This window comes from Pristis pectinata, chromosome 12 (assembly GCF_009764475.1).
Source record: "Pristis pectinata isolate sPriPec2 chromosome 12, sPriPec2.1.pri, whole genome shotgun sequence".
In the NCBI taxonomy this organism is placed as follows: Eukaryota; Metazoa; Chordata; class Chondrichthyes; order Rhinopristiformes; family Pristidae; genus Pristis; species Pristis pectinata.
The window spans coordinates 39,950,286-40,093,954 of record NC_067416.1 but is presented as its reverse complement, the minus strand read 5'-3'; the positions used below and the strand labels follow the sequence as shown (position 1 = coordinate 40,093,954).

General features: G+C 42.0%; 2 protein-coding genes across 2 annotated transcripts; both read right to left on the bottom strand.

Moving 5' to 3' along the window:
- Window positions 1-43,326: 43,326 nt before the first annotated feature.
- Window positions 43,327-93,033, bottom strand: slc22a15 (solute carrier family 22 member 15). The gene is made up of 12 exons (XM_052027630.1): window positions 92,570-93,033; window positions 88,191-88,337; window positions 83,767-83,899; window positions 78,564-78,728; window positions 76,288-76,417; window positions 72,228-72,449; window positions 69,769-69,909; window positions 65,835-65,920; window positions 61,907-62,027; window positions 61,092-61,164; window positions 56,528-56,696; window positions 43,327-46,825 (listed from the first exon to the last, which is right to left on the bottom strand). Exons 1-12 carry the CDS (start codon window positions 92,960-92,962, stop codon window positions 46,797-46,799), a joined length of 1,809 nt encoding a protein of 602 aa, XP_051883590.1. The 5' UTR covers window positions 92,963-93,033; the 3' UTR covers window positions 43,327-46,796.
- Window positions 93,034-95,066: 2,033 nt separating this feature from the next.
- Window positions 95,067-141,505, bottom strand: reep3b (receptor accessory protein 3b). The gene is made up of 8 exons (XM_052027853.1): window positions 141,281-141,505; window positions 122,881-122,953; window positions 114,922-114,998; window positions 111,217-111,337; window positions 110,702-110,815; window positions 108,545-108,692; window positions 101,812-101,960; window positions 95,067-98,468 (listed from the first exon to the last, which is right to left on the bottom strand). Exons 1-8 carry the CDS (start codon window positions 141,310-141,312, stop codon window positions 98,403-98,405), a joined length of 780 nt encoding a protein of 259 aa, XP_051883813.1. The 5' UTR covers window positions 141,313-141,505; the 3' UTR covers window positions 95,067-98,402.
- Window positions 141,506-143,669: the final 2,164 nt, after the last annotated feature.

Sequence of the window (143,669 nt, the reverse complement as noted above, 5' to 3'; positions counted from 1 at the left end):
TTCAACAATAATATTTCAAACCCACAAGCTGAGTTTAATAGATAGAATTCTGTTTCTTTTTCTGTTTCTGCAATCACAAGATCACAAGATCACAAGACAAGGGAGCAGAAGCAGGCCATTCGGCCCATCGAATCTGCTCCAAGGAAAAGGGAAAAAGAAATGTGGAATGGGGGAAGAAAAAAAACCCTATTCTAATCCCAATTTCCGGCCTTATCCCCATATCCCTTGATACCCTGACTATTTAGATATCTATCTATCTCTTCCTTGAACGCCCCCACTGATCTGGCCTCCACTGCTGTACGTGGCAAGGAGTTCCACAAATTCACCACCTTCTGGCTAAAGAAATTTCTCCTCATCTCTGTTTTGAAACTGTACCCTCTAATTCTAAGATTGTGCCCTCTGGTCCTGGACTCACCCACCAAGGGAAACAGCCTAGCCACATTTACTCTGTCCTTTCCTATCAACATTTTAAATGTTGCTATGAGGTCCCCTCTCATTCTTCTGTACTCCAGCGAGTACAGTCCAAGAGCCGACAAACGCTCATCATACTTAAGCCCTTTCATTCCTGGAATCATCCTCGTAAATCTCCTCTGAACCCTCTCCAACATCAGCACATCCTTCCTAAGATGTGGGGCCCAAAACTGCACAGAATATTCCAAATGAGGCCTCACTAGTGCCCCGTAGAGCCTCATCAACACTTCCTTACTTTTATACACTATACCTCTCGAAATGAATGCCAACATAGCATTCACTTTCTTTACCACTGATCCGACCTGATGGTTAACCTTCAAGGTATCCTGCACGAGTACCCCCAAGTCCCTCTGTACTTCCGTATTTTGAATCTTCTCTCCTTCTAGATAATAATCTGCCTGCTTATTTCTGCTTCCAAAGTGTACAACTGCACATTTCTCAACATTGAATCTCATCTACCATTTCGTTGCCCATTCTCCTAAACTGTCTAGGTCCCTCTGCAACCTTCCTATCTCCTCAATACTCCCTACTCCTCCACCTATCTTGGTGTCATCTGCAAACTTAGCCACGAAACCATTTATTCCATTATCCAAATCGTTGATGTACAAGGTAAAAAGGAGCAGTCCCAACACCGACCCCTGCGGCACACCACTAGTAACCGGTAACCAACAAGAACGAGATCCTTTTATTTCCACTCTTTGCTTCCTGCCAACCAGCCAATGCTCCACCCATTCTGCTATCCTACCCGTAATTCCATGACCTCTCATCTTATTAATCAGTCTCTTGTGAGGCACCTTATCGAAGGCCTTTTGAAAGTCTAAATACACTACATCTACTGCCTCTCCCTTATCCACCCTACCTGTGATTTCTTCAAAAAACTCCAATAGGCTGGTCAGGCAGGATCTTCCCTTCACAAAACCATGTTGGCTAGGACCTATCTTGCCTTGCGCCTCTAGGTATTCCATAACACCATCCTTGAGGATAGATTCTAATAATTTTCCCACCACTGACGTCAGACTCATAGGTCTGTAATTTCCTTTATGCTGCCTACCACCTTTCTTATACAATGGAACTACATTTGCAACCCTCCAGTCCTCCAGAACCATGCCGGAATCTATCGATTTCTGGAAAATTATCGCCAATGCCTCCGCTATCTCTAAAGCCACCTCCTTCAGAACCCAGGGATGCACCTCATCCGGTCCGGGAGACTTATCAGTCTTTAGCCCATTTAGTTTTCCTAGCACCTTCTCCCTAGTAATCTTAACTGAACTCAGTTCTATTTCATGAGACTCCTGACTAACCGGCACATTGCTGATGTCCTCCACGGTGAAGACCGATGCAAAATATTCATTCAATTCCTCTGCCATCTCTCTATCGTCCATTACAATACCTCCTGCACTGTTATCAATTGGTCCTATATCAACCCGTGTCTCTTTTTTACTCCTTATGTATTTAAAAAAACTCTTAGTATCCTTTCGAATGTTATCCGCCAACTTCCTTTCATAATTCATCTTTTCTTTCCTAATGACCTTCTTAGTTTCTCTCTGCAGGTTTTTAAAAGCTTCCCAGTCTTCTGTTTTCCCACTAATTTTTGCTTCTTCGTACGCCGCCCCTTTTGCTTTTATTTTAGCCTTCACCTCTCTCGTTATCCACATTTGTGCCTCTTTTCCATTCAAAACCTTTTTTCTTGGAATATATCTATCCTGCATTTTCCTTATTTCCTGTAGAAATTTCTTCCATTTCTCCTCCGCCGTCCCTCCAGCTGGCTTACTCTTCCAATCAATTTGGGCCAAGTCTTCTCTCATACCATTGTAATTTCCTTTGTTCCACTGAAATATCGATATACCAGTTATCAGCTTCTCCTTCTCAAACTTGAAACTGAACTCAATCATATTGTGATCACTGATTCCCAGTGGTTCCTTTACCTTTAGTTCCCTAATCACCTCCGGTTCATTACACAGCACCCAATCCAAAACCCTGGTGGGCTCTTCAACAAGTTGCTCCAGAAAAACGTCCCCTAGACATTCCACAAACTCACTCTCCTGAGTACTACCGCCATTCTGGATTTCCCAGTCCACCTTCATGTTAAAATCCCCCATAATTATCTTTACATTGTCACTCTGGCATGCTTTTTCTATCTCAAACTGCAACTTATCATCCACTTCCTGACTGCTGTTAGGGGGCCTATATATAACTGCTACTATTGTCCTTTTACCCTTGCTATTTATTAGCTCCACCCATAAGGATTCCACCTCTTCTGACCCAATGTCTTTCCTTTCTATTGATTTTATATCACTACTAACCATCATGGCCACACCTCCCCCTCTGCCTACCCGCCTATCCTTCCTATACACTGTGTACCCCTGGACATTCAGTTCCCAATCACATCCGTCATAAAGCCATGACTCGGTGATTGCCACAATGTCATATTTATTAACCTGTAGTTGTGCCACTAGGTCATCTACTTTATTCCTAATGCTACATGCATTTAAATATAGTACGTTTAGTCCGGTATCTGCTATTGGTTTTGTTGTACTTCTATTGTTCAGCAGATTATCCTGACTTTCCATCTGTCTATCCTTCTTACCATCTTCACTACATGCTACCTTAGACATGTTCCTATATACCTCATCCCCTATCCTAACATTCTGTATCCTAACATCCTGATTTGTTGTACTTCTATTATTCAGCAAATTATCCTGACTTCTCACCTGCCTGACCTTCTTGCCATCCTCATTGGACTTGTTTCTATAAACTTCCTCCCTTACCTTAGCATCTTGTAACCTAACATCCTGGTTTCCATCCCCCTGCCAGATCAGTTTAAACCCTCCCCTACAACTAAATTAAACATTCCCGCCAGGATATTGGACCCTTTGGAGTTTAGGTGCAACCCATCCTTAGCGAATAGGTCATGCCTCCCCCAAAAAAGGTCCCAATTATCCAAAAATCTGAAGCCCTGCCCCCTGCACCAGTCACTCAGCCACGCATTCATCTGCCGGAGCTTTTTATTCTTCCTATCATTGACACGTGGCACAGGTAGTAATCCTGAGATTACTACCCTTGAGGTCCTACTTCTCAATCTTTTCCCTAATGCCTTGTATTCCTCCTTCAGGACCTCTTCTCTTTTTCTACCTATGTCATTGGTACCTACATGTACCAAGACTTCTGGTTGCTCACCCTCTCCCCTCAGAATATTCTGGACCCAGTCCGTGATATCCCGTACCCTGGCACCAGGGAGGCAACACCATCCGAGACTCATTGTCGGTATCGCAGAATCTGCTCTCCATACCCCTTACTATAGAATCCCCAATAACCACTGCATTTTGCTTCCTCTGCTGGACCACAGTACCAGGCATGGTGCCAAGGTCCCGGTTGCTGAGGTCTTCCTCTATCAGGTCATCCTCTCCACCCGAATCTAAAATGAGATACCGGTTTTTGAGGGGGACCACCACTGAGGTGCTGTCTACAAATTCTTTATAACTCCTGTCTATCTCCTGCTCGCTCTCCCTAACCAACCGAAGGTCATCGAGCTGCAGCTCCAGACTCTCAATCTGTTCCTTGAGGAGCTGCATCTCGGTGCACTTTGCGCAGATGTAGTTATCGGGGAGTCTGGTAGTCTCCCAGGGTCCCCACATCTGACACTCCAAACATAAGATCAACCCCAGATGCATACTACTGAATACCACTGAGTTCAACAAATAAACTAATAACTTACCCCCTCTCTATTAGTCTCGCCTCTTTCCCGCTGTCGCCGAAGCCCGTTGAGCCAAAGCCTAACCCACTCTGCTCCCTCTCACTCTTCTGCCCGCTCCGACGCTGCCCGCTGGATATGGTAGTCTGCTTTTTAAATCGCCCGCGAGCTTCCGAGTGACATCACGCGCCTGCGCAATCACTCGCTGCTATCCCGAACACTAGAAAGAAAAAAAAACTCACTCCTCATTAATTTCCGGCACTCTCCGCTCTCTGGTCGCTGGAATGTCCTTATCAGTGTACATTCAAATATTTCCACTGGAGAAATCTCCCAACAACCAGAACCTTGTGACATTGTTGACACAGACAATGTCCACCAACATCCAGAGGAAATATTGAACAAGAATTGTATTTATTAAGAGTCTAATAAATAAGTCTTCTTCAAAAAGTGTAATTGAAATTACAGGAAGGTTGTAAGTACACGTTCCAGGAAACCATGAAAATTGGTTGTAACTGTGTAATCTACAGTTCTTAACCCCTAACAGTGACTGGTTTAAACTTTACTCAAAATAATTTAATAGTTTTCTCAAGAATGGAGACAGCAAATGAACAAAATTCTTTGATATACCAACATTTCTTCAAGATGAAAAGGAAAGCGACCTCTCAGTTCTACTGATGAGTAAGGACCATTTGACAGATTTCCTGTTCATCCATCTGGAAAAACGAACACCTCCCTCATCCAGCAACCCCCTACATTCTTAACAATCTTTTAGCCTCCACTACCCAATGAAACTCTCCTTCGTGCATTAACCCTGAACTGCATGTCGAATTGTTTTCTGACATTGGTACAACATTTGGCTGTTAACAGTGAGAACCTGTGTCTCTCACCCTTCTGTCCATGAATTCCTTTAACTGGTTTCACAGAGTTATTTCACCATAAGTCGCTGGACAAAAACAGCAGGCCAGTCAGCATCAGTGGAGGGAAATAGACTGTTGATGTTTTGGGCCAAGACCCTTCATCTGGACTCAGATAGAGGAGAGGGGGATGTCCAGTTAGAACACGTCAGAGCAAGGCCAAACTTGAGGAACAGCACTTCATATTTCACCTGGGTTGCCTTCAGCTCAGTGGTATGAATATTGTGTTCTCTCATTTCTGGTAACCCTCTCTCCATCCCCCTCTTCTACCCAGACCCTCCTCCCATTCACCCAGCTCTCAGCTTCCCCATTCCTGGCTCTTCCATTCACTCTCACTTCCATATCCATACCATCCCCGATACCCCCTCTCCCTACCCTCTGTATTTGTTTTTTATATCCTATCTCTGCAGCCCTTCGCTACTTACATTCCACATCTTCTAGCCTCTATGGTTATCACTTCATTATCTCACATTCCTGTCTCCAGCCTGCCTTTGTCTAATTTACTCACCTGCTTATCACCAAATGCACCTACACTTGCTGGCTCTGGATACCCCACCCCCTTCACCCACCCCCCCCCAACCCAGCTCCCACTCTGCTACAACTGGATATCCCCCTCTCCCCTCTCTCAGTCCAGATGAAGGGTCTCAGCCTGAAACATCAACAGTCTCAGGGACACTATGGATATGGTGGGGTGGTTCCTTAAGCAGACTGTCCTAATCATCTGGCAGAATGCCTCATCGCCAGACCTGACCAACAAGCACCAAGACCTCACTTGGCTGGCAGTGAGGGGGGCCCCTCCCTGTCAGAGCCTTCCTGTACAAATGATATATCACCCCCAATTTACGCTGCCCTCAGGACTGCTACGGTGGGGAAGAGACGGTCACCCACCTCTTTGCAGACTGTGGATTTGCCATGAGGATGTGGAGATGGATGCAAGGGTCCATGTCCTGGTTCATCCCCAGCAGCTGCGTGACAAAGGACTCTCTGATCTATGGGCTGTTCCCAGGGACACACACCGAGACAGATATCAAATGCTGCTGGAAGGTCATCAGCTCGGTGAAGGACGCCTTTTGGTCTGCCCGAAACTTATTGGTCTTCCAGCACAGCAAGACGTCTGTGAGGGAATGCTGCCAACTGGCTCAGTCTGACTACAGGACTCCGTGCTGAGGGACGCACTGAAGCTTGGTGCAGCCAATGCTGCTCTGTGGGGAAGGACCACAGTTGAGGCCCCTTCCGCTACCGCACATGGAGGGGCAGAGGAGGGTGGGGAGGCCCCTTGAACAATGAGAGGGGTATCACCTCAGGCAGCCACATGAGTGGCTATGTTAGTTTTGTCTTTAAAAAAAGCTTACAGTACTGAATTTATTAACCATGAATGTAAAAGTTTTTTTGCACCATTTCTTCCTTTGTATATATTTTTTATTATTAATAAAGCTTATTTTTGGGGAAAAAAATTCCCTCCACTGATGCTGACTGGCCTGGTGAGTTCTTCCAGTAACTTGTGGTTTGCTTCAGATCCCAGCATCTGCAGTTTTTGATATCTTTACAGATTTTCTTACCTTTCTGAACGCACTGGTGGAAGGTCTGATGCAAGGAAAGTGAGAAACAGAAGTGGTGAAGGTGGGAAAGCAGGGGGATTCTCCACCAGTACCCAGCTCTGCCTTCAATATTTGAGCAGCCATGCTTTCTGCAGTCATCCAAGTATACAGAGCCAGCTTCGATTCACTGAATGCCTTCTCTTTGTCATATGTGCTTCTTCCACAAAACCCAACAAATCTGGTTAGACTGGAGCCGGCCCTACCGAGTCCACGATGCTTATTAAGTTACTCTTGTATAGATAGTTGTTAAGTTTAAGAACTTATTCTATTTACATGATATTAATGGGCTGTTTCTGCTCTTTCTGCGAATATTGCAATTTGTTTGCTTGTTTCTAATCCGTAGCACCTCCCCGGCAATAACATGACCTTGAACTATAAAGTGCTTTAGAACATAGAACATAGAACATAGAAAAAACTACAGCACAATTCAGGCCCCTCGGCCCACAACGCTGTGCCGAACATGTCCCTACCCTAGAAATTACTAGGCTTACCCATAGCCCTCTATTTTACTCAGCTCCATGTACCTACCTAACAGTCTCTTGAAAGACCCTATCGTATCCGCCTCCACCACCATTGCTGGCAGCCCATTCCATGCACTCACCACTCTCTGAGTAAAAAACTTACCCCGACATCTCCTCTATATCTACTCCCCAGCACCTTAAACCTATGTCCTCTTGTGGCCACCAATTCAGCCCTGGGGAAAAGCCTCTGACTATCTACCCTATCAATACTTCTCATCATCTTATACACCTCTATCAGGTCCCCCCTCATCCTCCATCTCTCCAAGGAGAAAAGGCCGAGTTCTCTCAGCCTGCTTTCATAAGGCATGCTCGGCATTCCAGGCAGCATCCTTGTAAATCTCCTCTGCACCCTCTCTATGGCCTCCACATCTTTCCTGTAGTGAGGCGACCAGAACTGAGCACAATACTCTAAGTGGGGTCTGACTAGGGACCTATACAGCTGCAACAATACCTCTCGGAAATTTAATTCCCTGATTGATGAAGGACAAATTAGTGTGTCCTTTAATGTGGAGAGCAACACTTAGAAGGGGATAATGACTGAACACATGCTTCTAAAGATAAGATGTAGTGAGGAAGTAAATTGAAAAGGCTCAAAAACAGGTGCAGGAATCACCACCGGAGATCAAACTGTGCCATTCATGACTGCGTGCTAAAATCATTGCCTTGTTCTTTAGAACAATTTCAGATTACAAACAGCATTGTCTGTGTCCTTCAGTTTATTGCCTTAGAAGGGGGCTAATATTGTGGCTGATTATTACCTGTTGAAGGAAGCTTGCACAAATTAAAGCTAACCGGCAGCATTTTAAACTAGCATACACCGGTTAAAGCTTGCACTGGTTGTGGCCTACACCAGTTGTAGGCTGCACCCATTGTAGGCAGCACTAGTTATAATCTGCATGAGTTATAGTTAGCTTGCACCAATCACAGACTGCACCAGTTACAGCTAGCTTGCACCAGTTATAGACTGCATCAACTATAGTTAGATTGCACCAATTAATGTGAGCACAGCAGCGAAAGCTCCCTTGCACCAGTTAATGTTAAAGCTGGTCTGCATCAGTTCATGCAAGTTTACATCACTTTAAACTATCCAGCACCTGTTTAAGCTGGCCCATATCTTTCATAGAGAGCAGTATTGCAACTGCAACAGGTTCTGGTAGGTATTCTGCAACCCATTCTCGTTGGTGAGTCATTAGATATGGCTTCCTCTTTGTTCCTTGAACACATCTCTGAACTTTAGGAAACCCCACAACCAGGCATTGTAAAATGTGTCTCTCTTTCTCATTTTACCTTGCTAATTCATTTATGATGATTCTGGTTTATGCTGCACACCTCAGGCATACAGTTCCTTCCCAGTCAGCAATAGAACTATTTGTGGGAATCTACAAGCTTTCTACTAGGCCAGTTGTTTCCTCTTCTCCCCTGTGCCTTTGAAGTTGATCTGGGACATCCTGTGCCTGGTCACTGCTTCACAGCAGAGCTGACTTCCAAATTATACTAAAAATCACATTATGACCACTGTCACTGAGGAGTGCGGTGACCTTCGTTCTCTGTGTACTTGCTAGATCATTTAGCATCAGCAGTAGACAGGACCTTTTTGTGCTATGAAACAATTGTGCTTTGAATGTACCAAATTTAAACTTTAACCACTGAATCATTTCTAATTAATATTCCAAGGTGAAATTCAGTATTAATAAAGAACAGGGAAAATAAATCAATTGGCATACTCTGTCCCTCCTGTCCAGAGGCGGTTTAACCTGTGCACTCCCCTGTATCCTGTACATCAGCCACTCCCTCGTCACAAAAGATCTTGAAAAAAGACAAATAAAGCACAACTTTGAAGGGCGTCTCTGGTTAGTTTCAGACAATCAAACAACTTACAGGAGCCTGTGGTAACTATTGTCGCTCAACAAAACCAACTGCTTCTGCACACTGCATCTTGACAACTCCTCTGCTTTCACTGACACATCCAGCTTCTTTGGAAACCTGTTAATGAAGTCGAAGTCAAAGTCAAGCTGATTGTTATATTCACAAGTACATGTATGCACAGGTGCAATGAGAAACTTACTTGCAGCAGAGACACAACATTCACAAAAAAAAATCATAAATTAAACATAAATTATACAAAATAAGAAAGAACACAATAAGAAACAGATAAACAAAGTCTATTGTAGTGCAAAGTGGTCATAGTGTTGCTATACTGAGGTAGTGATCAGAGTCGTGCAGGTTGAATCTACACTCACCATTTTCCAACCAACATTTCCTGATGATACTAAGGTGATAGAGAAGGTACAGTGCAGATTAATGAGGATATTATAAATTTTAATGCGCTTACAGGATGTGGACATTGTCAGTACTCACAACCCATCCCGAATAAACATCAAGGAAGTTCTGGATAGCCACCTTCACGAACTGCTGCAGTTTACGTCGTGAAGGCAGCCCCATGGTACTGTTGAAAGGGGAGTTTCAAGATCTAGACTCAGTGACAGTGAAAAACCAGCAATAAATTTCCAAGTCAGAAGGTTGGGCAATTTGGAGGGGAACCTGCAGGCGGTGCTTTCCTACGGCCTCTGCTGCCTTTGTCCCTGATGTCGAGGTTGCAGGTTTAAGAGGCGCTGCCTAGCTAATTATCTGCAGTGCATTTTGCAGATGGTACACACTGCAGCCATTGTGTTCCACTGCCGGAGGGAATGAGTGTTTTGGGTGGTGGATGGGGTGCCAGTCTGGCAGACAGCTTTGTCCTGGATGGTGTTAAACTTCTCGAGTGTTTTTTAAAATTAATTTTTTTTTAAATTTTATTTACAGCGTGGTAACAGGCCCTTCCAGCCCAATGAGTCCGCGCCGCCCATTTTAAACCCAAATTAACCTACTCGTACGTCTTTGCAATGTGGGAGGAAACCGGAGCACCTGGAGGAAACCCATGCAGTCATGTACAAACTCCTTACAGACAGCGACGGAAATCGAACCCCGATCGCTGGCACTGTAATAGTGTTGCGCTAACTGCTACACTACCGTGCTGGTGTGCATTGTGGAAGGGTCAGTTGGGTAGATGGTTGAAAAGTCAGGTTGGCAGAAAAGTGAGAAATGGAATGTAATCAGGAAAAATGTCAACTAATGCATTTGGGGAAGAAAACAAGGCAAGGAAATACCGTAAACGCAAGATATTAAGTAGGGCCAAGGAATGGCAGATGGAATTTAACTCAGAAAAGTGTGAACTGCTGCATTTTAGTAAGTTAAAGCAGGACAGAACTTACGCAGTAAATGGTAGGGCTGGTAAGTGTTGTAGAACAGAAAGACCTAGGAGTAGAGGTACATAATTCGCTAAAAATGACAACACAAGTAGACAGGGTGGTGAAGAAGGCATTTGGCACAATTGCCTTCATCGGTCAGGGTACTGAGTACAGGAGTTGGGACGTCATGTTACAACTGTACAAGTTTTTGGTGAGATCATATTTGGAGTACTGTGCGCAGTTCTGCTCACCCAGCTACAGGAAAGATGTCATTAAACTGGAAAGGGTGCAGAAAAGATTCACCAGGATGTTACCAGGACTGGAGGGCTTGACTTATAAGGAGAGACTCGATAGGCTGGGGCTTTTTTTCCCTGGAGCATAGGGGGCTGCGGGGTGACCTTATAGAGGTGTATAAAATCATGGGGAGCATAGATAAGGTGAAATGTCACAGTCTTTTTCCAGGTAAGGGAGCCTAAAACTAGAGGGCCTAGATTTAAGGTGAGAGGGGAAAGATTTAAAAAGGAACTGGAGGGCAAATATTTCACATAAAGGATGGTGGGTATATGGAACGAGCTGCCAGAGGAAGCTGTAGAGGAAGGTACAGTTACGATGTTTAAAAGGCATCTGGACAGGTACATGGATAGGAAAGGTTTAGAGGGATATGGGCCAAATGCAGCCAAATGGGACCAGCTCAGATAGACATCTTGGTCAGCATGGACAAGTGGGCCAAAGGGCCTGTTTCCGTGCTGTATAATTCTTAAGTGTGAAAGAACAGGGAGGTCTTGGAGTCCCTGCCCACAGATCCCTGAGGAGAGCAGGAGATTAAATAAATTAAGAAGGCCTTTATTAGCTGAGGCACAGGACGTAAAAGCAGGCAGGTGATGCTCGAACTTAACGCATGCTGGTCATGCCACAGCTGTGTCCTGTGTGCACCGGAGCAGTGCTGGTGCCTATATTGTATGAAGAATGTGTGCAGACATGAACGAGGATGTTGCCAGAATGGAAGAACATTCAATGCAAGGAGGTTGACCAGGCCACGCTTGTCTCTATGGAAAAGAGGAAGGTGAAAGGAGATTTTATTGAGGTGTGACCAATGAATGGCCTGGATCTGCTGGATGTACTTCCTCAGCAGAGCCAGTAATTATGGAGCATAAGAAAATTGGCAGGAGGATTAAAGGGAATATGAGGAAAAACAGGTCGACCTGTGGAATGGGGAGTACAGAATTCACTGAGTGAATGGATGGTGGAGGCAGAAACCCTCGGCAGACTAGAAGAGTACCTGAATGACCACATAACATGCTGTAACCTTAGACTGAGAGCTGGCAGTGGGACTGGATTAAACAACCACGGAATGGGAGCATTATACCATAGTAGACGGCAAGTGGTGTAGCTAGTAGATCCACTGCCTCACAGATCCAGTGACCCAGGTTTAACCCTGACCCTGGGTGTTGTTGATGTGGTGTTTGCATGTTCACCATATGATCATGTCAGTTTTCTCCCGGTACTCCAGTTCTCTACACGTCCCAAAAACGTGTGGATTGGTAGGATAATTGCCTACTGTAAATTACTCCTTATATGCATGAGTTTTGCATGGAAAACAGGTGTTAATGAATCTACTTTCTAGGCTATAAACCTGTTTTTCAGGTCCTCCACACACTCCACCACTGGACCAAGGCCGTTGCATGTTCCGCACAGCACAAGCTGCTGTTGCAACACTACTCTACTCTCTCTACACTCATGACTGTGTGGCTAGGCACAGCTCCAATATCATCTATAAATTCGCCGATGACACTACTGTTGTTGGCAGAATCTGAGATGGCGATGAGGAGGCGTACAAGGGTGAGATATATCGGCTGGTTGAGTGGTGTCACAACAACAACCTCGCACTGAACGCCAGCAAGACCAAGGAGTTGATTATGGACTTCAGGAAGGGGAAGTCGGGAGAACACACACCAGTCTTCATTGAGGGGTCAGCGGTGGAAAGGGTGAGCCGCAAGTTCTTGGGCATCTGCATCTCAGAGGATCTATCTTGGGCCGAACACATTGATGCAATCACGAAGCAGGCACAAGTTTGAGAAGATTTGGTACGTCACCAAAGATTCTTGCAAATTTCTACAGATGTACAGTGGAGAGCATTCTGACTGGTTGCATCACCACCTGGTATGGAGGCTCCAATGTGCAGGATCAAAAGAGGCTGCAGAGGGTTGTAGACTCAGCCAGCTCCATCACAGGCACAACCCTCCCCACCATTGAGGACAGCTTCAAGAGGCGGTGCCTCAAGAAGGCGGCGCCTCAAGAAGGCGGCATCCATCATTAAGGACCCTCACCATCCAGGACATGCCCTTTTCACGTTACTACCATCAGGAGGAGATACAGAAGCCTGAAGACCCACACTCAATGTTTCAGGAACAGCTTCTCCCCTTCCGCCATTAGATTTCTGAACAGTCCATGAACCCATGAACTCCACCTCAATATTCTTCTTTTGCACTATTTATTTATTTCTGTAACTTATAGTAATTTCTATGTCCTACACTGTACTGCTGCCGCAAAACAACAAATTTCACGACATACGTCAGTGATAATAAACCTGATTCTGATTCTGATTCTGATTCTGAATTGGTGGGACATGGTTGCTTCTTCTTGTCCTATCAGTGAAAGCCTCACTTCTCAGTTAATTTCTCCCCTGCCCCTGTACTGTGTCCTCATTTCCTACTCTGTTAAATTACCTCCAAAATGTAATGGGTGGCACAGTAGCATTGCGGTTAGCATAACGCTATTACCACGCCAGCAACCTGGGTTCAGTTCCCACTGCTGCCTGTAAGGAGTTTGTATGTTCTCCCCGTGCCTGCGTGGGTTTCCTCCGGGTGCTCCGGCTTCCTCCCACATTCCAAAGATGTACAGGTTAGGAGTTATGGGCATGCTATGTTGCCACCAGAAGAGTGGCAACACTTGCGGGCTGCCCCCAGCACATTCTTAGCAATGCAAAAGGACGTATTTCACTGTGTGTTTCGATGTACATGTGACTAATCAACAAATATCTTATCTTATCTTGCTCTGAGACAATTTCTTACAGTGAGGTGATTAGCAAACCACCTCCCTTCATAAAAGTAAGAATAAGAATCCAGATCTATGGAGCAGCTCCAAGAAGGCATGAAACTCTCAGCTTGTCAAACTGACAGCTCCTGCCAAAGGTTTTAAACTCTGTGAAGATTGGCCCTCTGATGGACAGACTAAATCTCTGCACCACTTGATAATAGCCAAACCATGCCATTCATCTCATAAGAAGGGGCCTGGGGAACACGGGGCACTCAAGGCAACAGTGAAACCAACCCAAGAAACACACAAGCGGCACTCAATCCGTGAATGTGGAGCGCTGGCTGTTTCACCATTGATTCAGAGCACTGCTGGTTCGGACTGCAGTTCCATTTACCTGTTTTCTCCATGTGCCTTGATCCCCCTGTGTGTTGGAAGATCCACTGACCACAGCATCCACAGCGTCTTCAGGGCAGAGTGTTCCAGATTTCTGCTACTCTTTGTGAAGGGGAAAGTGCTTCCTTATTTTGCTCTACTTGACCTAGATCTAGATTCAAGATTAGGTGTGCAGAAGCTACCTGCAACAAGGAGGGAAAATGAAAGGTCTTCTGGCTACAGAAGAGGTTTACCAGGATGCTGCCTGGATTCGAGGGCAAGTGCTATAAGGAGAGCTTGGACAAACCAGGGCTGTTTTCTCTGGAACAGCGGAGGCTGAGGGGAGACCTGATAGAAGTTTATCCGATTATGAGGGGCAGAGGTAGAGTAGACAGACAGTATCTTTTTCCCAGGGTCGAAATGTCTAACACTAGGGGAGAGGGGGAAAGTTCAAAGGCATTGTGTGGGGCAAGTATTTTACACAGACAGTGGTGGGCGCCTGGAATGCACTGCCAGGTGGTGGAGGCAGACACAAAAGAGGCATTTAAGAGGCTCTTAGATAGGTACATGAATGTGCAGAGAATGGAGGGATATGGACCATGTGCAGGCAGAAGGGATTGGTGTAATTAGGTATCATCAGCTGAATTAGTTCGACACAACATCACGGGCCGAAGGGCCTGTCCCTGTGCTGTACTCTTCTATGTTCTATCTTTAATTGATATTATCGTTTTCATGATGTCAGAATACGTCAGGTCATTTAAAGTGTAATCACTGAAGGAATGCAGATAATGTCAGCTTCCAACTCCCCCTTAGTGCAAAGACATTGCTAAGTGCTAAGTGACCATTGCCTCATCCTGAGACTTTGCCTCCTCGTTCGAGATCTTCCAGTCTGAGGGAACAGCCTCTCAGCATCCAGCTAATCAATCTCTCTCGGATTTGTATGTACCTCAGCAAATTCAACTTTCTTCTTCTAAGCTCCAGTGAGCACAGGCCAACATTATTCATTCTCTCCTCACGGACAACCTCTCGTCCGTGGACTCAATTTAGTGAATCGGTGTTGCATTGACTCCAAGGTAAGTGTATCCATCTTTGGATACAAAGACCTAAGCTGCATACAGCACTCCAGGGATGATTTCACAGAAAGCCTGCACAATTTCAGCAAGACTTCCATACTTTTGTACTCCAATTTCTTTGCAATTAGAGCCAGAATACCACTGGCCTTCTTAATTGTTTGCTTACCTGAATACTTACACTCTACATTTCACAGACTGGTGCATAAGATCCCACTGTACACCAACATTTTCTTGCTGCTCACAATTCAAAAAGTATTCTGTTCCCCTATTCTCCCTAACAAAGTTGATAACCTTGCATTTTCCTACATTATCCCAATGCCACCTTCTTGCCTCCTCCCTAAACCTGTCTATAGCCCTTTGTCAACTCTTTGCTTCCTCCGCACAGTTCACATTCTCGCCTAGTTTCCTAATGCTGGTGAACTTGGAAAAACGACACACTGTCATTTCACTACTTAATATAAATGGTGAGTAGCTGAGGGTCTAATACTGAATCTCATGGCTCACTCACCACTAACCATCTGCTCATCAAGAAACCTCTGTTTATTCCTATCTTCTGCCATCAATCGTGTAACCAATCCTCTGTTCTTGATATTATGTTGGTCCCAATCCTCTGAGCCTCTCTTCTCCAGAACAACCGTATTTATGACACCTTATCAAATGCCCTTTGAAGATCCATTCCAACCACTGGTTCCCTCATCTATCTGAAGCATCCATAAATGCAGCTGCAACAGGTCCAAGCGGTGCCATTATGACCATCAATGTCAGTGGTATCCAGTTTATTCATCTTTCAGGATCTGCCCATCACTGGTTAGGCCAGCATTTATTGCCCGTCCCTAACTACTATTAAGACAAAGGTGGTGAGCCACTGTGGTCCTTCTGATGGTGGCACTCCCATTTGCTCTTTAGCGATGCTGAAGGACTGGTGACACACTTCCAGCTGAGGATGGTGTGTAACTGGGAGGGGACCCTGCAGGGGGCAGTGTTCTAACATCTTTGTCCTTCTTGGTGGCAGAGGTGGCAGATTTGGGAGGTGCAATCCTTAGCCTGGGTGAGGAACTCCAGAACAGTTCGCAAATGGAAACACACTACAGCCACTGTGCACTTGTTGTGAAAGGAATGAAAGTTTATGGTGGTGGATGGGGCATTAATCACTTTGTCCTGGATGGTGTCAGTCTTCTTAGGAAATGTGCATCAGGTAACTACCAGAGCTGCTAACATCTGTGGGTCAAAGTGAAGGCCAATGGATTTAAGATCTTCAATACAGATTAACAGCATGAAATTCCCCGACAACTTCTTCCTCCCTCCAAATCACTCCCGACAGTTTTGGGTTAATCCACAAGACCTGAGGCTTAATCAGACCAGAAGGCTGCCTGCTTCCTCAGCCTCAGCTCCCTTAAGTATTGTGACAAATGCGGCCAATGATATTCTCCTGTTTCCACTCCTGTATTTTACAGTCCAACGAGCTCCTCGGTGCCAAATCCATTCATGACTCAAAATGTCCCAGGATGCACAATGGACGGGTGTAAAGAAATTATCACCCAGCCACCAAACAAGAGATGGGAAGGGTGACTGAAAGCTTACTGAAAATCTCAAAGTGTACATGAAGTGAGTGTTTTTAGCTGGTTCCTGAAGGGTAGCTTTATCCTTACTCATTGCAGATGAAATGAAGAGAGGATTTGGTTCAGGGTTCCTGTCAATCCTCAGTCTAGAATCCTGTTCTACCACACGCCCAATGTATAGGCCAGAAATGAGGGTCAAGTCCCATTGCCTCTGGAGAGTTCCTCAATTTATCAATCCTCAATTTAAAAATTTTGGCTACAACACTACCCACTTCTGAAGTATGCATCTGAACTTGCGATGTTGTTTTTCACTATTGCAAAAAGTGTTCCACTCTTCAGGCAGAGGTGTACTCTGCATTGAAATAGCCATACTGCATCTCACACAGCCTTTTGGATTTACAAAACTTTGCTTAACAAAACAGTTTGTGAATATAGGAATTACTGTACATCAATACCAGATCACTTAGTCTCTTCGGGACAGTGAAACAGGGCCCACTGTTCACCTCCCTCTCACGGACACCAGTCTCCCCTCCTTGGACTCTGTCTTTACCTCTTGCTGCCTTGGTGAAGCAGCCAGCATAATCAAAGACCCCACCCACCCAGGACATTCTCTCTTCCCTCATCTTCCATCAGGTAGAAGGTACAGGAGCCTGAGGGCACATACCACCAGACTTAAGGACAGCTTCTACCCCACTGTGATTAGACTATTGAACAGTTCCCTTATACAATGAATGGACTATGACCTCATGATCTACCTTGTTGTGACCTTGCACCTTATTGCACTGCACTTTCTCTGTAGCTGTGACGCTTTACTCTGTACTGTCATTGTTTTTACCTGTACTACATCAATGGACTCTGTACCAACTCAATGTAACTGCACTGTGTAATGAATTGACCTATACGATCGGTATGCAAGACAAGTTTTTCACTGTACTTCGGTACAAGTGACAATAATAAACCAATACCAAATTTAGTCAGATCCTGCTGTGATCTGAATATTATCTCAAAATCTGAAAATTTGCAGTACATTGAAATGAGATTCACTTCACCACACATAGATTCCGAGTTTGGATGACCCTTAAAGATTCAAGGCTGTCCCCTTGAGGTCAGGGTTCATGCAGAAAATCAAAAGTACGTGTTCAAGGCAGTGAAATCGAGAGACCTGGCCAATCCTGCCAAACGTGTCCCAGATTTCACTGGTCAGTGACCTGCCATAGTTTGAACACTTGCACCACCTACTGCATGTAATAAGAAGTGCAGCTGGTACTTCAAATAAGAAGAGCTGTGTCTTGGTGTCATTTCGGTTATAATGTTGAGTACAACTGACATGACATTGATCCAACATGCAATAATACTAAGGATGTACAAGAAGAATATTACAACTAATCACTCTGAGCTATTTTTAAGCTTGAATGACCAAACTGTTTATTCTTTAAAATAACACTAAACATGACTTAATGTCACAAACACTGTATTTTCAGATTAGAAAACTAAAGTAATACCAACTGTTGTCATCTAACCTCCAGCCTTCAAAACCGTCTGAAGAGCTCCTTTCTTAAATGCGTACATTATAGTCTATCAACTGGACATTTTTTCTGGTTCAGCTTCAACTAAGTTAAGACGATGCTTATTTAAGAATAGGTTTTGCTTATTTTCATTTTTTTGTTAACTTTGTCGATTTAATGTTCCTTTTAATAAAACATCATAATTTAGAAACACCAGTTGGTTAAGGACAGCAAATTAGAATGCAGTAAAATACTCTCCATAGTAATAATTGTGCTCAGTCCCACACACAATGAAGCCTCCAGCATCCCAGTAATTTTGCATCTGCCCAGAGAAGTCACAAATGTAAAGAAATGGCTCCCTCCTTAAATCACATTGGCATCAACCTGGCCACCTTATATTTGGCCAAAACCCACTAAGATACCAAGTTATGAAGCATTGGTCAACTTAAGTGCCATCTTGAAGCTCGAGTTAGAAGGAGAGAATTATAGGTAGTAACATATTCAGGGGTTCCACGGATCCTACGAGCAGAATCACTCTCACTTATCTCAAGTACCTGCCTTGTTTGGGCACATGGCACTGACTTTTTCCAACTTATTAGAAGATGGTTGCAAAGGCACTGTGTTGATATGTAGCCTTTAACACAATAAAATATCCCAAGCCTTTGACAGTTTAACCAATGACATTTTGACACTTAGTCTCATGAAATATTCAAGCAAGTTACCTATAATTTGGTCAAAGACATGAATTCCAAAGGGCAACTTAAAGTAGGAGAGAGCTGTACAGAGCCAGAGAGAATTCCATTGGGGGAGGGCCTAGGAAGCTGGAGTCCAGGCTGCCAGTGGTGGAGCATTTAGAACTGGGAATGGGGAAAGCACTAGAACTGGAGGAAGACAGAGATCTCCGAGGGTTGGAGATAGGGCAGGGGAAGGCCATGGCCCAATGTGAAAAGAAGCATGAGAATTTCAAATGTGAGGCATTGCTGGAGCGGGCACCAGAATAAGTCAGCCTGCAATGGGGGTGTGCAGCCGGGTGTGAGTGAGGGTGTTTGTTAGCATTTATTTTAGGATCTAGGCATTACTAGCAAGGCCAGCATTTACGTGAGAAGGTGGTGGTACGCTGCCCTCATGAGCTGCAGCAGCTCAGGCACTGCCATCATCCTGTTTTAGTTGGGAGATCCAGAGTTTAGACCCAGCAATAAAAAAGAGCCAACAATATATTTCCAAGTCAGCAGGGCGTGCAACTTGGAGGAGAACTTAGGGGTGGTCCTCCCACATGCCTAATACCCTTGTCCTTCTTGGTGGCGGAGCTTGTCGGCATGTGGGCAACAGAGTTCTGAATGAACTCAAGTTTAGAGGGTGCATGTTGGAAGAGCATTGAACCAGTCAAGTCTAAGGTCAACAAGAGTCATGGGAGATGAAGCAGCTTAATGCATGGCTTTTCCCAGCTGATAGAGGCAGCCCGTTCAATCCCTCAGGACTGTTCCACCATTCAATTTCATCTCTGTATATTGACTAAGCTAGTTCATCTGGGTTCCATCCCACTCCAAGTGGGTTGGTGTCCCAGAAAGTTTCGTTATCGTACCTTCTGTTGCAGTCATTGCAAGGTTTACAACTCAAGTCATAGATTCTTTGACGGGCATGTCCAATAGGATCTCATTTAACATTTCATCTGCGGGAACAGCAGATTCAGCACTTCCTCTTGTGTCCTTTGGATTATGTGTTCAAGTCTCTGCAGGAGGATTTAAGATCACAACCTCCTGACCCAGGGCCATGGCTTGACACATTGTGAAAGTTTTTTGTAATTTTAACTTCAAATCACACGGGTCTTGCTGGCCTGAGTAATGAAGCAGTGTCCAAACGTAGACCAGTAAAGTGGTGATGGATACCTGGCAAATGATACAAGTCACCCAAATGAAGTCACTAACTGTCTGTAAGAGCATGTGTTGGAAGCAGCAATTCAATAGATGTGCTGCTTTTATATATCAAATTAAAGCATTAAAAGCTAATTAAGTTAAATTGTTGAATCATGCAATTTTGGTATTTGCCCACTATAATCTCAATTATCTTTTTGTAAGCCTCTCAGAGTAAATGAAGCAATTTACTTAAGTAAGAATGAGTTTGCAGTTAGATTACATAATCTATAAGTTAAATAAACCATAATGATTTTACCATAAAAGTAGTAAATTCTATGATTCTGTTGCTGCGGTAATTACTTAAATATGATTCCTTTTAAGTTATCCCACTTCCAACATCCTTTGAAGTCATCGACACAAAACTTTGAATATTTTGTTCTCTTTATAAGGACAATTGACTAACCATCTCAGACCAACATGAAAGGCTCATAGTGAATAATGGTGTGAATGATCTCTCCTTATTTAACTGCTAACCAAGGGATGACACTGCCTGGAACTGTTAATCTTTGAGTTGCCAGTCACCTGCCCAACAAAACCTGCCCCAACCTGAGTGTTCATCTCCACCCCCAGGCACAACTTCTACTGTAAACGGGTCACCGGTTAGTCAGTGATGCCCATTGCAAGGCTGGACCTTTCCAACTGCAAATGGTAAGTCCTGCTTCCAGAAATGAAAGTGCTGAAACCCAACCCCAGCCTGACATGCCTGACATTCATAGAACATAGAACAGTACAGCACAGAACAGGCCCTTCACCCCCACAATGTTGTGCCGACATAGCTATTCCCTCCTACCTACAGAATGCCCATATCCCTCTATTTTCCTCTCATTCATGTGCCCATCCAAGCCCCTCTTAAAAGCCCCCAATGAATTTGCCTCCACCACCTTATCAGGCAACGCATTCCAGGCACCCACTACTCTCTGAGTAAAAAACGTACCCCTCATGTCTGTTCTGAACCCACCCCTTCTCACCTTGAGTGCATGCCCTCTGGTATTAGATCGCTCAGTAATGGGAAAAAGATATTGCTTATCCACCCTATCTATGCCCCTCATAATTTTATACACTTCCAACAGATCACCCCTCAGCCTCTGCTGCTCCAGAGAAAAGAGCTCAAGTTTGTCCAACCTCTCCTGACAGCACATGCCCTCTAATCCAGGCAGCTTCTTAATAAACCTCATCTGCATCCTCTCTAAAGCCGCGACATCCTTCCTATAGTGAGGTGACCAGAATTGCACGCAATACTCTAAATGCAGCCTAACCAGAGTTCTATAGAGATGCATCATAACTTTTAGACTCCCATACTCAACACTCAAAAGCTCTCAAAAAATTATTGAAAATAATATTCAAAAACTTTAAGTAAAAGATGCTTTAAAACATTCAGAAACAATAAATACATTCAAATCAATCCAGTTAAATAAATAAAGAATATTAGCTTGTATGTACTCTTCTCCATTCAGCCAATTTTCTCCATTAAAAGCAATGGGCTGCTGGATGTGTGACAGATTAACCCACTGCAGATTCAGCTGGGACCTAAGCGCCCAGAAATCAGTAGAAGTTTGTGCTCCTGTGCTGGACTCCACAAAAAGTCCAACAACAGTTGTCACATCAACCTTGCAGAAGTTCACAGATTCCACCATCGGTCGAAATCCCAGTTGCGTGGGTAGAAGCCATCATCAACTCTGAGTGGAACTGCTGGCTTTTAATCAAAAGATCAGGGCCAATGTCTGTTGGTTTTAATGCTAAGAATGCTCTTTATAAGTATGAAATTTGCAAGAGTCAGAAAATAATGTACCAATGTATATGCAGTAAGGTATAATGTACCAATAATGTACCAATGTATATGCAGTAAGGTACACCAAGCTAATAGATCATCGTGTCTCAGTTTCTGTACCAAGAGCTTTGGTCACAGAGTCATAGAGCACAGAAACAGGCCCTTCAGCTCAACTTGTCCATGCTGACCAAGATGCCCATCTAAGCTAGTCCCATTTGCCCATGTTTGGCCCATTTCTCCCCTAAACTTTCTTATCCATGGACCTGTACAAGTGTTGTTTCAATGTTGTTATTTTACCTGCCTCAATGACTTTCTCTGGCAGCTCATTCCATATATGGACCACACTCTGGGTGAAAAAGTTGCCGCTTAGGTTCATATTAAATCTCTCCCCTCCCACCCTAAACCTATGCTCTCTAACCTGCTCAACCTCTCTCTTTAACTCAGTCTCTTGAATCCTGGCAACATCCTCATAAATATTTTTCTGCACTCTTTCCAGCTTAATGGCATCTTTCCTATAGCAGGGTGACCAAAACTGAACCCAGTATTCCAAATGAGGCCTCATCAACCTCTGTACAACTGCAACATAATTATTCACTTTGGTGTGAATATTTACTCAAAATTAGTTAAAAATCCTGGAAATACTTGAAGTCACAAGATGGGCTTACATGCCATAACAGGCTACAAGGTGAAGCCGGGCTGAATAGCTAACAACAGCACATCCCTTCCTGATGAACTTAACTCATTCTATGCACGTTTTGAACAGAAGGGAAGCAGATTGTCACCACCCAGCCTGACAACCTCCAATGCAACTGAACCCGTGGTCACCGTTGAGGACGTAAGATCAGTCTTCCGAAGAGTGAATACGAGGTAAGCACCTGGCCCAGATGGTGTCCCTGGCCGCGTGCTCAGATCTTGTGCTGATCAGCTGGCAGAAGTATTCGCAGACATATTTAACGTCTCCCTGTTTCAATCTCAGGTTCCCACCTGTTTTAAGAAGAACACTATCATCCCAGTACTGAAGAAAAGCAAGGTAACATACCTCAATGACTACCAACCAGTGGCTCTGACATCCACCATCATGAAGTGCTTTGAGAGGCTGGTCATGGCACACATCAACTCCAGCCTACCAGACAACCTGGACCCACTGCAATTCACCTATCGAATTGCAATTCGAAACAGGTCTACTGCGGATGCCATCTCCCTGGCCCTACACACAGCTCTGGAGCATCTGGACAGTAAAGACACATATGTCAGACTATTGTTTATTGGCTACAGCTCTGCCTTCAATACAATAATACCAAGCAAACTGGTCACCAAACTCCAAGACCTAGGACTCAACACCTCCCTCTGTAACTGGATCCTTGACTTTCTAACCAACAGACTGCAATCAGTGAGGATAGGCAGCAATACCTCCAACATGATTATTCTCAACACTGGTGCCCCACAAGGCTGCGTCCTCAGCCTTCTACTCTACTCCCTATACACTCATGACTGTGGCCAGGTTCTGCTCTAACTCCATCTACAAGTTTGCAGATGATACCACCGTTGTAGGCCGTATCTCAAACAGCGATGAGTCGGAGTACAGGAAGGAGATAGAGAGCTTAGTGGAATGGTATCATGACAACAACCTTTCCCTCAAAGTCAACAAAACTAAAGAGCTGGTCAATGACTTCAGGAAAGGGGGTGCTGTACATGCACCTGTCTACATCAATGGTGCTGAGGTCAAGAGGGTTGAGAGCTTCAAGTTCCTGGGAGTGAACATCACCAACAGCCTGTCCTGGTCAAATCACATAGAGGCCATGGCCAAGAAAGCTCACCAGCACCTCTACTTCCTCAGGAGGCTAAAGAAATTTGGTTTGTCCCCTTTGATACTCATCAACTTTTATCAATGCACCATAGAAAGCATTCTATCTGGATGCATCACGGCTTGGTAAGGCAATAGCTCTGCCCAGGACCGCAAGAAACTACAGAGAGTTGTGGACATAGCCCAGCGCATCACGGACACCAGCTTCCCCTCCTTGGACTCTGTTTTTACCTCTCACTGTCTTGGTGAAGCAGCCAGCATAATCAAAGACCTCACCCACCTGGATCATTCTCTCTTCCCTCATCTTCCATCAGGTAGAAGATATAGGAGCCTGAGGGCATGTACCACCAGACTTAAGGACAGCTTCTACCCCACTGTGATAAGACTAATTGAATGGTTATCTTATACAATGAGATGGACTATGACCTCACGATCTACCTTGTTGTGACCTTGCACCTTATTGCACTGCACTTTCTCTGTAGCTGTTCACTTTACTCTGTACTGTTATTGTTTTTACCTGTACTACATCAATGCATTCTGTACTGACTCAGTGTAACTGCACTGTGTAATGAATTGACCTGTACGATTGGTATGCAAGACAAGTTTTTCACCGTACCTCAGTACAAGTGACAATAATAAACCAATACCAATACCAATATTTTAATGGGGCAGTTACTCTGTTTGCTACAGTTGGGGTTTATCCGTTCTTGTGTGGAAAGCACTAGATGTCCATGATTAGCTGCTATAAATTGCCTCTGGTGTGTAGGTGAGTGGTAGAATCTGGGAGGAGTTGTGAGAATATGGAATTAATGTAAGTGGATGGTTGATGGTCAACATGGACTCAATGGGCCAAAGGACCTTTTCCGAAGCTGTGTTTCTCCATGACTCTGTGACTCTTTATGACTTTATTTTTACACTGTAGATCACTGGAAATGCAAACTGATAACAGTGTGGAAAGGTCAGGAGAGCATCTGGGACCTTGGTGAACACTGAGGTCAACCTCAAAGTGGATTAGAGTCAAATTAGGTGCAGAAGTCATCATGAGATAGAACTGGAATTTACACCTTTCTGCACCTCTCAGGCTATTCCTCTGGTTATTGCACTTTCCTGTCAAATCTTATCTCAGAGATGGTCCAGTATTATCCCTTCCCTTGTCTGGGCCACTGACTGTGAAACACTGGCATTGCTGGTTCTTCCCAAGTAAATGCCACCAAGTTCAGGATTCCTGTGTGAATGCAAGACCAAAGCTGACCACTCACTCTTTATCAGCGATTACCTGAGTCCTCTGGTGTTGGTCTCGTCACGGAGTCCAGAGCCAGAGCATAACCTGCTGGGGAACATGTCTGTATTTCTACTAGGTTTAACCCAGCACAAGAAGAACAAAGCATTCATCTCAATGCTGGACAATGGCTGCACGGGGCTGAGGTAAGTTTCAATTTTTTGATGATTTGAGCTGAAGTGTTTTTAAATGTGTTTGTTTCTGTGTGTGTATAAATGTTTTATTTGCAAATATTCTAAGTTTCTAATTGTATGAATAACTTTTAATAGGTTTTAATATCAGGGATTTCCAGTAATGTTCAAAATTTTTGACAGGTTTGACAGCCAGCGTAGCCAGCTGAAAATCTTTTTGTCCTTTTCATGGATGGGGAAGGTTCTGCACTCATCCCTCTCCCACCCCCAAAGTAATACATGTTGACGCTGAAGGTAAGTCTCGTACATGACAGAAGGCTGACAATAATGGATCTGTCAGAAATAGGTGACTACTTACCACATAGGCCAGCTACGAACTAAGTCTCAGGCTTTGAGACTTACACAAAGTGCCTGCAGATGCTCCAACTAGCCCAGCTGGAACCCCACTCTGCAATATCTGCACAAACTTACTCTGGGATTTTCTGGGAACCTCAGACAGAAATGTATGCTGGGAGTTTCAGTTTTTGAATAGCTACCTCATAGTAGTGCTACTGAGAATACCTGAAGTTCAAGTGGCAAATTTTCAAATAAGTAAAACATATTGCAAACACAAGAAATACCTTTATTCCATTAATCTGGATAGGGAAAAGACTTTATTTATTTTTAAGGTACCATTCAAAAAACTTATGATCCCTGCTGGAATACCTTCTCTGTAAATCCTTTCATTGGAATGCACAGCTCTCCCATACTTCTTAGCCCTATCGTAAACTCTAACTTGCTGAAAAATACCATGGGAGAACACCATTTATATATTTATGATGCTGATTCAGATTTTTCAAAGTGTTATGGGCAGGTGCAAAACACAAGGCAACTCATGGAAATCTGGCCTTTATATCCAGAGGGCTGGAGTGGAGGTTGTCCAACTGCTGTATAAGGGCCTCAGAGACCATGTCTGGGATGCCGTGAGCAGTGCCAGTCACCACACTTCAGGGCTGATATAATGGACTTCGAGGGAGTGTTGCCTACATTTATCAGAATGACACTGAACACCAAGAATTAAATTACTTGGAGGACTTACACAGTATAGAGTTGTATTCCTCCAAATTAAAGATTAAGGCATAAATTGATCAGAGTTAACAAGACATTCAGGGGAACTGATTAGAGAGAAACTACTTCCACATGATTTTTTTATTACAAAATAAACTTTATTCATTATAAAAAAAACAAAATATATACAATAATAAACAATGCAAACCCTTTACATCCATCAGTAGTGTTACCCTAATTTTTTTTAAACCCACAGCACTGATGCCACTTGTGTGGCTCCCTGGGCTGAGACCCCAGTCCCATATTTACAATATTTAAGGGGCTTCCTCACCTGACCCCGCCCCTCTGTCTCCAGTGGCAGAAGAACCCTAAACTGTAGTCCTTCCCCACCGAGCCCTTCTTCCACAGTTTGGGGTGGGGGTGGGGGGGGGAAGTCAAGCATGTAGTCATGGAGAGATACAGCATGGAAACAGACCCTTCAGCTCACTGAATCCATGCTGACGATCCATTTACACTGATCCTACCCTAACCCATTTTATTCTCCCTACATTCCTATCAATTCCCCCAGATTCTACCACTCACTACACACTAAGGGCAATTTACAATGGCCAACTAACCTACCAAACTGCACATTTTCTGGAATACACAAATACAGTCATGGTCCAAGGATTAGGGCAGGCTTTACAATTGCAAAGTTGGGAGGCACTCTACGCACCAAATGTAGTCAAAGTTTCTAACTCTCTTTTGCAGATGAGCAATTGAAGGTCAAATGCATGTTCATTTTAAAGATAGATAAATACTTATTTATATTGATAACAAATGCACAACCATGGAGCCAAGTGATGGACTCCACATTGGCAGGGTTCAGTCTTGTTAGGAATTGTCTGTACCTTGCTGTGGATGCAAGGAGATGAGCATGAATGCCTCAGTGGTGAAGACTGCACATTGTCACTGCTGCTCAGTGGAATGCACCCTCAGCATGATCATTCAAACTCAATGGGATGATGTTTGGGTAAGAGATTTGCTCTTCACTTCCACTGATTTCCATTCCTTTTTCCACAGTGTTTCTTGAGAAACATTCTTGTCCAGTAGGTGTCTCCACAGATGGTGCCATGCTGGAAGGCAGACGGCAGATAGACTGGATGGTTTGCCATACAGAGGTCAGGCACCTGGCACATGGATATCGTTGACCAGAATGAAGGTCACTAACTACCACTGGATCATAGGAAAGCAATGTTATTAAGAACTGGAAATCAGAAGGGGAATTTCAGATGGGTTGCTCAGGATTACATTAATCTGGATGTCCATGAGCTGTGAATGTGATGACCAGTGCTAACGAGGTTAACTAAAGTAATAAGGGGCATGGGCCAAGGAGGGTATATGGTCTTGGATCACAGATCAACATTATCTCATTGAAAGGAGGAAGGGGAATGAGCAGCTAAATTGCTTATCTAGATCTTATATTAGGTCTGTTACAAAACATCATATCTATGAATGGGTATTGAAGGGTACTTTAAAAGGCAATGAGTTAATTGTTGGTTTTTGGTAGGTAAGTGTATCGTAACACATGAAGTAAAGACAGGTAAATGGAGTTGAGAAACAGATCAGTGAGGAACTAATGATCTGACAGAACAGGCCTGAAGGCCCCAATGGTTTAACGTTACTATAAAACTCTGGTATTAACACATTTATATCTGATTTATAGTATCACAGATGTGCAGTTGTTTGCCCCAGGCCAAACAACATTCCACGACAGGGATTATTCGCAGTCACCCACTTGATACAAACCAATGTGGAGGTAAGGAATGGTTGTCTTTATTTCAGAGTATTTGGTGTGCCCAGATCTGAATGAGCAAGGCATAGCAGGCCACGGAACACGTTCTGGTAAATGGGATTAGCATAGCTAGGTGGTGGGCATAGACATGATGGGCTGAAGGGCCTGTTTCTGTGCTGAATGATTCTATAACTTACAGTAGACATGTTTGTATGATTTTCCTGATCACATGATAATATAATGAGAAAGTTGTGGTTACACATCGGTCTCCGTGACTCCCTGAACCTCAATCTGAACAAGAACCTCAAGCTCCACGGCCACTGCCCCATCCTGACCTGGATACTGTGAATATTGGCCAGAACACAAGGGGAAATTAATGCTTTTACTTCAACTTCATTGGGCAGACAGAATCTCCATTTAAAGAGAGAACCTCCACTAATCCCTCGGTGCAGCACCAGTGAGGGCCTGGTCTCTCAGTCAAAAGCCCCTTTGGTACTATCGTGTGACGTGAATAATTGATGGAGGATAAAGCATAGTCTGGGGCAGGGTCCCTGCCTTTGGGACCATAAGAGAGAACAGCTATAAGCAAAGGTTGCAACTGGCTATTTTACCACCTAACATATGGTCATATTTGTCAACCTGGAGTGTTTGTGTATCCAGAGAGCTATGCTGACAATACAGTGGTAAAGAAGGATGTCTTGGGTGTCTGGATGCCCAACAAATTCTACCACCAGGTCTGCGTGTACTGAATAAAGACCTGTAACATTTACAGCTCCAGTCTCCATGTGGCTCAATCACATGGAGATGTGGCTCAATCACAGAAAGGCTTCCCTCCACCATGCCGACCCCAGAATTTGACAGTATTAGCCGTAGCGCAGTGGGAAACCCTCCTGCTTGGGGAAGAAGGTTGTTGGTTTATACCTGCCCCAGTCGAGAAGCAGTCACCCAACGCACATATATACTTCACAGTTGCACTATCGGAAATGCAGCCTTTTTGATGAAATAATAAACAGAGGCCTCATCTGCCCTTCAGGAGGGCGTTAAAAATCCCAGAACACCATTGAGAAACAGCAGAGGAGATTGCTTCACTCACCTCTCCAACTCCTCAGCTAAAACTACTTAAACAGGGTAGCTGGTCATTGTCACAAACAGGCTGCTGTGGTTTTGAGATTACAATAAGAACCACTCAACAAAGATAGCTCTGTGTCTTTTCATAGGCTGCAAAACGCTCCTGGGTGTCAGGAGGCTGTGAGAGATAATATTTAAATGTAAATGTCTCTTTCATTATCAGCTCTTGGAGTTGGTGCCTCTGCAATGTGATAGGCAGTGTCGCTGACTGGGCTTGCTGTCCTGGGCCAATTCACTCCACCCACAAGCAAACTGAGTGAAAGTTCTTGTCTCCAGTAACTTAAATTCTCTGCCAAAATGTACTCTTTACATCCCACCAAAATCTCCAGAATTAAACGAGATACAGTGCAATAACTGTTTCCTTTTCCAGTTTCTTTTTGACTGCCTTATCAAACTGCATTTAAATTAAAGAAAGCTTGCCCCCTTTATAATCTTACATTAATACCTCCTTCCGTCAATTTATTCAGTTAAGTTTATAGTTGTGTTTGAAAAGAATGCACAAGCTAAGAACAGAACAAACTGAAAACTATTCCATCGAGAGGTCAACTCTTTGCAGACTCGAGTTTTTAAACTGGTTTTACTGCCAGATTAAAGGCACTTTTATTTTCTACCATTTTAATGCAGTACAATGATCAATGCTGCTCTTAAAAGATGTAAAACATGGAGGTTCTGCATTAATAATCGATGTTACTCAAGTGATGCGGTATTGTCATTAATAATGATTTGCATTTATACAGAGACTTTATCGTAGTAAAGCATCCCATGCCTTTCATAGGAGTATCAGTGGCCAACATTTGACACCACACCATAGGTGAAGATAATAGGACAGGAAATAGGTAAAGAGTGAGAGGTGGAGACACAGGGTTTCTAAGGAAGGAATTCCAGACTTAAGTGTTGAGATATCTGAAAGTGAAGGTCCAGAGAAGGATGCAAGGCTCCTTGTCATGGTTTATCCCAAGCAGCTGTAGAACAGAGGACTCTCTGAATTATGGGCTGTTCCCAGGAGCACACACAGAGATGGACATCAAGTGTTGTTGGAAGATCTTCAAATCAGTGAAAGACACCCTCTGGTCTGCCTGAAACTTGCTGGTCTTCCAGCGCAGCAAGATGTCCATAGGGGACCGGCACACATACTATGCTGAGGGATGCACTGAAGCTTGGTACAGCCAATGCAAAGGCTCTGTGGGGAGGGGCCACAGTCTAGGCTCCTTCCGCTGCTGGACATTGAGGACCTGAGTCTGGCCCTTCAAACAATGGAAGGGTGCATCACTCAGAAGGCCACATGAATGGCAATGGTGTCATGTAAAAAAATAGATGTGCTAACATTACTGAATGTATTGACAAAATGACACCAAGAATGTAAAGAGTTTTGCATCGTGTTTATTCTTTTTTAAATATTTTTTATTATGAACAAAGTTCACTTTTGAAATTTAAAAAATCTGGAGTCAAAACAGTCAATGAGGCTTTGTAAAGGCTTTTCATTTCAGGTTTCTTGTATTAAATCATAGCATTTCAGCAATGTTTCATTACTGGTTAAGCATATCAACTACAACCAACTGTAAATGCAAGGACAGTTTCAGGGCTGTCTAAATTGTTATTAACTTAGTAAAATAGTCAAAGACTTCTGTGTTGCACAATGGTAAGTAATAACTTGACATAATCGTTCAGTTATTTCTTCAGCATTCATGGAAACTTTCTGGCCTAAATTTCTTCAAAAAGTTCACACAGTTAATTTAACTTCCAGTTTCAACAAAAACATACCTTACTGTTTTGAAAGCTGCCAAAAGAGCACATTTAATCAAATCCAATAACAAGCTTGCATTTGAATTGAATATTTCCTTCCTTCAGACAAACTGTCTGATCCTTTGACAATTATATCAATTTAAGCTGGGGTGTGACAGACCTAATAAAGCTGTTTTTGAAATGTGACAATAGAGGCAGAAAAACCAATCTCAAACAAAACAAAAAACATGGAGAAGAGAAACTTAATAGAACAATAAAAAGTTTGCTTCGCAATTCCAAATGCCACAGTGTCCACCAACCCCAACATCTTTGCATCTAGAAAGCAAAATAAGTGCAAACCTGAAAGTGGGCCGAGAGATTATCAGCTGGAAATGATAACTATTTCTCTGTCCAAAGATGATGTATAACCTGCTGAGTATTTCTAGTTTCTTCTGCTTTTTATATACTTTTATATGGGTTTATAGTGCCCTTCAGCAGAAAAACAGGATTAATAACATTCCAGGTTTCATCACAGCCTCGATACAAAAGACCACAAAACTGAATTTAAGAGATGAGGTGAGAGCGACTGCCCTTGACATCAAGGCAGCATTTGATTGAGTATGGCATCCAAGAGCCCTGGGAAAACTGAAGTCAATGGGCATCAAAGGGAGAACAGGTCACAGCTTGCACAAAGGAAGATGGTTATGGTTGTTGGCGATCAATCAACCCAGCCCCAGGACACCACTACTGGTCCTGGGCCTAATCACCTGCTTCATCCATGACCTTCCTTCCATCACAGGGTCAGCAGTGGGGATGGCGTCAATGACTGTACAATGTTCAATTCTATTTACAGTTGCTCTGGAAAAGAAGCAGCCCATGCCTATAATGCAACAAGACCTAGAGAATATTCAGACATGTGCTGGTAAATGATAAGTAACATTTGCCCAACAGAAATACCAGGCAATGATCACTTCCAACGAGAGCCTAACTATCTACTCTTGACATTCAATGGTATTATATTGCCAGGTTCCCCACTATCAACATTCTTGAGGGTCACCATTGGCCAGAAACTCAACTAGACCAGCCACATAAATACTGTGGCTACAAGGGCAGATATCCTAGCAGAGGATCCAGTGGCAGGTACCTGACCTTCTAACACCCCAAAGCCTTTCCATCCACAAGGCACATCAGAGGTCTAGTTGATTATTCTCTACATAACTGAACAAGTGCACTTTGGCAATGCCGAAGAAGTTTAACATCATTCAGGACAAAGCAGCCACGTGACTGATACTCCATCCATCACCCTAAATGTTCATCCCTCCATCACCATCACACCAGTGCAACAGGATATGCCAACTGCAGTTACTCGCCCAGGCTAATTTGACAGCTCCTCCAAAACCAGTCACCTCTCACCACTAAGAAGGACGAGGATGGCAGTCACATGGGAACACCACCTCCTGCAGGTCCCCTCAAGGAGAACACCATCATGACTTGAAAGTACATCACCATTTCTCCTTCATGCTGGGCCTGAATTCTGGTACTCCCTTCCCAGCATCACAGTGGGAGCACCCTCACAAAAGAGACTGCAGCAATTCAACAAGATGGCTCACCATGAGTTTCTCAGAGGAAGTTAAGGAAGGCCAATAAATGCTGATCTTGCCAGTGATGTTCACGACACAAAAATTGAATGAATAAAATAATGTAAGATGAAAAAGGCTGAATTTGCACATTCAGCTATTTGTTTACTCTCAGAAAGTTTTAATTAGGTCTTGTTGACACCACCTTTAAATATGCATTTATAACAATGCTTCTGTATAATACTTTCATATCCACTCTTCCAGACCAACAAAATACAAACTGTAAGAGGTTTTATGATAGACATTCATCCACCTCAAATCTTTCACACTTAATTAGTGCATATATACGATGTAATAAATGCCTGACAACTTTAAATTGAATTCTTAATATGTTTTCTGATGTACTTCTCAGAAAACTTATCCATTGGCCTTATTATTCAAGTCACTTAAAAACAAAATCAGAAGAGTAAACAGTGCAATCAGATTCACTCAGCAAGATTATATGGTCCTAATCAGAAAAATTCATAGAACAAAATCCATCCAACATTATGAATACTTAAGTAGGCTGCAACCAATTCACAAACCTGGTTTAGTATTCTGGCCCTAATTAAACAAGCACTGAAAGCAGAGAGCTCAGTACCATAACAAATTGGTAGATGACTGCTCACATAATGTAAACAGACCCAAATCATTCTGGCATAAATTTACAGCAGTAATTTTTTTTTAGATGGATGCACTCTTTGAAACCTTTCATCTAAATTCAGCATGTGTTACAAGAGCAAAAGATATTCATTGCTGGAAGTCTAAAATAAAAACAGGCTGTTAATACTCAGTAGGTCAGGCAGCTTCTGTGGAGACAGAAACAGAGTTCATGACACTTCATTAGAATTAGGTATTTTCTCACTTTTCCAGTTCTGACAAAGGATCTTCAAGCTGAATCATTAATTCTGCTTCTGTCTCCATAGACGTTGCCTGACCTGCTGAATGTTACCTGTATTTTCTGTTTTTGTTTCAGATTTCCAGCATCCGCAGTTTTTTGCTTTAACTGAAGTTATTGGTCCTTCAACAGAACAGGAAAAGCTTAAAGATTTAACAGAATTTCTTTGTGCTCCTTCCCTTTTGCCCTACTACTATCCCACCTTTACTCCTGGGTCTGCATCAGCTTAAATATCTTAAGAAAACCTGCATTAGCTGGTGTTTGGTTTCTTATGGTGAAGTTTAAACTTTCAGCCCCATTTTCATACTGTTTCTCTCTATGACATATTAAGTACTGTCAATAATTTTGACCTTCACTTGAAATATCACTTTATAAATAAATTATTGTCAGTTCTTTGAACAAAATTTACAGAAAGTATTGAAGCTATATTCTGATCTCACTGCCCACTGCAATATCCCCCATAAGACCTCATTAAGATCAGGCAGCATTATCTGATTAATGTTATCCTGCACAGTTCACACCAACCATTAATAAGATGCCCTCCTGACAACTGATTGCCCTTATTTTCTCATGTGGCTTGTAATCTGCATCCAAACAGTAACCTCCTCTTGTGCCATGTTCATCGGTGTGAACCACATCATTGTGCTTGGAATAGGATGGCTTGGCATATGTTCATTATTCTTCTTTGCAGGCTACACAGCATGGTGTCAAGATGTGATAATGTCCATTTATCCCGTTGAAACATGGTCTCAGGGCACGAGATGATTTTGAGAAGGCAGCAACAATATCCATCAGGTCACCCCTCTGCCTCTGACGCTCCAGAGAAAACAATCCAAGTTTGTCCAACCTCTCCTTATAGCTATGGTGAATATTAAGCCCTCAATCCAACAAGACACCTGGTCACAATCACAATAATGTGGGATCTTGCTTTGTTGCAATTACTACAAAGACTGTTTTAAGTATTTCATCCTTGAAGAGGAGACAACACTAAGTTGTTAAAAGTATCACGCTCAGCTTGGTTGACAGCACATTCACCACCCAGTCAAAAGATTGAAAGCTTGTCACATTCCAGGAATGAGCAAAAAAATCTAGCCTTCAGTGCAGCATTGAAGAAGGTGCTGCCTTTTGGATGAAATGTTATATCAAGCCCTATTTATGAATGGATTTATGACTGCAACTTACTTTACCTCCTTTCGACATCTGAGGAGCTCCATGAATGATTGAAACAGTTAAAAGAAACTGACATCAAGAAGATAACACCGCTATTAACTATTAACTCCAGCAATGGTCCCCAACTTGTCATTTATAATCTAAAATATTAAAGTAAGAGAGCACATCGCAGGGAGTAATTCAACTGGAAGCATCCTTAGAGGGAAAAGCATTTGATGACAAATTAGGATTACTGTGAGACAATACCATGAATGCAAAATGATCTTAGGATGTGCTCTATGGTGCTTTTGTGTGACCTTAACATTCATTGACATATCTCAGAAATCTTTCCACAAGTTCTAATTAATGCTTGTTGGAACGGCTTATCTTTTATTACTGCAACATCATAAAATAAAACCTAAACACATTTCACCAGTCAGATCCAAGATGGAGTAACCTAAATGTTGTTCGTCCATTTCCCATCAGTAATCTTTTGGTGCCACAGCCTTTGAATACCTCAGATTTCCAATAAAACCTACCACCATTGGCATCTTGTCACACCTTGCCACAGTACTGTGCTGGATCATTGCAGTCCCTTTCATGCATATTTATCTATCGTCACTCTTATTCAGGAGAGCACGTGCCAGTTCTCTTTGGTGGGTCAGAAGTGGGGAGAGTCAGCAGCTTCAAATTCCTGAGCATTAACATCTCAGATGACCTGTCCTGGGCCCTGCATATAGATGCAATCACAAAGAAGGCGTGCCAGCACCTCTCTTAGTAGCTTAAGGAGATTTGGCACGTCACCAGAGACTCTAACTTCTACAGATGCACTGTTGAAGGTTCCTTGACTGGTTACATTGTGGCCTAGTGTGGCAATTCCACTGCACAGGAATACAAGAGGCTGCTCCATCATGGGCAAAGCCCTTCCCACCATTGACAGCATCTACAGGAGGCGATACCTCAGGGTGGCGGCATCTGTCATCAAGGATCCCCACCATCCGGGTCATGCCCTCTTCTTGCTGCTACAGTCAGAAGCCTGAAGTCCCCCACCACCAGGTTCAGGAACAGCTACTTTCCTGCAACCATCAGGTTCTTGAACTGACCTGCACAACCCTCACCCTACCTCAGTGATGGAACACTACAGTCCACCTCCTGCACTACTATGGACTTGTCTTCAGTTTTGTCTTTGTTTTTCTTTCGCACTAGGGTCTTGCTTTTGCCCATCTTTTTTTGTCCACTGTATGGTATAATTTATGTATAATTTAAATTCTGTGTGTTGTCTGTGCCAATGTGCCTGTGATGCTGCTGCAAGCAAGTTTTTCATTGTACCTGCACCTCACCATACTAATGCACATGACAATAAAGTTGACTTGACTTGTCCTAGAAATTCTTGAAAGATATTTCTGGATTTATCAACCCAAAAAGGATTTCTCTTCACATCCTCTCAGATGGGCATTGTTCTAATCTGATTTTGTCAATAACCCCAGTGATAGCTGGAAAAGATCACACAATGGGTAGCACTGAGGAGCATAATAGTTTATATTTCTGAAGATAGGCTGAAATCCATACATCATAACATTCCATCTTTGAAGAGATTCCATCATTTAGCTACTTGTGGATCCATCCTTGTTGATCTCCAGAGGAAAACACTCCCTAACAATATTTATGGTTTTGCATTTCACTGGTTTGAATCTGTGCCTCTTCTACCATCAGTGTTCTGGATTTCAGAAGTCTAAGATCTCTTTGTTGTTTCCTTCCAAGCCCAGTCTCTCCTCTGATGCTGGTGATCATTCTGGTGGCATCTTATTAGGCTCCATCTCCAGGGCATCATGAACTGGACACAGTTGAACACAGTCAGATCAGAACATAAGTTTAATGCTGACTTGCATTTCATTGCCTTTGCTGATAACAACTACACAGGGATTGGCGAGAATCAAGTCCACTAACTCTGCTGGCATTGTTCCAGATACGCTTAACTGCTGTGTGTTCCAAGTACAATTCTGAACATACAGATTAATAGCAGGAGTGGGCTCCACACCTCCGCAAGCTTTCCCCGCCATCATTAAGATCACAGCTGAATTGATTGTAAATTCTGTATTCCCACCTACCCTAGTAATTTTTCATCCCTTTGTTTGTCAAGAATCTTTTTGCCTCTGCCTTAAAAATATTCAAAGACCATGTTATATGACTTTGCTTCCACCATCTTTTGAGCAGGAGTTCAAAAGATTCATGACTCTCTATGGGAAAAAATGTTGTCTCATCTGCGTCTTAATTGGCCAACACCTTACTTGTAAACAGTGTCCTCTTGTTCTCAATCCTCCCACAAGAGGGAATATTTTCTCCAAATTCCTCCTGTCAGGAGATCCCAGGGTTTGCTATACTTCAATCATTTTGCTTATCACTCTTCCAAACACCAGCAGATACAAGCCCAGCCACTCCACTGATCAGTCTGCTCTGAACTGCCTCCAACACATTGACATCCTTCCTTAAATAAGAAGAGCATCACTGTTCACAGTACTCTGGATATTGTCAGACATATAGGGCATAAACTGAAGCAAGTGCCCTATATAACTGAAGCAAAACCTCTGTACTGTACTTCTGTATTTAATTCCCCCCACAATAAACAACAACATTGCTAGTTTTCCTAATTACTTGCTGTACCTGCAGCTTCTGCCAATTGGGCATTAGCTTACCCAGAGCTCAGGACTCTGCAATACTTGGATGATATGCTCCTTTTTATTTTTTCCCTGTCAAAATGGACTACTTCATTTTTCCTTTCATTTTTCTCCATTTGCTAGATCTTTGCCCACTCACTCACTCATTAACAAAACAAATTTAACACGCAATTTCTTTGAATTTAGCAGAGAAACTCTTTGTGGATGGGGGCGGGGTTGCACGGTCGTTTGTTTGGGCAGGAGAGTTGCACAAGAGGCATCTAAGCGTGACGTTCCAGTGATTATCAGTGTGAAATGAGCAAGTTGTGCTCAGAAGCAAAACTCTCCACTTAATTTTCTGGTTTATTGTGCGGTACTAAAGTTAACTGAATACTCCTGGAGCTGCTTTGAATTAGATTGCAGTAATACAATTTCAGAACAACTTCAGTAAAGATGCTACAAAGTCTGAAAAGCTTGTATTACATCTCTCTACTGTCATCCTTCCTTCTTGTCTATGCAGTTATTTCACCTTTCACCTGGTCCTTTCTCAATTCTTTCATTTCCCCTTTTGTAAGTGGTAGCAAATAGCTCTGAGTCAGAAGAGTTTGTGGGTTCAAGTATGTAACCCAAACAATACTTCAGTGCAGGCATTACACTTCAAAAATAAATCATTAGTTTTGGTAACCCTTTGGTACAATCTGCACATGAAAATTCCAAGTTCATTTGTTGTTTTCTGCATAAATTCAAATTCACTTCTACCCACAGAGACACAAGGGACTGCAGGTGCTGGAATTTGGAGCAACACACAAGATGCTGGAGGAACTCAGGAAGTCAGGCAGCATCTAAGGAGGGAAATGGACAGTTGACATTTTGAGTCGAGACCGTTCATCTGGACTGCCTCCCCCTCCGTGCCTTTTTCTTTGGCAAGGAGTCTTTACCCCCCCATTGATGAGCCCTTCTCATGTCTCTGACACTCCCCTTTCTCTTGGACACCCCCTTTGGGCCTTTTATCCTACTTTTGCCTTTTAATTTCCAGTTGTCATTGCAACATTAACCACCTCAACTTCACCTAGTCCAAATGAAAGGTCTTGACCTGAAACATCAACTGTCTATTTCCTTCCATAGATGCTGTCTGACCCGCTGAGTTGTTCCAGTATCTTTTGTGTTGCTCACTCCTATCCATCTCTTTTCTCCATCCATTCATCTTCTGGCTCCTCATTCACCTGCCTTTTATCTTCACTTTACTTTCTGCAACCGGTCCTTCATAGTTTAGAATTCACACTTCATTCTCTCTCAATTACAGCTCCTTTCTGAATACTTTCTTGCATTCTATCTTCATTTCTCCACTTCTCTATTTTGATGCAATTAGTCACGGTGATTTGGAATATATCGGCTGGAAGTGTGGTGGAAGGAGATTCAATGGCAATTTCCAAAAGGAATTTGGATCAATGTTTAAAATTTCCAGGTGTACAAGGAAAGCATGGACGCAGGGGTGGAATGGGTTAAAACTATTTAAAGGCAGCAAATGCTCAAGGAGCTGAGTAATCACCCTATGTGCCGTATGTTACGGGGTGGATACAGTGGTGCAGCTAGTAGAGGCACTGTTTAACAGCTCGAGTAGCCCAGGTTCAATCCTGACATCCTGTGGAGTTTACGCATTCTCCCTGTGACCATGTGGGTTTCCTCCCACACCCCAAAGACGTTCAGGTTGGTAGGTTAACTGGCCACTGTAAATTGTCCCTGCTGTGTAGGTGAGGAGTTGAATTTAGGGGAGTTGATGGGAATGTGGGGAGAATAAAATGGGATCAGTGTAGGATTGGTGTAAATGGGCAGTTGATGGTTGGTGCAGGCTCAGTGGGCAGAAGGGCCTGTTTCCTTGCTGTATGACGTTATGACTGCAGGGTTTCTCCGTCTTACTCTTCAGAATTCAGAAAAATAGCTTGAACATTTCCAAATGGTTTCTCAAAATGGAAGAGCTTCATAGATTTAGACAGAGGACCCTTCTCTTTGCTCTTGAAAGTCAGAAAGCAGACTTGGCCTGGAGGTATTACGCATAGTATGCAAATGTTGACACAGGAGGCTGCAGATGTCATTCCCACCCCACCCCACCCCACCCTGATGCCAAGCTGTCAGTCCTTCTGCACCCACACCTCAACTAGTTCTGGCCCTGTCATGATGTTGCTTCCATGCCTATTTCTTTGGCAAGGAGTCCTCACACCTCACTGATGATTCTTTCTCATGTCTTTAACACTCTCCTTCCTCTTGGACACCCCCTTTGCGCCTTTTATCCTCTTTTCATCTTTTAATTTCCAACTGCTGTCACAACGTCAACCACCTTGTCTTCTCCGCTCCCCTCACCCACTCCAACCTCACCCCATCTGAACATGCTGCACTCCACTCACTTTGTACCAGTCCCAACCCGGTCATCAAACCTGCAAACAAGAGCAGCGTCATTGTGGTCTAGCGGACTGGCCTCTACCTTGTAGAGGCCAAAGGGCAGCTCTCAGACACCTCCTCATACCTAGTCCTTGACCACAATCCCACCAATAAAGACCAGGCCACCATCTCCTGCACGGTCACAGATCTCATCACATCAGGACATCTCCCTTCCACAGCTGCCAATCTAATAGTGCTCCAACCCCACACTTCCTGCTTCTATGTCTTACTCAAGATCCACGAACAGGATGGCCCTGTTTGGCCCATTGTTTCTGCCTGCTCTTGCCCCACTAATCTACGCATACCTTGACTCTATCTTGTCTCCTCTTGTCCAGTCCCTTCTGGGACACCACGCATGCCATCCAAGATTTTGACAACATCGGATTACCTGGACCCCATTACCTCATCTTCGTGATGGATGTCCAAGTCACAATACACTTCCATCCCCTCTTAAAGCCCTCCGCTTCATTCTGCAACAAAGATCTGATTTGTTCCCCTCCAACACTCTCAGCCACCTTATTACCTTAAACAACTTTTCTATTGATTCCTCTCACTTGCTACAAGTAAAAAGGTCACATGGGCCTTAGCTATGCCTTGTCTTTCCATTGGCTACATGGAATAGACGTTTCAAACCTTCTCTGGTACCATTCCACACCTCTTTCATCTGCTTTCAAGATGAGGCCTTCCTTTCTGGGACACCTGAAATGTCCTCCTCTTACAGGAAACCTGGCTATCCTTCTGCTGTGGTGAAGCCCTCTTTCAACATTTCACAAACTTCTGCTCTCATCCCACTCCAAACAGAACAGGGATAGAGCTTCCTTGGTCCTCACCTTTCACCCTACTAGCCCTTGTATCCAGCACATCATCCTCCATCATTTTCGCCAGCTGCAACAGGATCCCACTACCAGCCATATCTTCCCTACCTTCCCGTTTCCACCTTCTGGAAGGACCACTCTCCACAACTGCCTGTTTTGCTCATCCCCCCACACATCCCCTGGCACTTTCCCCTGCACCCACAGGAGGTGCAGCACTTGTTCCTACACCTCCCCCTTCACCATCATCCAGGGTCCGAAACGGTCCTGCCAGGTGAGGCAGATTCACATGCACCTCCTCCAATCTCATCTACTACATTCGGTGCTCTCGATGTGCCCTGCTCTACACCAGTTAGACCAAGTGCCGACCGGGCAACTGGCTTGCAGAGTGTTACGGACTCAGTGAATGTCCCTTTGAGTGTGTGTGTGTGTGTGTGTGTATGTGTGTGTGTGTGTGTGTGTGTGTGTGTGTGTGTGTGTGTGGCGTGCTTACGTCAATAGAAGATAAAGGACGTAATGACGTTGTTGAAGAAGTCAGAAGAGAGAGAGAGAGAGAAGGGAGAGAGACACCAGCCTGCTAGTTTTCTCTATCGATGGATGAGAAACAATAACTGTGTCTGCCACTGAAATCCATGTATGGAAGTTGGAAGTAATCCGGTGGAGTTCACTTTGTTGCTGACCTGTAGAAGGGAACAGGTATTTGTGTGTGGACGACCACGATTCGGATGCTTTTCGGGGTGAGGAAGTCACTACTGAGTAAACACTGAAGTGTCGTTTGGGTTCCATCGTGGAACACTTGGATTTCGTATTTACTCTCTCTCTGTTTCTCTACATCTATGTCTTATCTTCAGACAACGGTGGTTGTTGAAGAAGCCCTTGCTCATGTTTCACCTTATGGCTTGCGGAACTGAACTTTTAAGAACCATTCCTGAACTTGGAGTTTGGGACTTTGCCACACACACACACACACACACACGAAGAGTTTAGCTTTAGGGGTTAACGTTCAAGGTTTAACATTTTTGAATTCTAACATACTAACATTTTTACTTTTATTTTACGTATTATCAGAAGTAGTGATTAATAGTTTTTAACACTGAATCATGCTCAGTGTGTTTCTTTTGTTGCTGGTTCGTGACAAGCACCTACATCCATCCCAAGCTCCCGGATGCATGCCATTTCAACTCCCCTTCCCACTCCCACACCAACCTATCAGACCTCAGCCTTCACCATTGCCAGGGTGATGCCCAATGCAAACTAGAAGAAGAACACCTCATATTCCACCTAGGTAGTATACAACTCAATGGTATAAATACTGAATTTTCAAATTTCCTTACCTCTTGTGTTTCCCTCTCTCTCCTGATCCCCCACCTGGCTCCATCTGCCTCTTTTTTCCTTCTCTTCCCTTGTCTGCTTCCAACTATCACCCATGTGCCCCAACTCCACCTCCCCACCTGGCTCCTTCTTTCCATCATCTCTCACCCCTCCTTGGTCCACCTATCACCTACCAGCTCCTGTCTCACCCACTCCTTCTCTCCTCTTTACACAGACTACCTTCCCTCTCCACTCTCAGTCCTGATGCGGGGTTTCAACCCAAAATGTCCCCTCAGCTGCTGCTCGACCTGCTGAGTTCCTCCAGTAGTTTGTTTTTTGTACACAAATGCTCTCACTTATATCAAGCTGAATAGAATTAAGCCTTTTCATGAAATTACAAATCTCATCATTTATATACATATAATTCAACAACTTGCATTTATACACACCTTTAACACAGTCAAGCATTACAAGGAGTTTCAGAAGAACACTGTCAAATAAAAATTAGCCAATGTATTGCACACAGATTTATTAGAAAATATATTCAAAAGGTTGATCAAAGAGCTAGGCTTTAAGGATTAGTAAGATTAATACTTCATAAAGAAGTATTAGATGGAGAGGTTTAAGGAAGGAGTTCCAAAGCTTTCAGTTTAGTCATTTGAAGGCACAGCAGCAAAGGAGGGGTAAAAGAAATTAAAGATGCATAAAGAGCAAGAATTAGGGAAGTCCGGAAACCTCAGAGCTGGGGTGAGTAGAGAACTGGAGAGACAATGAACCAGAAAACTAGAGGGCATGCATTTAAGGTGAGAGGGAGTAAGTTCAAAGGAGAGGTGTGGGGCAAGTTTTTTTTTTACGCAGAGAGTGGTGGGTGCCTGGAATGCGCTGCCAGGGGTGGTAGTGGAGGCAAATAGGATAGAGGCGTTTAAGAGGCTCTTAGATATGCGCAAGAATGTGCAGAGAATAGGGTGGGGGGTGGTAGTATATGGACATTGTGTAGGCAGAAGTGATTAGTTTAGTTAGGCATTTGATTGAGTTTAATTAGTTCGGCACAACGTCGTGGGCCAAAGGACCTGTTCCTGTGCTGTACTGTTCTATGTTCTAGAATATAGTCATTTATTTCACATTTTTCTATGCTTTACTTATGAAACAGGTGAGTGCAATGATGTTGTACTATCATTCACCTTGCATATGAATTAAAATTTGTTACGAAGTAGCTTTAATTTTTTTTCCATAAGTTCAAACCATCAAGAGTCTACAGTTTTGAGTGTAAGCTTGCCAATAATGGGGCACATTATGAAAGGAAGGCAGCCTCTGGAGCCAGTAATATCATTTCACTCTTCAATCATCAGCATGTCAGCTGTCCAGAAAGTCTGCTAGTCTGACACCACTAAAATCTTGAGTGTGCCGGATTAACTGTAGCTTTACTGTAGTTTGTCATGAGTTCAAGTCCTATTCCTGGTTTTGAGTATAAAATTTAAACTGAAATTTTGGTGAAGTACAAAGTGAAATGCTGCATCATTGGAGCTGCAGTCTTGCAGATGAGATATTGAACCATGGCCTGTCAGCATTTTGAAGTTTTCTCCAATGCCCAAACCACATTGGATCTTCAACCAACACCACCAAAACGAATACTTACATTCATATTGTTGTTTGTGGGACTACATTACACACAAAATCATTGCTGTTTTTCCAACACAGTGACCAATCGTACTTCAAAAACTGCAAAGTATTTTGTTATTTTGGGATGTCCTGAGGGTGCAAAAGGCACCAAGTCTTTTCTCCTTCCTCCTTTAGTTGATCAACTTCAATTTTCCAAAGTCTAAATGATAAAAGTTTAAGATTTCCAAAGCACTAATGATTTTAGGCCCAGTTCTTAAGATTTATCACCATTTGTGCACCACGCGTTATAAATTAGTAACAAGACTTTATATTCTTCTGTAAAGGTTGACAAAGTTCTGGACAATGTTAAAACAAGCAAATGCTACAGCTCTCAGTGGGTTAATTATGGATTTATTTACTTTGATACAGTCTATATGAAAGCCACACATGGCAAATTTCCATCATAAATATCTGTACAATGCAGTCAGGTATTTGGTTTGGCTTAGAGGAAGCACACAAACCAGTGGGTTAAGACAGCTCATTTCTGAGGACTACTCAAACCAAAAGAAACACACAAAGCACTGGAGGAACTCATCAGGTCAGGAAGCCTCTATGGAGGGAAATGGACAGTTGATGTTTGGGTCGAGACACTTCATCTGGACTGAGTCCAGGTGAAGGGTCTCGAGCTGAAAAGTCGACTGTCCATTTCCCTCTGTAGATGCTGCCTGACCTGCTGAGTTTCTCCACGGCTTTGTGAGTTGCTCCACATTCCACCATCTGCAGTCTTTTGTGTCTCAAACCAAAAGAAACCCACAATAGTTTTGAAACAAAACATGAAAGTCAAGGACTTTGCATTATTATTTGTCAGTAAGTGCCAGATTATCCACCTGCCATCCAAGTATGCTTCCACAAAATGGGGGGGTCTGCAATGGGGACAGATTGGTAAAAATCTATCTATCCCCAGCCCTGCCTGACATATGCAAGATCCAGGCCAATATATATTTATGTATTGTAAGTTGCATTGTTACTGTTTGTATACAGCTGTAAATTATACTGATAAAGGGTAACCACTGAGAGCGTGGAATGCTCTCTGACTTACAGCTATACCTCATTCTAACTTGAAGCTGCCAAGAGGTTCAAGCGGACTTTTCTTCTGAACAAGCTTTTTCCTTTCCATTTTCAACTCTAACATTGATACTGTGATATAATTTACGGTCATAAAATAGCTTGTTTTTATACAGTAGCATGAACTCTGCCTAAGGAAGCAGATACAATGTGCAAAATTGCAATTGGTAAAAGACAGTTTGTCTGCATTGGTCCAATAAGTTTCATTGTTCTCCATTTTGAGTGGCCCTCTTCCTTACTAACTACAAATTGATTTTCTTGCTTTTATACCAATCTCCATCTCTATCCTCTTCCGGCCAATGCCGGAGGATTTAACTCTTGATTTGCAAAATCATTTGGGTCAAGCAACCTCAATACCACCTGCCAACTGGATATCAAGTAGTCATTCCCCATCAACTATCTTAAACACTCACACACTTTTCTACAGGTGACCTTGGACAGCAATTAGGACCAGGCCAATTTCCTCTCTCCTTTGACTATTTGTGATCTCCTCCTGCTGACCAGCTGAAATCATCCACATTTACTCAGACTAAGACTTTCCAGTTTAAATCCAGTGCTGCTTCTCTCCATAAACTTTCTATCTATTTAAAGTTAACATTTGCTCTTGCTTTGCCTGTTCCCATTTCTTTTTGCAAGATCACTGCAACTTTTAAAAAATTAGTGGTTTCATTTCTGTGGAATGTTGTTACTACAGAAAACCAATGTGATTTACTCTGATAACTCAAAGGGCTTTTCTGCCCTTGGAAATAGGTATCATCCTGTGATTCCATTTGAGGAATGAAAATAGTACAGGAACTAGTATTTTTGTGCAAACACACCTAATAATCAGGGACAATGAATGAATCAACTCTGAAATAAGTGTATTGTGTAAATCAGCTGCAGAAAATGAGTTACTTCATTACCAAGGCAACTGCAACACAAATGAGTTCATAGAACTGCGTTCGTTAGAGTTTACACACAACTATATTAGTTAAATAATCTTTCAATTAAACCCTTTAAAAATGCAAATCATTATTTTAATTGCATAACTCCTCTAAATCTGTCTTGCAGGTTTTTACCAGCAATGGAATGAGTGCACCAGGCATTTCTGTTTATGTGGTCAAATACCAGTGTCCAAATTTCCTTTCACTGCCACTGATTGTATCTTTCAGTGTTGGTGGGGTGGGTGAAGTGATGGGAGTTGGGAGGAAAAGGTGGAGAAGGGATTGGTCACCAGATCCACTTGTCATGGTCAGCACATGGGCCATTTGGTCACCGGGTCTTGATGAACTCCTTAGAGAATCTGAAATGCTCTCCATTGTATCGTGGATGGATTTTGTGAGGACAGAATGGGCTTTTCCTCCTTCAAGAATATTTCAGTGGACATCTGAAAATGCTGGACCAATCTTGAGCCAATGGCAGATGCACATCCACTGGTTTCTTACAAACTCAGTGGCGCTTGTATGTGCAAGCTTTGGGTTGTGGACCAACTGAGCTGCCAGTACATTAACACAGGAACAACAAGCAGGAAACAGTCAGTGGGGCCAGAGGAAATAAAAATACATTCCCATAAAGCATTCATGACACAGAAATTAATAGTATCCTGAGTTGGGATGGTCTTTCAAAAGCAGTTATATGTTGCAAAATAAAACTATTAACATAAATTTCTACGGAAATAATGCACATGAAATGTCAACCATCAGCTAAGATACTAACACACATTCAAGATTTAAAGGGACAACATAAAAAGGCATCAAAAGTTAGTGTACTGTTCAGTGAAGGCAAAGTGCAAGAATACAGTTCGAGTATGGAAGGGTGGGGGTAAAGTACAGTTGATCCATTTGTATTTATTTTGCAGACTTGTCTTTTGAGTTTGGAGAAAATTTTGGAATAAGTCATTAGAACTGAAAAGTACAATCCAAGTAATCTGAAGCGCAGATCCAAACAACAGAAAATAAAAATACAGAGATACATATTATAGTCGCAATACATAATTTTCTTACATAATTTTCTTATAAACTACAGAACTGTATCACTTTGGGGCTCTTAATCAGAAGTGCAAGATGGAGGCAGAGCAGAGTAAATGGAAAAGGTCAGAAATCTCAAGCCTCTAAATAGGAACCTTCAAGGAAGAGTGAGTATAAAGTGTTCCCATTGTAAATCTTTCGGTCCTAATGCAATTTGTATTAAAAGGTTAATGGAGCTGAGCTTCCATAGCTTTAAATTTATGTTCCACATTTAAGGTTGATACTCATCTCCCATGGACTTACAAATACTCCCAATGTAAAAAATAAACTTTGAGACTATATTACTCAGATAGCTTATACTCAACATTATTAAACTTATAAATTCCAGGTCACAAGTAAAAATACTTGCAAAATTGTACAATTAGAAATGTCACAAAAATATTCCTCACTTGCTAACAAACAAATGTTACAAAATAAATAATTGAGGTAAATCTTTCCTGCATAAGGACATCTTCCCTTAGCAATGCATTGTCACCAAGAAGAACCAACTGATCTTAAATAGCACCTTCCAAAAGACCTTCTGAGCTGGTTGCATAACCTCTCGTGGCATCTTCTGCAATGTCCGCAAATATCTGAGGTCTCATTTCAGAATACTTTCCTTACACCCATTGGAGGCATCCAATCAGTCCCAGTGGCTCTTTGCTAAGTTTCTGGTCTTCATGACTCAGTGTCTTCTTGTGGTTGCACTCCCTGCTTGATCAGAGGAAAATACATAGTTTGCTCAACACTTGGAATTTCACAATGTGTAAAATTATCAGCTCACAACAACAATTTGCCTATATGTAGCAGCTACAACAAAGTAAAATGACCAAAGGCCCTTCAAAGGACACTATCAAAGAAAATCTACCAGATGGGGAAATATGAGGACAAGTAGTCAAAAGCTTGCTAAAAGAGTTAGGATGTACGGAGTGACTTAGGGAGAGAAATAGAAATCCAGAGGGGCCTAAGAGAGATTTAGGATTAAGATGAGTAGCCAGAATTGAAGGAATCCAGAGATCTCAGAAGAGGTAGGGATGCAGAGGAGATACAAAGATAGAGAAAAGTGGGACTATAAAGGAATTTGTAAAAACCTTAAACTTTGAGAACTTTAAATTTGTGGCTTTGTTTAACTGGGAACCAACGTACAAATAAAATGTTAGAACTTGCTGTGAATAAGGATATTGGCAACAAAATGGGACTGTGATGTATAATACAGAAAGTGAAATTCTGTATTGAATTTTAGATTAATTTATATGCCAGTAATTAACACTAACTTTTGACAACTTTGATGTGCAAGACAGATTTCAATAAGCATCATGGAAACCGCTAAAGCTGTTCGAACATTTAGTAGTTGCATACAACAGAAGTAATCTGGGTCACAAATTCTACTTTCAGAACAATTAGAAATCAACAGGAAATTGCAGTAGTTTTCAGAATTTAACTTTGTTTGTTTGTGCATTGTTAGATATAAAGCATTGCAGCATATAACTAGTTTTTGATGCAGTACAAAACATTAGATCTAACACGTGATTAACAGAGAAGGAAATCGCTACGTTTTTTTTTGAATTTATTGAAGTGCATGCAAATACACACATTTTATTAAGCACATAAATGCAAAAGTCCGACTTATGTTTACACGTTCGTTCCTTTGTGTACTGGACAAATAAGAACACCTGATGGACAACTTGAGCCTCCCATCACACCAGTCATCTGGAGAGCACCACATTGAGACCAGGGTTTGAGATTCTTTACAAACACTGTACAGGTACTGTGCTGTATAATTCTTACAGTATTTTGCCATCACCATGTCTCCCAAAAGCAAGTAAGATATACACAATGGCAGTGCATCTAAAAGAAAACCCATCACATTGGAAGTTCAAATTGGATATAATTGAGCAATCTGAAAAGGGAGAAATGCCTTCAAAAATTGACAAAGCGTTGGGTTTCAGTCATTCAATGATAGGTACCGTCAGAAAGGCCAAGGTGCACATTCTTGACTTGAGCACATTAAAGGATTGGCCCTGGTGCAGGCTACCATCATTACAAATCAGCAGAGTGGTTGGATAATTGAGATAGAAAATCTGTTGGTGATTTGGCTTGAAGATCAAAATCAATGCAGAATACCCGTTAGCCTGATAATTATTCAAGAAAAAGCAAAGAGCTTGTTCAAATATTTCAAGAAAAAGCATGCTAATGAAAGTAAAGAATTTGCTGCAAGTAGAGGATGGTTTAATAGATTTAAAGCGAGGGCTAATTTGCATAACATTAAAGTGCACAGGGAAGCAGTAAGTGCTGACCATGCTGCAGTGGGTGCATTTCCTGATACTTTGGCTCAGGTAATTCAGGAGGAGAGGTTATTGTGCCAAACAAGTGTCCAATGTGGATTGCATTGGGAACGTATGCCTGAACATACATATATTGTAAGGGAGGAAAAGAGTGCTCCAGGACATAAAGCAGCAAAAGAGAGACTGACACTATTGCTTGGTGGAAATGCTGTGTGAGATTACAAACTTAAGACCTTGCTTATTTATCTATTCAGGAACCCCCCGGGCTCTGAAAAGAATTTGGAAGGCATCTCTTCCAGTCATCTGAAAGTCCAACAGAATCGCTTGGGTGATGTTGGCCCTTTCTGAAGACTGGTTTATGAACCATTTTGCTCCTGAGGTGGAGAGATACTGTGCTTCCAGGAATTTGCAATTCAAGATTTTACTGGTTCTTGATAATGGCCCCAGGCTTACAGCATTTTTGGATGATTTTCATCCAAATACTAAGGTTAGGTACGTGCCACAGAACACAAAAGCCGTTCTCCACCCAATGGATGAAGGTATAATTGCATCTTTTAAAGCATACCATCTCCATAAGACATTTTCTCAAGCTATTACAGTAACCAAAGGAGCAGAATGCAAGACCTTAAGGGAATTTTGGAAGTCATCCAAGAGCATTGCAAATGCATGGGCTGAGGTACAGCAAACAAGTATGAACAGTGTATGGAAGAAGTTTTGCTCTAACTTTGATTTCCAAGGCTTATTCCAGACGACAGAAGATCTGAAGGAGAAAGTGGTGGCCCTTGCTAATCAACTTCAGTTTAAGATTAATAAGGATGACGTCACTGACATGTTGAACAATGCAATGAAAACCTTTTCTTTCTTTTGCACTATTTATTTATGTCGTTTATAGATTTTATGTTTGTGCACTGTACTGCTGCCACAAAACAACAAATTTCACTTCATATATCAGTGATAATAACTCTGATTCTGAGCCGTTAGAGAAAAAAGAATGAGAAGTTGAAATCCCAGGACCAGAAAAGAGATTCACTATGAAAGGATTGGCAGCAGCTTTGAAGCAATTTGACGAAGGGCTGGCAATGCCAGAAGAGCAAGACACCCAACGTAGCAAGATACACCTTGTGGTGTCAATGGGAGTATTCGGTGCTACAAAGACATTTCAGAAGAGAAAAACAGCAGTTCAATCTTCACTTGATATGTTTTTATTAAAAAGTTTGGAAGAAAATCAGAAGCAGTCACTTCCATCTCAGCAGCACCTCTAGAACCAGTTGCATCTACATCAGTACTCTGGAGACATGGTTACCATGTTGAGTGATTTTGTGTATGTACGGACATATTTTCCAACTTATGAACAAATTTGACTTATGGACTTCTGTAAAAATGGAACGCTTTTGTAATCCAGGGACAGCCTGTACATCCTCAGTGGATGGAACAGTCTGTCCATGTACAATGAATCCTGACCACATATAGGGACACCAACTGTCCTGAAGACTATGTTTGAAATAATTCTTTCAACTAAGGCTTCCATGTGGTCCAATATGTTAAATGTCTAATTTATTTAACCTGCCAGAAGCAAAATGAATTTGATGTTCTGCTGTTGCATAAAAGTACATGAAATTCAGGGTCATAACTTTTTAAGAATTCAATTAAATTCTTTTAAAAAATTGAAGAATCAAACATGTACCAAATTCATTTTTTCAGTTACTAAACAATTAACCTGTGCACATCAGAATTCTTTGGGGGGGGGGGGGGGCAGGCAGAGATTAAACAGCAGGAGAATAGGAGACAGAGAGAGCTGAGGAAAAAGTGACTGTGGGAAAGTAGGAGTTGTATAGGTCCAAGAATGTATAAGAGAGTCATGCTATGATGTCAAATGACTCCAGGTTAGTGATCCATTTTCCATTCTTTAAACCAGGGCAATGCTGTAAACAGAAAGCTGGGAGAATATAAATACAATTCAATAACTACCTCAAAATACATAAAGCCAGATAAATGACATTTTAAAAAGAGTGAACTGAAACTTTATATTAAAAATATGAAATGTGCTTTGATAGGAATGGCAGTGCATATGGTGTGTCATAATTACATCATTTGGGAGTTTGTGGAGACCTGTGTAATTCTAAACATCACATCTGTAGTAACTGTGAGCATCTTGAGAAAGTCTGCCTCGGAGTTGCTGAGATGAACACTATGAACACTACCTTTTTGCACTATTTATTTTTGTAACTTATAAATTTTTATGCCTTTGCACTGTACTGCTACCGCAGAACAACGAATTTTACATTGTAAGTCAGTGATAATAAATTTGATTCTGATTCTGAAGTTTTTGTTGCAATGCCTCAGAGAGGGGAAGAGACAGCTTGATCTAGGAGACTGTCACTCTTAGGTATTTAGTGGTTTAGATCTGATTAATGGTTAGAGGCAAGAGAATGGAACTGCAAGTCAGGTGGGGACAGGTACCCAGGATACAGAACACTCAGCTTCTCATAGAATTGAACAGCATGGCAACAGACCATCTTTGGTCTTACAAGTCCAAAATGACCGTCAAACACTCATTTACCCTAAACTCATTTTGCTCTCCCATGTGATTCTACCACTCACCTACAATCTAGGGACAATTTACAGTGGCCAATTAACCTACCAACTCGTACATGTTTGAGATGGAGAGAAAATGGGAGTACCTCATGCTTGCAGGGAGAATATGCAAACTCCACACAGACGGCACTGGAAGTCAGGACTGAACCCAGGCTGCTGGAGCTGTGAAGCAGCAGATCTACCAGCTGCACCACTGTACTGTGCAATAAACCCACTAACACCCACAGCTACATCGACTACACCTCCCCCCACCCAGCCTCTTGCAAGGATGCAATCATTTTCACTCGGTTTCTCCATTTCTACTGCATCTGTTCTCAAGATGAGACTTTCCATTCCAGACATCTGAAATGTCCTCCTTTTTCAGGAAAGGTGGCTTCCCCTCTACTGTGGTTGATGGAGTCTTCACTCCCACTTCCGCCATTTCCTGGACCTCTCTCACCCAGCCCTCAGAGAGAACAGAGTTCCCCGGTCCTCACCTTTCGCCTTACCAGCCTCCACGTCATCCTCATCATTTCCGCCAGCTGCAACGTGATCCCACCACCAGTCAGAAATTTCTGCTGGGACCAGTCTCTCCATAGGAGATGCAACACTTGCCCCTTCACCACCATCCAGGGACCTAAGCAGCCCTTCCAGGCGAGGCAGAGATTCATGTACACATCCTCCAACTTCATCTACTGCATTTGGTGCTCTCAACGTGGCCTCCTCTACATCAGTGAGACCACGCGACCTGCGCTCTGTCCTCAATAGCCGGCTTGACCTCCTGGTTGGTTGTCATTTCAACTTCCCTCCCCATTCCCACACTCACCTGTCCGTCCTTGGCCTTCTCCACTGCCAGGGTGAGGCCTAATGCAAACTAGAAGAACAACACCTCATACTCCACCTGGGTAGTCTACAACCCGACAGTATGAACACTGAGTTTTTCAATTTCAGGTAACCTGCACCCTCTGTGTTCCTTTCTCTCTCCCTCTGATCTTTGCAGGTACTCTCACCCCCTTTTCCAACCCCCTTTCCCTGCTACCCAGTTTCATTCCCCTCCCCTAACTGGCTCCATCTGTCTATCATCCCTCCTTTATCTAGTTCCACATCACCTTCCAGCATCTTGTGGCTCCACTCTTCACCTTCAGTCTCTGTCTCTACTTCTACCCTCCCGTCCTGCAACCTGGCTCCACCTGCCCCCTTCTTTAGCTCTCCTTATCTGTCTTTACCTATCACCCACCAGCCACTGTCACCTAACTACACCCCTCCCCCTGCTCCACCTGACTCCATCTGCCCATCATCCCTCTCCTCACCTGGTTTCATCTATTGCCCGCCATCTGCTGCGTCACCCGTCCCTCCCACTTCTTTATAGCGACTACTTCCTCTAGTCTTTCAGTCCTGATGCAGGGTCTTGACCCAAAACGTCAACCATTCCTCCACCTCCATAGATGCTGCCTGATCTGCTGAGTTCCTCCAGCAATTTGTTTTTTGCTGGATTTTGATTTACAAAACAGGTTCATTGAATAGGTTTTCTAGAGGAGTTCACCATGAACCAACCAAGGTTAAGGCTATTTTATAACCTATTTTGAATATGAGGCAAGGTTATATTGAGAGATCATCTAGAAATGGGATTTGTAGCATGCTGGAATTTTTCAATGAGTTATAGTGCCTCACCCAATTCCAAAGCTAGAAACTTCAACTTACATAAACCGAATTACATAATACATATGGTCAGAAGACTAAATTAGTTTAAGAAATTAAAGGACATTTGGAAAATTCTAAACAACCATACACTGAAACATTAAAAACTCCATGGGAAAACTATTTTATCCATGGCTAACTAAAAAAGGTTAAGGATCGATTGAGAATAAAAGAGTCTTTCAAAGTTGCTAAGAATAGTAAACATGAGGATTGTGAGCTTTAAAATCTATCAAAGGACAATCAAAAAAATTAAAAGGTAAAAATGGAGACCAAATTAGCAAGTAAGATTTTTTTTAATTATAATTTTTTAACAAGATTATCGAAAAGGGAAGATCAAAGGTTAACGCAAATCTGTTTAAGAAGGATGCAAGAGAAATATCAAGGGGAAATAAGGAAATGGCTGCGATATTAAACAACTTTGTGTTTGTCTTCACAGCAGCCGACAATGAACAAAACAAAAATAGGGGGCTACCAAGGATCTAATAAAAATGAGCAGTTTCAAGTAACTAATACTACAGAAGTTATATTGGAGGAATTGGCAAATTTATGGGACCGAAAGCCTACAAATCCGCTGGACCAGACTGCCTACATCCTAATGTTCCAAAAAACACAATGAATGCATTAAACATGGGCATAAAATACCAAGTTTCTTTAACAGTCCTGATGACCTGAGAGGTAATAAACCATGATTAAGAAAGAAGAAGAGAAAAAAGGGAATCACAGATCATTTATATAAATGATTTGGCTGTGAATGCACAAGGTTTGATCAGTAACTTTGCGGATTACAAGAAATTAGGAGGTGTTGTTGATAGTGAAGAAGGTTATCGTAGATTACAGGGGGATCTTGATCAGTTAGGGAAGTGGGCCAAGGAGTGGCAAATGGATTTCAATACAGATAAGTGTGCAGCGATGCATTTTGGAAAGTTAAACCAGCGCAGGACTTATACTAAGAATGGTAGGGCACTAGGGAGTGTAATGGAACAGAGGGACCTAGGAGTACAAGTGCATAGTTCCTTGAAAGTGGCACCACAGGTAGACAGGATGGTGAAAGAGGAGTTTAGCATGCTTGCCTTCATCAGTCAGGGCAATGAGTATAGGAGTTGGGATATTATGCTGCAGTTGTATAAGTCGTTGGTGAGGCTGCACTTGGAGTACTGTGTACAATTTTGGTCACCCTGTTATGGGAGAGATGAGGTTAAACTGGAAAGAGTGCGGAAAAGATTTACAAGGATGTTGCCAGGACGAGAGGGCCTGAGTTATAGGGAGAGGTTGGGCAGGCTAGGTCTTTATTCCTTGGAAAGTAGGAGAATGAGGGGTGACATTATAGAAATGTTTAACATTATGAGAGGCATAGATAAGGTGGATGGTAAAAGTCTTTTCTCCAGGGTAGGGGAGTCCAAAACTAGGGGGCATAGATTTAGGGTGAGAGGGGAAAGATTTAAAAGGGACCTGAGGGGTAACTTTAGTATACAATAGTATCACTTAAGAAGCTCTTGGATAGGTACATGAAGAGCTGGGGCTTAAGGGGGAAATGAGCCAAACACAGGAAATTGGCACTAGCTGGGTGGACAGCGTGGTCGGCATGGACTCATTGGGCCACAGGGCCTGTATCCGTGCTGAATTGCTCTATGACTCTATGATCAGTTAACCTAACATCAATTGTTGGAAAACACTGTAATTATTTAATAAAGTTATAATTGGGCACATAGAAGATTGTAATGAGGGAAAGATTTACGAAAAGAAAATTGTGTTTTATAGTTTTAATTGAATTTTTTCAAGGATGTATTTGGTAGGGTAGCTAAAGGTGGACAACTCAAAGAATCATACAGAGATACAGAACGTGAAGAGGTCCTTCAGCTCACCGAATCAACCACCCTTTTACACTAATCTTATATTAATCCCGTATTTTATTCTCCCCACAGTCGCATCAACTCCCTCCAGATATACACTCACCTACACTGTACAGGCAATTACCAGTAGTTAAATAACCTACCAACTCACACGTCCTCAGGATGTGGGAGGAAGCCCCTGCAGCGACAAGGAGAACGTGTAAACTCCACATAGACAACGCACCCAAGGTCAGGATTGAACCCGGATTTCTGTTGCTGTGAGGCAATGGCTCCACTAGCTGCACCACTGTGTCAGCCCAGTGGATGTAGTACAGCTGGATCTTTAAACAACATCTGATAAGGCACCATGAATGGCAACTAAACAAGAGTCCACAAGATTCTCAATCTATAATAATATAATTATCTATAATTATATATTAAAAAGTATAGAGCAATGGTTAACTGACTGAAAACAGAGAACAAGAATAAATGTTCTTGTTGCCAGGCTGTTATTAATGAATTGCTGGGCCTCAGCTGTTTACTATTTTTATTAATGACTTAGATAGAAGGAACCAGTGTAACGTATCCACATTTACAGAAGAAACAAAGCTAGGTCTTCAAGCGACTTCTGAGGATGATGTGACATGCTTGCAAAGGGATATAGTCAGCAAATTGGTGGCAGATGTGGGGGTAATAGAGACATGGAGTTACACAACACAGAAACAGGCCCTTCAGCCTAACTCGTCCATGCCGAGCAAGGTGCCTTCTTGAGCTACTCCCACTTGCCTGTGTTTGTTCCATATCCCTCTAAACCATGTGTCTGTCTAAATGTCTTTTAAATATTGTAACTGAACCCGCCTCTACCACTTCCTCTGGCAAATGTAGACAATGCCCTGTCTCCAATCCTCTGACAATAATGTAGACAAATACAAGATAATTCTGTGTGGTAGAAAGAATGGAAAAAAATATTTTTAAATGGTGAGAAACTAGCAAATATTGGTACATAGAGCGGTCTGTGTTTACACAAGACAGAGAAAATTAACAGCAGGTCAAATAGTTAGGAAGACAAATGATACATGAGCCTTTGTTGCAAAGGGGTTAAAGTACAGGGGTAAGGAAATATTTGTTGCAATTGAATAGGGCTTTGATTAGACTCTACCTCAAGTGCCAAGTGGAATTCTGGTTTCCATGTAGCAGGAAAAATGCAGCCAAAGTAGTATAGATTCATTAAAATTATTCTATGAATGATGGGAATTTTGTACAAGTACATACGTACTGAGTAGGATGTACTTAAGCTGTTGAGGTTTAGTTGACCTTTTTGATGTACGCATTACAAAAGGGATTGACAGGATAACACAGAGAAGCTGTTTCCTCTGGCTAGGGAGTCTTAAAACTAGAGATATAAAATCAGAAAAGGGGCGGACTATTTATGGCTGAGAAGAAACTTGTTCACTTATGAATCTTCAGAATTCTTTACACTGTGAATGCTCTGCCACTGAATATATTTGAAGCTGAGATTGATAGGGATAACGAGGACTGCACTGGAAAGTGGACACGGTAGAGAATCGGTCATGCTTTTATTGAACCTCTGGGCCGGCTCACGGAAACTTATGGTCCAACACTGATCATATTTCTTAAGTTCTAATCCTTACATTTAGAAGATCCATGGAGTGTCTATGCAGCTAAAAGCACAAACTAACCTGGTGCAATTAATGGAAACTCGTCACAGCGATTCATTTGATCCGCAGCAGAGTCCCAGTCTTGTGCATTGGGTCAATTTCCAGCGTACGGTTTTTTAAAAGCACAAGAAGCTGCATAAAATTAATCCATGTGAACGTAACTGGAACTTAAAATTGTACAATCTTCCCTACTGATGTGAATGATTTTGGGCAAACTGTGTGAGAAGACACTCTACCCCACTGGATTGAAAAAAACTATAAATTATAGATTGGATCCAGAAGATAGAACTGAAACTTGCACTTCATCTGAAATTGACAGAGAAAATAACAATAAAAATGTACACTTGCTTTTTTCCTTCTGTCTTCAAGCCTCAGGTAGTCTGGAGAGTGAAGGTCTTCTATGGACTCTGCAATTTGTTTATTCAAGGTTTCCGGGAGAAGGAGCCCCAGGAATCCTCCTGACATTCCAGCAATCCCAAAGACAATAAATGGCATAGATGGATTCAAAGATTTCTGCAAATTAAGAATACTCACCTCAGTATACAATTGAATGCATTGTGTTAAGGAAGACAGATATAGCAATAACTTCAATTTACATAGGCATTTGTGTGCAGTAAAAAATCCCAAGGCATTTCACAGGAGCGTTGACAAACAAAAAAATAACACCGAGCTCAGTTAAGATGATATTAAACCAGATATAATTAAAATAACACACTCAAGGTCACAGGTGCTGTAACACTGTTTACTAAATTACTTTGTGCCACATTTATATAGAAAACAATTCTGACACCACTGCTTTTAAAGTGACATTCCTCAAATGGTGGAAGAGTTATAAAGCAACAATGAGTTATTAGATCAAAGATCTTCCAAAGTGAATTAAACCAGAGATGACAGAGCAATATTATTTCCCTGCATGAGTAAAACTCGGTAATGATTACAGGAAGCAAAAATGGGTGAACTAGAGGCAACACCAGGAACCAGTTCTGATTGGACGTCTGAGACAAGTCTACAAAAAATTGACCTGGGATCAGAGATTGCAGTATTTAATGTATTTAATGACAGAAAAGGAAAACGTGAGGAGAAGCTAGAGTTATTAATGATTACATATGGCAGCAGAAAAAAGTAACAGAGCCATCAAGGGAACATTTGCTTTTGGAACTAGTGATGGGGAATGAACTGAAGCAATTAAGAGAAGCAGAAGTAGGTGGACATCTTGGCAACAGTGTCTGTACCATAAGGCAGTTTAAGCTATTAATTGAGAATGAAATGAGCATTATAATGATTAGGGTAACAGATTGGAGAATAGCTTATTTTGAGGATATGAGTTCACTGAGTAAACAAGCGGTAAGAGTAAACATGACCAGGAAGAAAACAAAAAGCTTACAAGTCAATCCAGAACACAAGTGGCAAGGCAATTGGGACCTAGTAGAAAGTTGGGAGGGAAATGGAATCACAGCCAGCAAAAAGGGAGAAGTAATAAATAAGTTTCTTGCTTCAGTATTTACTAGGGGAACAGACCAGATGGATGTGACAATGGAAGGTTTGTTATGAAATTATGCAACTACATTTAAAATTACGAGAAGAACTATGAACTAATCAGATTCAAAGAGCATAAATCCCCTCATCTGGGTGATTTACATCTGCAAATTTTAAAAGAAACTAGGGAAGAGATTACATATTTTAATAACAACTTGTTAGGAAATGATGTAGTGTCAGAACATGATACCTATATGTTAGAAGGCAAACAGAACATGCCCAGGGCACTCCAGACCAGTCAACTCAACATCAGTCGTAGGAAAGAAAATGGAATTGCTGTTAAAAGAGAAGATAGAAAAACATGTAGAAACCAAAAGATATCAGAGTAGAAATGGGTAATGCAGTAGAAGTAATATATTTCCTTTGATAAGGTAATACATAATAAACTAAAGAATAAAGTAAGAATCCATGTAGCTTGGACAAAGCAAATGAATGGATAGCTGGCTAACTGCAAGACATAAGGGAGACAGTAGGGGCACAGGGTGGCTATTCAGAGCACAGAATTTGGGAAATGGAATCTTGCAAGAATCATTGCTGGGACCCCTGATGCTCATACTTTCTTATGACATAGAAGGAGGCCATTTGACCCATTGAGTGTCTGCCAACTCTTAGAGCATTCCTATCAATACATTCCCCCACTTATTTCACTTGCCCATCAATTCTACCCTGATTCTCCTGCACTAGGGGTAATTTACAGATGACAAATAACCTACCAACCAGTGTGTCTTTGGAAATTATTTTTAAAAATTAAACGCCCTTTGGTTGATCTGTCACCCTTAAAGTTTTCACATGATTTACATCGAGGGAAAGGCTTGCTAAAAAGTGGAATGGCGGCCACAGAGTGAAGTTCTGAATATGCTGCTATCACTAAAATGAGATGTAGATATTGATACTAAGGAAGACTATAACTAATTAAACAAAACAGTAACAAACACGAAGAATGGACATGCAATTGGCAAATGAACTTTAACATCATTTAGTGAGTGATAATTATATTTTGGAAAGGGAAATAAGAATCTCAACGGGAACAAGCAGCACGGAATTTGAGAGTACACCGGAACAAAACACTGTAAGTGGTGCAAAGGGTAATAAGGCCTTACGATGCAAACACCAGCATCACTTTCCAGAATTGAAAAGTCGAGTTTGCTACACCATACTTGGTTACCACATTATGTAAAGGACAAAGAGAGGGCAAAAAAAATTTACATGGAAGGCACAAAAGATTGCCCCTATCAGTGATGAATGAACAGGATGGGTTTCATTTCTCCTGAAAGCAGAAAACTGAGAAGAAACCTTAGAGAGCTCTTTAAAAATGCAAAAAGATTTGACAGAGTAGATGAAAAAAGCATTGCACTTGTGGGGAAAGACAAAACTGGAATTATAGCATCGTACAGCACAGAAGCAGGCCTTTCAGCCACCAACCCCATGCCAGCCCCAATGCCTATCGATGTTAATCCCATTTGACTGCATTAGGCCGTATTCCTCTACACCTTTCCAATCCAAGTACCTGTCCAAATGCCTTTTAAATGTTGTAATAGTATCTGCCTCCACCACCACATATAACCACCACCCTCTGTGTGAAAAAACTACCCCTCAGATCTCCTTTAAATGTCACCCCTCTCATCTTGCCTATGCCCTACAGTTCCAGACTCTCCTGCCCTGGGAAAAAGACTCTACCCTATCCACACCAAACTCTATAAGGTCACCCCTCAGCATCCTACATTCTAGTGAGAATAAATCCAGTCCATCCAATCTCTCCTTATAGCTACAGCCTTCCATTCCAGGCAACACCCTGGTGAATCTCTTCTGTTCTCTCTGTACTGTTACCATATCCTTCCTGTAGTGTGGTGACTAGAACTGTACACAATACTCCAAATGCACTCTAACCAATGTTTTGTACAGCTGCAACATGATATGTCAACTCTTATACTCAATGCCTCTGCCTATGAAGGCAAACATACCAAATGCCTTCTTCACTACCCTATCCACCTCTGTCGCCACTTTCAGTGATCAATGGACTTACATCCCAAGATCCCACTGTGCACCAATGCTCCTAAGGTCTTTACCATTTACTCTATATGTCTCATCAGAATTTGACTTCGCCAAGTGCATTACCTCACGACAGGCCATTAAAATAATAGTGGCCAAAAAATTAAATAGAGAATTCAAAATAAGCTACCCAACCAGTATGTGGTGAGAATGTGAAACTTGTTGGCACTGTGGAGTTAATAATAGATGGATTCAAGGAATGAATAGATAAGCATACTGGAGAGAAGAGACTAGAAGGTTATAGTGAGCGAGGAGGAAGGATAGGAGAACACACAAGTACAAGATAAACAATGGCAGGAACTGGCTTGGCCAAATGCCTTGTTACTGTGCTGCTTATTCAATGTAGTTACAGGTCCTCCACAGCTTATGAACGCCCAACTTATGAACATATGAGCGAGTGTTTGGGAGACCAGCAGGATGGTTTTGCCAGTTGCTGTGGGGCTGCAGATATCTTCTGCCGCGTGGGAACTTGGTTCACCGCCGCATTTCTGACTTGCAAACTGTCCAGGTTACAAACAATTCAGCCTGCCATAACCTGGGGAGGACCTGTATATGGTTCAGAGGCAGTTTCTACAGATGGCAATCTGAGTACTAAGAAAAAGCCTATATTCAATGATTTTTATTAAAGCTGTGAGTGGGAATTTGGTTGAGTAATAAGTACTCAGGGTTGGCTTGTGCAGTTTATCATGCTCTCCAAATTATTTGTGGGGATCTTAGAATTACACTCAACTGTTCTACCTGATTAACTGCAACATTTAATGTAAGACAAGTAACTTGTCCTGGCTTTAACAAATTTCAACTAAATTAGAACATTGCACCAGACAGTAACATTCCACAAAAGCTTCTGAAATCATATTGTGGCATAGGAGAATATGCATACAATGCATTTTTAAGATATTCTTTGCTACTTCAACAATCATATAATCACAAAATCTTGCAGCAGGAGGCAGCCATTCACCCATCATGTTCCTTTGAAAGAGTGATAATAATTAGTCCCACTCTATTATTTTTCCCCATTACTCTGCAATGTTTTTGCTGTTTTACATGCAAAGGCATTATACTCCAGATCACAAATAACAGAGTATAAAAATTCTCTCACTTCTCTTTTGCCAATTAACTGCATCTCTTTTTGGCACTGATCTTCTTGCCAATGGAAACTCTCCATGTATTTGACATTGTTCCCAAAGTACAGTGCCCCAAATTGGATACAGTATTTCAGCTGGGGCTTATTCACTTTTATGTTAAATGAATTACTTACACCCAAGTATAACGGAAATGTGCAAAGGCAACTTACATAATAAAAAAAATGAGAATAAGACTAACCAGTGATGGTACGAAAGGAGCCAGAATTCCACCGACCCTGCATGACATTGAACAAATTCCCAATCCAGCATTTCTGTATCAAAACAAAAACTGCATCAGTTCACTGCAGGCTGAAACATTGAGATGTACAAAATAGTTAATCACCTGGTAGGGTGTGTTGTTCTGTCCATTTTCCCATTCCTAATGGCAACATATCAGGTTTCAAAGCCTTGTTAATATTCTGATCAGAAATTCATGTTTCAAACTAAGCACAAATACTTACAGTGACTCATATTCCAGATAACTGGACCTGAAGCTCCATGTGGGACTTAAATCCCTTTCTCCCCAACCAAGTACTAAATTATAAATAGGATTCACTGGTACTTCAAATGAGAATGCCCTTCTCCTCATGGTTCCCTCTTCAACCACTAGAAGTATATGACATGCCTAAGGATATTAAGCAAATAAAAACAGAAGCAGAAGTAGGCTACCTGACCCTTCAAGTCTGCTCTGCCATTGATTAAAATCATAGCTGATCTTCTATCTAAGCGCTATTTTCCAGATTAAAAATTCAACATGACCAAATGGAGTCAACATGAACTTCATAACCAACATCGATCGGTGATTAAGTCATTATCTCATTAGTGCTTGTGGGTGGTTTTGTGTGCAAATTGGCTGCCATGTTTCCTACACTGCAAGTGACTTCAGAAGTGGCTATGAAGCACTTTGGAAAGCCAGAAGTTGTGTGTGAAAGGACTTGCATAAATGCATGTCTTTTAGGTTGCTAAGGAAAACATGCTTGACTTGTGTAATCACCAAGAATGAAAAGTACTAACCTGATCACAGTGGGATACAGTTCTGCAGTAAAAACATAAGCAATGTTAAAGGCAGCACTGACAGCCAACTTTCCACACAGAGCTAATGAAGTGACGTCCACCAAGAATCCCATGTCAAAGTCTGGTCAGAAAAATAAAAACAGTTTGTCTTTAGGTATGGGTCAAATGGAGGTAGCTCACTAATCAATAATGATCACACAGAATGTCGGAACAGGATCAAGGGACTAGATGTCCCAATGTGACAACATGCACAAAACAATTACATTTATCTTCCAGTGGATTAAATGAGAATAAACCCTTGTACCTGCTCCATCATTCAATAAGATTATGGCTGATCTTCTAACTTTCTGCCCTGACTCCCTCATTCATTTTCCCACCATCTAACAATCTATTGTTCTTAGTCTTAGGCTCACAACCCACTGAGAAAAGACATATCCCCACATTTCAGTTCTAATTAATAATCTTGTTGTAAAGGTCCCAAAGAAAAAGTGACTCTCATATGGTAGAATTTTGTATTAAGTTTGAAAGTGATACAATTCAATTTGAAACTAGTGTTTTCAATCTAAAAGGAAATTATGAACGATCAAGGGGAAGGCTGACTTGGGAATCTACATTAAAGGGTATGGATAAGCAATAGCTAGAATTTAAACAAATAATACATGATTTGCAAAATATATACATTCCTTTTAAGCACAAAAACAACAGAAAAAGTGATCCAACCAAGGAATACAGGAAAAATTAGATAGTTTTAAATCAGGAGAAGAGGCCAGAGTTGCCAGAAAAAAAGCAGCAAGCTTGAGGATTGGGAATGTTTTAGAATTCAACAAAGGATAATCCCACAAATTGATAAAGAAAAGGAAAATAGAATATGAGAGTATACTAACGAGAAATGTAAAAACAAATTGGAAGAGCTTCTATAGTTATGCAGAAAAGAAAAAACTTTGCAAAGTAAATGTGGATTCCTTACAGACAAATGAGAGAATTTATAATGAGTAACAAGGAAATGGTAGAGGAATTAAACAAATACTGTACTTTGTGTTTGTCCTGACGGGAAGAAAACAAAAAAAAACAAAAAATGTGGGAGAACCAATGGTCTATGCAAATAAGGAAGTAAAACAAACTAGTATGAGCAGAGAAATACCATTAGATAAGTTAGTGAATGTTGATTGATTGGCACCTGCTTAGTACTAAAGGTTTAGACGGGGCAGAGTTTGTTAAGTGTGTACAGGACAGATTCCTGTCACAATATGTTGACAGACCAACTAGAGGGAATACCATATTAGATCTAGTATTAGGTAATGAACTGGGTCAGGTGACAGATCTCTCAGTGGGTGAGCATTTGGGGGACAGTGACCACCGCTCCCTAACCTTTAGCATTGCCATGGACAAGGATAGGAGCAAAGAGGACAGGAAGATATTTAATTGGGGAAGGGCAAATTATGAGGCTATAAGGCTAGAACTTGCAAGTGTAATTTGGGATGACATTTTTGAAGGGAAATGTACCATGGAGATGTGGTCATTGTTCAGGGATCTCTTGCAGGATGTTAGGGATAAATTTGTCCTGGTGAGGCAAAGAAGGAATGGCAGGGTGAAGGAACCATGGTGACAAGAGAGGTGGAACAACTAGTTAAGAAGAAGAAGGCAGCATACATAACATTAAGAAGCAAGATCAGATAGGTCTCTTGAGGAATACAGGGTAGCAAGGAAGGAACTTAAGAAGGGGCTGAGGAGAGCAAGAAGGGGACATGAAAAGGCCTTAGCGAGTGGGGTTAAGGAAAATCCCAAGGCTTTTTTCACTTACGTGAAGAGCAGAAGGATGACGAGAGTAAAGGTAGGACCGATAAGAGACAGGTGGGAAGATGTGCCTGGAAGCTGCGAAAGTGGGTGAGGTCCTCAATGAATATTTCTCTTCAGTATTCACCAAGGAGAGGGGCCTTGATGACGCTGAGGACAGTGTTGGTAAGGTTAATGTTCTACAGCATGTAGATATCAAGAGAGAGGATGTGTTGGAGCTGTTAGAAAATATTAGGACAGATAAGTCCCTGGGGCCTGACGGAATATTCCCCAGGCTGCTCCGCGAGGCGAGGAAGGAGATTGCTGAACCGTTGGCTGGGATCTTTGAGTTCTCGTTGTCCACGGGAATGGTACCGGAGGATTGGAGGGTGGCAAATGTTGTCCCCTTATTCAAAAAAGGTAGTAGGGATAGTCCAGGGAATTATAGACCAGTAAGCCTTACGTCTATGGTGGGCAAGCTGTTGGAAAGGATTCTTAGAGATAGGATCTATGGGCATTTAGAGAATCATGGTCTGATCAGGGACAGCTAGCATGGCTTTTATGAAGGGCAGATCATGTCTCACAAGCCTGAGGGGGTTCTTTGAGAGGTGACCAGGCAGATTGATGATGGTAGTGCAGTAGATATGGTCTACATGGATTTTAGTAAGGCATTTGACAAAGTTCCACATGGTAGGCTTCTTCAGAAGGTCAGAGGGCATGGGATCCAGGGAAGCTTGGCCGTGTGGATTCAGAATTGGCTTGCCTGTAGAAAGCAGAGGGTTGTGGTGGAGGAAGTGCATTCACAAGATCTGTTCTGGGACCTTTACTTTTCGTGATTTTTATTAATGACTTGGACGAGGGGGGTAGAAGGGTGGGTTGGCAAGTTTGCAGACGACACAAAGGTTGGTGGTGTTGTGGATAGTGTGGAGGATTGTCGAAGATTGCAGAGGGACATTGATAGGATTGCAGAGCTGGGCCTGAGAAGTGGCAGATGGGGTTCAATCCTGAGAAGTGTGAGGTGGTACACTTTGGAAGGACAAACTCCAAGGCGGAGTACAAAGTCAATGGCAGGATTCTGGGGAGTGTGGAGGAGCAGAGGGATCTGGGGGTTCATATCCACAGATCCCTGAAAGTTGCCTCACAGGTGGATAGGGTAGTTAAGAAAGCTTATGGGATGTTAACATTCATAAGTCGTGGAATCAAGTTTAAGAGCTGCGAGGTAATGATGCAGCTCTACAAAACTCTGGTTAGACCACAGAGTACTGTGTCCAGTTCTGGTCGCCTCATTATAGTAAGAATGTGGAAGAGCTGGAAAGGGTGCAGAGGAGATTTGCTAGGATGCTGCCTGGTTTAGAGAATATGCATTATGAGGAGAGACTAAGGGAGCTAGGGCTTTACTCTTTGGAGAGAAGGAGGATGAGAGGAGACATGATAGCGGTATACAAAATATTAAGAGGAATAGATAAACAGCCAGCGCCTCTTTCCCAGGACACCAGTGCTCAATGCAAGAGGGCATGGCTTTAAAGTAATGGATGGGAAGTTCAAGGGAGATATCAGAGGGAGGTTTTTTACCCAGAGAGTGGGTGGGGCATGCAATGTGCTGCCTGGGGTGGTGGTGGAGGCAGGTACATTGGTCAAATTCAAGAAATTGTTAGATAATCATATGGAGGAATTTAAAATAGAGGGATATGTGGGAGGAAGGGGTTAGATAGTCTTAGGCGAGGTTTCAAGGTCGGCACAACATTGTGGGCCAAAGGGCCTGTATTGTGCTGTGAAATTCTATGATTTTATGAAAACTGATAAATTTCAAGGACATAATGATCTATATCTAGAATTTTGAAAGAGGTGGCTATGCAGGTAGTAGTCACCCTGGTTATCATCTTACAAAATTCTACAGATTCTGGAATGGTTCCTGCACATTGGAGGACAACAGAAACAACACCAGTGCTTAAGAAAGGAGAGAGAGAGAGAGAGAGAATGGGGAATTACTGACTTGAGTGAGTGGGTAACAACATGGCAAAGCACCATCATCATAGGATACAGAAAATCAAATCTGCTGATAATAGCCATAAATGAATCTAAAACTGACCTTATTATATTTTATTACAGACAGCATTAGACCACTGAGAATCGAAACTGTGAAAAGGCTTCTTACCTTGTTTCCCAGGCAAGAATATGGTGCTTATACATGCAACCCCTGCAAACAGCAGGAATGCCGTCATTGTCTTACGCCTCCCTGACCTTGGTAGTGGGTAAAGGAAGGAGGTGGGAGAGAAGTGGGGGGGGGGGGGGGGGGGAGGGAAAAAAGAGAGAGAGGGAGAGAGGGAGGTAGACAGGGAGAGAGTGGAATTATTCTGTGTTACATTGAAACAACCCATCAAATCACATGAAGAGACTTCTGATGTAGAAAATATACAAGTTGGAACAACATGAAAAATCACTCAAACTAAAAGCATTCTTATGTAACCCAGTCATAAGTGATACAAATCAATTTGCAACTGGTACAATCATACAATTGTTTCAAGTCATACAATAGAATATAACAGAAAAACAACATTTGTCTGATTCTACAATCAACCACCTTAACACAGTTAAAATCCACCAGCTTGATTGGCAGTGTTGTCACCCAAGTTCTGATTTCTGATGAATGGTCATTGACATGAAACTCTCATTTCTCCCTACAGATGCTACCTGATCTGTTGAGTAATTCCAGCATTTTCTGTTATTATTTCAGCTGGAACTGGGTTGAAAAAAACTCTTCCTCTGATCCTCTCTAAACCTCTTGCCCCTTCCCTAAGATCTGCATCTTCTGGTTTTAGATACTTCGGCTATGGAGAAAAGTCTGTGATGATCTATGTCCCTCATCAAGTCACCCCTCAGTTTTAGAGGAACTCAGCAGGCCAGGCAGCATCATAGTGTTTTTGCTGCTTGGCCTGCTGAGTTCCTCCAGCATCCTAATGTTTTTCATCTAGATTCCAGCATCTGCAGTCCTTTGTTTCTCACCCCTCAGTCTTCTCCACTCCAAGGAGAACAAACACAGCCTATCCAGTCTCTCATCAGAGCTGAAATGTTACATCTCAAGCAACATCCTGGCCAATCTTCTCTGCATCCTCTCCAATGTAATCACATCCTTATTATAGTGCGGCAAACAGAACTATACACAATACTTCAGTTGTGGCCTAACTAATGTTTTATAGCTGTACCCTAACCTCCCTGTACCTGTATTCTATGCCCAACTAATGAGGTATTCTGTATGCCTTCTTAACCACCTTATCTACCTGTGTTGCCATGTTAAAGGATGCTTGAACTTTTACACTTAGGACCCTCTGTTCTACAAACCTCCCTGGGGCCTAAGCATTCATTGTGTATGTCCTAGTCTTAATAGTCTTTGAAAAATACATCACTTCACACTTAGAATCATAGAGTACTACAGCACAGACATAGGCCCTTCAGTCCATCTAGTTCATGCTGACCTGATCTTCTGCCGAGTACCATCTACCTGCATCCAGACCATATCCCTCCAAACCCCTCCCATCCATGTACCTATCCAAACCTCTCTTAAATGTTACAATTGAACCCCCATCTACCACTTCTGCTGGCAGCTCGTTCCACACTCGCACCACCCTCTGAGTGAAGTTTCCCCTCAGATTCCCCTTATTTATTTCACCTTTCAACCTAAACCTATGTCCTCTAGTTCTAGTCTCACCCAACCTGAGGGGAAAACGATTAAATTCCATCCCTATTGTTCTGTCCATCTCACCAACTGACCAATATCATCCTGTCACCTAAGGCTACCCACCTCACTATCAGCACCATCGTCAACTTTCATGTCATCTGCCAACTTACTAATCATAGCTCCTACACTCACATCCAAATGTACATAACGAATACCAAGAGTCCCAGTACCAATACCTGTGGTACACCACTGATCTAATCACAAAAACAACTCTCCACCATCAGCTTCAGCCTCCACTTAACAAACCAATTTTGGATCCAATTTGCCCCTGTGGGACCTTGTCAAAGGCCTTACTAAGGTCCATGTAGATGACATCAACCACAATGCCCTCATCAATACACTTTGTTACCTCTTTGAAAAATTCAATAAAATTGGTTAGACATGATCTACCCTTAACAAACCTATGCTGACAATCCTTGATTAATCCCAGGATTAGTGCTGGCTAAGCAAACTCATTAGAATGAAGTTGTCACGAGTTTCCAGGAGGCAGCACAGTGAGAATTGTTTATCTTGCAATTAATAACTACTTGAACCTTGGGAGAGTAGAAGCCCTTTCTATTCATAGTTGGCCATTTGAGTGCAGCCTGAATCTTAATAGGTCAGCAATATTGCTAGATTCACATGCATGTCAAAGTACATGAAGATGTTTTCCCTTGAGTACAGATCATCAGTGATCTCCCTTTTGCTGCAGTAAGCAATACTTGTGATATGCTGCACAGATCCTGCAGTGAGGTTTGGAACTGAACTCCGATGGCTCCCATTGTTAGTGAATTCACCCTTTAAATGGCATTCTGATGGAGAACACATGTGGGTTGCAGACCTGCATTTCAGAGACTGACAAATGATGGTCATTTTCTGGATCAGTGAGTTCCAATTCCTAACCACAGCTCCGGAAAATAGCATTGCACGATGACTGAAATCATAAGGAGCATGTCTGAAGCAGGGAAAATGTCAGACACAGTGGCACAGATCCCCACAAGATATGCAATGTAGGATTCTGAAATAAAACAGTGCTATGTGATGCTATGTCTAAAACTCAAGAACTTAGAATGGACATTCCAATTAACAAGCGTTCAACTTATGTGGAAATGATAAAGAACAGACAAAAGACGTACATTATTTTTTTCATTTGAATGCAACCAACAAAACAACTGAGTGGCTTGCATGCCATTTAGAGGCTGGTTAAGAGTAACATACATGGGAGAACCTGGAGTTATCTCGGCCAACTTGGGCAAGGGTGGCAGATTTATACCTGAAAGACGTCATAGAGTTATAGAGACATACAGCATGGAAACTGGCCCTTCTGCCTAACTTGTTCATGCCAATTTGTCTAATTGAGCTAGTCCCATTTCCCTATGTTTGTCCCATATCCCTCTAAGTCTTTCCTATCCATGCACCTGTCTAAATGTCTTTTAAACACTGTCATTGTACCCACCTCCACCACTTCTTCTGCCAGCTTGTTCCATATACCCACCACCCTCTGTGTGAAAAAATTACCACTCAGATCCCTTTTAAATCATTCCTCTATTGTCTTAAACCTGTGCCCCCGGTTTTAGAGTCCCCTAACCTGGGAAAAAGACTGTGAACATTCACCTTATCGATGACCCTCAGGATTTTATGACCCTCTGTACGTTCACCTCTCAGCCTCCTATGCTCCAGAAAAAAAAGTCCCAGTCTATCCAGTCTCTCCTTGTAACTCAGGCCCTCCAGTCCTGGTAGCAACCCCATTAATCTTTTCTGCACTCTTTCCAGCTTAATAACATCTTCCTATACCCAAGTGACCAGAACTGCACACAATATTCAAGTGCGGTCTCACTAATGTCTTGGAAAGCTGTAACATGATGCCCCAACTCTTGTACGGAAGAGTCAGGATGTCAGAGGAACAAATGGGTTTTTACGACAATCTGGTAGTTTTATGTCACCACTAATAGTGCTGGCTTTCATTGCAAATTTATTTAATTACTTTAACTTTCCAAATTCCATGGTAGATTAATGTCTTTGGATCAGGTCCAGAGCTTTTGATATAGATTCGACAACTTATCCACTAGGTTACCATGTGCATACTGCATGAAGGATCTCACAAGACAAGTCCCAAACACCCCTCAAAAACAAATATCATTTTACTATTGTGATTGCATCACCTTTAAAATAGCATGCCAAAACCTAGCCGAACAAGAAACAAGGCTGTATAGATACACTGGACTTTTCTTTCCCCATCTGAAGTCTGTAAACAACAGACACCTGCTCAGGCCGTAGAAGTTCTGCTCTGTTGTTGAATATATACCAATTCATAACATCCAACATGCATCAAAAGCCACAACTAGTCAATACAGGTGGGTAGTTTGATTCTTACCAGGATTTATCAATGAAGTAAAGGCACAAGGGGAATGCTGGCAATTCCACAAGACCATACATGGCAATGTTCAAGTAGCGGTTGCCTTTCAGTTCACCTGCATTCAACGTCAGGCCATAATACACAAGACTGCAAACATACCTAGAATGAACAGACAGACAATGAAATTCTGTACAAAAAAGCTTCCCAAAATCTTCTAATACTGTTAGCAGCAAAACAGATTGAGAAAGGTGTAAGAGGAAGGGAGAACAATGAGGGGGCTAGAGAGGGCAGGGGTTCTGAGGTTGGAAGAGGCTGGGGTCCAGACAGTTGAGTGGGTCCTGGAGTGAAGGGGAGAGGAAGAGGAGAGAATAGGCAAGGCTGAAGGTTCAGAAGGTCTGAAGAAGTGTAGGTTGAGGTAGTATACATGGGCTTTAGCAAGGTTTTTGACAAGGTATCACACAGTAGGCTGATCTAGAAAGTTAAGGTGCTTGGGGTCCAAAGTGTTTTGGGAAACTGGATCCAAAATTGAGACAGAGGAAGAGTGTTTTTCTGACTGGAAGTCTGTAACCAGTGGTATCACAAAGGGATTGGTGATGGGACTTTTGTTGTTCGTCAAATATGTAAATGACTTGGATAAAAATGTCTGTGATCTGATAAGTAAGTTTGCTGATGACACAAAGATCGGTGGAGTTGTAGACAGCGGGATGGTTGCCTAAGGATACAAAAGGACATAGATCAGCTGGAAAGTTGGGTGGAGAGATGGAATTTAGCCCAGGTAGAGCATGAGGTCATACATATTGGGTCATCTAATACTGGCTGGACATGGAAAGGACCTTAGAAACTTTGACATACAGAGGGACCTTGGAGATCATGTTCATAGCTCCCTGAAAATGGCGACACAGGTGGAAAGGGTAGTGAAGAAGGTGTTTACCTTCATAGCCGCGATAATGAGTACAAGAGTGAGGACATCATGTTGCAGTTGTACAAGACATTGGTTAGGCTACACTTGGAATATTGTGTGCAGTTCTATAGAAGGGATGTGGGAGCGCTAAAAAGAGGGCAGGAGAGATTCACCAGGATGATGCCTAGGCTGGGATTGTTCTCACTGGAGTGCAAGAAGCTAAGGGATGACCTTATAGAGGTTTATAAAATTATAAGGGGTATAGATAGTCATAGTTGTTTTTCAATGCTAGGAGAGTCTGAGGGGCAAGTTTCTCACACAGAGAGTAGTGGGCATATGGAACAAACTGGCAGAGCAGGTGGTAGAGGACGGTACTATCACAGCATTTAAAAAGCATTTAAAAGCATTTGGATTGGTGCAGGGATGGGAAAGGAATAGAGGGATATGAGCCAAATGCAGGAAAATGAGGTTAGTGTAGATAGGCATCTCAGTCGGCATGGATGAGTCGGGCTGGAGGGCCTGTTTCCATACTGTACGACTTCTAATGAGTTGAGGGTCCAGGATGGGAACTGGGAGGGAGAGGAGACAGGGGAAGAGGGGATAAATAACTAGGGAAGTGAAAGATGACTAGCACTCCAGGAGAGGTAGGAGATGGTGGCAGTCCCAGGGCAGGGCAGAAAAGGTGGGCAAGGGGGGCACAAGAGGGAGGGGTGGCCAGGTATTTAGAAGGGCAGAAAAGGTGAAGGATGTGGTGGGGGACAGAGAGAAAGGACAAGAGGAGCACCACGAAGTGAGGGACATTGGGAGGGGGGAGGGAATGGGTCGGAAAAAATAAGGTAATGGAGGGAGAAGGTTAACGAGACAGGATTGGAAGGATGAGAGCAAGAGGTTGGGAGCAAGTGGAGCAAAAGATTAGCTGATGGAAGGGTATGGGAGGAAACAACAGAGGTTCCAGGATAGATGCCAGGTATGGTGGTAGCCATGAAAGGGAGGTGGGGTGGAATACCAGAAAGGTGTCAGGATGAGGCCAGGAATGGTGTGGGGAGTGGATAGAAAGGGGGCATGGGATGTGTGATGAGGAAAAGGTTTCCTTACAGGCTCTCCTTAAACACAGACTACTGTCAATCCTTTTGCCCTTTCCCTGCCAAAGAAGCAAAAGCAGTGCCGTAATATGGGATAGAAGAGGCACAAAGCAGCCTAAAATTAGACAGTAGACAGGAAAGGAGACTTTGTTACAGAATGGATGAACCAAATGTGATGTTTCTTCCATTGGTTACAGAGGTCCAGTACAGTGTGGTTCAATTTACTCACAAGTCATACTGGATTTAAGTTTGAAACTACTGTTAAAGTATGAGGTGATACCTCATTTTGCATTCAGTAAAGATTACCTAGATTCAGTGCAACCAAATTTCCTCCATTTTTTTTATTAATATACAAGTGCGCTGCAGTCTGATGATCTGAAAAACAGTAGATCATGATACTTTGGTGCCTGAAGCCTTTAAGACGTGCTTCAGATCCACCTGACCACACAACAATCTGCAAATCTCTGCACAATGTTCTTTTTATGATCACTTACCACACATACATCAAGATGACACTTCTCCAGCGTAATATAGGATGTCTCACCAGCTCCATAAATCCATGAGCAGGTCGACCAATTTTCTTTGTTCCTGCACAGGGTTTTAGTTGAATGAAAATGTTCTCATTGCCATTCCTGTGTGCAATATTTTGCAGCACCTCCTCTGCTTCCTCGGTCCTCCCCTGAGAGTACAACCACCGTGGTGATTCTGGAATTGTTCTGCGTCAGAAAGTTGACACCATTAAATTCAACTCAGACCACTGAATTACGAGTTACTTAATGGAACTTTAATCAGTTTCTGCCCTATTTACTGTCTGCTCGACCCTTGCTCCCTTTTGAGATTTCAACACTTCATTAGTGACAATAATTGGTTTTCTATTGATAGAAACACATGCAAGAAGAGCATTAAACAAAGGCAGTGTTAATCAGACTGATTATATAATATTACATAATTTACGGACATAACAGACACTTGGCTAAGCTGGTCTTTGTTGGTGTTTATGCTCCGCGTGATCTGTAAGCAACTTCCATATCCTTGGTGGAAAAGCTTTTTCTGGACCTCATCCCTGATTCCATTTCCATGGGAACTAACCTCTTTCTGTCTATCCTATCAACTTCTTGAATATCCTCATCACTTCAATCTGATCTTCTACACCCAAGGGAATAAAAGCAACTTGCTCCCGCAAGTTAACTTTAGTACCTTTCTGGTGAATCTGCACTGCATCTCCTCTGAGGCCTATGTCTTCCCTGAAGTCTGGTAACCTGAACCAAACAGAGCAACCCAGGTGGGGGGGTCATCAGGTTTTTATATTCTTTATTGGTCTTTGCAAAAGGTAAAGAGATTGGAGAGGAGGATGATCCCTAAAATGATCAAAGATGAGGTGAATCATGTTATGGCGAGATAAAGAAATATTACTATGAAAAAATTGCTTCAAATGTGGTATTTTTAATTCAATTCTTCCTGCTCGGAATTAAACTGCAACCTCAGTTCACCCCCAAATGTATGACATCAATAGACTTTTATCTCTTAACTGGTATACAAAAGCTTATTTTTATTTAATGCTTTTTTAAGTTTATTTTATTTTCATTTCTTGATAATCTCTGTGGTAAGTGTGAGTAGCAGATCCCCAAGCTTTCCCCTTAGGCACTCAGCTTTCACAACAATGACAGTTCATTACCCTGTTTCCCATTTACTTATTCACAATCCAATGAAGTGTAATTACTCTTTTGTCACAAGACCTTTTACTTCAGCATAAAAAACATTCCAGGGAGGAACACCATCCTGTGCCTTTTGGGAAGTGTCTAATAGTCTACAATTTTGATATATTCTCAATCCTTAAATTGAGTTTGTCAATTTATCTTCCACACTGGCTATATTCTTGTTCTTTTGTAGTTAGTCACTTAGTTTTGATAAATGTTGTTATATTTGTACTACCATTGTTAGTTTAATCTGCCTGCAAATCCCAGAACGCCTGTTAGCCCTTGTATTAAAATCAGCAACATTTCCTAGTTTTATATTTAATAGTTGTGACACATTTCTGACAGGATCCTTGAGCACAATCTGCCATTTAATTTGATCGTAACTGCCTAGTATCTTACTTTGTTTACAAACCTTGATTCTGAAACCTGCACTACCATCACTGGACATAAATATACTGATCCTTCTTAAGGACTACCTTTCCAGAGTTTCACTATGATTTGCATTAAAAGAAGTCCTGTTTTTAAGAGTAGAGTTAATTTTTTCTTTGAGACTCATGGGTTGTGGTCCTTTAGGCTTGTTTTATTCTGAGGCTGCTTACGTGAACTGTGTGATTGTTTACTTCAACGCACAGTGACTGCAGTAGTAAACTATTAAACAGTGCTCCAGTAAATCACACTGCAGCTGTCCTTGGGGACATTCTGAACTGTAATGTTGTGAAGACTGTACTGGCTGCAGTTTGTGATGACACCTGGAAGCCACTTTCAGGGTGAGCCTCCTGTTTTGGACTTGTTTTAAAAGATAGTGCTACTTATTTTTCTTGTGGGACCGAGCAACATTAGGAATTGTTCCCGAACATTGCAGCTCTAATTTAAAGGTTGTACTCCTCTAGTGGATACCCAGCTCATACCGGAGGAAGTAGTTTCTTTCTAATTAACCTATAAAATACTTTAATCATCTTAAACGTCTCAGTCAGAACACCTCTTGACCATCCAAAGTAGCCACCACTGTAGGGCCAGTCAAAACTCTTATTAAGAACATAAATCTATATAACACATTGCATTCTCAAGACTTCCCTAAGCACATAGTGACATAACAAGTTACTTATGAAATTCAGTTGCCTGTTAACAAATACAGCATCCAATTTGTGCATGTCAAATTATCTTTGATAACGTTTGATAAAAATGTTTGGGAGTGTTTACTACATTTATGATGCCATATAAATGCAAATTGTTGATTTATTAAAGTAATTTATGTTAAACAGTGGTCAATTATCTGATTGCAATGTATTAGTGAATGCAATCATGTGTCTATCTAGTCCAAAGAGGATATGATGCAGGTCCTAAGTAGTTGTTTTTCAGATGCTAACATATCCAACTTTGCTGATGATACAAGACTAAGAGGGTAAATGGGTTACATGAGAAACCGCAATAAGGCTGCAAGGAGATATCAACAGAGTTAGCAAGTTGGAAGGACGGCGGCAGACGGAGCACAATACGAAGTTATGATTTTTAAAATAAAGTTAAGAAAAAGAACACTTTTTGAACTAGTAAACATTGGTGAATAGAATGATGTTGGTAAGCTGGTTCACAGGAAGCATAAAGATAACAGGCAGATACAGCAAGCATTTAGAATTCAAAAGGTGTGCTAGTCTTTGTTGAAAGGGGTCGGAGCCCAAAGCTAAGGCAGTCTTGCTGCAATTGTTAATGGCCTAGATGATACCACATTTGGAATACCACATGCAGCTTCGTGCTCCTTACCTAAAAAAGGAATTAGTTGGAGTGATTGTGGCTAAGATTTTCTGGATTCATTCCACAATGAGGAGGTTGTCCCATGGATAGAGACCAAGATTGACCTCTACTAAGTGGAATTTAGGAGAACGAGAGATGATCGCATTGAGATATGCGAAATTCCAAACAGAACTGAAAGGGGCAGGTGCTGAGAGTCTGTTCCCTCTGTCCAGACAATCGCGAGCATGGGCTAATAGTGTCACGGTAAGGAGTCCAGCCATTTTGCGAAGAAATTTCTTTATGTAGAGGGTTGTAGCTCAGTCATTGCATTGAACCAAGATTGAGATTAATACACTGGTACCTCACTTAGCTCACAGGATACATTCCTGGGAATGAGAGTGCTAATTGGGTCTAAAAGGGGTCATTACATATTGCACTCTCACTGACTGAGTGCCAATGGCAAAATAAAAACAGAAAATGTTGGAAAAACTCAGCCGGTCAGGCAGCATTTGTGGAAGTTAAGGGGCAGTTGCCACATATCAGAGAAATTCCTTTTGTTCCACCCATTGCCTTCCCCTGCCTTCTCTGCTACCTAGACTAATTTCTTTCTTTCTTTCTCAGTTACCTGTTTCTCTTTCCGCAGATGCTGCCTGACCTGATGAGTTTTTCTAGCATTTTGTTCTTATTTCAGATTTCCAATGTCTGCTGTTTGTTGATTGCCAATGGCATCATGTACTCTCACTGACCAAGAGAACATGAACAACATAGCTATGTTCGGCAGCCATCTGGGTACATTTAGTAAGCTGGTAAACTGATAGGTTTTGTCGATTTCATTCATATTTTCTCGTATTTTCTGGTAAAAATGATTTCCTCCAGGAGGAGACACTATGGGAATATGGGGATACGGCAACTGAAAAGTAAAATGAACATACCTTCAGCCTTGATATTAATGAAATGTGGGGCTTCCATTTCTGATGTGCTTTAGTTTGCACTGCATTAAAGTATGCTTCATCATCAATAATCAAGTTCGACCCAATTATGTTCATATCAGATTCATTCATAAACATTCCTCAAAATATGCAACAGCAGCTAAGGTTAAATTCTTTTAAGCCTTTAGATAAGAACTTACATGAAAAGGAAGAAAAAGAGAACTCCAGGACAATTGGCTGCAGCAGTGAGAACGCGCCAATCCCTGATGTAATAACCAATAACAGAGAAAGCTGCAATTCCAACTGCGAACACCAAATTGGTAAGTGACCCTGAATTAAAACAGAAATCGAGTTATTTAAAATATGATTCAATTCTTGTCCATGAACAATGCACAAATCCCTCTGGTTAATGTTATAACATTCATCTTGAAGAATGCTTCATAATTAAAACAAAGACGTATAATGATATTTGAATGAGCAGGGCATAGAAGAAAATGGAATTAACGCAAGCAAGTGGGATTAGAATAAGGTCTGATGGTTGGCATAGACATGGTGGGCCAAAGGGCAATATGAATTGGCATCTGAAACTTTATCACATCATTAAAGTTTGATATAAAACATTTTTTAAAATCTCCCAATATGTCACAAATTCCACTGCATTCAATCTTTTAACAAGTAATCATCAACAATTTTCAACCTGCCAATAAAATTGTTATGTATTCTCCACAGATTGAGAAAAAAAATCGTTATAGAATTTTAAAACATCATTTATTCACAATATAATTCTGTACTCAACTGCAACACTACATGTTCATTAGCTGCTGCAGGGCATTAATGCACCGGTCAAATAACTAGGAGGAAATACTAGGAGGTAAAATATTTTGGGGGAAAATAGGAAGAGCCACACAGAGGTGAGCCACAATTTCTCCACTTCTGAACTAGGAGTTGGTATACACATCGAGGCACAGATTGCAGAAATAATTTAATCTTCAAGTTAACTGATCTTTGTAGGGCTTTTTACAAACTGACCACCATGGCCTTTTCTCTTGAAAAGTGAAGATAAAGTGTTTATAATGATTAAAGTTTTCACAAAATGGATCCAAGTGAGCTTCTCCTCTATATACATATTTAAACACATGGTCATATTAAAAATAACAAAAGAAAACATGAAATTTGGGAAGAACTTCTTGTCTTGTGAAAAGATCAAAAGTGGTAGAACAAAAAACACTGATGGGTATTCAGAGATTCTGGAACTGTTCCCTCAGATTTGAAGATAGCAAATGTAACCACACTACTTAAGAAAGGAGGGAGAGAGGTAATAGTGAACTGCAGACCAATTAGCCAGATATCAGTTGTAGGGAAAATGCTGGAATCTATTATTTAGATGGTAACCAGGCACTTTGAAAGTAATAGGACTGGAGATAATCAACATGGATTTATGAAAATGTCTCCTATGCATTGGTGTGGGGACAGCTGCAGTTAACAATTTATATCCGTGATTTGCATGAGGGGGATCAGTGTAATATATCCAAGTTTGCTGATGAATTAAAGCTGGGTAGCACTGTGAGTCAGGAGGAGGATGCAGACAAGCTTTCCAGGAGTTATAAACAGGCTAAGTGAATGGGCAAGGACATGGCAGATGGGATATAATGTGGAAAAATGAGAGGCCATCTACTTTGGGTGAAAAAATTTGAAACGTGGGGTATATTTTATATGGAGGGAGTTCATAAAGTGATGGTGTTCAGAAGGTCCTGAATGCCTTTTGTGCAAAAATCAAAGGAAAAGTGTATATTTGGCTTTATTGCAAAGGAGTTTGAGTGCAAGAGTAAAGACATCTTCCTGCAATTACATAGGACCCTAGTGAGATGGCAGCTGGAATACCGGAGACAGGTTTAGTTTCCTACCTATGGAAGGGTATACTTGCAACTGAGTGCAACAAAAATTCACCAGGTTGATTCCTCGGATGGGGGGACTTAAGTGGTGTGGATGTTAAAGATCAAGCCTTAATTTAATTGAATGGTAGAGTAGGCATGATGGTCAAATAGTCTCCTCCTGGCTCTGTGTTCTTGAAATTTTAGTGATGGTAACACTGTAGATAGGTAGGTTAAGTGGACTGGAGATCTTCTCCTACCTGAAATCTGTTACAACTAAGATAGCTGTGGGATACAGTTCACTAAGCAAGCGAGAATTACTACATTTAGAACACAAACTTCACAATGGTCAGGGGAGGTAAAATGATCACTAGAGGGTAATAACATTCTTAAGTGCCCTACAATGCTGTCCTCTTACTTCCAAATACCTCAAACTGAATAGCAAGCTGCGGGTAAACTCATGGGGACCTGACAGACAATAGCTTCACTAAGCCACTGAGGTAATCCAAGTTCATGTTAAAAACAGTAAATTGCACTATTATACAATTCTATAGCTTCTCACTTATCCTGGAACTCAATGTTCAAACAATGGTAAAACTCCCCACCTGTCAGAGCCCAATAGGATTTTCCCACAAATTCCTGTGTCAGTACAAAAGCCACCAGAGACATTCCACCATTCACAATCCCAACAAGAAGTCGCATCAAGGCAAAGATTTCATAATTAGGAGCGATTGCTGAAATGAACCCAAACACGACATCAAGGAATAAGCCTGGAGGAAATAAAAACATGGTCTGAAACATTTCTTTCAAGATACCTGGGCATTCAAGAAGCAAATGGCAGTTTAATAAGCAGCTGGCCCAGTTTTCACTGCAGTTATAAATGTTTCTATTGCCATTTGCTCAGGACATCTCACAATACAAGTCTTCCCCAACTTACAGACATCCAACCTACGTACAGTCTGTACATACGAATGAGTGTTTGGGAGAATGGTGGAATGGATTTGCCAGCTGAAGCAGGGCTGCAGGCATCTTCTGCCGTGTGGGAACTTGGTTCACGGCTGCATTTCTGACTTGCGAAACGTCTGGGTTAGAAACAGTTCTCAGGAATGGATCCCTGTCGTAACCTGTGGAAGACCTGTATATGGCCAGAGAGGGAGGTTCTGCTGAAAGGTCATTGATCTTAAATATTAACTGTTCCTCTCCCTTCAGATGCCACCTGGCCTATTGGAAATTTCCAACATTTTCTGTTTTTATCCCACAGTAATTGCTTAACCAAATTTGGAGATCACAAGTAGTCCAATAAAGTCAAGAGGAGGATCAGTCTAGCAACAACTGTCACCTCTCCTGACTTTCTCCAGAGAAGGTAACACCTAATTACTCTACACATTTATTAAAATGCTACAAAAAAAGGTCAGATCTCTTCACATTGGTCAAAATTTTAAGCTAAGATGAAAATTACTAACTTTTCAGTGACAATTACACATATATGCACTTTAAATTAAAAAAATGACTCTTCTTCTGGTGTCTTTCTTATGGTTTAAACATTAACTCCTGGTCATAGCAGTAATATTCAGAGAAGTGAAGCATAATCTGCACTCATGCGTTCCATAGAAGGTTTACAATGTCTGCAGCAGGGCCTAAAAGTTACAGGATGTGGGTATCACTGGCAATTCAGCACACTGTTCATTCTTAATTGCCATTGAGCAGGCTCAACTCTAAGTCACACACTATCCTGCTTTAGAAATTTATCACTGGTCCTTTACTGTCCTGGCTTTAAATCCTGGATCTCCCTAACCAATAGCACCAATGGGAGCACTTTCACTAGAAGGACTGCAGTGGTTCGAAGCTGTGACTCACCACCATCTTCTCAAGGGCAACTGGGGAATGGGTAATAAATGCTGGCTTTGCCAGCAATGTCCAGATCCCTAAAATGAATTTTAACAAAAGCCTAGGTTAATGCTGCCTAAACTGCTGCAGCAATGTTTTATAGCTAAAGGCACTTTGATCTCCAACAACTGCAACTCCTTTAAGTGAGATGCAACTCCAGCCATTGATCCCACTGATGTCTGTTTACCGAGGCTCCTTGATGCCACTCTTGTTCAAATATTGCCTCAACATCAAGGGCAATCACCCTCAGCATCCTTGCTATCTTTGGACCAAGGTTGTAACAGGTCTTGAGCCAAATGGTCCTGCCAAAACTCAAGCAAAAAGGAAGGGCAATGTGGGAGGGAAGGATTAGAGATCTTAGCACAGGATAAGATGTCGGCACAACATCGTGGGCCGAATCACTTGACAATACTGTCAACAGCATCTTCCATCACTCTGCTGATGATCATAAGCTGGGTGGTATTGAGCTGCATTGCATTTGTCTGCATCTTTTGAGGATGGGATAAAACTGGGCAATTTTCCACATTTCAGGTTGGCGTTGATGTATTAGGACTGTGTTGTTATGGGCATGGTTAGTTCTGGAACTTTAGTAATACAGGAGGGGTGTTACCTAGTGCTATAGCCTTCCTTTATTCAGTGCTCTCAGCTATTTCTTGATGTCACTTGGTGTGAATTAAGTTGTCTAAAGACTGGCTTTTGTGATAGTGGGGACCTCAGGAGGAAGCAAAAATGAATCAGTGTCTCATCTTCAGCAGCTACATGATATTAGTGAGGATGGGGGAACTTTTTGGAGCTCCTCCTCCCATTAACTGTGGAATTGACGACCACCATTCATGATTGGATGTGGCAGGATTGCAGAGTTTTGATATGAAGTATTGTTTAATTCTCTCTATACATGTTGCTTATATTGTATCACATGACAGGTTTTGTGTTTTTTTTTAACACTTGGTACCTGATTTTTTTTGCTCATGACCTAGGGCTGGTCCCCTCATTTAACACTAACGGCAGAATGAGGGATGTGCTGTGCCATGAAGTTATAGATTGTTGTGGAATACTATTCTGCTGCTGCTGATGACTCACAGTGCCTCATGGATTCCCAGTTTTGACCTGGCAGATGTGCTCCAAATCCATTAGCATAATGGCAGTGTTTATAACACAATGGAAGTTGCCTTCACCCGGTGACCATCTCCTCAAGGGCTATCCAGTGGTCATTCCTACACAGATACATCTATCCCACTCATCGTGGATGGATCTATCTGCAGCAGACAGATTGATGGGAACGAGGCCAAGTGGACTGATCATTCAGGATGATCCTCCCACCACCTGCCACAGAGTCAGTGGAGCAGCTTTGCCTGCGAGTCACTCTATGGTGGTGCTAATACAGCAGTCTTGCTGATGGATACTGAAGCCTCCCTTTCTGGTACATTCTGTGCCCTTGTTGTTCTTAGTAATTCTTCTAAGTGCTAAATGGTAATTTGGAGGTTTCCACGTCTGAACCGATACTCTATGGACTCCAGAGTAAATGTCTAGAGCTCTTCTTTCCTTACTCTATTATAGTATCCAGCCACTTCTAAAGGGTCTGTCCCCTTGGTGAATGTATCCAGAGACTATGATGGAGGAGTCTTGGATGAAGCCCTTCAAGTATAATTCTGAGCATACACTATGCCCGGTTGTTGCTCGATTGATCTTTAGCTCAGCTCCCTTAATTTGGAAACATGTCCCAGAGGTTTCCTTTGGAAGATGGACTGGACTGGAGTGACACTGCAGTGTCTAAATCAGATGCCAAGTTTGATGCCAGGTAGTCCCTCTTGTTTTATTTTTATTTAATTTAATCCACTTTGACTGAATTGCTTGTTGGCCATTTCAAAGGACAGCTACACATAAACCACATTGCTTTGGGGTCACTGTGGACTGGGCAACAACAGATTTCCTTCCCTGAAAGGTATTAATGAGTCAGATGAGTTTTTAATGGCAATCTGATAGTTTCACGGTGATCATTACTGAGAATACATTTCTTTTAACATTGCAAATTTATTTAATTTGCTAAATTTAAATGTCCCATCCAACCAGTAACTTAACTACAACACCATTATTCCAAAAGGTTTTCAACTTATTTTTAGACTTAATCCACTCAAATCCTTTCTTTAAAGCCTAAAACTAAGTTACATTTACAAGTAAGATAGTAAATAAATTAGCTGCTGTGGTTACCTAAAAAATAACAGTGGCTACTCTTCCAAAGTATTTCATTGGCTGTAAAGCTCTTTAGGATATCCTGTGAAATGTGCTACATAAATGCAAGTTCTTTCTTGCTATCTAGAATTAAATAGAAGATACATAAAATTACTGGTGGCGCAAATATTTCGAAAATGATGAAAGGTGAGATTCTTTCTAAGAGCTCCAAGCAGCACAATGTGATATGCGGATGCATGGAAGCCTCCATCATTCCACAGAATCAAGGGTCATTTCCTAAAACCCAGCTGAAAATACTACAAATAAGCTGAAGAAAACATTCCAAATGGAAAGGCCTCTAAATCAATCAGTTCAAGGCTTCAAATGCAAAAACAAAATACTATAGGTGCCAGAAATCTGGAATATCTTATGGTTCCTTTAATATGTAAAAACTTATTGACCTCAGTCTTCAATATACTCCAACTTCCTATCTTTGGTACAGAATTCCAAATGTTCACTACCCTCTGGGGGAAATTTCTTCTCACCTCTATCCTTCGTGGTCAGTCTGTCATTTTGAGACTGTAACCCTTGGTTTTAGATACCCAACCAGAGGAAACACCATCCCTGCATCCCAAGTCCCAAATAAGGAGATCTCATCTCATTACTTTAAACCAAATCTGATAAATTTCTCCTCATATGACAACCCATCACCACACTCCTATCCCAAGAATCAATGTGGTGAACTTCTGCTACAGTCTCCTTATCACAAGTATATCTCTCCTAAGTAGTGAGACCACACCTGTGCACAGTATTTCAAATCTGGTCTCACCAAGACCCCAAATAATTGGAGCAAGACCATCTCTCATTCTTCTAAACTGTATAGGCCTAGCCTGCTCAACCTATACTCATAACATGACCTCATTCCTGGAATCAACCTTGTAAACCTTCTCTGAACTTCCTCTAATGCAAGTATCTCCTTCCTTAAATAGGAAGATCAAAACTGTATGCAGTGCTCCAAGTGTGGTCTCACCAACATCCTGTTCAGTTGATGCAAGATTTCCCTACATTCATACTTCGTTCCTCTTGAAATTAAGGCCACTGTTCCATTCACCTTCCTAACTCCTTGCTGCACCTAATTTTCTATGTTTCATGTACAGGTACACCCAGACCCCTCTGTATAATAGTATTCTGTACTCTCTCTCTATTCAAACTATATTCTGTTTTCCCATTTCCTCTCCCAAAGTAGATAACTTCCCAGTTCCCTCATTATATTCCATCTGCCAAATGTATGTCCAATAAACTTAAAGTATGACTATCCCTTTGCAAACTCTGTGTTCTTCTCAAAATTTGCTTTCACACCAATCATACCTTCAGCAAATTTGGCAATAATACATGGTAGTTCCTTCATTCAAGTCATCAATATAGATTGTAAATAATTGAGGCCCCCACCCAGTAGCTACACAAGTAAAATCTACCTCTTCAACCACGCACTTAGTCAACTGCCCATGCACCTCCTGTTGTGCCCTGAAGTTAAATCCTATTCACTAAGACTCCTACGAAATGCTCTGGAAAGCTTTGAAAGAATAATGCATATTGTTATTATTCTGGAAAGTCCAATCTTTTTCTTGAATTAAATTAATTAAATACTACAAGTAAAAGTAAGCCTTTTAGTTATACATTTACATACACATTAAATTATCTGGTCCTTTTTACTACAATCATTTGTAGTGAAAAAAGAGCACAACACCTCACCTATAAGGAAGATAGGTTTTCTGCCAAATTGGTCAGACAATGGTCCAAATAAGATGTTACCAAGGAGCAGGCCCAAGAAGAACAAGGATCCAGCCAAGTTCACTTTGTACGCTTCTTGTCTGATTAAATACCACTGTTGGCATATAAAAAAAACTGCGTTATCCTTATTGAAAATATAAGAATTATCAGCAATTTAATGCATCAATTCCAAGGTTTCTCTGAAAGGAACCAAGTTCAAAAATGTGTCAGAGCAAGCAGGGAACAAGAACATATCTCAGCAGAAGCATAAAGGTACCGTAAGTCCAAGAAAGTACGACACACAAGATTTAATGTGTTACACAGACTCAAAGTGGCTATTTTTAATCACCTTCACTCGCCCTATCTTGCCAAGGGGAGGCCTAAGAACTTCAGAGGCATACACCTCAATTATGTTGTCTTGGCAAGCTCTGGTTGTCATTTGGACACTCCACAGCTGTCTGCACCTTCAACTCTGCTTCAACCTTAATACCTGTGAGGCCATTACAAGGACAAATGAACACAACACATCACACACTAGATAACATACTGTTTAGTGACACATTAGCAGTAGCATTCACTTTTGCAGGTTTGTGCATGAACACTGCCAGTAACTGTTGAGGAGTTTATGAAAACAAGTAAAACATTCAGCCTGTTAAGAATGATTCAACAGATAGTTTGCGACCGATTTGACCCTCATCTCCAAGTGTCAAACTCTTATCCATATGTAATATACTTGTTTATTAAAATATCACTTAATCTCATTCTTGAAAGCTGCTGTGATCCTCCAGTACCAACAACATTCGGGGGACTACGTTCCAAGTTTCCACTATCCTTTGTGTGATAAAATGCTTTTTAAGTTGAAAATTATGCAGTGTTGTTCTGGACTCCCCTACATAAAAAAAATTATCTGCGTGTACCTATCAAATTTTATCTTAAATTCCTCAATCTTATCATTCCTTAATCTTCTATATTCAAGGGAATGCAGGGAGTATAAGCAATGTACTCAACTCAGCCCTTCAAGTTCTGGTCTCGTGGTAGTGAATGTTCACTGTCTTCTCTCTATGTCTGATATATCCCAGCAGAGAACTTCTGTTTTCTAAAAACAGTCCAGCCAGTGCCTTATACACTCAAATATCACTTTCGCTCCACGTGAAAGCTTAAAATTAGCATTAAAAGTTGGGATGGAATGTGCTAAACCAGCATTCAGCTGCTGAACAGCCGGCAACCCACAGCTCCAAGTCTAATTTCCTGGTCACCAGCTGCAGAGCACAATGAAACTGGAAGTACTCAACTAGTCAGGAGGGAAAAAAGAGTGAAACCTTTCCTGAAATTTAGTGGAGGGAGCATAACATCTGTATAGGGCGGCACACCAGTGCAGCAGGTAGTGCTGCTCCCTCCACAGCCCCAGCAACCTGGGTTCAATCCTGACCTCCGATGCTGTCTGCATGGAGCTTGCACTTTCTCCCTGTGACCAGCTGGAAGGTTAGTTGGCCACTGTATATTGCCCCTAGTGTAAGCGAGTGGTGGAATATAATGATAATGCCAGGCGAACTCAAAAAATGGGCTTAGTGTGGGATTTGAGTAAATGCGTGCTCTATGTTCCTTTTCTCCCCTCACCCCACTGAAGGCTCTGATTCCATGCTGCTGACCCAGGGGTTTGTTCAACAGACTAACTTCACTCAAGTCTCAATAGATCATGGGTTCAAGACCTCTCCAGGGAATATGGAGGGAGTGCTGCAACTTTGAAAATAGAAGAGACAGTTTCCCTCTCAGACTGTTCTTATGGCAGAATTGAGAGGAACAAAGCTCTTTCCTGACCAATATTTATCCTTCAAATAACATCTCATCAAGTATTTCATTGCTGCATGTGGGACTTTCCTCAGCAAACAAACTGGCAATGTTAATGCCGCATTTCGGGATGTTCTTAAGGCATGAGAGCCACCTTGTAATTCCAGTTCCTCTGATCCTCCATTTCCTGTACAAGCCTGTGGTGCTGAGTGCCATAAGTAATCATGGTCCAGGCCAGTGGTGCCCCCGCTGGTATATACTTCGCAGTAATAGTAGGAACCCTATTGTGACTCTGTGCTTCCAACTCACAGACTCTGAGACCCATTTAGACCATCCTGGTGGCTGCCTGTTGAAATCAACTAATGTATTCAAGATCAAGAAACGGCTCATTCTGCATTGTGTGGCTTTGAGCTTGACTTCGCTTGGCCAACAGGGCTTCTCTAATCATGATGATTCACAAAGTCCAGCTCACTGCTTCAAGAGCTCATGAAAGACTGAGCTTCCCTCACCAATTCGATAAAATACCTGTCAATTAGGATAAAAGTCCAAACAAAATACTAAATGTCAATGAGAGGCACAGATCACGGTCAGTTTAGACAGGCTTAAAAAGTGGAATATCTTTTACCCAATAAAATTACATTCAAAGTCATTCAACCAAGAACATTGCTGCAAATGATTTTGTAAATTATTCAGACCGTGGAGATGGAGGATGGAGCATAGTAGCTCAGGTATCAGAATCCCATAAAACTATCACCAAACAAAACTGACAACTTACAATAAACCAGACATAAAACAGGATTGTTAAAGGCTGTTTATGCCAAGCTAGTTAAGATAGAATTCACACACAAAGACTGAATATCCACTGGCTCATTTTCACATAACAACAGTAAGATGGCAAGGATTCACTACAAGACATAGAAGTTAAGGCAAAGAGACATGAGACTGTACGTGCTGGCATCTGGAGCAACAAACAATCAGCCGGAGGAACTCAGCGGGTTAAGCAGCATCAGTGGGAGGAAATATTGACATTTCGGGTTGAAACCCTGCATCAGGACTGAGAAAGTGAAGAGGGGAGTAGGCAGTATAGAGGAGAGGGGATGTGGTGAGACAGGGCCCCAAAGTGATTGGTGGACACCCTGAGGAGGGGTGAAGGATGATAGGCAGATGAAGTTGGAACTTAATGCAAACAAGTGTGAGGTGTTGTACTTTGGGAGGACAAACCAGGGTAAGACTTACACAGTGAATGGTAGGGCTCAGAGGTGTGCGGTAGAACAAAGGGACCTGGGAATACAGATCCATAATTCCTTGAAAGTGGCATCACAGGTAGACAGGGTCGTAAAAAGAGCTTTTGGCACTTTGGTGTTCATAAATCAGGGCACTGAGTACAGGAGTTGGAACAAGAGTTGTACAAGACGTTGGTGAGGCCGAATTTAGAGTATTGTGTGCAGTTCTGGTCACCTATCTACAGGAAAGATATCAATGAGCTTGAAAGACTGCAGAGAAAATTTACAAGGATGTGGCCGGGACTTGAGGACCTGAGTAATAGGGAAAGGTTGACTAGTTTAGGACTTTAATCCCTGGAGTGCAGGAGAATGAGGGGTGATCTTATAAAGGCATACAAAAATATGAGGGATTCAGATAGAGTGAATGCATGCAGGCTTTTTCCCCTAAGGTTGGGTGAGACTAGAACTAGAGGACACAGGTTTAGGGTGAAAGGTGAAATATATAAGGGGGAATCTTCTTCACTCAGAGGGTGGTGCAAGTGTGGAACAAGCTGCAGCGGAAGTGGTAGATAAGGGTTCAATTGTAACATTTAAGAGAGGTTTGGATTGGTCGTGGATGGGAGGGGATTGAAGGGATATGGTCCAGGTGCAGGTAGATGGGACTCGGCAGCAAACCAGGTCAGCACGATGGGCCAAAGGGCCTGTTTCTGTGCTGTAGTACTCTATGACTATGATTAAGCTGGATAGAGGCAGGGAGGGGGCAAGTGGGAGCCAGTGGGTGAAATGTGTGGGTAGCAGGTAGATGGAATCAGGAGGGGGAAAGGAATGAAAATGGGGGGTGGGGGGTGGGGGGAAGGGGGAAGTGCTAGGTGGGGAAGGGTCGGGGGGAGAAGGGTTGGGGGGGAGAAGGGTCGGGGGGAAGGGTGAGGGAAGGGAATGGGAAAGGGGACACAATGAGAGAACCAGAGGATCATGGGGGGGGGGGGTATGGGGGAAATAGAGATCAAGTATTTTTATGATATTGGCCCAAATTTCACAGTTTCCGTACAAAGTCAAAATATTTTTGCAACTTGCGAAACATCCAATGCCCAGTTGGATTCCCTCTCTGTCACACGAGAGACCCTGTAAATGCTTAAGCGATCTCCCCCTGTTGCCTCAGCAGACACACTCGGGCAGGATCAAGCTCAGTTGTTTGGCCTCTGCGATCACCCAGCTGGCTGGCACTTACTGCAAAGAACAAAAGGACTAAATGCAAGAAGACAACTAGCAGACAAGGACTATCTGCCAGAACTCCAAGCAGTAAGGGGAAGGAGAAATCTGGAATGGAATTAGTACTTTGATCAATACAGTCAATGGAAAGTTCAACCAAGTTACCCAATCTCACTCCTTGTTTACCTCAGTTACAATTGAAGTGAAATCTTCCTCAAATACGACGTGTTTAACGAGTTCTTCATGTGTGCTGGGGTCTTCCTTAGTGATTATCTTGTAGTTAGGCTGTGCTCCCACCAGTACAATCAGCATTGACTGACAAGCCACGTAAATCTGTAAACACATCACATGAACTTGCCACATCATTAACGTCACCACCCATTAACCACCAGGTTAATCTGTGAACTAGTCATCAGCCAATGAGGCATCCTGCTGATAACATACAGACTACTGCTGGGTAACGATCAGGTTCTGTTTTTACAGATGCCCACATGTTGATTTTCTCCATGACACAAAAAATCACTTGATACCATAACCACACTTCCACAATATTGTAATGAATGGCATCAAAAGCACACCAAGACTGATAAGAAAGGACAATTACTGAAAGTGGAGGAAATTAGTTCTGCCGTTTGTCGGAATGAATGTGTGTATGTACATCAGACTTTTGAATTTATTAAGACAATTGGAGCTCGTTCGTATGTACAGGTGTCTGTAAATCGGACGTTTGTAATCCAGGATGACCTCCACTGATGAATTATGAGAAATTCTTCCCTTGTCAGTGCAACAAAGACGAGTAAACTCAACAAGAACGGTGTGATGAACAGTTAACTCAATGAGCATCACTCCCTAAGTGTGATTAAGGAGAGTAAATGTGACTCGCTCCTTCAGGCAGTGTGGTGATCAGATTCAAACAGGATCCTTCCTCACCACCACCCCTCTCCCCATGTCACTCTGCACATGGAGATGCAGAACATCGGAAATCCATCCCTCAGGCAGTGAGAAGCTGAGTAAATGTGTCAGGGATCCTTCCCTCTGTGTGATGGAGAACAAACATAAAAGGTGTCCCTCTTTCCCTCAATCAGTGTGACCTAGCAGGGTAAATGTGATAAGGAGAAACAAAGGACTGCAGATGCTGGAATCGATGTGAAAAACACTGTGACAGTGTTTTTCAAATGTGATAGGGATCTCCACAGTAGGAGTAATAGATGAGTAAACAGGGAGCAATACCTCTACACCAACCATCAATGTGATGGAGCCTACACCAGGGGCCACTCCCTGCAGTCAGTGGGATTGGGAAAAACCTTAACAAGCAGCTGTTCCCTCAATCAGTACAATTAACTTGACAGGGAATCCACTGATCACTCTAACAGGCAGTGAGTGCAACAGGGACACCTGAGGGTAAATGATGTGAAGCAACTCCCACCTCAGCCAGGGTGACGGGGAGCATCATGATAGAATCTACACCTTGTCAGTGACGGACTGTAAATGTGAGTGATCCCTCCCCCCACACAGTAACTGACAGCGAATGTGACAGAGGACCTTCTCTCAGTCAGTAGACGTGACACGGATCTGTCCCTCAGACTCTGTGATGGAGAATAAACAACACAGAAGCGTGATAAACAGTAAACAGCACAAAGATCCCTCCCCCTTTCTGAGTCAGCGTAGTAAAGAGAAAACGTGACAGGGATGTCTCCCTCATTGGGTGCAATGGAGAATAACAATCCCTCCTTTGGTCAGCATTATGAGAAGTAAACGTGGCTGGGATCCCTCCCACCTTCAGTGTAGACGAGAGCAAACACGAAAGGGATTCCTTGCTGAGTCAATGTGACGGACACAAAACTTAACCGGGATCTGCCCCTCTGTCAGTGTAATGGACACTAAATGCATCAAGGATCCTTCCCTCCAACTGGCTGATGGCGAAGACTCAGATCAGTCCCTCACACTGCGCAATGGAGAGTAACTGCATCAGGGACATTCCCTCAGGCAACAAAGTCGACAGCGTTTCAGACAGAGAAGCTTCCTCAGTTAGTGTAATAAAGAATATACATGGGGTCCATCCCTCCAACAGAAACAAAACAGAAAATGCTGGAAATGCTCAACAGGTCAGGCAGCATCTGTGAAGAGAGAGACAGAGGTAATGTTTCAGGTCAAAGACCCCTCACCAATTCTGTTGTTGAATATTTCCAGCATTTTCTGAGTTTGTTTCAGATTTCTGGCATCTGCAATTGCTCTTTCACTTTCAATACTGCATCACAGAATAAACATTACAGAGAACCCGTGATCAGGAAGGTAACCATGGGTGGGGAAGGTGAAGGCCATGAGTTGGAACTGAGCAGACTTGTTTTGTGGGTGGGAGGAGGAGAGGGAGGCAGTGAGGCTTCCTGACTGGATTTTTTCGGTAAGGTTGGTTAATTACAGGGAGTAAGGAAACTCAAGGAGGTTGGGTCAAGGCTTGATTGGTAGGTGGTGTTGCACTCCTGGCAGTGTGGTTGGGGCTCCCAACAGCAGGAGCGTCAGACTTGTGATCAGGGTGTCAGGAAGCAGTGGGGAGCTCTAGAGAAGAGAGGAAGGAGGGGATGTTAACCAGGACAATAGTTTAAAGAGAGCAAGGGTGTGAGTGGTTGTGACATGGGGATAGGAATCATTGTGGAGAGATACTCCTGAGTGAAGTGTGGAAGTTCCCTGGGATTAGGGGGAGGTATCCTGAGGGTGGGGATGGCAATGGGTGCTGACAATGGTAGTTCAGTGTGGAGGGGGAGAAAGAGAGGGTTGCACTGAGTGGACAGCAGCAATGGACAGAGGTGCTGGTGAATGGGGTGGGTATCCACGTATTGGGTTTGGGTTAGAGGTAGTGGGGGAGAGTTAGGGTGCTGATGGCAGAGATGGGATCACAACAGAGGAAGTTGATGGTCGAGGGGAGGGAGGTGGGGGGAGGAGGGGAGGGAGGTGGGGGGGAGGAGGGGAGGGAGGTGGGGGGGAGGAGGGGAGGGAGGTGGGGGGGAGGAGGGGAGGGGGGGAGGGGGGAGGGGGGGAGGGGGGGAGGGGGAGGGGGGGGAGGGGGGGAGGGGGAGGGGGGGGAGGGGGAGGGGGGGGAGGGGGGGGAGGGGGAGGGGGGGGAGGGGGAGGGGGAGGGGGGGAGGGGGAGGGGGGGGAGGGGGAGGGGGAGGGGGGGAGGGGGAGGGAGGGGGGAGGAGGGGAGGGGGGAGGAGGGGAGGGGGGAGGAGGGGAGGGGGAGGAGGGGAGGGAGGGGAGGGGGAGGAGGGGGAGGAGGGGAGGGAGGGGAGAAGAGGGAGGGGAGGGGGAGGAGGGGAGGGAGGGGAAGGGAGGGAGGGGAGGGGGAGGGGGAGGGAGGGGAGAAGAGGGAGGGGGAGGAGGGGAGAAGAGGGAGGGGAGGGGGAGGAGGGGAGGGAGGGGAGGGGGAGGAGGGGAGGGAGGGGAGGGGAGGGGAGGGGGAGGGGGGGGGGGGGGAGGGGGGGAGGGAGGGGAGGGAGGGGAGGGGGAGGGAGGGGAGGGAGGGGAGGGGGAGGGAGGGGAGGGAGGGGAGGGGGAGGGAGGGGGAGGGAGGGGAGGGGGAGGGAGGGGAGGGGGAGGGGGAGGGAGGGAGGGGAGGGGGAGGGGGAGGGAGGGGAGGGAGGGGAGGGGGAGGGAGGGAGGGGGAGGGAGGGGAGGGGGAGGGAGGGGAGGGAGGGGAGGGGGAGGGAGGGGAGGGGGAGGAGGGGAGGGAGGGGAGGGGAGGGAGGGGAGGGGGAGGAGGGGATGAGGGTGGGAGGGGTTGGGGGTGAGGGAGGGGAGGGGGAGGAGGGGAGGGGAGGGAGGGGAGGGGGTGAGGGAGGGGAGGGGGAGGAGGGGGAGGAGGGGGAGGAGGGGAGGGAGGGGAGGGGGAGGAGGGGAGGGGGAGGAGGGGAGGGGGAGGAGGGGAGGGAGGGGAGGGGGGGGAGGAGGGGAGGGGGAGGAGGGGAGGGAGGGGAGGGGGGGGAGGGAGGGGAGGGGGGGAGGGGGGGGGAGGGAGGGGAGGGGGGGGGGGAGAGGGGAGGGGGGGAGGGGGAGAGAGGGGAGGAGGGAGGAGGGGAGGGGGGGGAGGAGGGGAGGAGGGGAGGGGGGGGAGAGGGGAGGAGGGGAGGGGGGGGAGGGGGGGGAGGGGGGGGAGGGGGGGGAGAGGGGAGGAGGGGAGGGGGGGGAGGGGGGGGAGAGGGGAGGAGGGGAGGGGGGGAGAGGGGAGGAGGGGAGGGGAGGGGGAGGAGGGGAGGGAGGGGAGGGAGGAGGGGAGGGAGGGGAGGGGAGGGGGGAGAAGGGGGAGGAGAGGGGGGAGGGGAGGGGGGAGGGAGGGAGAGGGGAGAGGGGGGGAGGGAGAGGGGGGGAGGGAGGGAAGAGCGGGAAGGTATGGGTGCCGACGGCCCTGCTCCAGAGGATGAGAGGAGCGGCTTCCGCTCCCATCTGGTTAACAGCCGTTCCCTTTTTTTTTGGACCAATTCAGGCAGAGGCAGATCCCCAGCCGGGCCCGGTTACCCCCCCCCCCCCCCCCCCCCCCCCCCCCGGCTGCGGTAGATCGCGGGCGCTCCCACCTGCAGAAGGACGAAGGTGCACGTCAGCTGCTTCTGGTAACTCCCGAATTCGCCCACCGACACCATCGAATCGTCCACGTCCATCGCAGGCGGTCCGGGCACTGGCGGCAGCGGCATCCGGCAGCGCCGCGGGAGGCCAGGCACGGTACTGCAGCCCAACCCCGGCACAGCGCCGCGGGAGGCCGGGCGCGGTACTACAGCCCAACCCCGGCACAGCGCCGCGGGAGGCCGGGCGCGGTACTGCAGTCCAACCCCGGCACAGCGCCGCGGGAGGCCGGGCGCGGTACTGCAGCCCAACCCCGGCACAGCGCCGCGGGAGGCCGGGCGCGGTACTGCAGCCCAACCCCGGCACAGCGCCGCAGCGCGCTGGGTGCCTCTTTGCACCGTAATCATGACAGCGCCCGAGCAAGTCTAACTTGGTAATATTGGGTAATCCCCTCGTCTTTGAGGAACATTTAGTTCCTCTGCAACACAAAAGCCACAGAAGTAATGAGGTCCCTGTACGACTCAGAGACTGCTGCAGTTGGGGCAGCTAGACCATGCCAGGGAATGTGGGTGCAGTGTTTGGATTGAACTAATTTTTATTATGAATAAAGTTTATTTTGATAAAAAAATAAACTATATACAATAATAACTGTTCAAACCTTTACATTCGTGTACAGTTCAATTGTTAGTGTTACCTTTTTATATATAAAAAACACAGCACCAATGCCACACATGTGGCTCCCTGGGGTAATACCCCAATGCCATATTTTCAACATTTGAGCGGCTTCCTCACCTGACCCCGCCCCTCCTTCTCCTGTGGCAGAAGAACCCTAAACGGTCATCCTTCCCCACTGAGCCCTCGCGCTGGCTGCACCCAGCTTCAGTGCGTCCCTCAGCACGTACTCCTGCAGCCTGGAATGTGCCAGTCAGCAGCATCCCCCTACGGACATCTCACAGTGCTGGGAGACCAACAAGTTTCAGGCAGACCAAAGGGCGTCTTTCACCGAGTTGACCTTCCAGCAGCAGTTGCTGTCAGTCTCTGTGTGTGTCCCCGGGAACAGCCCGTAGATCAGAGAATCCTCTGTTATGCTGCTGCTGGGGATGAAACGTAACAAGGACCTCTGCATCTTTCGCCACACCCTCCTCGCAAACCCACAGCCTGAAAAGAGGTGGGTGACCATCTCATCCCCAGCGCAGTCTTCCCGGGGGCAGCACACGCTGGGGGTGATGCCCCAACCATGCAGGACAGATCTTACTGGGAGGGCCCCTCTCACCGCCAGCCAAGCAAGGTCGTGGTGCTTGTTGGTGAGTTCTGGCAATGAGGCATTCTGCCAGATGGTCTGGACAGTCTGCTCAGGGAACCACCCCACGCTGTCCATCGAGTCCTTCTCCTGCAGTGTCCGCAGGATGTTCTGTGCTGACCACTTCCTGATGGACTTATGGTCCAAGGGATTGGTCCGGAAGAACTTTTCCCACAAAGGACAGGTAGTGCGGCAATGTCCAGCTGACTGGGATGCCGTGTGGCCACAGGGCCAGGCCCATCCTTCGCAACAGCAGGGACAGGTAGAACCTCAGTACGTAGTGACCCTTGGTGCCCACGTACTTGGGTTCAACGCAGAGCCTGATGCAGCCACAGACGAAGGTGACTAATTCCATAATTTGTACATGGTAATAGTTACATCTTTGAAACATTTCCTCTAGCTTTTTGGAAATCTCTCCCCTCAAACTCAGAGTACCTACTTTGGGAATCTTATTTCAGGCATGACTCACCCTTCAAATATGGTTGAGCTTGATCTGAACCTAAATGCTTGAATTTTGGACTTCAACATTGCTTTGGCCACAGTGCCAGTTCACTTGGAAGATTTTGCAAAGTGAATTAGTGGTACATCTCACTGCTTTGAACCATCTACCATTGGTTGTCCAAATATCTTGGCTCTGAGGAAGATTATTTGCAGACCTAGAGTCAAAGGGTGTACTGGGTCATTGAACCTCAATATGCACTAGGTTTAGTGAAGACACAGAACCGTAACAATTTTTGAGGACAGCCAACTCCGAGGATACTATATAATTTTTTCTTGGACTGTTGCCAGAGGTCTCAAGAACATGTAAACACCACACTGACAGCACCCCAGGTCAGGATTGAACTCATATTGCTTGGGCCTTGCAGTAGCAGCACTAACTGTTGCACCACTGAGATCATGAAATTTGCACCAGAAATACTCTACCATGTTGTTTTCAGAATTAAGTAATTATATTGTCCACATGAGAGGTAGTGTTAATTTTTAGCTGTTGGATCCTTTCTCAGCAGCTTGCTAGATAGACAGGAGTATCACTGAATAAATCACACTTAACAGCAGTTGTCCTCTGACTGGACAAGGTATCACATTCTCCCAGCACAAGAACAGTGCCACCTCCAACCCAGTGACTTATCACACCCTGTCATCACAGCTGCAAGTAGTATTTATTGAGGACAATAACAGAACTGTATACATAGTACTGGTTAATTAACATAAGAACATATGGTTTCTCACCAAATTGATGAACACCCACAAATTTTAATTTTTTCTATGATTTCCAGCAGCTGCAGTATTTTACCTTTGTTTTGTTGAAACTCACCTGCCCACATTCCTCATAGTCATTCCTGTTTGTTAATACAACCTTAGAATATTCAGTTAAGGTGAGAACAGTGCCTTGAATATGTCTGCCAGAGGGCAGAACTAAGGGAAAGGTAGTTTTGATTGACAGCATAATTAGCCAAACCCAACATAAAAATAGGTCAATAAATTTGTGTCATTGACATCTTGTCCAGCCAGAACAAAAAAGATTCATAGTGACTAGTTTCAGGGAAGAGTATCGTTTACACCTATAAACAGAAGTAAAGTAACATAACCAGATAACACTGGGATGCATAGATCAGGAGTGGAGAAGAGGCCGAACATTAGTTCTGCCACGATGTTCTGGAATCATAATAAGCTCAAGGAGGAGGTTAGCTATTTCTGTTCCTTTTGTAGAACTTACCCTCATACAGAGTGATAAAAGAAACCTAAATCTCAGTGTCAAGTTTAGTGATGGAGAACATGGACAACAAAACAAAGCGTGCAAATTTCATTACTAGCAGCATAAAGCCAACAGGGGAAAAAAAAACGTGGACAGCAAGCTGTACCAGTTGTTGATAATAATGTGAAGAGGGCCAAAGGATGACCAGTAAACCACTTCCAATAAATCCAAGTGTTCTGAACAATAGGCCCAAGATGTTTGATCTGCTGAATGGCAGTTAATATCACAACTACCAACATGCATCTTCTTTTCAGGTGGAAAGGTAGTGAAAGTGGCCTGGTTGCTCACAAATCGCTGACCCAACCAGCGCAGCACTGGGAGTGAGGAAAGTCCCAGTCTTTGCATGGTCAGGCAACTTCTGTTGGTAGCAATCCAGGCTGTTGAGATCTTTTGTGTTTCTCTAGCTGAGGGAGACCCCAAAATTCAGTGGGATGGTGGTGGGGCAAGTTATACTGCATGGCTTCACATTTTACTTTACTTGCTAGGAAACCTTGAGGTAAATGACAATGTGCAGGCCATGATATAGTGAGTGGTACCTCAGCCATCACATAAAACTTTGATTTAACATATCATATCTCAAAAAATGTTAAGAAACCAGGTGTTTCCTGCTGTTGATTTTCATAACTTTCACTTCCAAAGGCAAAGGCAGACTACAGCGATGTAGTGGTTAAATTACCAAACCAGCAACAAGAACTTTTGACCATTGATCACTAATTTGAATGCTACCATTGCTGCTGAATTTAAATATCAATTTGTCATTACTGTACATGGAGAAATAAAAAAAGCCAGTCTCAGTATCTTTGACCATAAAGCCACCAGTCATATCAACCTATTTGATTTCAGGAAAGGAAATCTGCCATCCATAACTAGTTGGTCCAATGTCACCACAGATCCACCAATGTGCTTGACTTCTAACAGCCCAAAACAAAAACAATTAACCACCAAAGAATCTCAGCACATATCCAATTATAGCACTCATTCTAATAAAGGGAGATGACGGGCAGGAAATCAGATTCCAGCTCTAGTCCACTTAAGAGACAAGCCACGTTAATGAAGGCCTCACTTTGTTAATTGAGTAAAAGGCTGATTAGCTGGCATATTTTCCATTCTTAATAATAGCCCAATACACTATCAATTGTAAAAGATGTTACTCTGTACTATAATAAATTTCCCAGTGAATCTGGTAAGTTACCAGGGTATGCAGGAACCAGGTGCCTGGTGAGGCAGTGCAGGGAACATTACCCGGTGAGCCAAATGCAGAACAAACAGGATTTCCAAATAGTCAGATTAGAGTTTTACTGTGGTTTGCTTTGCTGTTTCACCAGTTGCATCAAGGAAAGGAAAAATCAATCAGCAAGGATCCTTTGCCATTTAGATAGCTGAGCTGAATTCCCATTCACTGGCTAAGTAGCAGCGATGGGTGGGCTTGATTAAATGTGTCAACTTGGGAGATCTGTCAGTAACAAGAACAGGAAATGTTCTTGTTGGGGTGGGAGGGGGGAAGAGAATGTCCTTTAAGACTGGCATCATCAGTATCCTATAGGCCAGTCGGATTACATTAGTCTGAACCTGCAGAAAGTTGAGTGCTTCTTGCAAGCAAGACATTGAACTGCAAGGGATGAACAAAAATGCACATGCTGGAAATCTGAAATAAAAACAAAATGCTGGAAATACTCATCAGGTCAGGCAGTATCTGTGGAATAAGAAACAGAGTTAATGCTTCAGGTTAAAGACGCTTTGTATGGTGCATGTATGTTTGTTATATTTAGTTATTTAAACAATCAATAATCCTTTGCATTGCATTCCCAACCATTGGGTAGAAATCGTTTGTATTTAGACAATTAAAAAATGTCTTAAATGTAACTGTCAGAACAAATTTATTACAATAAAAGCTTTAAGTCCTGCACCAACCTGTACACTTATTGCAGCTCTGCTGCATTCTACATATCAAAATACAGCTAAAAACGTCTGTTGTTAAAACTTGAGAACCAGGTGAATAGTCACATACCAACATTTATCTGAACGTTTGAATCCCAAGAACATCCTAGAATTCACAAGTCAATTACACCAAGTACTTGCTACTGAATTGTGCTCAGTATATTCCATATTTAAAAAGGTAGAAAGTTGGAAAAATTCACAACCTACACTGACAGATATAAAATAAAGGCACCTATTAACTTATACAAAATTTATAAAAACATGCAAGTAATGTTCAAAAAATTGTCATTCAAAATACTAAATATTTTGCTTTTAACATATTCAACTTTTGAGTTCTATCTGAAACACACTTATAGAAGGTTTTACAGTACAAGCCCAGAGTTACCAAATCATTACTGAAAATGCGGTCATTAGTGTTGAGTGCAAGAAAGTGCATACTTCTATGACAAACATATACTCGATTTTTTTTAAAAACCACAGCTCAAATTCAATGTTTCCATGAGCTTCTCCGTAATTCAGAATTCAAGTTCTTCAAATCTTCTCCTCGAAATCTATTGGTTAAGCCTTCTCCTGAATTGTCACAATATACTCTGTGAAAGATTACTCTTCCGGTTAATGATTTAAAGTTACCAGCCGATATTACATATCAGTTTCAAGCCCCATCATCACAGGACAACTACAATAAATGCAGACCTCAGTCACTGGGCCAACTCAGCAGGATGAGTCAAGATGACAAAGTCATATATCATAGGAAACAGCAAATCTCAGCTTTCTTGAAGTTAAAAAAAATATTTACAAATCACACTGCACATATTCAGGTCAAGTCAGAATCAAAAAGAATATCCAAAGCATCTTATCCTGGGATATAACTACATTGGGACCTCTTCTTAGATCTCAACTTCAGGGATCCATACCGAACCTAAAAATTCAAAAGCAAAATTTGCTTAATATATTTTAAACAAAACACACACAGATGTTCAATTTATGGCAATTAAAGTCAGACAAGTAAACAGAGTTAATAAATTACTGACAGTTCAATCTTGATTTCCTCCATTTCTAACTAATGATTCTTCTGAGCAGGTGCAGAGGAGATTGATTGCAGTGGCACCAAGACTAGAGAAGCTGGTAATGTTCTCCATGAAGCAGAGTTGAAGAGATTAAATAGAAATGTCCAGAACTATGGGAATTATTGAGCAAATGGGATAAAAAGGATCCACTGCCAGGAGATTTGGCAAAAGATGACACAGACTCAACAGAACTGGTGAAAGAACCAGTGGAGTGGGCAACAAGCAGATTATTTTTAACCGAACAACAAGCTTTAATCATCTGGAATGTAATGCCTGAAAAGGAAGATGAGATTATCCCTAGGAGTAATAAAATCATGACTCATGAACATGAAATATCTACAAGTTATGTGGGGAATTGGACAGCCTTAAGAGCTGACATTGGCATGATAGGTGAAATAGCCTTCTGTACTGTGGCTTGTAACTTTGAGATGTAAGATTATGTGCAAAGGCTGAGCCCTTGGGTCATAGACTGAACCAACATGAACTTCAGTCTCCCTGGATGATCTTACTGACATACACAAGAATGGTAGGATCATTCCAGAATATTACTTCAAATTAAATTTTGGAAAAACATACAATGACAGGCCCAAACTGATAGAAGGTAGTCAAGATAAACTTCAAGAAAGGATTATTGAGGTGAAAACTATGCACAACAGCTGAACTACAACTCCACAGGCTCTCATTACTACTATGACTGCACTTTTCCACCCCCAGCCACCCCACCACACCCCCCTCCCCCCAATTTATTCCATTCCATTTTCCGAACTTCTCCATCTCTAATACATCTATTCTGATGACACCACATTGCACACCAGGATTGTCAACAGGTCCTCCTTTTTCCCTCAACTGAGGATTCCCCTCCACCATAGTTGACCTTTGCTCCATTACCCACTTTTGATCATCCACTCTTATTGCCCAGAACAAAGCTGGGGTTCCCCCTGCCCTCACCTTACACCCATTCTGTAATTTCCACCAACCTCAAAGTGACACAATGGGACACAGTTTCCCCCTCCCCAACTGTAGTCCACTCTTCCATCTCCACTAATACCCACCTCTTCTCACTTCACCTTCAGATGCAACTGCAAAAAAAAAATGCAACATCTGCCCTTTTACCTCCTCACCCATTATCATTCAGGAAACAGAATACTCCTTCAGGGTGAAGCAGCAATTTACTTGTTTTTCTAATTTACTGTACCGCATTCAATGTCTACCTGCACTGCACTTTCTCTGTATTCTGCATTATGTATCATTTTACCTTGTACTACCTCAATGCACTGTGTAATGAATTGAGCTGTATGAACAGTATGCAAGTTAAGATTTTCCACTGTACCTCGGTACAAGTGACAATAATAAACCAATTCCAGTTCACACAATATGATCTACTCTACTTTGGAGAAACCTGACTTTGTAGAACACCTCAATTCAGTCTGCAAAGATGACCCTTGGCTTCCAATTATGTGTCGACTTAAATCTCCTTCCAACTTGGACCCTGGTTTCTAGCTTCCTGCACTGATCCATCAAATATCAATGTAAACTGATGGAACAGCAAACCTTTTCAGAGATCTTTACAGCCTTTGGGACTCAAATGCTGAATGTGACAATTTCAGATAATCAACCATTCCAGTTTTGTACATCACCTTTTGAGCATCCAAGCTGTAATACTCAAGACCTGCACTCCGGAACTAGCTGAGCCTCAAGCCCAGCTGTTCCAGTACAGTTATAACACTAGCATCTACCCAACAATGTGGAAAAATGCTCAGATGCCCACTCATAAAAACCAGGCCTGTAGTGTGATGTAATGTTCTATGTAGTATTTTTAGATCCCATTCACAGTTTCAGTTTTAAACAAAAAGTGGGTGATATTTTCAGTACAAATATGTAACTGGTTTCCAGGTTATGAGATTATTCTCCATGGAGTAAAGGCGGCTAAAGGATCAAAATGTATGTTGATTTCTAATAGAGTCACTGACAGAAGATTGGTAAATGGAAAACACTGATTTTAAGGTCATTGGAATTAGAGGAGAAACAAATGTATCCAAAAAGTAACAAAAATTAGGTTTAGCAAATTTCTACCCAGTCTGGTTTAATCATCAGAAGGGGGATGGAAACGATCACTGACGATACCATCTAGTGACACCCACTCACAATTAACTATTCACCGATGCTCAGTTTGGGCCTTACCAGGACTATTCAGCCTCAGACTTATCACAGCATTGACTTGAAGCATTAACTGTTTCTTTCTCCACAGATTCCTTGCGACTCAAGTATACTTAACATTTTGTGTTTGAGAACAATTTGATGAAGCACTGGGATTTTCTACTCGTATCTGGACGGATGATCAAATTCACACTCCTTGTACATAATTATCCTGAGGAGTATTAATTTCTCTCACCTAATTTTTTGTTACTTTTTGGATACATTTATTTCTCCTCTAATTCCAATGACCTTAAGATCAGTGTTTTCCATTTACTAATCTTCTGTCAGTGACTCGATCAGAAATCCTTCAATTTAATTATATCTTTTAATCCTTTAACCTTCTTTACTCCATGGAGAATAATCTCATAACCTGGAAACCAGTTACATATTTGCACTGAAAATATCACCCACTTTTTGTTTAAAACTAAAACTGTGAATGGGATCTAAAAATACTGCATAGAACATAATGGCACAGTACAGTACAGGCCCTTTAGCCCATGATGCTGTATTGACCTTTTAACTTACTCTAAGATCAATCTAACTATTCCGTCCCACATACCCTTCCATTTTTCTGTCATCCACGTGCCTATTTAAGAGTCTATTAAATGTCCCTAATGTATCTACCTCTACCAGCACGTTCCACGCACCCACCACTCTTTGGTAAAAATAACTTACCTCTGATATTCCCCCTATACTTTCCTCCAGTCACCTTAAAATTATACCCCCTCGTGTTAGCCATTTCCACCCTGGGAAAAATTCTCTGGCTGTCCACTCGATCTATGCCTCTCATCTCGTACACCTCTATTAGGTCACCTCTCATCCTCCTTCGCTCCAAAGAGAAAAGCCCTAGCTCACTCAACCTATTTTACGCAATAAAATTCAAATCCAAAGCATTCAGAAACCGACAAATTGAAAACAAAACCTAACTGCAATACTTTTGGATAAATAAAATCAAAACAAACAGTGACGGAGCACAGTTACAGAACCAAAAGAAGTTACCTCTTTACGTTGGCCTTTCCGTTTTATTTTGAGGCTCTGTGATCGTTGAAGATGCTTTTGTGTGATCACCTCATCATCAGAATGAGCACTGTTTTGCTCAACCTCTGATCGATCCTCACTATCCACATCGTCATAGTCAAAATGCTTGTCTAAGAGATGACATAGCACATTAATTGGCATATTACATCCTGCAATTGCTTCCATCAAACTAATTTCTGTGCACATTAAGTGTTAATTGTCAATTGGGGGTGGGTGGGGGGGGGGGGGGGAAGGATGTATACAAAAGTAGATGAAGTAGTTCATTTCCACATATTCAGTGTTTAAATTCCACAAGCACCCTTGTACCAACATGCAAAAATTACATGTTTGTTCACCAGAGTGCAACACCACCTCAAGCTCACACATCAGGTTTAAAGTCCAGATCACAAACAGAGAGCAATAGATGAGGGGGAAAGATGAGACCCAAAGCAGCAATTTAGTTCTCTTTTACACCAACTCTAACAACCCTCCCCCCCCCCCATTATAATCAAAGGTCAAAAGCATCTCTCTGTCAGTGCATTGTCTCTAATAGATAAACCCCCACTGCTGTCAAATCATGATAGACTTCAGTGGAAAATTAGCCAGATTTTTCCTTTACTTTCCCCATTTTGCATGCTTGTGAATGTTAATCAGCAGAGCAAAAAAAACTTGTCTTTTCCAGTGAACAAGCACAGCACCTCATTTACCAGAGAAAATCAAAAGGTGGGAATAAATGAGTCCTTCTCACATTGGTAGCTGTAACTAGTGGGCGACCATAGGAAGCTGTTCTTGGGCCTCAGCTATTCACAATCTACATCAATGACCTGACTGTCAGAATCAACAGCAGCATTTCCACATTTGCTGATGACACAAAAGTGGGAATGTGGGTACAGATGAGGATGCAGAGGAGGCTTCAAAGCAATATAGACAAGTTGAACAACATGGCAGATGGAGTACAATGTGGAGAAATGTGTAGTTACCCACTTTGGTTGAGAAAATACAAATGCTGAGCATTTCTTAGATAGTGGCAGATTGGGAATTGTTGATGTGCAGAGTGACCTGGGCATCCTAGTACACAAGCCACTAAAAGATAGCATGCATGTTCAGCAGGAAATTAGAGTGACAAATGGTATGCTGACCTTTATTACAAGAGAATTTGAGTATGGAGTAAAGTTCTCTTATATAATTGTAGTAAGGTCTTGATAAAAATCACACTTGGAATATCGGGTGCAATTTTAAAATCACCTATACCAACAATAACAGGAATATATTTAAAGAAGTGCAGTGAAAATTCAGCCATCTGGTTCCTGGGATGGCGGGCCTGCCATATGGGGATTGGGGAGGCTTGATCTTTTTTCTCTAGGTTTTAGAAGAATGAGAGGTGACACACTAAGTTCTTAGAGGATTTAACAGGGTAGACATGAGGAGGACATTACACCTGGGCAACAAGTCTAGAACTAGGAATCAGAGTCTCAAAGTCATTTAAAGTTGAAATAAGTTTCTTCACTCAGTGGGTGATGAATCTTTGCAATTCTCTACTCCAGAGGGCTGTGAAGGTCAGTCATTAACTGCACTCAAAATGGAAATTAATAATTTTCTGGATCTTAAAAGAATTGCGGGATAAGGGGATAGAGCCAGAAAATGGTATTAAGGTGGAAGATCAGCTATGATCTTATTGAATGCAGAGCAGACTCAAGCTCTTGAATGGCATCTTATTTCTTCTAGTTCTTGGATGGAAAAATTGCTTGAAAGTAATGCCATGTTTAATCAAGTTACCATGAAGAGTTAAGCTTGAAATTTTCAGGGGCCAATAGAAATGAAGGCAGTTAAAAAGTAAATTTTAAAAAAAATCACATTATCATTCAAATGACACAGATCAGCATTTCAAGCATGGCTCCAATTCAGAAACAGTGTCAATGATTGCAAACATTCTTCTTTTTCAAATGCAGACTGACCACATTGTACATCTTTGGACTTTGTTTTTCATTTACATAAAACCGTACAGAACAGGAACAGACACTTTGGCCCACAATGCCTGTGCTGACCATGATACTAATTTACTCATCTGCCCACACATGGTCTACATCCCTCCATCACTAGCTTGCTCACCTGCCTGTCTAAATGTTTCTCAAATATGCTATCGTATCTGCTTCCACCACCTCCCCAGCAACATAATCCAGGCACCTAACACTGTGTAATACAACTTGCCTCGCAAATCTCCTTTAAACTTACCCTCTCTCACCTTGAATGCAAGTGCTCTAGTTTTTAACATTCCCACCTTGCGAAAAGGCTCTCTCTACTCCATCCATCATAGAATCATAGAAAGTACAGCACAATACAGGCCCTTCAGCCCACAATGTTGTGCTGACCTTTAAACCTCGTCTAAGACTATCTAACCCCTTCCTCCCACATATCCCTCTATTTTAAATTCCTCCATATGCTTATCTAGCAATCTCTTGAACTTGACCAATGTACCTGCCTCCGCCACCACCCCAGGCAGTGCATTCCATGCCCCAACCACTCTCTGGGTAAAAAACCTTCCTCTGATATCTCCCTTCAACTTCCCACCCATTACTTTAAAGCCATATCCTCCTGTATTGAGCATTGGTGCCCTGGGAAAGAGGCGCTGGCTGTCCACTATCTATTCCTCTTAATATTTTGTACACCTCTATCATGTCTCCTCTCATCCTCCTTCTCTCCAAAGAGTAAAGCCCTAGCTCCCTCAGTCTCTCCTCATAATCCATACTCTCTAAACCAGGCAGCATCCTGGTAAATCTCCTCTGCACCCTTTCCAGCTCTTCCACATCCTTCCTATAATGAGGTGACCAGAACTGGACACTGTACTCTGTGGTCTAACCAGAGTTTTGTAGAGCTCCATCATTACCTCGCAGCTCTTAAACTCGATCCCACGACTTATGAAAGCTAACATCCCATAAGCTTTCTTAACTACCCTATCCACCTGTGTGGCAACTTTCAGGGATCTGTGGATATGAACCTCCAGATCCCTCTGCTCCTCACACTACCCAGAATCCTGCCATTAACTTTGTACTCTGCCTTGGAGTTTGTCCTTCCAAAGTGTACCACCTCACACTTCTCCAGATTGAACTCCATCTGCCACTTCTCAGCCCAGCTCTGCATCCTATCAATGTCCCTCTGCAATCTTCGACAGTCCTTCACACTATCCACACCACCACTACCCTTTGTGTCGCCTGCAAATTTGCCAACCCACCCTTCTACCCCCTCATCCAAGTCATTAATAAAAAAAAAAATCACAAAAAGTAGGAGGTCCCAGAACCGATCCTTGTGGGACACTGCTAGTCACAGCCCTCCAATCCGAATGCACTCCTTCCACCACAGCCCTCTGCTTTCTACAGGCAAGCCAATTCTGAATCCACATGGCAAAGCCTCCCTGGATCCCATGCCCTCTGACCTTCTGAAGAAGCCTACCATGTGGAACCTTGTCAAATGCCTTACTAAAATCCATGTAGACCACATCTACTGCACTACCCTCAATCTTCCTGATCACCTCCTCAAAGAACCCTATCAGGCTTGTGAGACACGATCTGCCCTTCACAAAGCCATGCTGGCTATCGCTGATCAGACCATGATTCTCTAAATGCCCATAGATCCTATCTTGAAGAATCCTTTCCAACAGCTTGCCCACCACAGACGCAAGGCTCACTGGTCCATAATTCCATGGACTATCCCTACTGCCTTTTTTGAATAAGGGGACAACATTTGCCACCCTCCAATCCTCCGGTACCATTCCCGTGGACAACGAGAACTCAAAGCTCCTAGCCATCAGTTCAGCAATCTCCTCCCTTGCCTCGCAGAGCAGCCTGGGGAATATTCCATCAGGCCCCAGGGACTTATCTGTCCTAATATTTTCTAACAGCTCCAACACATCCTCTCTCTTGATATCTACATGCTCCAGAATATTAACCTTACCAACACTGTCCTCAGCATCATCAAGGTCCCTCTCCTTGGTGAATACTGAAGAGAAGTATTCATTGAGGACCTCACCCACTTCCACAGCTTCCAGGCACATCTTCCCACCTTTGTCTCTAATTGGTCCTACCTTTACTCTCGTCATCCTTCTGCTCTTCACATAAGTAAAAAATGCCTTGGGGTTTTCCTTAACCCTACTCACCAAGGCTTTTTCATGTCCCCTTCTTGCTCTCCTCAGCCCCTTCTTAAGTTCCTTCCTTGCTACCCTATATTCCTCTAGAGACATATCTGATCCTTGCTTCTTAATGTTATGTATGCTGCCTTCTTCTTCTTAACTAGTTGTTCCACCTCTCGTCACCCATGGTTCCTGCACCCTGCCATTCCTTCTCTGCCTCACCAGGACAAATTTATCCCTAACATCCTGCAAGAGATCTCTGAACAACAACCACATCTCCATGGTACATTTCCCTTCAAAAATGTCATCCCGATTCACACTCGCAAGTTCTACCCTTATAGCCTCATAATTTGCCCTTCCCCAATTAAATATCTTCCTGTCCTCTTTGCTCCTATCCCTGTCCATGACAATGCTAAAGGTTATGGAGCGGTGGTCGCTGTCCCCCAAATGCTCACCCAGTGATAGATCTGTCACTTGACCCAGTTCATTACCTAATACTAGATCTAATATGGCATTCCCCCTCGTCAATCTGTCAACATACTGTGACAAGAATCTGTTGTGAACACACTTCACAAAGTCTGCCCCATTTAAACGGCCTAAAGAATACTCCCAGTAGAGTAACTGCTCCTTTTTTGTTCCTAACTTCCACCCATACTAACTCTAGAGAGGATCCTGCTACATTATCCACCCTTCCTGCAGCCGTAATAGTATCCCTGACCAGTAACACCAGCCTCCTCCTCTTCCCCCTCCCCCCCCCCCCCCCCCCCATCCCTTTTAAAACAATGAAATCCAGGAATATTCAGCAACCATTCCTGCCCTGGTGACAGCCAAGTCTCTGCAAGAGCCACAATATCGTAGTTCCACGTATTTATCCAAGCTCTTAGTTCATCACCCTTATTCCTGATACTTCTTGCATTTGTAAATGCACTTTAGCCCATCCACCTTTCTACTTTTATACCCAGTACTCTGCTTCTCCTTCCTCAAAGCCTCTCTGTTAGACCTGACTTTACTTCTTCCACTGACCTACCCCTCCGGTTCCCATCCCCCTTGCAAACTAGTTTAAACCCTCCCGAACGACACTAGCAAACCTGCCTGCAAGGATATTGGTCCCCCTTGAGTTCAGGTGTAACCCATCCATTCTGTACAGGTCCCACCTTCCCCAGAAGAGATCCCAATGATCCAAAAATCTAAAACCTTGCCCCCTGCACCAACTCCTCAGTCACACATTCATCTGCCATTTCCTCCTATTCTTTCCTTCACTATCACGTGGCACTGGCAGCAATCCCGAGATTGCTACCCTTGAGGTCCTGTTCTTCAGCCTTCTACCTAGCTTCTTAAACTCACTCTTCAGGACCTCATCCCTCTTTCTACCTATGTCGTTGGTACCAACATGTACCACGACTTCTGGCTGCTTTCCCTCCCGCTCAAGAATGCTGTGGACCTGATCAGAGACATCCCGGACCCTGGCACCTGGAAGGCAACATACTATCTGGGATTCTCGCTCACATCCACAGAACCTCCTGTCTGTTCCCCTGACTATCGGGTCCCCTATCACTAATGCCCTCCTCTTCTCCTCCCTTCCCTTCTGAGCAGCAGGACCAGTCCCAGTGCCAGAGCCCTGGCTTCTGCTGCTTGATCCCTGTAGGTCATCCCCCTCAACAGCATCCAAAGCGGAATATTTGTTATTGAGGGGAACAGCCTCCAGGGTCCTCTGCACTGTTTGCCTGTTCCCCTTCTCTCCCCTGACAGTCACCCATCTCTCTGCCTCCTGGTCCCTAGAAGTACCTACTCTAAGGTGTGGGGGGGGGGGGGGGGGGGGGGGGTGACTGCCACCTGATGCACAGCATCTACATATCTTTCCCCCTCCCTGACGCTCTGCAATGTTTGAAGCTGCAACTCCAGCTCATCAATTCTGAGCCGAAGTTCCTCCAGCTTCAAGCACTTACTGCGGATGTGGTCACTGTGCACCCAGCAGGGTCTATGCTAGTCATAATTTTATATACTTCTGTCAGGTTGCCCCTCAACCTCCAATACTCCAGTTCAATCCAAGTCTGTCCAACCTCTCCTCATAGCTAATACTCCCTAATCCAGGCAACATTCTGGTAAACCCCTTCTGCACCCTCTCCATCTTTCCTATAATGCCATGACCAGACTGCACACAATACTTCAAACACGACCTAACCAAAAATTTTCCACAGCTTAAGACCTGCATTTTCCTTTTTACTTGCATTGACAATTCAAGGCCCTGTAACTAGCCATACAACTCAACAACATGAACAGGCAGGACTCACAGGGAGTAAAACACAGTGCTTGAGATCTGTAGTTTTGAGGAGCTGTGAACAATTCAGCAGTAATTATACCATCAAGAACAGGCTATTGGCAAATCTTAATCTGATCCAAAATCAAACCCAAATCTTTCTTCTGAGTAATGCCATAGAAAGTTCAAAATCAGTTACTCCGCATTTCTTCCCCACAGCCTAAACACCCACCCCACCCAATCTTTCAGGCTTAATACTTCTCCAGTCCAAATTCACAGCTTAGTTTTCAGAAAAATACCATTGCATTACTTTGTGGAAGGTTTAAATCACTTACTGAAGTCCTCTTTAGGCAAATGTTTCACCTTCTTTCTGGTATCTGCCCCACCAGTTAAGGAATGGTGCCCTACTGGCTCATCACCTTGTATGGTTGTTAAATCATGCATACTTAAACTCCTCAGCTTCTCAGTGATTGCACCTTGACTCTGCACGGAAAGAAAACGAGATCAAACCTTTCACCTTTAATCAAATGCATTCATTTTTGGAAAAACAATTAAAATTGTTATGCACCAATTGCAAAAACATCAGTGTTCCTTTACCCTCAATTGGATGTGATGGGCATCAAGGTGGAGGAACTAGGAACGTGCAAATTTTATTTCCTGTTTGGTTTGGAATGAGCCGGTGTCAACAGGGGCGTTACTGTGAGATTACAATCTCAGTTTGAAGAAAGGTAACTAAATAGCTTTGACTATCCTCCAGCTGCTGTTCAGAGGCCACGAATGTTACACATATCAGCACCAGTTGAGAATAGAATCAGAATCAGATGTTTTAGCCATATGAGTAAAATAACCAATTGTGGAATGGTCACATTTGATAAAGGGATAACTACCACAGCCACAACATGCACCAAGAGTTCATCACTTTCTTCAACAAAGAGGAATCCAAAAGGAGCTACACTCATCTTGGCTAACAAACACAATTTCAGAAATTTCTCATGAATTGCTTGGCAACATACAGAACAGAAGAATTCAACATAATAAAGTTCACATGAAACAGCCTTTTTGCATCTCCCCACCCCCACGCCACAATATTCCAAACTCAGGTGTGAATATCAAAGAATGATAAGCGCAAGCAAGAAGAAAGCAGCTTATTTGCATGCAACTTTTCTGCCATTAACACCTTTAACAAGGTCTAAGTATTTCTAGATAAAAAGCAAGCCAACTTTTGTTACTTTTTTTTAAAACTAGCTTTATGATGATTAAGCAAATGGGGAACAGTACTGTACTGTTCAGAGTGAGCATGAGCAGTTATAGTTTCAAAACAGTTTTGAATTGTTTAAGTGGGAAACTCGAAATCATTTAAATCTACCACATAAAATTTGTAGTTTGCAACCAAGTAGTTTCCACAATAAACAAAACAAACTCCAAAATAGATGCTGACCACAGAAAGGTTGGGTTTTCCATCAGGTCAGGGATTTGCACATATCAATAGACTACAATAATAAAGTTTCACCGTTCGAACTCAAATTAAGTACTATCTGCAACAATTGCTCAGTTTATATTCCACATCTGCTGGTGTTTTGAAATTCTGCTTGAAACCCAAAATCTGTATTTAACAAAGGCTCTGCTCAGAACTAATTAAGTTCTAGGATACTCTTCAGAAGAGCATGCCATTAATAGCTTTAAAAGCCAACAAACAATTATATTTTATCAGAACCATCCTAAAAATAAATCAATTTTAAGAGTACAATAAGTTTATTAGTGCCATTCACCCATATCTTAAAAAAGTAACTAAAGCAGTTATCCATTTATGCTAATAATCTCATTACCTCAACTCGAATGGGCCAGTACAACAGTAGAAAGCTGAATAATAATCCTGCAAGACAGTTTGCAAGTATAGGCAAGAGAAAGCAATATCAAAGTTAGAATTAAGATAGAAGGGAAATGACAAGTCAGCCAAGAACTTAACATCTTACATAAAACTCAATGCAGAATTAAAATTCAGTGGCTTTAAGCCACATTCTTAAATGTGCATCAACTTTTGGACTATTAAGAGGTTTAAAAGAGGCATCCAATATGATATTTAAAATGTAAGTTTAATGAAAAGAAAATTAAAACTGCTTGGGATATGGGACTTGTGTGGGGGTTTAGGAAGAAAGGTCTTTTAAAAAAGGACAGCTATACCTTTTTCTACTGTTTTTAATGCTATAAATATTTTTGCATTCCACTTGAACAAAACTTATTCGTACAATGGACATTGTACGATAAGGCAGGGAATGTATTTTTTCCTTAATTCTGTACATCGCATACCTCTAGACAGGAGCTGAAAAGGCATACACTAAATCTTGCATGTTCACACTATGCAAATGAAAGCAGATAGAATGTATTCTGAAAACTGCCCAAACTATTATAAAATCAGGTGTTATAAACACACTGGGATTTCTGCAAGAATTTAATCCAGGTCTTCAAACGGTAAAAAGCCACATACTGCTCACCTTTACTGCAGCAGATACAGCAGCAGTTGCAGCTAAGTTTAGACCTTGTTTTCCAAATTTCACCATAGTATCATAGCTTCGATCTTTGGCTTGGCTAATATAGTCATCAATTTCCTGTAGCAAACATAATTCACAATGCATGGATTTCAACATTAAATCAAACCTTTGAGTGTAATTCTCACAATACACACAATTAATATACTCATAATTAATAAATATACCTCATTTTCAAAGAGAACAAATATTTGTTTCCAAAATACAAGGTAGGACGATGTAAATGTTACTGAACACGTGAAGAATGAATGAACATTTTATGCAGCATCTTTAGGTATCTTAGGACTATGCCAAAGCTTTACAAAAAGTCCTGTACTTTTGAAATTTGCTCAGTTTCCTGTACTGGGAACTATTACTGTATTAGATAAAACAAGCACTTCTAAATGCTTTCACAAAATTGGCACAGTTAAACTGGGATCAACTTAAAGCTGAAGCCATGCTTAGAAGTTACAACTACTTACTCGCTCACGGGAGGAGAGAAGAGGATGTAGAAACTTTCTGTAAAGTACACCTGCACCTCGTGTGTATGGAGACAGCAACCAAATAACAAATGCAACTTTAAGTTCATAGTACAGTGGAAACCTGCAAACAAAGACAAATATAGTGCAAAAAGCTCAGGTTCACATGTTTCTGGTTGCATGGATAAACTAGAATCAAACTTAACATTTCTAATTACCTACTCCAAATCAGTGTAGGTCTATAAAACTCAGTTACAGCTTGGCCCATTGAAACATTTCCAAGATGGAAAATAATAAATAATTTTCCAGAGAATGTTAAATTTCCTTCTGAAATTTCACTTTCATTCAACTTCCCTTTAGATTTGTATGTAAATAGTGTACAACTCATAAGGATTACTCACAAGGTAAAATCAAATAAGGCCATTTAAGAACCTCATTAACTTGGTGAGTAACATCTTCTATGAAAAACAAAGTTCATAAATATTGTGATTAAAAGAATTTTTCATCAATTATTGCAGAATCAAAACATCCCGAAGTAACCAGTGAGAATTTTTCTATTTTATAAAATCTCCTACCTTACCTCCTTCCCCATTCCATTCCAAAATTTTATCAAAATAGTGACCATTTGGACATAATTTCCTTACTTGTTTCATCCAGTCTTATGTGCTCAAAAGATGTCCAGATGTCAAAAGTCACCTCTCACTAAAAAGATATGCTCCATCTTGTTAGTTAGTAATGTTTTCCCAAGGATCTTCAACAATGCATCTGCAGAAGACACTGCTTTAATCTATAACTTGTGCTCATTGGCTTATAGCTGTCAGTGCTATTTTATAGCTATTTATTAAGTACAATAACTTGCATTCGTATAGTGGTTACACTGTTATTCCAAGGTGCTTAACAAAAAAAAAGATACTGAAACACAACCATCCATTTTGCATATTTCCATTTAAGCCACAGGTTAGACTTGCACGTCAAGCTTAGATGCACTCAATGATTTCACTTGAAGGCATGTGTATGATGCTATACCACTGATGAAGAAACTTTTTGGAGAGGAACCATAGTCAAGTAGCCCCAGTCACAGCCAAGTCTTCTTTTGCAAATTTGCCATTGTGTAGCAAACGGCCAAATTTCCTGTGGTGTGCACTCGAATGGTTCAAGGTGGAAGAAGATTCCTCCCCCCAACTCCCAGGAAGAAACTTAGAATCATCATTACAACTTACTATTAGACTTCTTTGTACCATCAGCACACTTGGATATAATGCACTCAGTCTGTTTATCAAAGTCATTAACATAAATGTAAATAGCCAAGGCCCCAGAACTGAACTCCTTGGCAACTCACTAGTTACAGCTTGCCGACCTAGAAATGACCCAGATATCCCTATGGTTTTTCATTTTAACCAATCCGTATTCAAGCTAGTACATTACCCTCAGAAACATTAGGCCTCACCTTGAAGAACAAGCTTTAATGTAGCATCCTCTCAAATATCTTTTGGAAATCCTAACACACATCCATCTCCTTTATCCACATGTTAAATCATTCACATACAGTAACAACATAAAAAAATCTTTCTGCCACCCACGTTCTTAGGAAGGATGCTGTTCACTAAGGCCATTATGTGTACATTTAAATGCACAGCAAAGGCAGAGTCAAAAACTAACATACACAAGAATCTAAATGGGAAAGAACTGATGAAAGAAAACAGAAATCAACTAAGAATTATGTTGACCAACCAGGGGTTTGAAGATAATAAACTACCGTCATGAATGGCTTGTTGAAATCTCAAATATTGTTTGCAGGAACATTTGAGACACTCACAGGAGTTAAAATACAAAGTGAGCGGCAGCTGCTAAGACAGCCCTCCAAACAGAACAAAGAAACATTCAATTTATCTTGGTTTATGATACCCTGCCAGCCATGATAAATTGCTGATTTATATAAAGAGGCTCACAAAATTGTCATGATGAATCAAAAAAGTGAAAACAATCTGTAAAAGATATGACAACATGAAAGAAATTATTTTTTAAAAATGGCTTCAAAAACCTGGACAGTGGAAAGTTGATGCCCAAGAATATACAAATAGTCGCAGGTGCAGGCCATTTGGACCATCCATATATCTATCTTTTACCCATGCACCTCTTTCCTGCACTAACCCCGTATCCTGTAATAGTAGAAAATACTTCGAGCTCGGCCTCAAATATATTCAGTGACTGTGCCTCCACTGCCCTCCGGAGTTGAGAATTTCAAAGATTCACTGTCCTCTAAATTAATGAATTCCTTCTCATCCCAGTCTAAGTGGCCAACCCCTCATTTTGAGACTGATCCCAGATTCTAGACACTCCACAGAGGAAACATCGCCCATGTATCTACCTTGTAAATCTCTCCATGAGAATTTTAGAAGTTGTGATAAAATCACCTCTTGCTCTGAAAGCGAGAGATTGTAAACCCAGTCTGCCTAATCTCTCCCAAATCCCCACCTCTGAATCCAGAATTAATGAGATAAACATATTACATTCCCTCTCTTGCAAGTATATCCTTCCCTAGGTAGGGAGACCAAACTACAAAGTTAAGACATAGACACATTTGACCCTATCTAATTTCAATACAATGTTTTGTACTTAAACCCCTGTACCACTTGGTTTCCTATTTCTGTATTTGCATGTTAATTTTTAGATACATGTGTGCAAGGAAACCATTTATAAAAAAATCTGCTTTACATTTTTTCTAACAAAGTAGATGGTTTCCAATTTTTCTACATTATGCTCCGTTCGCCACTTCTGCTAACTTAGCAAATTCAGAAAATTTATCAGATTTTACAACTGCAAACTATCATCCATCATGGGCCAGCTATCTATCCATAGCCAGAGTCTATTTGAACTGGTCCATAAACCTACATTAGTGTCAGGCTGTGCTGCATGTTTCAATTAATACATTCTAACTATTAAATAAAGCACATCTGAAAACTCTACCACCAACATTTGGCCAAATAATTGCAAAGTCCAAATAAAACTGGATCACTTTTTATTTAACAGGTATCAAGAGTGGGAGCAACTATTAATAAGTCAGAAAGTGTTTCACAAATATAAATTAGTAAGTATAAATAGTGTGTGCTGGCAAAAAAGAAACTCAACAGCAAACTGTTGCAAACTTGATGGAGGAGAAATACACAACTTCAGTTTATATGTCGTCAAATATGGTGCCTTCAGTGAGTGATAAAGTAGTACCCCAAGCAGAACAGATTGTATTCACTGTTTGTATTATTTTGCAGTTGCTTATCTCAGGACTCATATACACTGCAGAAGAACTGGGCTACCTGACCCAAGCTCACCTGTTACTCACCATAGGTCATGTCCAGGTAGCAAATCAAAAAATATTTTGTTTTTTTTTTGCTTGGTTTGGGCCAGAATGGCTCTTTATAAATAAATGGACTGAGATTCATTCATTCAGAACCTGGCAACCCAACCTGAAACCATACAAGTCAGGTATCAAAAAAAAGAGTCCAAGTCCTCCAGCTCAGGGTGGCTTTCGATCAAATTGAAGGTTTTAATTTTATGTCTGAATAGATCACTACTCTGCAACATTAAGCATACAGATAAACATCATTACTATATCAGCAATTTTTCTAGCTTTATTAACCTTTCCATTAAATATTTACCAGAATCATTCAAAAATAGCCAAACATTCCACTGCATCCTATTTTGTAACCTTACCATGCAATAGTGAGATCTGCAAACGTTTCAAGTACTGTGTAAAGGGCAAAAACAATCCAGTACATCATCCAACGAACCTGCAGAAGACAAAAACAGAACTACACTGTGATATTTTTGAATTAATAAACATAAATGACCGAGCAAATCCTCATGAATACAACTTCTCTATGCATCTGCAACTGAAGCATTAGTCACCATAAAAGATTAGTGAGGCAGAATGAAGTCAAGAGGCTGACCTATGTAATTATATTTGAAGAAAACCCTCATTTTAAGAAGCTGGAATAAGAGGAAGCTCCCATTGTACGTCCTGTAGCTTAATAGAGATCCTATGAACAAGATCTGAACAGAAACCAGTAACCAGGGATTGGTTGGAAGGGAGTGGGAAGGGAACAGACTACATTAGCTCTCCTAGTTCCTCCCCACTCCCTTGTGCACAATCCAGTAATTGGTTTCAGTAGATTTCCAGTCAATTACGCTGAGCAGATTGAGGAGAAAAACATGGAGCAGAAAAAGCACACTAATAATAGAAAGAAAGCTACCCATATCTACACTGTACAGTAGCTAACTCAGGTATACGAATGTCACACACAGCTCCAAACATCCAGCTTGCCAAGCTACAAAATGAGATCAGAGATTAAATATCAGTATTTCTAGGTACACCTATCAAAATAAAACTACATACAATACAGAATTGTACCACTTTAATGGTGGCCATTGATAACCTGATGAAATTCATAAAAATGTTAACTTGTTTACTGCTCAATACAAATTGACATTCACAATTATCTCAAAAATGAAATTGCAACATGTACATATTCCAAGGTACACAGTGCATATAGCTGCAGAACTTGTGCAGTATCTCCAAGTAATTTAAAATTCACCAAAATTTGGGATAATTTCTTAAAAGTTAGACAAGGATACAGAACAGTTGAATCTCTGAGCAATTTAAGGGTTAATTTAGTAAGTGCATGAAATAAAATGAACGGATATCATTTCAAAATTGCTGGTATGGTTTGCTGGATTTTAACTGACTTTAATCAACCTGACCATTTCTCTCATGCTGCTATTACTCTAATGATATGGTTCAACAACCATGCATACTTTGGGACGGTGCACGACTGCACACCTAATTATACTGCTGGCTCTGTCTGGCTACCATGAGATGGCTGAACAAGGCACTTCTTATAATTCAGTTTACAGACAAAGAACCATAAACTAGTATCCATCTGAAAAAAGCCAGCCCTACATTATCCCCCCTATGTGCACTTTTTTCTCTAACCTTTTAAGTGATTGAATATATTACAATTGCAAAGAGTCACAACAGGGGTACCAAAAGCTCTAGATTTGGGAGACTGAATTTAGGGTAGATGTAGGGAGGATCTTTCCTGGCTGAGAAGCCCAGAACTCGTGATCACAGATTCAAAATAAGCAGTAGCTATTTAGCACTAAAATGAGAAGAATTTTCTGCATTCAACAGGTGGTGAATTTTTGGAATTCTGTACCCCAGAGGGCTAATGATGGCTCAATCATTGATTGTGTTCAAGATCAACAAATTTCTGAATATTGAGGGATAAACGGAAATAGGGATATGGCAGGAAAACGGGTTAAGTATATACACACCTTCCCAAATAATACTTTGGATTCACAGACTGTTTATGATGATAGGGAGAGTGTCAGGGTTTGTGTTAGGAGGAAATACAAGAAAGACCGAGGCTTATCAGCCAAGTCTATAATTAAAATGTGATCATTTTCCAGCCTTTCCTCTCATTCAAGAGAACTCACCAGAAAAAATTCCACACCAGGCCTGGGAATGTTTCCGCTGGCTGGGTTGTCTAGAACAAGAGTTCACAATCTCAGGTTACACAGCAAGAGATTTAGAACTGAGATATGCAGAAATGTCTTCACTCAGAAGGTGGTGAACCTGGGGAATTCATGCCACAGGGTGGGGTGGGGGGTGGTCACAGAAACCCTGTCATTGAACCATTTCCCTTTCACTGATGATATAAATGATCAAGAGGAAACTAAATACTCCTCAGAATTAAAACAAGGACCTCATTATTTTATCTCCTGAATAAAATTCCTTCAATTAAAAAGAACAGTGGCTCATTTAGGCTAATTGATCACAACTGATTCCTATTTTTTTCTAAAAAGTCTCAGTCCTGAATGAAGCGATGTTAACTTGGCTACAAAACACAAGCTTCATGTGTGCACAAAACTAGCACTCAAGCTAGTTGCCAGTCTAGCTTAAATGGGATAACTTGGCAGAATCAGAACAGATCACACAATTTTATATCCTGCTGCAGAAATCTGTTGACATAATCTGGATCGATACACCTGTTCAGTACTGATGGAGTGGTACACTATCAGAGGTGCCATTTTTCGGCAGAAGTTAAACCAAACCCTTTCCTGCCCCCTCAAGGATCACACAAGATCTCATGAAATAATTATTTCAGCTTGCACAACATATTGTCATGAATACAAGAGTACAGAAGCAAAGTTATTGGACCAGCAGCCAGAGTTCAGGACCATTTTATGAGATGTATGCTTTTGAATTCTAGCATGACGATGGATGAATTTAAATTAAGTAATGAAATAAAAATAAAATCTGGAATTGTAAAAAGCACTAATCCCAATAACAGTAACCATAAAACCATTGGATTGCCAATAAAAACATTTCTGGCTCACCAACCTTCAGAGAAGGAAACCTGCCATCAAACAAGTCTGGCCTAATAGTACCTCCAGATCCACAGATGTAGATGGTCCTTTACTGCATTGAGTTCTGGACCAATTCAGGATGGACAATGCCAACAATATCCACATTCTGTGAATAATAAATTTTTAAAATAACACACAAGCCGAGCAACATGGAAGATTATTTTATGCTCCATTACTTGATTTTCATCCCAACAGTTTTCAAGCACGAGTACATGGATGAACCAGAGGCCTCCACTTACTCACCCATCCAACACCCATCACTCCAATCCCTTCAAGCACTGCCACAGTACCAACTTTTAGAGTGTGGGACTTGCCTTAAACACTCATTTCCCCCCCCCATTACTGTCCATTTTCCTCAAGGAGTGCTTCCCAGCATGTTCCCAAACACTATTTCACTGAAGTTACTGAAGGCCTGAAAGCCCACCTAAATTTGCAAATGCCCACATACACCAACCCGACAACCTCCCACTGGCTTTTGATTGCTTTTGTGCTGCCAGCACTGCCCATTCACTCAGTTAGAAACTTTTCTTGGTTGCCCTTCTTAACAACTCCTGAACAGCTTTATTCATTCTACTCATAGCTCTTCATCTATTTCCCAACTTGTTCCTTCCTGGCATAAGTGAAAGGTGCATTTGCCAGAGCTATGCCAAATGACAGGAGGAAATTGAGAGTAAAAATTCAAACTGCAGCAAGTCCACAGTTGCAATGCAAGGATCTTCTCTGGCAAGTGGGTGGACATCAGCAGATCAGATAACAAACAGAGAGAAAGGTGATATGTACTTGGACAAGGGTTGAAATGATGGTACTAAAGGATTTATACAGCTGTCAATAGGCAACATCTTGTAGAAAATATACAGCCGAATAAGCTGGTGAGCCTTGCATCAATAGTCAGGAAATTATTGGGAAAAAGGGGCAGGATTTATGTTCACTTGGAAAGGCAGGGACAGATTAGGTGGAGTCAATGTGGTTTTGTGCAGGGGAAATCCTGTCTCACAAATCTGAGGAGGTAACTAAGAAAAATGATGAAGGCAGCAAGTAGATTTGGTTTCCATGGCCTTTAACAAGGCTTTTGACAAAGTTTCACACAGTAGGGTAGTCCGGAAGGTTAGGGTAGATGGGATCCAAGGTGTGTTGACAAACTGGATCCTAAATTGGCTTGGTCATAGGAGTCAGGGTGTAGTGGTTGAGGGGTTTTTTCCCCTGACTGCAGGGATCAGTGCCAAGACCATTGTTGTTTGTCATGTATTTAAAGGACTTGGATGAGGACGTAGGTGGACCAATTAGTAAGTTTCCTGACGACACAAAAGTTGGTGGAGTAGTAGATAGCAAAGACTGTTGTGTGTGAAAGGATACAGAGGGACATAGATCAGTCAGAAAGTTGGGCAGAGCAGTGACAGATGGAATTTAATTCAGACAACTGCAAGGTAATGCACACTTGGAAGTTCAAATTTTGGTACAACAGAGTAAATGGCAAGCACCTCAGAAGTACTGATGTACAGAGGGACATGGAGGTGCAAGTTCATAGCTCCCTGAAAATGGCAACACAGGTGGGTAGGAAATTGAAGATGGCATTTGGCATGCTTGCCCTCATGGGCAGAGGCACTTAGTACAAGATTTAGAATGTCATGTTGCAGCTGCTTAAGACATAAGTCAGTTATGTACAGAACTGTAAACAATTCTGTACACAGGTCTCTATAGAAATGTGTACACTTCTGGTTACCATACCACAGGAAGGATGCTGCAGCAATTAAAAAAAAATTGTAGAAGAGATTCATCATCAGGATGTTGCCTAGAATGGAGGGCTGTAGTTATAAGGCAAGGTTGGATAGGCTGGGTTTATTCTCACTGGAACGTAGGTGGCTGAGGTGTGACCTTAGAGGTTTATAAAATTGAGGAGCATAGATAGGGTTGAAAGCCAGTCTTTTTCTGAATGGGTGACTCTAAAACTGGGTAAGAGGCCAGAAATTCAAAAGGAGATCCAAGGTGCAAGATTTTCACACAGAGGTTGATGGTTACTTGGAATGAGCTGCCTGAGGAGGTGGTAGAGGCAGATACAGTTATGGTGTTTAAATGCCATTTGGACAGATACTTGGATAGGAAAGGAGTAGAGCAATATGGGCCAAATGTGGGCGTGGGATAAACATAGATAGGCATCACGGTCAGCATGGATGAGTTGGGCCAAGGGGGCTGTTTCTGTGCCATACAATTCCATGACTCTAAATGTGTACAGAAGGTATGTTATGCTAAATGAATGCATTTAAAAGAATACTTTTGGGGAACACCTTGAACTTTATGGGAGTTTCCTTACCATTAACACCATGAGACCAATGTAGATCAAGCAAGATTTGAAAGCTTTCCAAACATTAGGGTGATTTATGTTGCTCCAAAACACAACTTGACCTTAAACCATGAATTGCTGCCCTCTCAATTTTATGGGTGAATCACATAAAGTGAAGCGGATTTACTGGAAAAGCTACATGAACAAGCTTCTCACATCTTGTTTATGGAGCAGAATCACATTTGACACTGTGGAATGGCAACTCATGACAACAAAAATTGTAGGAACTTAAAACAACCTTTTTAGTTTGGCTGTCTTGGCACAGCTCACACGAACAATTTCCGAGCTGAATGCCAAAAATCAGCATAGGAAAACAAAATTAAACTTACTTTAGCCTTCATCGGATCAACTCCAAGGTTAAAAACAGTGCCTCTTCACAAAAGCACAGGCAATCCCAAGGAACAGTCTTGAATAAATAACTAACATCTGTTTAACTGAAACTCAAATCTTAATCGATTCCAACTGCAAGACAATCCCATAGGTCTGTCCCATCCAAGATCTGAGTGATGCAATTTTTCTGTTTTGACTTGCAAGGGTATTATTTCTGTTAGGGAGAGGCTGCTGTTTTTTGATTTGTGTGTTATTTCTGTTGCTAGACAAACAAAAAGACAGTCTTCGACAATTACACCACTGTTTTCCTCGGGACAGTTTATACTGTTAGGACATCACTGGATATATGTTGATTTTTGCAGAGACCACCCACACACAGCCTGATTGCAAACCACAAGTGCAAATAATGAGTAAAAGCCAATTATCAAAGAGCTAACAAAAAGTGACACCTTTAAAATGACTGGCACTGACAGATGCACAAGTTTATCACTGGAATTTTAGGATACCATCTTTCTGGACATCTAAATTTTAAAACTACATTCACCAGCTTAGACCAAATATATACAAGACAAAAGGACATAGAAACAGAAGGAAGCCACTTGGCCATTCATGCCTACTCTGCTATTAAACAGGATCATGGCTGATCATTAAGCTAAGTTCCATTTTCTTGCACTGACACCACATCCTTTAATGTCCAAAAATCTATCGATCTCCATCTGGAATTTATTCAATGACTGAGCCTTCAAAGCCCACTTGGTTAGAGAATTCTGAAGATTCACTACCCTCTGGGTGTAAAACAAATTCTTCTCATCTTTGTCCTGAATGGCTGTTCTTTTATTTTCAGACTGTGACCCCTGGATTCAGACAAGCCAGCTGGGGCTTCCAGCTCATCACCATGGCCCAGAGCAATACAGTGCAGTAACTCTCGCAATGCATGTGGCTGGCCACACAATACATTGGTTTAAACAATAAGTAACATCCACCCCTATGCACACCAGCTGTCAAAACAGTTGCCATTATTGAATGTTTGTGAACGTCAAAATCATGTGGGGGTTAACAAATAAAAATGTCTTAAAATTGAAAACAAGTTTAAAAAGTTATAAATAATTAAAAACATAAATTAACAATTAAATCAAATAAAAAAAACCTCTTCTTGCCTTCTACCCTATCAGCCTTTTATATATTTCAATTGGACATACTTGCACCAGGTTAGCCTGGCAGTTTCAATGGGGAGATTTCCTAGAGTAAGCAGAGACTGGCACTATCCCCATTGGACTACATGAGAAGTCCACCAGTACAGGGCAGAAGTGTCCAGTGGCCAGTATTACACTGAACGCAAGGCTGTGCTTCACCCTCTGCGCTGGAATAGCCATGTTACAACCTTAGTTGCCAGAGAACCTGCTGGAAGGTCTGAAATAAAAACAGAAGACGCAAAGATACACAGCAGGTCAGGCAGCATCTATGGAGAAAAAAAAGAGCTAACATTTCAAGTCAATGATCTTCAATCAGAACTTTGCATAAAGTGTAATCAGAATGAACCAAGGCTCATTTTCATGAAACTCATTTCTCCATCTTGTTGGTTATCATTTTCAGATTTTTGTGTCGTTTTCTTTTCAATGGAAAAGTGGCTGAAGAAAATGCAATTATTTTAGAGGGATCTTACTTTCCTGCTCCTTCCGTACTCCATTCATTTAGTATGTACGTTAAAACTCTGCTGTCAAGACTGGTTCAGGCACTAAGTTCAACATCAAGCCCTCCCAGGTGCTGATCATATCTGTGTACTTTTGTTTCAATTTATCACTGTATCATTTTGTTCCAGCTGACAGCTTTCAAGGTAATTGTTGCCTTGATAACTACAGTCAGAACCTTATCACAGGCATTCTCTCCACCTCCCCTTCTCTGTAACTTAAAACACACTGGTCTTCTCACTTTTCTAATTCTGATGAAGTGTCCTTGACTTAAAATGGCCAATAGTGTTTCTCTCCCCACTGATGGTGCCTGACTTGCTGAACCCATCCAGTATTCTTCCTGTGTTTTGGATTTCCGGCATCTGCAGTTTCTTTACCATCAGATCAAATCATTCAGTTGAAATAATTTCTCAGCCTCAAATGTGGAAGAGCATTCCAACTGCAATAGTGACATTCCCTTTTCCCCCCCCCACTTCTAAATCAAACCATTATTGACTTGCTTGGAAGTGTTTAGAGCTGTTGGCTCATGCCAACAAGGAACCAGAGAGGGACTCAGAAACCTTACAGTCATTGACAGCATACATTTCTACCCAATTTGCTCGAGTAGAACAAAAGCCAAGTCCCAGATTTGAAAGATCTGACACGTTGACATGAAGAAAGTACTGATGTTAAGAATTAACTGTTCAATGGAAACATTCTGAAAATTCCTTAACATGCACAAATTCCCAATGCCACATTTTCATGCTCAAATTCAAACTTAAACTACATGCCACAGAAAAGAGAACAGGAGCTCCAAATGACGATTTATATTGGTAAAGCACAAGAAGTATTTTCAATTTAATGATACCATTTCTGCAGAGAAACAATCAAATGGAAAAAGGTACTTACATATTCCTTCACATTTTTGGTTTTCACAGCTTTGTACGAATAATAAGCAGGATACAAGGTTCCAAACACAAGACTGTTAAGAAAAAGCATAGTTACTGTTACAATTTATGTATTACATAAAGCCTGCCGTGTGTATGTCTAAGAGGTACATTCCAAACCCAGGCCTCTTCATAACCATAATAAAACAGAATCTTTGAAAGCCACATAGGAACAAGGCTTCACACCACCCACAGATATCCATTTACCTCCAAGCAGCAGAAGGACAATTTTTTCAGTCAGTTCTGCCACTTTGCAAATATGACAGCTGTTACAACTCTCCAGTTTCTGATCCTCGCAAGTCATTCTCCCAATAACCCAGTCATCTCTGCCAGAGCATTCTAGAACCTCCTGTACAGAGGATAAGACCCAAGTTTATCCACCATTACTCTGCACTGGTTGGAACTATCACAAAGATTTATTATTGGGAATTTATTAGAAATATATCACGCATTAATACCAATTTTGAGGGGCTGAGAATAGAATTTGGGTAGATAATATGGACAAAACTACTGGCCAACAATGAAAAATTGCAACAGGAAACATTAAAAATGCTGTTCCATTAGAGTGCAGGAAATATATAAACCACTAAAAAGAGTGAACTAAATATCGATGAGACTCATGACAAGGGTATTGCTTTTATTGTCACATGTACCGAGATACAGTGGAAAGACTTGGCACGCCATCCAAACAGATCATGATGTACACGAGTACTTTGAGGTAGTAAAAAGAAAATAGAGTGCAGAATATAGTGTTGCAGCTACAGAGAAAGTACAGTGCAGGTAAACAAATAAAGTGCAAGGCCCGCAATGAGGTAGATTGGGAGATCAAAAATTCATCTTTAGTATACGAGAGATCTGTTCAAGAGTCTGATGATTGCGGGATAGAAGCAGTCCTCGAGTCTGGTGGTACGTGTTCTCAAGCTTTTGTATCTTCCGTCTGACAGGAAAGGGGGTGGAGGGGAATGTTTGGAATAGGAAGTACTGGGCAGAACTGCAACAAATGGTAGTAACAAGAAGAGGGCACGAGGAGCATGAAGGCTGCATGGACTGGTTCAGTGCTGCACATCCACTGTAACAAAATACCCTGGGCCAAAAGGGAAAGGGAGAAATCAAGCTTGGTGTCTAGCTGCAGGAGTACAATTTAACATTTTTGAACAGTCAGCAGGAAGTGAACAAAGAAGCTGAAGTAAAAATGTTATTAACGAAGCAGGAGAGCAATTACATTTAGACCTACCAACAAATTTTTCAGACAGAAAATATCACGACATTCAAACAAATAATCCTAGTACAGTGCTTCATCTATGTTATTTAACACTTTTGAAAAACTTGCAGTCTCCATCATTTCAGCAGTTTGATTTTCTACCATGAATTTATAAAATACAGCACATCTCAGTACAGCTTTAATATTTTTATCTGGGCACTACAAGGCTCGCTCTGACTTGGGAGCAACTCCCAAGAATATCAATTTGAACAACGAGACATTCCTGAAGCACTCTTGCCACCCTAAATCCCACCCACCACAAATTGTGCTCTAGACCCATCTCCCTACCTGCTCACCCTTAAATCGCTAGTACTCCCTACAGACTGGGTATTCTTCTCTCCTACCCTTCAAACTAGTGCTTACCCCTAACCTCACTTCAAACCTGAATGCTCCAATACTGTACACCCACAGCCACCCCCCAACCAAATATGAAAACCTGAGTGGTTAAGTCCAGCATTTTCATGCAGGTTCCACAGGAAACTAACCAGCTTTAACGAAAAAAAATGTACACTTTTAGTTTTACCATTTTACTGAAAGAAAGCACAATAAAAAAATACTCATAAATGAAATAAACTGATGGTATTGGGATTCCATGCAGAACCCTCTCTCAATATAATTTATTAACCAAAAATAAACCATACACAGAAAGGAGATGATTTACCAGACTTAATGGTTTTTACATAGTATTCAAAGAGAAAAGAAAGACATCTTTTTCAGTCTTTTTAATTCTATTCCATACATTATTCCCCCAGATAAACATATACCTCTCACACTCTGCCTCTAGACTACAGTTCAAAGTAAAATTGCACCACTTTGATGCACAAGAGCAGATGTTATATTTATAGCAACGAACAGACAACGGTGATTTGTTTCAGTCCTGGTAATGTGCCCATCTGCTTTCCTTCTAAAAGTTACAGCATACCAGAACAATTCACAGAACAACTGCATTTCTTACTCCCAGCAAATAATTTTGTTAGAGGTCTGCAGATAGACATTCTTGAATACATTCCATATTCAGACTTCCACCATTATTTTTACCAGCAGTCATCTAGAAGGTTTTGTTCCACAAAACCATAAAATGTTTGCTTAAATGTCAAGAACTGCATTTACCAAATGGCTTCAAAGCCTACCAGTACTCAGTGTACAAGCTACACTTCAAACTGACACCAACATGTAGACATGAGAGCACACATCTTGTGTACAGATTAATGGCAGCTTGCCCACAAGAACCAGATGGGAACAAAGCCAGGCTTTTACTCTGGCTTCAGCTGAAAGTTAGTGGTCTTTCATACTGGAAGGTTCAAGAATGAAAGAATGCACAGAACACTTAGTCAATAGAAACCTGACACTTCAATTTTTTTTAAAAACAAACCTGATATCTGTAAACAGTCAGAAAATTTTGATCTGTACAACAGTTGTAGCAACATACTTGGATACAAATATTTAGTATACTTAAATGTCAAATGAACAATGTGATCTGTATATTTCCACAATAGAGAATAAGCTATTCCCCTTCTGTAAAGAAATAGTCTAAAATAGATTACAAGAATCAACTCTTAATAAGAAAATGCAAATTAAAGGCAAACCTATTATTTTGAGATTACTTTTTTTAAAAAACAAAGGAAATTTAAGATTTGAAACAACTTAAAACAGCAATACCAGTACAAGCTGAACAGTAGGAAAGAAATTCTGCAGAAACTATAACAAAATGTATGACATAGTATTCCTCCATTCGATTCACCAGTGCAGCACATCCAGTCGACAGTTAAGTTGGATAGACATAAGCATGTAAAAGTGATTTGCATCCAAGCTGCTGATAGTTCATATAATGACATTTTCAGTGGAAGAACTGCAAATGTAACCATCAAATAACATCTGGTTTTCATTTAAAGAACCAGGATTCCAAGTTTCAAAAGAAGAGCAAAAAAAGGAAAATCCATGTTTCTGTTTTTAAAAAGGGCAGTATACATGTAGAATAAGCCAACTGCAAAAAAAATCCTGTGTAAAATGAAACCAGGGCAAGGTTCAAAATGTTCCCAGAGGTAAACAGAATTAAAGATTAATGGACTCCAGTTTGGTGGGCAGGCAAAAATATTTGCCTGAAAATCATTCCTGCTATTTTATGGAAAAAATTGCTAAGAAAATAACCTTAAAATAATCTAAAATTCAGAATATATATTGAACACCACAACAACAAATGAAATATATTCCAATCCAATTATCCACAAAAATTAAGTCAGTTGCTTCAATAGCCACAAAAGTAACATTTTCAATAGCAGAGCTAGAAATACATTTTAATGTTAGTGGTAAATCAATTTCTGCAAGAATCCAAATATAGCAAGTTTCATTTTGTTTGGCTAACTATCATGGACTCAACTCAATTGCAAGTTACAACATTCATGGTACATAATCCATGTAGTTGACCCGTAATAAGAAAAATCATGGATTTCGATTAGGGAACAAATAAGCCTTACTGATCAGTCCCCCACCCCCAAAAGAATCTGCGTGCAATATGCACAATTGAAGCACTTGCTTCTGAACACAAAGGTTGCAAAACAAACTCCCTTCAGCGACAGCCCAAGAAAATTAATGAATACAAGATGTTCTCATTTTTCCCTCCCTGCCCCCATCTCTCTTGTCCCTTCCCTAACCAATCTTGTGATGTCTTATCTTAACCAGAGAAAAGACAACTTTGCTCCAAAAAAAAATCTTGGATAAAATTCAAAGAGATAATGCAATAAACAGGAGCCAGTGTTAGATCAATCGCCCAAAAAGGAGACATGGGAATTGTTTATTTTAATAGAGCAATTCTAATGTTTCAAATCCCATTTGTACAGCTAATTTATACAATGGATTTAGCATTTTGCAACTGTGCTAATCACATTTCTATTTCATCTCAAACAGTAACATCAATAATTACTGAGGTCCAAGCTTCATTTCTGTGTTAGTAAAGTGCAAAATGATGAGGAACGATGAAAGGAGTGGGTCACAACAACCATCATGTTTCTCTCCATAAGTTCTGGCAAAATGAATAAATTGAGAGTTCCTGGTTTCAATAATAAAAACTATGCTACAGTTTCAAAATTAAGCAAGGATTGTGTTAGGCCTAAGATACCCCTTCCATCGCCAAGATGATTATGCCAATTCCCAACAAAGAAAATATACTTTCCAATACAGTGCAGTGTACACTGCCACTTGAATAAAAGTGCCCAACTGGCCAGGTCTCCATTCATCTGCTGCTGATATGCCCATCCATGTCAACCAGACCAACCACCTTTTACTTATTTTCTGCACACTTATCATTTAAACATGCTGCTTGAGGCAAGTCCCAATCACACGTCATCCTCTTGCTTGCTGGCCTATACTAGCTCCTGGTTAAATGATTCCTCAATTTTTAAAAGTTTAACCTTACTTTCAGGCCCTCTGTAACCTTGCTTCCCCCTATCTATATAGTTTCCTCCAGCCCAATAATCTCCTTCCATACTACCAATTCCTCCCTTATCAAAATATCTGCAATCCGAGTTCAACCTCTTAAATTTGATCAAATTTCTTTGTTATATGCAGTCCTTTAGGGTCAAGGCTGACTTGATTGGTTCTGAGGCAAATGACCAGGCTAATGTAGGATCTGCAAACTGCCACAGGTGGAATAAGAGGTACTTACTGGGTCATAAAAGAGGTGGTGCATGCCTTCTACTGCTTTCACTGGACTTCCATGTGTTCCCAAAGGGATGAGGTTCTCAGATTTAATAACTCCATCACTGACAGGAATAGTTCCCAAGTTCTGGCATCTCTTTGTTAAAACTTTCCTACATCTCTTTCCACCCACGAAGCTCCTTAGAATTTAACTATTTCACCAAGCTTTTGGTCGTCTGCCCTGGTGTCTCATATAGTTAGTCAACACACTATAGTTTGGTAAGAAAAAACACAAGGTGCTTTAGCTTTGTTACCGGTACTATATATGGTTGCAGTGGTAATGGTGGTGATAGTGGGGGTGAGGGAACTCAGTTCCATTTTTGGGAGAACATTGCTTGGCACATGCAAAAACCCTCACAGTTGTTTCCAGCTTTTGTTTTTTTTTTTACAAAGGAGTAGCAGAAAGCAGCACTTTCCTCCAGCGTCCCTCCAAAACACATTCAAGACCAATATCAAAATACAAAACAGATGTATGGATTTTGTTCCAAGCTCTCAGAAAGTAGAAACATGAAAACAAAATTTAAAAAAGCATGGAGTTTCTACCCAACCATGATCTTAAACAAAGTTCAGAAATGAGTCCAAATGGTCCAAAAGGAGCACAATAATTTTCCAAAGTGCATTCTGCGCAATTAGTTTCTCAAAATCTATCTTAAAAAACATTGAGCAGAAGTAGGCCCACCTGCAGAATCAGCACATTGCCAGGCTGAAGTAATCATCATAGTAAGTCTTGGGTCTTTCAGTAACTTTTGGGTACAAGGACACGCAATATGTTTTGAATGATTCTGTTCTAAAACTTACAAAAGAAACTGACTACCATAGAAATGATTATATATTTTTTAAAAAGCCATTTTCAGTCATTTAAAATAAAGTTACTCACAGGGTGAAATGTTGATGATTTGAAATGTTTAGTTTTGATGATAAATCCATTTGTCTAACTTTCCAAAGATAGAATTCTTACAAAATGATGCTGGATGATGATAGTTTTTAATTTGTGATGTACAAATGAGTATAATCAGAAACAAAATGAGAAATGGGAGACATATACAGTGGCATGCAAAAGTTTGGGCACCCCTGGTCAAAATTTCTGTTACTGTGAATAGTTAAATGAGTAGAAGATGAACTGATCTCCAAAAGTCATAAAGTTAAAGATGAAACATTCTTTTCAACATTTTAAGCAAGATTAGTGTATTATTTTTGTTTTGTACAATTTTAGAGTGAAAAAAGGAAAGGAGCACCATGCAAAAGTTTGGGCACCCCAAGAGATTTGAGCTCTCAGATAACTTTTACCAAGGTCTCAGACCTTCATTAGCTTGTTAGGGCTCTGGTTTGTTCACAGTCATTGTTAGGAAAGGCCAGGTGATGCAAGTTTCAAAGCTTTATAAATACCCTGACTCCTCAAACTTTGTCCCAACAAACAGCAGCCATGGGCTCCTCTAAGCAGCTGCCTAGCACTCTGAAAATTAAAATAAATGATGCCCACAAAGCAAGAGAAGGCTATAAGAAGATAGCAAAGCGTTTTCAGGTAGCTGTTTCCTCAGTTCATAATGTCATTAAGAAATGGCAGTTAACAGGAACAGTGGAGCTCAAGTTGAGGTCTGGAAGACCAAGAAAACTTTCCAAGAAAACTGCTCGTAGGATTGCTAGAAAGGCAAATCAAAACCCCTGTTTGACTGCAAAAGACCTTCAGGAAGATTTAGCAGACTCTGGCGTGGTGGTGGTGCACTGTTCTACTGTGCAGCGACACCTGCACAAATATGACCATCATGGAAGAGTCATCAGAAGAAAACCTTTCCTGTATCCTCACCACAAAATTCAGCGTCAGAAGTTTGCAAAGGAACATCTAAACAAGCCCGATGCATTTTGGAAACAAGTCCTGTGGACTGATGAAGTTAAAATAGAACTTTTCGGCCGCAATGAGCAAAGGTATGTTTGGAGAAAAAAGGGTACAGAACTTCATGAAAAGAACACCTCTCCAACTGTTAAGCACGGGGGTGGATCGATCATGCTTTGGGCTTGTGTTACAGCCAGTGGCACGGGGAACATTTCACTGGTAGAGGGAAGAATGAATTCAATTAAATACCAGCAAATTCTGGAAGCAAACATCACACTGTCTGTAAAAAAAGCTGAAGATGAAAAGAGAATAGCTTCTACAACAGGATAATGATCCTGAACATACCTCAAAATCCACAATGGACTACCTCAAGAGGCACAAGCTGAAGGTTTTGCCATGGCCCTCACAGTCCCCCGACCTAAACATGATAGACCTCAAAAGAGCAGTGCATGCAAGGCGGCCCAAGAATCTCACAGAACTAGAAGCCTTTTGCAAGGAAGAATGGGCGAAAATCCCCCAAACAAGAACTGAAAGACTCTTAGCTGGCTACAGAAAGCATTTACAAGCTGTGATACTTGCCAAAGGGGGTGTTACTAAGTACTGACCATGAAGGGTGCCCAAACTTTTGCTTCAGGCCCTCTTCCTTTTTTGTTATTTTGAAACTGTAAAAGATGGAAATAGAAAAGTAATCTTGCTTAAAATATTAAAGAAATGTGTCATCTTTAACTTTATGCCTTATGGAAATCAGGTCATCTTTTACTCGCTTAGCTATTCACAGTAACAGAAATTTTGACCAGGGGTGCCCAAACTTTTGCATGCCACTGTATATAAAAAAAATTAATACTGGAATAATGATTTCACCCCTACATTACAGCATAGAAATTCATCATGATTAGGGCTTCAAATACAAAAACCTACCTTTGAGGGTGGGGACAGGGCAGCAGAGGATGAAAAGGAAATGGAAATATGTTTCATTTATTTTAAAAAAATCACTTTCAGTAAAACTGTCATTAAATGACAACTATGCAAAAATTATATTTTGTTTACAAAACAGACGTGGCTTTCAAAGTCTTTATTGAATTTAGAAGAATATACTAGCAGGACTCATGCCACCTGTTTGGACACAAAGATAAAGGCTGATGTGAATTCTGCTTCTTTTGAAGGTGTTGGATTTCATCCTCCATGCCGGTGCTTTGCTCAAACATGCAAGTGAATTACTGTGAGCCTTCCTTGCAATCTGCTAGGAAGTAATCTCTGCACTGAAAGTGATTCTCCCAGTTGCACTCTCTCATTGCCTTTCTCTTACTGAGGATAATAGTTGCTTGATTGAACACTGGAGGTCATGCTCACAACATTTCTATTAGGCTATATAGACTCTGAAGGGAAATTGCCTGTTGTTCATACTAAACAATATTTATTTTGCCAGATTAAGTCCATGAACAGAACATTATCCCTGTGACTGAACCAATTTTAGCTGTAGAAAGTGAAGCAACCCGCATTCACCAGGTTTATGATGTGTTCCAAGTAAGAAATAAAACCACACATTTACAAAAATCTGAAGAAGGCTTTAGTGAAAATGGGCCCAAAAACTGCTCTGCTATACTCCCAACCATTCAACTTGCAAATGGCTTAGGGTACCTTTTGAGCCAATTCCTGTACAGTGTTTACAAAATGGCAGGCAGCAAGGCACTTGGACAAAACATTATTAAATATTAAGGAAAATATTTGCCTTGTGCAAGTTAACGACTATCCATCAAAGCAGCAACTTTTCTAAACCTCCAAAATATTACAGCTTTTTTGTTTGAATAAAAGATGCTGCAAAAATCAGTTGATGGAAATAGATGCTCATTCCAGCCCCTACACATTCACTGTAACAACTCTAACTTTCTGGCAAAGTTAGCATGCAAAGGCCAAAGCTGGCCATCTTTTGTTCATGTTGTTGGCAATGTCTACAGCTAGTATAAAACTTTCCTTCTCCAACTTGTGTCATCAGAAACCACAAGAGGAAAATCATCAATGTCAGCAAACCTCATTAAAAAGCATGATGATTTATCAAAATGTATTTTCTGAACCTTAAAGTAAATATCTGTATTTCTAACCATATTTTAATATTCATATCCCACCATAGAACTTAAATATGAATTACACTGTTTTGTAAGAAGAAAAGCTGCTGAGGAAATTTTTTTCAATAATGCAACATGAATTTGAATGAGCACTAGCTATTTTGCCTGAGCTGCATTTAGAGATTAAATATTAATTTAAACAACTAAAATTTTTTTGAACAGCCAAAATTTTATCAACTGATAAAAAAAACATAATCAACAATAGAAAAATGAAAGCGTCAAATCCTGATTATGTTGCAACTTAATAGAATAGCACACATGATAATTTGAAGTTCAGTTAAACGTAATGCATGCTCAGATTCAGGTTTCACTTGATCTGATCCCTGAACAAATACATTGGGTAAATCGTCATGCACCAACATGTCCCAGGAGTATCACTGACATTCAGCCATTCCAACACAAGTAATTTCCAGGATCATGTAGATCCATTTTAACTGGAAAGACAACTGGTTAACTGACAAATGGAGTACAGTGATGGACCTCAATCTTGCTGGGATTCTCCAGGGCAACACCAGCAAATTTTTTCTCTCCAATACAAACCTAACATAGGACCCAATTCACTTCATTGAACTGAAGATTATGAAACAGAAGGTAAGTTTTTTTTCAGAAAAATAATTGAAATAAAATAATTGCCTTTGAGTGAATTTTTAATTCACTTGAAATTTCATAAATCAATTATTAAAATTGATTTTGTATACAAATGTCAGACATTTATATACTTAAAAATCAAATCACAGGTTTTAATAACTGTTAAAACTATCTTTGCCTTCTGTCGAGGCCATTTAGACCTTTCCAGACGCAGGGCCTCAGCAGTCCTCCATCCAAGGCCCAATTTCTTTGAAGACATTATCACCCAGCTCCAGATTGCATATGTCCAGTAAGATCAGCCCTCTGTGTCCAACCCAGCTGGGTGCACAAGGTCATCAAGATTGAAAGAAGGTGGAAACTTGTGACTTCATTACAAGTGTGCATTCAACTTAAAAATATGCACTGTAAATTTGAGACACAAGATAGACTGCAGATGCTGGAAATCTGGAACAACACACAAAATGCTGGAGGAACTCAGCAGGTCAGGCTGCATCTATGGAGGGAAATGGACATCAACATTTTGGATTGTGACCCTTCTTCAGGACTGGAAAGAAAGAGGGGAGAAGCCAGTATAAAAGCGTGGGGCAAGGGGGTGGAGTGAGAGCTGGCGAGTGATAGGCAAATCCAGGTGAGAGGGGGAAGATAAGCAGTTGGAGGGGAAATGATGAAAGAAGCTGGGAGGTAATAGGTGGAAGAGAAAGGGCTGTGAAGATGGAATCTGATAGGAGAAGACTGTGGACCATGGAATAAAGGGAAGGAGGTGAGGAGGGGAACCAAGGGAGGAATGAGTGGGTGATGGGCAGATCGAGAGGATGGGGGAAGGGAAAGGGAAGGAGTGATTGAGCCAGTGGAATAAGAGAAAACAAAGGAGGAAGGAACAGAGGGGAGTGGTTATCAGAAGTTGGAGAAGTCTATGTTCATGTCTAGAAATGCCTGCATGTCTTGCCTGCACTATAAAATTAATAGTTTTCCCAGGCAGATGCTAAAAGTCAGAAGGCACAGGTTATATACCATATGAGACTGCTAATCTTCAATGCAAGATGCTCTTGGAAAAATGTGCAACATTATACCTCACAGTACCACCTTCTCTTTCAAGTTCTTTTAAATACCATCCTTCACCTTGAATCTTCATATAGCTACTACACTCAGAGTAAGTACATTCATTTGCGAACTATTTTCACCTTCTCACCACCAATGCAACGCTTGCCAATTTCACAGCATCTCTCTGAAACAATGCAGCATAACGTGTAGGGATGGAGACAGCAGAGATATTAGTACCAAGACCTGTCCCAAGAGAGGTAGCTGGACACATTATTCACCTTTATTGGAAACCATGAAAAAGAATAAAAACAGAAAATGCTGGAGATACTTAGCAGTATTTGTGGAAACGAAACAGAATTATTTCAGGTTGATGGCCTTTCATCACAATGGGTTCAGCATTTTCAGCTTTCATTTCAAATTTTCAATACTTGGAGGGTTTTTTTGCTTTTCAAAGAGAGAGAGATCTGGAAATGATGGGTGCTGTGAACAGCAGGAGGAGATAAATATAATTTAGGTCCCTATGGTGGGGCTAAGACAATACGGGGTTGTCTGCAAATGGAGTTCTGAAAGCATGGCTAAAGGGTTCTCAGGAACGCGGGTACAAAGACATTGAATGCATACGAGGTAGAGACAGGAAAACTAAACTCAATTCGATGAAAGGTCATTATCACTTATTTGACTAGGCACAAACAAACCCACTAGTAAATACAAAGTTCAGACCACAAAATTAGCTCAGTATTTTTTTACAGTTTTGTTTTGATTTATTGTAAGAGAATTAGACCCATTAAAACTCAAGAGGAAGGGTACTATTTATGTTACACAGTGAAGAAATGGATGCCTCCTCTTAGACAGTAGCAGTAGCACACAGAAATAAAGAAATAATCAGCTGCATGTCCTTTATCACCAGAGAATCAAATTATGCAGTAAAAAGCATGCAGGAAAACAGGGCAAGAAGACAGGAGATCCAATGGTTATTTTTCCAAAATAGTGAGCCTTTGGCTTAAATATGGGAGTTAAAGTAAGATATGATTTCATTATTTGTCACATGTACATCGAAACACAATGAAATACATCTTTTTGCATAGAGTGTTCTGGGGGGCAGCCTGCAAGTGTCGCCACACTTCTGGCGCCAACATAGCACGTCCACAACTTCCTAACCCGTACGTCTTTGGAATGTGGGAGGAAACCGGAGCACCCAGAGGAAACCCACGCAGATACGGGGAGAATGCACAAACTCCTTACAGACAGTGGCCGGAATTGAACCTGGGTCACTGGCGCTGTAATAGTATTATGCTAACCGCTACACTACCGGGCCTGCCCTTCATGTTGTCCGACAAAGCAACACAAGAGGTCATGTCATAAAAGAACCAGAGTTACTGCACATAGTTCAGTCTCCTTTTATAGTCACACATTCAGTAGTTTTTCTTTAATCCATTACATATGACCACGTCCACATTTATGACCAACACCATGAACTAATTTACACTAATTACAGTATTCCAGTGATGGCCAAGTGTAATTACAGCATGCGACAAAACTACATGCACAATGTCTATTATAACTGTAGATAAAGGGAGTAATGATTCAAATATAACAGTGACTTAAAATAACACAGGGACTAGTCTGGAGAATTTCTCGGTTGCAATATGAAACAATTTTCCACTGCTTTACCATGATTTCTAATTTTGAGGCAGAAGGATGGGATTGGTGGGAGTAGGGGGAAGGGAAAGACTCAATACCAAGGATGAAAGCAACAAAAATTACAAGAAGATTTTAAAACATTTGAAGAATAAATAATTGGCAAGTGAGATTCAATATACATAAATACGAGTTAGTACATTTTTGTAGGAAGAGAAGTCAGAAGATCCCCTATTACTGCATGCCCAGGTGGAGTGGAGGATCAAAAGAAATCTTAGAGCACGAAAGATACCAGTCACTTTAAGTTACGCTAGATTAGCAAGACCACAAGAAAAACAAATCAGACATTAGAGATCACAACAGTTCTGATCGCCATATTAGTTAAAAAAAAACGTAATGCAGCGAAGAGCATACAGAGAAGATGTACCTGCAGATCTGAAGAGGCAAATTCTAGTAGGACATATAGAGTAAATGGCAGGGACCTCAGGAGTGTTGATATATACAGACACCTTGGCGTGCAAGTCCTTAGCTCCCTGAAAGCGGCAACACAGGTGGAAATGTAGTGAAAAGGGCACTTGGTGTGCTTGCCTTCATAGGCCAAGGCATTGAGTATAACAATTGCAGTTGTACAAAATGTTGATTAGATTGCACTTAGAGTGTTATGTACAGTTCTGGTCACCACACTGCAGAAAGGACATAGTAGCGAGAGAGTACAAAAGAGATTCACCAGGGTATTGCCTGGAGTTACAAGGAGAGATCGATGGGCTGGGTTTATTCTCACTGGAACATTGGAGGTTGGTGGATGACCCTATAGAGGTTTACAAAATGAGGGCATAGACAATATTTTTTCAGGGCAGGGGGTGGGGTCTATAATTAGAGGGCACAGCTTTAAGCTGAAACTGGAAAAATTCGAGAGAGATCTGAGGGGCAAGTTTTTCCACACAGAGGGTCGTGAATATTTGGAATGAGCTGACGTAGGAGACAGTGGAGGCAGATATTATTACAAGTTTTAAAAAGGTATTTGGACAGGTACTTGGATAGGAAAGAAATAGAGGGATGCAGGCCTAATGCAGGCAAATGGGATTAGTGTAGATAGGCATTATGGTCAGCTTGGGTGAACTGAGCCACAAGGGCCCTTTTCTCTGCTGTACCTTTCTATGAATAAGCACAGCTGGATAAGCACAAGGAAAAAAAGGACAAGAACTACAAATGTTTAGATAAGGAAAGACTGGACAACGTCAAGTGGAGCATAAATGCCAACATGGAAGGGTTGGGATAAATGGCTGGTTTCTGTACCATATATCCTGTGTTTTTTCCTCTACCAACACAGTCTGTTTTTTTTCCCGCCAAACAGCTGTATGTGAATACATGCCCTGTGATGGCAGAAAATCTGCTATTTAGCAAGATGTGGATTATAGTCATGTACAATTATCATCATGTATCTTGAAAACCTCAGCATAATTTTGCATATGGTACAGGATCTTAATTGCACAAGGTCCCTCTGCACAATCTGAGATCAATCATAAACTAGTTCAAGGACAATTATTTCACTGTAGTTAGGCAAATGGTTAGAAGCCCCGACCTCCATCAAAGCATCAGTACAAGCTTGGAGGGCCAAATCACAAAAACATAACTAAAGGAATGAAGCAGAAGGTTTGGAGAATTTCTTAAACTATGGTTTTTAAACAAAAGGGGATTTAGAAACAAAGAAAGAAAAAACCTTAATAAATTTTAGCAGGCATGTGAATTAAGTATTTGTAAAGTATTTAAAAGGATACAGAAATGGATAGAAGGCTTTTAGAGAGCTGGCCCATGTGCAATCAAATTGAGTGATTCTATGCCATTCTTCAAATTGGAGAAGTTTAATTAATAAAAGAGTACCAGCATGAACTCAAAAGACAAAATCTTGTTTGATTAACTGAATTGATTATATTTTGATAACGAGGTAACAGAGGAGGGTAATGAAAGGAATGCAGTAAATGTTGTGGCCAGAAAAGTAACATGCTAAGTTTAGAGAAGTATGAAGTGATTCAATGTGAGACAAAATCTCTGGAAATCAAGGTCAACTTGCTTCTGCATCAGTTCTGTGGGGTTTGAGGCAGCTGACAAGCACAAAGTGGGATCTGCAAGCTCCGCTGCAGGTAGAGTAGGCAGTGTGTGATGCATATAGTTTGGCAGGAGATAATCCCCTTCTGCCTTTCACAGTGGGCTTCATGCATATCTGACACTTAGATGAGATTCCAAATGTTCCTTCTCCATTTTGATCAATCTTGGACCAGGGCTGCTCAGGAGTCAGTGGGGATATGATACTTTTATCAAGGAAGCTTCAGCATTTTCCTGTCTACACAGGACCCTCTTGCTGACAGAGCTTGGAAAACAGTGTCATTTCAGATATCTGGTATCAGCATAAGAATAACTTAGCCTCATCACTGGAGATGACAGAGGATAATTAGAGCTTGAGTGCTAAGATGTTGGCCTGGGAGAAGCACTAACAAGGTTCACTTACCCTGCCAGTGTATTGAAAGGATTTGCAGAAGGAGCTTTAGTGCTTTGATGTGCCTTCTGCACATAGCCCATGTCTCAAAAGCATACAAAAGGACAAGTAACATTCCTGCCCAATAGACTATGGCCTTTGTGCCAGATCGGACGTCTTGACCTACAAACATTTTCTTCCCCAGACAGCCAAAGGCAACTCAGGCATATTTAAAGGTGATAGTAAATTTCATCTTCAACCTCTGTCTTCACTGACAAATACCTCCTGAGCCATAGGAAGCAGTTTCCACTCTCCAGGAAAGACAGTAATGACCAAGTGGTGTTCAGGAACAGAGGGACCTAGCTGTTGGCATGCATCAATCTTTTTATATGACAGGACATGTTGAGAAAGCAGTTAAGATGTTTTGGATTCTAGGCTTCAGAAACAGAAAGACAGAGTGTAAAAGCAGGGAGGTTACATATACTATTCTGATTACCACACTTCAGGAGGCTGTGAAGTTTCTAGAGGATGCAGAAATAACATAAGAAGTAGTAGAATGGTTCCAGGGTAGAGGGATTTTTGCAACAATGATGAACTGGAGAAACTGGGGTGATTCTCATTGGAGCAAAGGATGTTCACTAGATATTTGAGGGAGGTATACAAGATCATAAGGGGTTTGGGTAGGTTAAGTAGAAAGTTGTTCCCATTAGCAATTAGTTGAAGAACCAAGAGACACAAGCTTCAAGTGATGAGCAAAAAATATACGGCAGAGGTGTGAAGAAAACCTTCCATGCGTAGTACAATTACGATCCTGAAACATTCCACCTATAAGGATGGTAGAAACAGATTCATTCAGAGTTTTCAGAAGTGAACTGGATAAGTGCTTCAGAAAAATGTAGAGGTCTGACACTGAATGGTGAATGCAATGGATCAAATGGGTTCCTCCTGTGCTGTAATGATTCTTTGAATATACAGTTCTTTAACTGCTAGAAAGTGTGAAAGCATTAAGCAAGAGAAGGATTCAACTTGTCAAAGTTGTATTCCTTAATTCAACAGCTGCCTGACATTCATTCTTTGTGACCAAGTTGCCACTGTTGGCATTGAGGAGAGAGAGAAAAAGGTGAGGAAAATAAAGAAATGAATGACAATAAACAATTGTATTTTACCAAAGTTTAAGATGATAATATAACTTCATAAACTGATAATACGGGTAATCTATCTGATCAATTGAGTATACAACAGTTATTTAAAAAGATTAATTAGTTACGCTTCCTATCTTTTCTCCTTCACCCAGCATATTTTGCTTCCCTTCTAATACTTCTCCAATTCCCCTTCGGAAAGCAAATACTGTAAACTATTTCCACTGTTCTTTTTGGCAATTCATTATAACCCAATGTGTGAACAGAACATTCATGACACCTTTAGTTTTTTTCTCCAATTACCTTGAATTTAAGATAGTAATTACACAACAACAATTAAATATATTTGCTGAGCAAATTCCATGTGCTTTAGTAGAACAAATGCAAGCTGACACAGTTAAATATTTGGATAACATTTTCAGCCTACAGAATTCCGTGTCCTTGTAACTTATTTTTTTCCTCTGACCTATTCAACTTCAAACTAAACTTTATGATTCTGTCCATTTCCATCACAAGGATCAACTGTTGTATCCAAAACACAGCATACTTCCACCTCTGGAGACAAGATGCTGGAACCTAGAGCAAAAACAAACTGCTGGAGGAACACAGCGGGTCAGGCAAAGGGACAGTCGACATTCCGGGTCAAGACCCTGCATCAGGACTGAGTGTATATAGGGTAGATAGTCAGTACAAAGGAGTGAGAGGGAGGGGTGAGGCAGGGGCTGGCAGGCAACAGATGTGGAGGGAGATGGGCAGATGGACCCAGGTGGGGGAGGGGTGCAGTTGGGAGACATTGGCTCATGGGTGATAGGTAGAGACAGAAAAGGAGAAAGAAGGGAGTGGATGGATGGAGGGAGGGGAGGATGGAGGAAGAGATGGAGGCTAGCAGGGGATAAATGGAAACAAAAGGCTGCAGATACTGGAATCTGTTAAGTAAGCAACGTGATAAGTGGAGCCAGATAGGGTAGGGATGATAGGCAGATGGAACCAGTTGGGGGGGGGGGGGGGGGGGGGGAGATGGGAATGGAAACTGGGTGATGGAAGGAGAAAGGAAGGAGCACATCTGCCTCCTCATCCTGCAAGCCCCTGCCTCACCCCTCCCTCTCACCTCAGCACTAGCTATCTTCTTGTGACATTCTCAGTCTTGATGCAGGGTCTAGACTCAAAACATCGACTATTCTTTGCCTTCACAGATGCCGTCTGACCCACCAAGTTCCTCCAGCAGTTTGCGTTTTGCTCCATACTTCCACTTCAACCTGGCCCATCCACAACCAAGTCTTTGCCATCTCCTGGCTCAATAATTTCAGTATTTTCATGTCCAGCCTCACAAATTATTAAAACTCACAGTAATCCTTCCCAATTATCTTCTTCAGCTGTGTCATTTCTTAGTATACTGTGAAACTCCGCACGTATTATAAATGTAATAAATAACGTTGCAGATGTTAATGGGAACGTTAAACTCCCCTATTCTAAACATAAAGGTCCTCAGAAATACATCAATTTGAAATAAAAATGCAATTTATTTAACCTAATAATAACCAGCGAAGCATGCATTATGTAGAAACGTTTAATGGACGAGCAGAGAACCAAGCTGGGATAATGAAGGTGTGTGATACGATTGCGCCAGACACACGAAAAGCATTGCAGGACTGACTCACCAGAGAAAGTAGTCCGAGACCACATTGTTGAAGTTATACAATTAAACGAGTTAATCCTATTCCGCCCAAGGAAAGCCATTTTATTTATATAAAATAATTATAAACCAGGTTTTCGTAATTAATTACTAAAATTCGGCAAACAAATAAGTGCTGAAACACTCAAAGCTCTCTTGAAACATAAACAATTCTAGTGAAAGGTCATTGGTCTGAAAGGTTAACTCTTTCCCTCTCCACAGATGCTGCTTGACCTGCTCACTATCGCCAGTATTCGTTTTTAATTTGATTTCCAACAACTGCAGGTTGTTTCTTTTTAAACTTCCCTCACGTTGTCAGCTCACTTGGTACTCCATCCATAGAGCAAATATTTACATTCAACTGAAAAAAATCCCAATGCAGTTGTTACAATTTTCGTTACTTTAAAAAAAAGACTTAATATGATGCCTAAATGGCCGACAAAAAGATCTTTTGTGAGGTGTGTTTTGCTTAAAAGTCATCTGCTTTCTTACAAGGTTAAATAGTTCCAGCATGAACAATATTTCTTTTTCCTCTTTTAGTCAGACACCAACTAGTTTGACATAAACCAGCCCTTCGGGATCTACACTTACTTATAAGGACCGGTTTTTCGAAGGGTGAAGGAACTATGTCCATATTAACCCAGACTGTCAATGAAGACGTTTAACCTTCTTGGACAGCCGGGTTTTGACGCAAATGTATTAACACAATAGGGGGAGGAGGGGGAAAAGAGAAGTGGTTTGGTTCCCACTTCCCAGGCCGGTGGTAAACATTGCTGATCGCTGATGACACAGCCTGCCGGTGATTCACTACAGGCTCAGCCTTTGGGTGGAGCCCTTAAAGTCCACCCGTCCTGGAGCCACCCGAGGCCCGAGGCCCTGCCAGACTCCCACCGTTCCACTTACACCACAGTCCTTGAGATGATCCACGACACCATCGTGTCCCCGGACCGCGTCGCCAGCGGCTCCCGGCGAGGCTCAGGCGCTACTAAAGTGGCGGAAGTTGTGCTGTGCTGCCGGGCACCGTTGCCCTCCCCTCTTCCACCCGCTTTATCCCCGAGACACCCTTCTCTGCCAAGACCACTCTGATCCCAAGCCGATCCTGCAACGTCTTCGCTCTGCCGCAGACCTTGCCCTGCTCTCATTGGCTAACTTGAATACTGCCCGTCTTACGTTTCGTGACTCGTATTGTAATTGGTCATAAGGTCTGTCAATCAGAAAATTAACCAGTCCAAATGTTTGGTCTGCTGGGTGAGACCAGGTTCTCTCGAACCCGATCTCCGATGTCAATGTAAAGACTCTGCTAGGAATATAATATAGTCGGGAACTACAATTAATGCGGTGCGGAATTTTTGAAGAACGAAACAGCCTTAAAAATTTTAACCCATCCTCCAAATAACAGGTTGATTTCACCCCAGAACGCTGGCATTAGCAGTGATAATTATAAACGTTTTAAACGTTAAAACGAAACAAAATATTTGTAGCAACACAAGCACGTTTTAAACAATGCACTAAATTTTCATCATTTGCAATCACAAAAATAATTGAGACATTTTCTGATCTGTAGAACTTGTGTTTTTTTTAAACCAGTGGCATTTTCTTTTAACGTGTCTGGTTTTTTTTTTGGGGGGGGGAGTTGCTTAGACTGACTGTGAGCCTTGAAGTAGGGTACAGCGTTTGTGGATGCTTTGAGAACATTTGTGATGTGAAAAGGTAAGAAAGGTAATGCCCATGGTCCTTTGGGTGGACCTTCATGGAATTGCTCTGAGAACTGATGTGGACTCAATGGGCGGAATGGCTTGCTTCCATGTAGCGAGAAAGATGAAAAAAAATTCTTAACACAGGCTCGCATGGCTTAGCTCAAAGCACACCACTGCCATTGGTTTGTGCCCCTGCACTGACAATTCACTCCAATTTGGATTGTACCCTTGATGCACAGTTTCAAAAATACAATACTTTGAAAGGACAAACTCCAAGGCGGAGTACAAAGTTAATGGCAGGATCCTGGGTTGTGTGGAGGAGCAGAAAGATCTGAGGGTCCATATCCACAGATCCCTGAAAGTTGCCTCACAGGTGGATAGGGTAGTTAAGAAAGCTTATGGGATGTTAGCATTCATAAGTCGTGGGATCGAGTTTAAGAGCCGCGAGGTAATGATGCAGCTCTCCAAAACTCTGGTTAGACCACACTTGGAGTACTGTGTCCAGTTCTGGTCACCTCATTACAGGAAGAATGTGGAAGAGTTGGAAAGGGTGCAGAGGAGATTTACCAGGATGCTGCCTGGTTTAGAGAATATGCAGTATGAGGAGAGACTAAGGGAGCTAGGGCTTTACTCTTTGGAGAAAAGGAGGATGAGAGGAGACATGATTGAAGTGTATAAAAAATATTAAGAAGAATAGATAGAATGGACAGCCAGCAACCCTTTCCCAGGGCACCAATGCTCAATACGAGAGGGCATGGCTTTAAAGTAATGGGTGGGAAGTTCAAGGGAGATATCAGAGGGAGGTTTTTTACCTGGGAGTGGTTGGGGCATGGAATGCACTGCCTGGGGTGGTGGTGGAGGCAGGCATATTGGTCAAATTCAAGAGATTGCTAGGTAAGCATATAGAGGAATTTAAAATAGAGGGATATGTGGGAGGAAGGGTTAGATAGTCTTAGGCGAGGTTTAAAGGTCGGCACAACATTGTGGGCAGAAGGGCCTGTATTGTGCTGTACTGTTGTATGATTCTATGAAAAAGACCCGACATCAGCAGCAGAGATGTTGGAACCTATTACTTAGGAAGCAGTAACAGGGTACTTGGAAAATAATAGAGTTGGTCATAGTCAACATGGATTTCTGAAATAGAGAATTTGAACATTTTATAATTTGGGCTGTCTCATGATTTAAAGTCTATGATTAATTACGTGATTATAAATTTAATTGCTGTTTTAGTCATGTTGTTAAATAAAAATGGAACAAATATTTTTGAAAATGCTTACCAATGAGAGAGGGGGGAAAGGCAAGGATAGTAAGAAAGGAAAGGCAGAGGAGGGAGAAAGGAAGGAAGGGAAGGTGATGGAGTAAGTAGGGGTGGTACAAGGGGACTGGAGGGTAGAGAGTGGGGGAGGGGGAAAAATACTAGCAATCTAAAATATATTTAAATAATCTGCAAGCTATAAATACATTCTATTCTTAACTTCAAATGATTGTGATAAAAAATAGAATTTAATAACAAAGAGTAGTTAGTCTTCAACGTGAAGACTCATGCTTATGTATTAAATAACATGAAATTGTGCAGCAAATTCTCCAGTTGAGCT

Coding starts and splice junctions, on each gene's coding strand:
- slc22a15 (XM_052027630.1), bottom strand. CDS start 92,962: ATGATTACGGTGCAAAGAGGCACCCAGCGCGCTGCGGCGCTGTGCCGG. Junction 72,450..76,287: donor CTCTTTTTCTTCCTTTTCAT/GTAAGTTCTTAT, acceptor TTTCTGACGCAG/AACAATTCCAGAATCACCAC. Junction 65,921..69,768: donor TACTTCATTGATAAATCCTG/GTAAGAATCAAA, acceptor CCCACTACCAAG/GTCAGGGAGGCGTAAGACAA.
- reep3b (XM_052027853.1), bottom strand. CDS start 141,312: ATGGTGTCGTGGATCATCTCAAGGACTGTGGT. Junction 114,999..122,880: donor CCAAAAATGTGAAGGAATAT/GTAAGTACCTTT, acceptor TGTCTTCTGCAG/GTTCGTTGGATGATGTACTG. Junction 111,338..114,921: donor GCAGATCTCACTATTGCATG/GTAAGGTTACAA, acceptor CTTTGTTTGCAG/GTTTCCACTGTACTATGAAC.